Source organism: Budorcas taxicolor, chromosome 25 (assembly GCF_023091745.1).
Source record: "Budorcas taxicolor isolate Tak-1 chromosome 25, Takin1.1, whole genome shotgun sequence".
NCBI classification, from domain to species: Eukaryota; Metazoa; Chordata; class Mammalia; order Artiodactyla; family Bovidae; genus Budorcas; species Budorcas taxicolor.
Window position 1 is genome coordinate 44688290 of NC_068934.1, and position 134276 is coordinate 44822565.

The 134276-nt window shown below is 53.0% G+C and overlaps 12 protein-coding genes across 15 annotated transcripts; 7 read left to right on the plus strand and 5 right to left on the minus strand.

Annotated features, from left to right (window-relative positions):
• The first annotated feature begins 8854 nt into the window (after positions 1–8854).
• On the plus strand, positions 8855–20640 carry SNX32 (sorting nexin 32). Its single transcript, XM_052661698.1, is given in 12 exon segments — positions 8855–8890; positions 17521–17589; positions 17592–17635; positions 18006–18149; positions 18435–18562; positions 18728–18804; positions 19028–19066; positions 19832–19910; positions 20019–20174; positions 20250–20268; positions 20270–20303; positions 20587–20640. Coding segments are annotated over 12 exon segments (879 nt in total).
• A 1311-nt stretch (positions 20641–21951) lies between these two features.
• CFL1 (cofilin 1) lies at positions 21952–25409 on the minus strand. Its single transcript, XM_052661977.1, has 4 exons — positions 25278–25409; positions 23160–23467; positions 22817–22893; positions 21952–22613 (listed from the first exon to the last, which is right to left on the minus strand). The coding sequence occupies exons 1-4, from the start codon at positions 25278–25280 to the stop codon at positions 22501–22503; spliced, it is 501 nt and encodes a 166-aa protein (XP_052517937.1). The 5' UTR covers positions 25281–25409; the 3' UTR covers positions 21952–22500.
• A 2462-nt stretch (positions 25410–27871) lies between these two features.
• Positions 27872–33777, plus strand: MUS81 (MUS81 structure-specific endonuclease subunit). Of its 2 annotated transcripts, XM_052662017.1 has the most exons (17): positions 27872–27927; positions 28067–28280; positions 28376–28505; positions 28726–28811; positions 29773–29871; positions 29963–30031; positions 30186–30271; positions 30570–30710; positions 30889–30984; positions 31066–31187; positions 31281–31378; positions 31935–32051; positions 32143–32238; positions 32429–32557; positions 32641–32744; positions 33245–33328; positions 33415–33777. In XM_052662017.1, the coding sequence occupies exons 2-17, from the start codon at positions 28146–28148 to the stop codon at positions 33479–33481; spliced, it is 1659 nt and encodes a 552-aa protein (XP_052517977.1). In that variant the 5' UTR covers positions 27872–27927; positions 28067–28145; the 3' UTR covers positions 33482–33777. The 2 variants fall into 2 exon arrangements, 1 of the variants encoding a protein (XP_052517977.1); XR_008201522.1 differs by having other exon boundaries at positions 27880–28280; positions 32527–32557.
• A 59-nt stretch (positions 33778–33836) lies between these two features.
• Positions 33837–41065, minus strand: EFEMP2 (EGF containing fibulin extracellular matrix protein 2). The gene is made up of 12 exons (XM_052661963.1): positions 40964–41065; positions 40538–40655; positions 40260–40308; positions 39409–39615; positions 38716–38838; positions 38336–38452; positions 38072–38191; positions 36062–36181; positions 35848–35974; positions 35417–35612; positions 34391–34555; positions 33837–34134 (listed from the first exon to the last, which is right to left on the minus strand). Exons 2-11 carry the CDS (start codon positions 40646–40648, stop codon positions 34394–34396), a joined length of 1332 nt encoding a protein of 443 aa, XP_052517923.1. The 5' UTR covers positions 40649–40655; positions 40964–41065; the 3' UTR covers positions 33837–34134; positions 34391–34393.
• A 4057-nt stretch (positions 41066–45122) lies between these two features.
• On the plus strand, positions 45123–48429 carry CTSW (cathepsin W). Its single transcript, XM_052662246.1, has 10 exons — positions 45123–45209; positions 45482–45566; positions 46364–46477; positions 46848–46999; positions 47129–47225; positions 47316–47396; positions 47499–47624; positions 47821–47885; positions 47970–48179; positions 48261–48429. The coding sequence occupies exons 1-10, from the start codon at positions 45123–45125 to the stop codon at positions 48369–48371; spliced, it is 1128 nt and encodes a 375-aa protein (XP_052518206.1). The 3' UTR covers positions 48372–48429.
• A 264-nt stretch (positions 48430–48693) lies between these two features.
• On the minus strand, positions 48694–52743 carry FIBP (FGF1 intracellular binding protein). 2 transcript variants are annotated; one of them, XM_052661878.1, is made up of 10 exons: positions 52572–52743; positions 52172–52370; positions 51842–51968; positions 50818–50918; positions 50170–50324; positions 49791–49899; positions 49650–49713; positions 49328–49414; positions 49144–49241; positions 48694–48816 (listed from the first exon to the last, which is right to left on the minus strand). In XM_052661878.1, exons 1-10 carry the CDS (start codon positions 52654–52656, stop codon positions 48747–48749), a joined length of 1095 nt encoding a protein of 364 aa, XP_052517838.1. In that variant the 5' UTR covers positions 52657–52743; the 3' UTR covers positions 48694–48746. The 2 variants fall into 2 exon arrangements, with proteins under 2 accessions (XP_052517838.1, XP_052517839.1); XM_052661879.1 differs by having other exon boundaries at positions 50191–50324; positions 52572–52742.
• Positions 52744–54466: 1723 nt separating this feature from the next.
• On the minus strand, positions 54467–63186 carry FOSL1 (FOS like 1, AP-1 transcription factor subunit). The gene is made up of 4 exons (XM_052661757.1): positions 62912–63186; positions 60498–60695; positions 58147–58254; positions 54467–57730 (listed from the first exon to the last, which is right to left on the minus strand). Exons 1-4 carry the CDS (start codon positions 62999–63001, stop codon positions 57311–57313), a joined length of 816 nt encoding a protein of 271 aa, XP_052517717.1. The 5' UTR covers positions 63002–63186; the 3' UTR covers positions 54467–57310.
• CCDC85B (coiled-coil domain containing 85B) lies at positions 55089–56118 on the plus strand. The gene has a single exon (XM_052661758.1). The coding sequence runs from the start codon at positions 55238–55240 to the stop codon at positions 55844–55846; it is 609 nt and encodes a 202-aa protein (XP_052517718.1). The 5' UTR covers positions 55089–55237; the 3' UTR covers positions 55847–56118.
• Positions 63187–75607: 12421 nt separating the features above from the next.
• Positions 75608–78073, minus strand: C25H11orf68 (chromosome 25 C11orf68 homolog). Its single transcript, XM_052662029.1, has 2 exons — positions 77952–78073; positions 75608–76994 (listed from the first exon to the last, which is right to left on the minus strand). Exons 1-2 carry the CDS (start codon positions 78071–78073, stop codon positions 76238–76240), a joined length of 879 nt encoding a protein of 292 aa, XP_052517989.1. The 3' UTR covers positions 75608–76237.
• Positions 78074–78360: 287 nt separating this feature from the next.
• DRAP1 (DR1 associated protein 1) lies at positions 78361–80497 on the plus strand. Its single transcript, XM_052662146.1, has 7 exons — positions 78361–78519; positions 78763–78835; positions 78944–79037; positions 79310–79429; positions 79550–79643; positions 79852–79940; positions 80280–80497. The coding sequence occupies exons 1-7, from the start codon at positions 78478–78480 to the stop codon at positions 80383–80385; spliced, it is 618 nt and encodes a 205-aa protein (XP_052518106.1). The 5' UTR covers positions 78361–78477; the 3' UTR covers positions 80386–80497.
• Positions 80498–100240: 19743 nt separating this feature from the next.
• On the plus strand, positions 100241–109309 carry TSGA10IP (testis specific 10 interacting protein). Its single transcript, XM_052662415.1, has 8 exons — positions 100241–100369; positions 101670–101803; positions 101905–102626; positions 102805–102952; positions 104942–105112; positions 108086–108185; positions 108384–108508; positions 109246–109309. The coding sequence occupies exons 1-8, from the start codon at positions 100241–100243 to the stop codon at positions 109307–109309; spliced, it is 1593 nt and encodes a 530-aa protein (XP_052518375.1).
• Positions 109310–110230: 921 nt separating this feature from the next.
• SART1 (spliceosome associated factor 1, recruiter of U4/U6.U5 tri-snRNP) lies at positions 110231–125282 on the plus strand. Of its 2 annotated transcripts, XM_052661658.1 has the most exons (20): positions 110231–110581; positions 112606–112663; positions 113000–113055; positions 113598–113724; positions 113843–113948; positions 114199–114276; positions 114383–114482; positions 114573–114715; positions 114842–115048; positions 115714–115838; positions 115915–116048; positions 116128–116261; positions 121850–122020; positions 122179–122289; positions 122596–122683; positions 123159–123249; positions 123326–123461; positions 123838–123927; positions 124030–124151; positions 124243–125282. In XM_052661658.1, exons 1-20 carry the CDS (start codon positions 110269–110271, stop codon positions 124259–124261), a joined length of 2409 nt encoding a protein of 802 aa, XP_052517618.1. In that variant the 5' UTR covers positions 110231–110268; the 3' UTR covers positions 124262–125282. The 2 variants fall into 2 exon arrangements, with proteins under 2 accessions (XP_052517618.1, XP_052517619.1); XM_052661659.1 differs by lacking the exons at positions 110231–110581; positions 112606–112663 and having other exon boundaries at positions 113018–113055; positions 113557–113724.
• The last annotated feature ends 8994 nt before the right edge of the window (positions 125283–134276 follow it).

The following is a 134276-nucleotide window of genomic DNA, read 5'->3' on the forward strand; positions in this document are numbered from 1 at the left end:
CTGATAAATAAGCAGAAATAATGGATCCAAGGAGAAGAAAACAGGCCACATATACCAAACACCTGGTTGCAGTGACTCAAGCATAAAATAGATCTGGACCCTTGATGGCCAGGGAGATATGAATAACCAAAAGGTATGCCTTCAAATTGCTAGAGGAAATTCCACACCTCTACGAGCCTAGACAAGTGTGGAATGACATTTTCAGGAATTCAAGGCTTCAAAAAATCTGAGATATTCTAAATGTGTTGTCGCTCAGTCATGTCCGACTCTTTGTGACCCCATGGACTGTAGCCTACGAGGGTCCTCCATCCATGGGATTTTCCAGGCAAGAGTACTGGAGTGGATTGCTATTTCCTTCTCCAGGGGATCTTCCTGACTCAGGGATCGAACCCCGGTCTCCTGCATTGCAGGCAGATGCTTTACCCTCTAAGCCACCAGGGAGGCCCTATTCTAAAGAACAGCGTAAATTATTCCAGCAATTTCTCAATAGGCGTTAAATAGTATTGAGACAAGTAAAGTCATTGAATGTGAAGGACTGATTCACACAGCACCTACATGCTGAGTACCTGTGATGCTTTGGTTAGAGAATGGACTGGAACAGGTAACCCAACAGACACACGTTGATACCCTCTGGAGCTTACATTCTAGTGGAGAGAGATAGTAAACAACCATAGAGGGGAAACTGGTTCACATGAATGCTCCAGAGAAAGATGTAGAAGGATATGGCACCCCACTCCAGTGTTCTCCAGTATGCCTGGAGAATTCCATGGACAGAGAGGCCTGGTGGGCTACAGTCCACGGGGGTTGCAAAGAGTCGGACACAACTGAGCAACCATCACTCATTCCAGAGAAAGAAATCAGGGCCGAAAGCCTCAGTTTGGAGTATACAAGAACTGTAGCTGGTAGAGGATCCAGCTAAGTGACATAATCAGATAAATCCAGAATGTTGGCCAACTATAAGAATATGGGTCAGAGACTTCCCTTGTGCTCCAGTGGCTAAGGGTCTGCACTCCCAGTGCAGGGGGCCTGGGTTCAATGCCTGGTGGGGGAACTAGATCACATATGCCACAATTAAAACCCGGCACAGCCAAATAAATTATCTGAAAAAAAGAGTTAAAAACAAAAAAGAATTGCCTTGCAATGCAGGGGATGCGGGTTCCATCCCTGGTTGGGGAACTAAGATCCCACACGCTGCAGAGCAGCTAAGCCCAGCGCACTGAAAGAAGTGAGTCTGTGCGCGCTGGAGCCCACGTGCCACAACTGAAGTGTGTCGCAAGAAGAAATCCTGCATGACCCAACAAAGACCCGACGCAGCCAAACAAATAAATAAATGTTAAAGGAAAAAAAAGAATATAGGCCAAATTAGTGAAAAACTTATCAAAGTTGTTAAAAAAACAAAAGAAGTGGGAGATTAATGTAAATTTAAAAGAGTGAACAATCACATTCAACATAAAAACCTTGCTTGGATCCTAGGCCAAGGGAAAAAAATTATAAAGTATATTTTGGGAACAAGGAAGGACTTTGGAATACAGATTGAATGTTAGATGATATTAGGGAATTATTCTTAATTTTTGATTTATTAAATTAAAAATTTTAAATTTACTAGGTATTATGAATATGTAGGAGAGTGTTTCTACTCTTAGGAGACACACACTGAAATACATACTGTGCTGTGTGTGCTCGGCCGCTCAGTCATGTTCAACTCTGTGACCTCACGGACTGTAGCCTGCCAGGCCCCTCTGTCCATGGAATTCGCCAGGCAAGAATACTGGAATAGGTTGCTATTTCCTATTCCAGGGGATCTTCCTGAACGATTCTTGCATCTCCTGCACTGGCTGATGAATTCTTTACCACTGCACCATCTGGGAAGCCTCAAAATATATATAAAAAAAGGCAAATAGAGCAAACTCTTAGTAATTGCTGAATCTAGAATATTTTATTGCCTATTGCTCTAATCATTAACTTTTATATATATATTAAAATGTCCAATATAGAAAAACTGGATAAAAAGGAATGGAGAAGGACCCACTCAGTCATGTCTGACTCTTTGTGACCCCATGGACCATACAGTCTACGGAATTCTCCAGGTCAGAATACTGGAGTGGGTAGCCTTTCCCTTCTCCAGGGGATCTTCCCAACCCAGGGATCAAACCCAGGTCTCCAGCAATGCAGGAGGATTCTTTACCAGCTGAGCCACAAAGGAAATCCAACAACACTGGAGAGGATAGACTATCTCTTCTCCAGATCTTCCTGACCCAGGAACTGAACCGGGGTCTCCTGCATTGCAGGCGGATTCCTTACCAACTGAGCCATCAGGGAAACCCAATCATTAACTTTCCTGTATATATCAAAATGTTCAGTATAGAAAAACTGAATAAAAAGAAGTGGAGAAGGACTTCCCTGGTAGCCCAGTGGTGAAGAATCCACTTGCCAGTGCAGGGGATTTGGGTTAAATCCCTGTTTCGCGACAATTCCATGGGCTGGGGGGCAACTAAGCCCGTGTAGCACAACTACTGAGCGTGCACACCTAGAGCCCGTGCTCCGCAACAAGGGAAGTCACTGCAACGAGAAGCCCGCACACCACAACTAGAGTGGCCCGTGTTTGCTGCAACTAGAGAAAGCCTGCATGCAGCAGTGAAGACCCAGCACACGCACACAAAACAAAAAAAATACTAAAAAAAAAAAAAATATATATATATATATATATATATACACACACACATACAGAATGGAGAAGTAACGTAGACAACTTTTTGGAGGAATTTAGCTGTGAAGGGAGTGTATTAGTTTTCTAGAGCTTGCTGTAAGAGATTATGACAAACTGAGTGGCTTAAAAGGACAGAAACATACTCTCTCACAGTTCTAGGGGCCAGAAGTCCAAAATTAAGGAATTGGCAGAGGCCACCTCCCTGCAGAGGTTGTAGCAAAGAACCTGGTCTGTGCCCCCCACCTCTGGGGGCTGACCCCCGCCTCACTCCAGTCTCTGCCCCTGGAGTCACATTGCCTCCTCCACTTCTGCCTGTGTTTGATCTCTTTTTGTCTCTCTCTTGTAAGGACACTTGTGCTGGCCTATCAGGCTCACCCAGATTATCCAGAATAAGTTCCTCCTCTCAAGATCTTTAACTTAATCACATCTTTCACCATATAAAGTAATTTACATTCTTCTGCCACATGGGCGATATTCACAGGTTCCTGGGATCAGGAACCGAGAAGGCAATGGATTAGGAAAGGCATGTATCTTTGGAGGGCCACTTTTGTGCCTAGCACAGGAAGAAAGAAAATGCAACAGTATCTAGAGAGGAATGTGGGGGCAGGAAAGGTTTTGTTTTTAAGATGAGAGAAAAGATTGCATGCTTACAATAACTGGTTTGAGACATTTTGCTGTACACGGCAGTAACAGTACAACAGTACAGTTGATTTGTTCATTGTGTTAGTCACTCACACACAGGAAAATTCATAAAGAAAACAGCAAGGCCATCATCAAAAAGTCTCCAAATAATAAATGCTCAAGAGGGTGTGCAGAAAAAGGAACTCTCCTATGCTGCCGGTGGGAGTATCAATTGGTACAGCCACTGTAGAGGTTGCTCAGAAAACTAGAGTTGCCATAGGCTTCTGTAATTCCACTCCTGGGCATCTATCTGGAGAAAACTAGAATTCAAAAAGATATCTGCACGACTTCCCTGGTGGTCCCCTGGCTAAGACTTCATGGTCCCAGTGCAGGGGGCCAGGGTTTGATCCCTAGCCAGGGAACTAGATCTGGCATGCTGTAATAAAGATGCAAGATCCCACATGACTCAATTAAGACCCGGAGCAGCCAAGTAAATAAATATGTAATTTCAAAAAATATGGTGTAGAGTTTTCAGATCTTTCGGAGACGGGGGAAAATTATAAAGGGATGTGTATAAAACTTTTTTTAAAAGGTATTTATTTATGGCTGTGCTGGGTCTTCGTTGCTGCATGGGCTCTTCTCTAGTTGTGGTGTGCAGGCTTCTCATTGTGATGGCTTCTCTTGTTGCAGAACACAGGCTCTAGGATGTGCGGGCTTTGGTAGATGGGGCGTGTAGGCTCAGTAATTGAGGTTCCCAAGCTCCAGAGCTCAGGCTCAATAGTTGTTAACATGTGGGCTTAGTTGCTCCGAGGCATGTGGGATCTTCCCAGACCAGGGATTGAACCCATGTCTCCTGAATTGGCAGGTGAATTTTTTTTACCACTGAACCATCAGGGAAGCCCAGAAAACTTAACAGTTAAAAAAAAATAAGACTATTATTAATATACACTTGTTATGAGACTTACTTGTGATATGATGAAGTTTCTACCCCTTAGAAACTGTGTAGTTTTTTTAAAGTATATAGAGGAGAAAGGGTGACATATTCCTTTCATCCTAACTATCCATGACTGCTTTTCACCACCTCTTAGGTCCCTACTGGAGAAACCAAGTCTTCATACTGATGCTTTGACACTAGGTACTTAGGGAGTCTCCTCTCTTCCCTGGGGTGACAGTGGATGCTGGATGACAAGTGGAAGACATAAAAGAAAGCCCCAAAGGAGACAGGCACAGGGGGAAACTCCATCTGATCAGATGAATAATTAAAAGTCAAAACGAAAACAATAATCATACAAAATAATTGAGACAATTTCAAATCAAGTATGAGCAATTCAAATTTGATGTGGAGGTAAGGGGAGCTTGTGGAAATAGTGATCATGGTGAACTGATTAAAATGATGGAATCCATTGTGTCATGATTGGTCAACAGGGAAATAATAGAATTCTATATCACCAAAACTACCATTTAATAGAAAAACCTGTAATCACTTTTTAAATTCCAGATTCATATCAGAATTATATTGGAATTTTTTGAAAAATACAAATGTCCAGATATTACTTTTTTTTCTTTGCTACAATTCCAGATACGTTTCTAATGAGCAGCCATGTTTACAAAAAAGTGGTCTATATGAGGATCTTTTATCTAGCTTGTTTCACTTCTTGTATTTCATACTCAGTGCTCCCATTTCATTTAGTTTATGCTTTCCAGTTTCTCCATCTCATTTTTTTTAATGTACTTTCTCAAGCCTTTATCAAGCATAGTAGAAAAGCTCTTGTATACATATATATAAATAATATGTATAATATATAAATATTAGAAAACTTATGAATTTTTGCCTAAAAAATTTATGACACTTTGATTCCACTTGTTTGACTTAGCATAAATAGAAAGCTAGATTTCTAATTTAAAGAAATACATACGTAAAAAGTTATTAAGGTTTGCTGTATAGCACAGGGAACTATAGTCAATATCTTGTCATAACCTATAATGGAAAATAACTTCAAAAATAATATATGTGTATAAGTATAATGAATCACAAAAATAATTCTATATTTTGAAATTTAGTAATGTTTACCTTTTGCCAGTTTTTCCAAAAGTCCTATGGACATCTAATAACATATGAGATATAAAATTTTAAATTTATTTGTGTAGGATATAAGATTAATATGAATAGAAATCTATATTTAAATTAATGACATCTTTCAAGATGCTCCTATTCTTTTTTCTGAACTTCATATTCTCAGAGAAATGTTAATATACCTTACTATGATTATATATTTTTTCTTTTCCCTTATATTTCTTCTGATTTTTGCTTTATGTATCTTTGTTTGTTGTTAGGTGGCTAACGGTTTACGATGTCTATTTTCTCTGAAAATTGTACCTTTTATCACTAAAAATATTTTGTTTCATTTAAAAATAAATAACTAAATTTAAAATAGGGGAACCCATGGGACTTCCCCGGTGGCCCAGTGGTTAAGAATCTGCCTTCAAATGCAGGGGTCTGGTGTTCAGTCCATGTTCAGGGAACTAAGATCCCACATGCAGGGGGCAACTAAGCCCCGTGCGCCACAACGAAGGGCCCATGTGCTGCAGTAAAGACCCAGCACAGCCAAGAAATAAAATAAAACAGGGTAACCCAGAAGTTATTCTGGATACAATTTGCAGGCTAAAGGGAAGATCAGGGAGGCTGGGCTCGGTCCAGATACACAGGGCCCAGTGAGAAGCCTGTCTCACTGCATTGTAAAATTAGCTACATGGGAGAGGAGAGGAGAGAAATAGGGAAGAAAATAACTTCAAAATCCAACCAACGTAATTACTATTATGGGATGTGGCTTCTTACTTTTTTCCGTCACTTCTTTATTTTCTCATCTCTGCTCTCGCCTTTGTCAAGCTCCTCATCCTTTAGGATCCTCTCTCAGACACTGATCACTCCAGCCCACATCTCCTTCCACCACCTTCATGATCTATCCTCATCTTGCTGCCACTGTCCATTTTTCTCACTATGCATTCTCCTACATCTCATAAACTCCATCATCTGGTAAACTAAATCTTTCTAGCCCATCCTCAATCCATTTCTCAAGCAGTTCTCTACAAGCTCCTTAGTCACAGCTCTTTTCCAAGAAACCAACGTCCACTTTTCCTCTAGCTATCAACACATTAACAAATCTTCTCTTTCTTCCCAAAATGTTCCACTTCCCTCTTTATCAGACTTCTCTACTTCCTTTGGTCCTGGTGTCCACCTTCATTTCCAGTAGCTCTTCATTCCCACTCTTTCTTCTCTTAGGCTCAGATGCTCTTTCTCTCTCATATTTACCCCTTCAGGGTCAATAACATTCTGCTTCACTCTAATTTCTCCTCTTTGACTTGCAAAACTTTCCCTATTTGCTCCTCTTTCCTTCTTACTTTCTCCATCTCCTCACTCACTTCATCTCCTTCCTCCTCTATAATTGCTTTCTCTTCCATAGAAACAGATTCATCACTATTATCATTTTCTTCTTCCAAGATATCCTCCTCCTCCTCCTCCACCCCTTCCTCATTCTCTTCATCGTTAGCTTCTACACTTTCAAAAGGAATTTCCATTTCAGCATTGGTAATTTCTATCAATTTTTCATCTCCAATCACTTCCACCACTTTCTCAATTTGCTCTTCATTTATGTTCCCCATTCTTGAACGCACCAACTTCTCTCCACTAGTCCCCAGCTTCTCCCTACTGGATCGCTGCTTCTCTGTACTTGACCGAAGCTTATCTCCAGTGGATCCCAACTCCTCTCCACTTGTCCCCAGATTCTCAACCCTGGATCCCCGCCTCTCTCCTCTGGATCCCCGCCTCTCTGCCCTGGACCCCCGCCTCTCTCTCCTGGGTACTAGCTTCTCTCCACTTGTCCCCAGATTCTCTACCCTGGATCCCCGCCTCTCTCCCCTGGATCCTCGTCTCTCTCCCCTGGATCCTCGTCTCTCTCCCCTGGATCCCCGCTTCTCTGCCCTGGATCCTCGCCTCTCCCCCCTAGATCCCCGCCTCTCTTCCCTGGACTCCAGCTTCTCTCCACTCAAATACAGCTTCTCTCCACTCGATCTCAGCTTCTCTCCACTCGATCTCAGCTTCTCTCCACTCGATCTCAGCTCCTCTCCACTCGATCTCAGCTTCTCTCCACTGGGACTCAGCTCCTCTCCACTCGATCTCAGCTTCTCTCCACTGGGACTCAGCTTCTCTCCACTGGGACTCAGTTTCTCTCCACTTGACCTCAGTTTCTCTCCACTTGACCTCAATTTCTCTCTACTTGACCTCAGTTTCTCTAAGCTTGACCTCAGCTCCTCCTCATTCTGCTTTACTTCGTATCCTCGGGCTTTCAAGACCTCTCCACTGGTTTCCACGTCAGTAAACTTCAACTTCTCTTTAAACTCAGACCCCTTCCGAGATCCCGCTACAGTCCCTGCACTCTCAGATTCAGCCTCTACTCTGTGTCTGAATTCTTGCTTTCCCCACATCTCCTTTGATATGTCTTTCCGCAAACCGGCCGAAACCTGTAATGCACTTGATACACTGAGCACTCGTTTCACATCCATCCTTTCCGGACTCCAGCCTGACTTTCCTCTTAAGACTGTCTTTTCCACTTCTTCCAGTCTCCAGTTCTCAGACTCAAGCTTCAGGTCCCACGTTTTAGGTTTTTGCGTCTTTCTACCCAGGAGCTCCATTTTCCTCCCAATGACGATGAGCCCGTTCCAGGGCATCCATAACGTTTCTCGCATCTTCTGCGCCCCTCTGCTTCCCGGTTCCAGCTGCGACCGCCCGAAGGTCCTGGCCTGGCCTCGGGCGCCCTGGCAGCGGGCCTTGTCGCGCCCCTTTGCCGCCCTTTGTGGCTTACCCCGCCACTCCCTCCTGTCCCAGAGCGGATATCCAAACGGAGCCCCTTTCTCCGAAGACATCACGCCTCTCCCCGGTCCCTAGTCCGCCCCCCCCGCCCGAGCTCCCCATTCCCCCGACCCTCCCCACCGTCCCACCCAGCCCACTGGCCCGCCGCCCCGCCCACCGCCTAGAGGGCGCGAGAGTGGACTAGTGCGCACGCGCAGACCGCGCGAGGCCGTTGGAAGGCGCAGCCCAGAGCGCCAGCGAGCGGGAGTCAAGCAGCCGGGAGGCGGGGGCTGACAGGACTGAGACCTCTGCGACCGCAGAGCACCCCGCTCCCCATCCCCCCGCCCCCCGCCTCCAGACTGTGGCCTGTTCCCGGCCCTCTCAGTTCCGCGCTGCCCCTTAAAGGTGGGGCCTGGGCACAGGAACGACAGGCGTTGCAGCCAATGGTGTCCCGCAAGGTAAACCTGCTACCCAATCACAAGGGTCGGCTGCGAGGGAACGGCGTGGGAACCACGCCCGGCTCCAGGCGACTCCTTGGCAGGGAGGGGAGGGCGCCTCCGTTAGTGGGTAGGATCCCCACTGGGTCCGTTCCTCGGGGCGAGGTCTCGCGGACCAAGCTGCCTCAGCGCGCGGGCAGTGACCCGCTGCGGAACCCTTTAGTGCTGTAGTCGAGGAGAGTGATGGAGGAGCGTCTAGAAGCTGGGAAGGAGAGCAAGGTAGAGAAAGGCTGCAACCCCCCTGCCATTCCTACATCTCCCTCCATAATACCCGCTGATGCCCAATCAGGGAGAGAGAGAGAGAGAGTCTGTGTCTACGCTCACGCATGAGTTAGAGAAGAGAGAGATCTGAGCAAGGGGGTGGCACCTGCATGGGGACTGGTGAGGAGGCAGGCTTTACCTTTACCCCGACAGATGGAAACAAACCCGTCTCTCTTACTCCTCCCTCCCCTCTCCAGGGCCGACTCAGGCTGATTTCATGGAAGGATGTTATGGATTGAGAAGGGGCTGGAATACTGCTTTCCCAAGGTGGGGGGAATACAGTTCACCACTAATGGTTCACGTGTGTATCTGTGTTATGTAATCAGAAGACCATTCAGTCTTCATTCTTTCTTCTTGACTTCATTTGACAGTTTCTGAGCATCCTTGTGCTAAGGATGGTTGGGAGTGGGCATACAGAGATGCACACTTTTAAGGGTAGGAGATACGTGCAGAGTGGGCTGTGACTAAAAGGCCACTTATCCTATAAGGATGGAGCAGCCGTGGTCCATTTTTGAAGCCCCATCTCTCTCAAGCAGTTACCAAGGAAGGAGGCAGGGGACTTGGAGGCCTGTTGCACCAATGAACCAGACTATCAGGGGCGGGGTAGGGGTGGGGGTGGGCGGTGCAGGCATATGGATAGAGGAAGAGCTTGCCCTGGGGGTGTTGAAGAAGCCAACAAATGAGGAGTGGGGTTCAAGTGAAATTTGATGGCATGAGAGGGACTCACAGACCAAAGTATGAAACAGAAGGGATCGTTTCAGTGGTTATCTATGTTCATAATCATAGTTAAATTAGTGTATATATATATATATATAATGTTTAGAGCAATGCCTGGCATATAGGAAGGACAAATCTAAGTGTTAGCTATTGTATTACTATTATTGAATAGTGAATGCTACGTGTTGGGAGGATGTCCTGGGCTGTCAAACTGATGGGTTTGTGGTCCCAGCCCACTGGCACCTAACCTTTGTTGGTGTCAGACTCTCTTATAATCTACTATTAGATCTTGTCCTTTAGATAAGCATTACCTTCTTCAAAATTCTCCTATAAATACAGAAAGATGAAAAGAATAAATGAGTAGGTAAGTAAAAATACAATAGAGAAAATGAAATAACATTAATACGTGATTAATCTAACAGAATTCAAGAAAGAATAAACGAACAAAAAACAGGAGACAAACAGCAAGATGGCAGGTGTGTAGCCTACTGTATCAGTGATTATAGTAATAGTGAAGTGGAAGAAGCACTACAATTAAAAATAAAACATTTTCAGATTGGATTTAAAAAAAAAAAACAATTTAATTCTGTTAAAAGAGACTTATTTTGGGACTTCCCTGGTGGTCCAGTGGTTAAGAATCCATCTACCAGTGTGGAGAACATGGGTTTGATCCCTGGTCTGGGAAGATCCCACATGTTGAGGAGCAGCTGAGCTCGAGTACTGCAGCTACTCGAGTACTGCAACTACTGAAGCTTGCTCACCTAGAGTCTGTGCTCTGTAACTAGAGAAGCCACAGCAATGAAAAGCCGTGCACTGGAATGAAGAGTAGCCCCTGCTTGCCACACTAGAGAAAGCTCACACATAGCAACAAAGACCCAGGACAGCTGTAAATAATTTTATTTTGAAAAAGACATACTTTTAAGAACACAGAACTATTGAGAAACTAATGGAATATGTACACTATGAGCACACTAACCAAAAGAAAGCTGGTGTGGCTTTATTAATTTCAAACAAAGTAGACTGGAAGAGAAAGTATTCTAGAAAAAAAGGAGGGATATTTTATAAATATTAAAGAGTCAATTCAACAGGAAGATAAAACACTCAATTTTATGTACTTCATAACATAATTTCAAAATATGCAAGATAAAAAATTACAGAATTAAGAAATCAACCCATGATTGCAATTAGAGTTTTAGCACAACTGATAGCATATTAAAAAGCAGAGACATTACTTTGCCGACAAAGGTCCATCTAGTTAAAGCTATGGTTTTTCCAGTAGTCATGTGTGGATGTGAGAGTTGGACCATAAAGAAAGCTGAGCATGGAAGAATTGATGCTTTTGAACTCTGGTGCTAGAGAAGACTCTTGAGAGTCCCTTGGACAGCAAGGAGATCAAACCAGTGCATCCTAAAGGAAATCAGTCCTGAATATGCATTGGAAGAACTGATGCTGAACCTGAAACTCCAATACTTCAGCCGCCTAATGCAAAGAACCAACTCACTGGAAAAGACCCCAGTGCTGGAAGAGACTGAAGGCAGCAGGAGAAGGGGACAACAGAGGATGAGATATTGGATGGCATTACCTACTCGATGGACATGAGTTTGAGCAAGCTCTGGGAGATAGTGAAGGACAGGGAAACCTGGCGTGCTGCAGTCTGTGGGGTCGCAAAGAGTTGGACACGACTGAGCAACTGAACAGCAATAAGTGTCAGCAGACCAAAAAAACCCAGCATTTAGATTTAAATAGTGTGATTAATCAGCTGACCTATGTAGCACTCCAGAACCTACAACTTACCAAAATCCATTATGTGTTTAGCCAGAAAACAAGTATCAACAAACTTTAAAACCCTGAAATAATATAGAGTGTGATCTCTGATCTAGGAGACTCATCAAGGAATCAAAACAAAAAGATAACTACATTCCAAAATATTTGGAAATTAAACAACATACTTCTAAATAATAAGTCAAAGAAGAAATTATAATGGAAATTAGAAAATTTTTTAAGAAATTATTTTGAAAATATGACATATCAAAACATATAAGATTGGAGAAGGAAATGGCAACCTGCTCCAGTATTCTTGCCTGGGAAATCCCAAGGACAGAGGAGCCTGGTGGGCTACAGTCTTTGGGGTTGCAAAAGAGTTAGACACGACTTAGCGACTAAATAACGGATGGGGTCTTATGATGACTTGTGGTAGAATGATTGTCCCTAATACGTCTGTTTATGAATAATTGTGAAAATGATAAAAAGGAAGAAAATGTGACAGAATTCTGTATGTTAAGATGCTTTTTAATACCCAAAGTTAAAGAGACTTTTTTTCCTACAGATTTCCTGAAAATGTGATTGTGGCTCAGCTGGTAAAGAATCGCCTGCAATTTGGGAGACCTGGGTTCGATTCCTGGGTTGGGAAGATCCCCTGGAGAAGGGAAAGGCTACCCCCTCCAGTATTCTCTGGCCTGGAGAATTCCATGGACTGTGTAGTCCATGGGGTCGCAAAGAGTTGAACACGACTGAGCGACTTTCACATCGAGTGTGAGTACAGTTTGACAAAGAAACGAAAGTATGAGCAGATAAAAATGCTGACTTAAAAGATGTAGCTAAAGGAGTATCCAGAGAGCAGTTTATACCTCCAAATGTATATTTTAGACAAAAAGAAAGGTTGAAAAGTCCGTGATCTAATTTCAATATCGAGAAGCTAGAGAGGACATATCTAATGGTCTGGTGGTTAAGAATCTGCCTGCCAGTGCAGAGGACACCAGTTCGATTGCTGGCATGGGAAGATCCCACGTGTCACAGGGCTATTAAGCCCTTGTGCCACAGTGTGCAAAACCTCTATGGAGAAACTATAAAACATTACTGAGAAAAATTAAAGAAGACCTGAATCATTAGAAAGATAGCCATGTTCATGGATTAGAAGATTCAGTATTGTAAAAATGTCTATCCTTCCAAAATTGACCTATAGATTCAATGTAATCTCAGTCAAATCTCAGAAAGATTTTTGGCTAGAAATTAACAAGCTGATTCTAAAATTTATGTGGAAACACAAAGGACCTACAGTAGCCAAAATGATTTTGCAAAAGAACAAAGTTAATTCTACATTATTTCCATATTGCCTATCAATTATAGTAATCAAGAGAGTATGATATCAAAAATATAGATGTGTATCAGTGGAACAGAATAGGGAATACAGAACTGATCACTTTTGAAGTCAGTTGATTTTCTGCCAGAGTGTACACCAAAACAAATCATAGTGCAAATCAGTTCAGTTCAGTTGCTCAGTTGTGTCCGACTCTTTGCGACCCCATGGACTGCAGCACACCAGGCTTCCCTGTCCATCACCAACTTGAGTCAGCTCTTCGCATCAGGTGGCCAAAGTATTGGAGTTTCAGCTTCAACGTCAGTCCTTCCAATGAACATTCAGGACTGATTTCCTTTAGGATGGACTGGTTGGATCTCCTTGTAGTCCAAGGGACTCTCAAGAGTCTTCTCCAACACAATTCAAAAGCATCAATTCTTCAGTGCTTATCTTTCTTTATAGTCCAACTGTCACATCCATACGTGACTCCTGGAAAAACTATAGCTTTATCTAGACGGACTTTTGTTGGCAAAGTAATGTCTCTGCTTTTTAATATGCTGTCTAGGTTGGTCATAACTTTCCTTCCAAGGACCAAGCGTCTTTTAATTTCATGGCTGCAGTCACCATCTTCAGTGATTTTGGAGCCCCCCAAAATAAAGTCTGTCACTGCTTCCATTGTTCCCCCATCTATTTGTCATGAAATGATGGGACAAGATACCATGATCTTTGTTTTCTGAATGTTGAGTTTTAAGCCAACTTTTTCACTCTCCTCTTTCACTATCATCAATAGGCTCTTTAGTTCTTCACTTTCTACCATAAGTGTGGTGTCATCTGCATATCTGAGGTTATAGATATTTCTCCTGGTAGTCTTGATTTCAGCTTGTGCTTCATCCAGTCCAGCATTTCTCATGATGTACTCTGCATATAAGTTAAATAAGTTAACTTATTATAAGTTAAATAAGTTAAATATACAGCCTTGACATACTCCTTTCCCGATTTGGAACCAGTCTGTTGTTCCATGTCCAGTTATAACTGTTGCTTCTTGACCTGCATACAGATTTCTCAGGAGGCAGGTCTGGTATTCCCATCTCTTTAAGAATTTTCCACAGTTTGTTGTGATCCACACAGACAGAGGCTTTGGCATAGTCAGTGAAGCGGAAATAGATGTTTTTCTGGAACTCTGTTGCTTTTTTGATGATCCAGCGGATGTTGGCAATTTGATCTCTGGTTCCTCTGCCTTTTCTAAATCCAGTTTGAACATCTGGAAGTTCTTGGTTCACTACTGTTGAAGCCTGGCTTGGAGAATTTTGAATATTACTTTGCTAGCATATGAGATGAGTGCAATTGTGCAGTAGTTTGAGCATTCTTTGGCATTGCCTTTCTTTGGGATTGGAATGAAAACTGACCTTTTCCAGTCCTGTGGCCACTGCTGAGTTTTCCAAATTTGCTGGCATATTGAGTGCAGCACTTTCACAGCATCATCTTTCAGGATTTGAAATAGCTCAACTGGATTCCATCACCTCCACTAGCTTTGTTCGTAGTGATGCTTCTATGGCCCACTTGACTTCACATTCCAGGATGTCTGGCTCTAGGTGAGTGATCACACCATCATGGTAATCTGGGTCATGAAGCTCTTTTTTGTACAGTTCTTCCGTGTATTCTTGCCACCTCTTCTTAATATCTTCTGCGTCTGTTAGGTGCATATTGTTTCTGTCCTTTATCGAGCCCATCTTTGCATGAAATGTTCCCTTGGTATCTCTAATTTTCTTGAAGAGATCTCTAGTCTTTCCCATTCTATTGGTTTCCTCTATTTCTTTGCATTGATCACTGAGGAAGGCTTTCTTATTATCTCCTTACTGTTCTTTGGAACTGTGCATTCAAATGGGTATATCTTTCCTTTTCTCCTTTGCCTTTAGCTTCTCTTCTTTTCTCAGCTATTTGTAAGGCCTCCTCAGACAGACATTTTGCCTTTTTGCATTTCTTTTTCTTGGGGATGGTCTTGATCACTGCCTCCTGTACAGTGTCACGAACCTCTGTCCATAGTTCTTCAGGCAGTCTGTCTATCAGTTCTAATCCCTTGACTCTATTTGTCACTTCCACTGTATAGTTGTAAGGGATTTGATTTAGGTCATACCTGAATGGTCTAGTGGTTTTCCCTACTTTCTTCAATTTAAGTCTGAATTTGGCAATAAGGAGTTCATGATCTGAGCCACAGTCAGCTCCTGGTCTTGTTTTTGCTGACTGTATAGAGCTTCTCCATCTTTGGCTGCGAAGAATATAATCAATCTGATTTCGGTATTGACCATCTGGTGAAGTCCATGTGTAGAGTCTTCTCTTGTGTTGTTGGAAGAGGGTGTTTGCTATGACCAGTGCATTCTCTTGGCAAAACTATTAGCCTTTGCCCTGCTTCATTCTGTACTCTAAGGCCAAATTTGCCAGTTACTCCAGGTATTTCTTGACTTCCTACTTTTGCATTCCAGTCTCCTATAATGAAAAGGACATCTTTTTTGGGTGTTAGTTCTAGAAGGTCTCATAAGTCTTCATAGAACCATTCAGCTTCAGCCTCTTCAGCATTACTGGTTGGGGCATAGTCTTGGATAACTGTGATATTGAATCGTTTGCCTTGGAGATGAAAAGAGGTAATTCTGTCGTTTTTGAGATTGCATCCAAGTACTGCATTTTGAACTCTTTTGTTGACTATGATGGCTATTCCATTTCTTCTAAGGGATTCCTGCCCGCAGTAGTAGATAATGGTCATCGGAGTTAAATTCACCCATTCCAGTCCATTTTAGTTCGCTGATTCCTAGAATGTCGACGTTCACTCTTGCCATCGCCTGTTTGACCACTTCCAATTTGCCTTGATTCATGGGCCTAACATTTCAGGTTCCTATGCAATATTGCTGTTTACAGCTTCAGACCTTGCTTCTATCACCAGTCACACCCACAACTGGGTGTTGTTTTTGCTTTGGCTCTGTCTCTTCATTCTTTCTGGAGTTATTTCTCCACTGATCTCCAGTAGCATATTGGGCACCTCCTGACCTGGGGAGTTCATCATTCATTGTCCTATTTTTTGCCTTTTCATACTGTTCATGGGGTTCTCAAGGCAAGAATACTGAAATGGTTTGCCATTCCCTTCTCCAGTGGACCACATTTTGTCAGAACTCTCCACCATGATCTGTCCATCTTGGGTGGCACTATACGGCATGGCTCCGGGTTTCACTGAGTTAGACAAGGCCATGTGATCAGATTGGTTAGTTTTCTGTGATTGTGGTTTTCATTCTGTCTTCCCTCTGATAGATAAGTGTTAATACAATGTTTTTAAACAAATAGTGCTAAAACCACTAGCTATTACATGGCAGAAGTGAATCACAACCCACACTTTACGCTATATACAAAATGAGTTAAATGGATCATAGGCCTACATATAAATGTATGAAAATGGATCATAGACCTAAAACTGTTTCTGGAAGAAAAAAAATAGACTGTCTTCATGACTTCTGGGTGGGAGTGTTTCTTCAAGAGTACAAAAACATCTTTAACCACAAAAGAAAAGATTGGTATGTTGAGCTTGTAGAATTGTAAGCCATTAAGAGAGTGAAAAGACATCCCATAGAGCTGTGGATATTGACAACACATATAACTGACAAAGGCACCTGGAACTTCCATACAGTGCTGGTGGGAGTGTAAATTAGAACAGTCAGCTTGGGAAACTGTTTGGCAGTATCTATGAAAGCGTTTTCAACACAGGCCTCCTCTCTGCCCAAGCAGTTCTCATACCCAACAGAAATGAGTACTTAGGTCCTTCAAAAGATTTATGCAAGAATGTTCATGGTAGCTTTATTTATAATAACCTCAAACTGGAAATAATGCAAATGAGCACCAACAGTAGTAAACTAGATAAACTGTGATGTGGTCATATAGTGGGACACCACACAGCAATGAAAAAGAACCACCATGCTCAACGACACAGGTGGGTATCGTTAAAGAACGTGGTCACAAGAGTGTGTACTGTGTCACTACATTGATATATGAGGCTCAGGGCCAGATAGAATTAATCTATGAGTGGCCCCTCAGTGTCCTAAGCATATGCCAAAGCCCATGAGAGGAGACAGGGAGGCCTCTGAGGGTGAGAAGTGAGCTGTGCTTGGAGCGAGAGTGACTTCTGACCTTCTCCCTAGTGCCCTGGCCCAGTGGTATGGACAGAGCAGGTGTGCAGTAAACGCTTACCGAGATAGCTCAGTGCAAGAATGAACTAGTAGCTTGGTGCCTCAGGGGTGTTTTCACTTGGAGAGATACAAGTGCTTGACCTATAAGTCTGTGCCTCTTGACACGAAACGTAGTGAATGGAACGGTCTCAGGACCCCCTCAGAAAGGAGTGGGACCATCTTTACACCTGCTGAGAGGTGCCTGAGGTAACCAACTGGGATGGGGTAGGCAGGTAGCTGAGGAAGCACATGGGATGTGGAATTGAAAAACTGTTCCAATCTGGCCCTGCCACGTGGCAGCTGTTTGGTTCAGGCCACATTATTTCACCTTTCTGGGGGTCGCAGCCTCTGGGCCTATAAATTGGGGCAAATTCTGCCTACTTCAGAGGATGGCCGGGTGGGAAAGTATCATTGTGAAGCCCTGAGCAGTGACTTACCAGGATCTTTGGGGTGTGTGTGTGGGTGCAGCCAGTGACCCCAGGGCATGGTGGAAATAATACTTGGAGGTGGCTCTGCAGGAGGACTAGAAGCCTGCGGCCAGGATGGGGTGGCAGTGGTCAGCCACGTCAGGGCCCTCCCCTCCCCCACAGGCCTCCTCCATGTCAGTGGGCCTGCAGGGAGACAGCTCCTTGCAGGTGGAGATCTCTGATGCCGTCAGTGAGTGGAGCGGGACAAGGTGAAGTTCACTGTTCAGACCAAGGTGACGTTGCACCGGGAGCAAGGGGTGTGGTTCTGGTGACTGCCAAAGGAGGCTTCAGGAGTCCGAGCAGCCTGGCTCACCTGGTGGGCAAATGCCAACAGAGCCTTTGGGCCCAGCTCTTCAACCTGGCTCTAGCCCTCTGGCCCTCTGAGAAAGAGAGCATCTCATCTAGTCTCTGACTGCCTTTTCCTAAGGCCCCACGTGCTACCGTCCCATGTCCACCCTCCTGAGGGTGATCAGGAACACGAGAGCCCCAACTTGGGCGTCACTTGGCATGTGGACAGGGGTGGCCCAAGAGTGGGTGCGCAGGAAGCTTGGTGGGTGTCGGGCTTGCGGGGGGCAGGGGAGGAGAGACCCCTCAGACAGGCTTCTTAGCTTCTGGAGCTGCCTGCCTCACTTTTCCCAGACCGAGTTCTTCGTCATGCAACAGCATGAGGAGTTCATCTGGCTGCACGATGCCTATGAGGGAGGGGTACGCCAGTCTCCCTGTGAGGGGGAGCCAGCCTGGGAGAACAGGGGGTACACCAGTCTCACTGTGAAGGGGAGCCTGCCTGGGCCCTCAGGGTGGTGGGGAGGCAGGGCCAGGCTTCAGGGTGTGGGTGATGGCCATCCTGATAAGGAGAGGTCTCCCAGCTCTGTCCTCCTTTGAGCAGATCCCCTCAGCCCCTCCACGGCCAGACTCTGAGGCTGCATGCGGATTGAGGCTCTGGGTGGCTGTGGGAGGGAAGCCACTGGGGGTTCTGGCCTAGGGGGAGATCGTGCCACCCTTGGGAGCCCTTAGCTGCTCTGCTTCTGGTGGCTCAGTATAAGTGGGTCCTGTCTGGATCCCATAGAAGTGGATGACTTCTTTGAGCATGAGAGGACCTTGCTGCTGGAGTACCACGCCTGCATCTGGGACGCCTGTCTGTGGGCAGACCAAGTCATGCACTCATGAGTGTACGCAGAACTCCATGGGCCCTGGATCCCCTACCTTCTCTCCCCAGTGTCATACTCCCCAAGGGAGAAGAAATTTCCTGTGTCTGCCTGTGGCCACAGACACCAGGGTGGAGGTTGACAGGTGGACCAAGGGGCTCTGATGGAGGGCTCTATCCCAGCAAGCCTGGCAGATGATTACATGCCTATCTCAGCTGCACTGAGCAGTCTGGGATCACAGGAAGTCAACCAGCTAAAGAGTGAGAATTCCCTCTGGCCCCTCTCCCCTCTAAGCCTGTAATACTGTGTCTGTCCATGAGGGGTCACTGTGTGGAAGTCTACTATCAGCTCTAGGGGGAGGTGCAGAAGCTCCTGTTTGGCTTTGGTAGAGAAGGAGCCGATTTCCCCAAGAGGAACCTAAGGGCAGGAAGACTTTAAGCACCTGCTAAGACCCCTGCCCTAACTCCTCCCCACTGCCTCCTAGGAGCTTCTTCAAATTGGCAGAGCTCTTCGAACAGTTAAGGGTGAGTATTGCCTTCTGTATTGAAAGGTGATCATGATCCTTTGCAGGGAAGAGAGTGTCCTGGGAGGGGGAAAAACTCCAGGATCGTTTTGGAATCTTTCAGTGATAACTTGGGCCCAGTGAAGCCCTGGGCTTATTCTCCACACTAGTTTAGTAAGAGTGGAGTGAAGTCAGGGATCCAGCCTCGAGTGTGTGTGCGTGTGGTGAGGGAGGAGGAGGTGGGAAGTAGGTTTGGCAAGGCCCTTACCAGGATGTGCCACATGCCTTTGGCATTGTGCTGTGCTGCCAACATTCTGCCCCAGACACACTTCCTGAACTCTTCGCCAAGAATGTCACTGGAGAGTGCCAGTCTTTCTAAAATGTCTGTTGCTCCTCATCTCTTCCCTGCTTAGGGCCCTTCAGTGACCCTGTCCCTTCCAGGAACTGCCCAAGACACAAAGCCCAGAGTTCCTAGCTTGCATTTTAAGCCTGGTATGCTCTGGCCACTGCCACCCAACTGCCCTACTGAAGTAAAAGTTCCCTAAAATCATACTTGGCTTGCACACCTGCAAAGCCTTTGCCTGTTATCTAACCCCTACTCAACCCCCAAGATGCAGATCCAAGGCCACCTGCTTTGTGAAGCCTTCACTGGCCTGCTCCCCTGAACGTGAGTGCTTGACATGAGTGGTTGTTATGTGACTGTTGGGTATTTAGAGGGACAGCAGCACCGCTTTCCTTAGCAGCCCCTCTGCCAGCTCTGTTCCCAGCTTCCATCTTCTTGCTTCAGGAGCTGGAGGGCCAAGTGGCCTCTAACAAGGACCTGAAGCTGTTAGACATGCGAGACTCCCAGGCAGCCAAGGTGAGAGGTGGCCCCAGAGCAAACCTCAGGGCTGGAGGCCAGGGGGCTGAGCCACCAGGGAGAGCAGAGAGGCACGGGCCGTGGGTCAGGGATCCTGTGCCCTTGCCAGCCCCAGGACTACTGTCCTGGCAGCTGCTGGCACTGGCAGACTACAAGAATGCCAACAAGGTGCTGGACAAGGCCCGCACCAGCAACCAGGTGTGGGCTATGGAGAGCCACTAACAGCTGTGCTGCTAGTGCTTCGAACGCCTCTTGGACTCAGCCAGGCAAAGTAAGTCCTGTGGTCCACGAGCCCCCACCACTGCGCTGGCCACCCTGCCAGGGTCCCAATTCCTCTCTTCTCCAGAGCTCATGGACTTCAAATCCCATGTCTTCCTTCTGCAAGAACCTCAAACACAAGGTGAGCCTTCCAGCCTGGCCAAGCCCTCTTGCTGCTTTCTTGGCCTCCTACCCTGGGCCTCTAGTTTCTCGGCGCTTGGGAGCAGCGGTGGACCTGGTGGGGTGCTGGGAGGTCGCTGGCATGAGCACCCCAGCTGTGCAGGGCCAGGGCTCCCCATCTGGACCAGGACCCTTCCCTTCTAATCGGTAGCAAGGCCTCAGTGAATGGTAGGACAGGGCTGGGGACAGAGGAGTCATTCGAGGGGGGGAACAGCAGGGAGGAGACATCAAGACCCTCTCCACAGGCCAGCACCCTGCTTCTCCGGAGCACCCCTGTCATCCTCAAGGGGGAGCCTTAGAGCTACCAAAAGCCCCCAGATCTCCCACTCGACAAGCTGCCTTCCAGCTCTAGGAGCCACTTGCCATGCCCCTTCTCAGGGCAGGCCCCACCCCTGCCCCAAGGTGCCAGGCCCTGCCAGAGGGAGAGAGCAGCATGGACACCACACTTGGCCAGAGGCAAGCAGAGCCCCAACCTGGAAGCCCAGCCTCCACCCATGCTGGTCCGAGTTCATTTGTCTCTAGCCTGTTCACAAATTAAAAAACCTGGTTTTATAAGGAGGCATGCTTGTCCTGACATTCCAGTTCCAGGGCCCACCAGGTATATCCTCTACCGGGGGACCATGGTAGAGACCAGATCCTGGGGGACACCCCTGCAATGTGTTCAGTCACTCTGCAGAGTGCTAGGAGGCTCTCTGTACAAAGGGACAAGATCCAGAACTTGGAACCCAGGAGCATTCAAGGTGTGCCACCACCCCCGATAAACCCTGGTACAGGCCACACATAAAACTAATCATAAATCCTCTGTACCCATTTCCTAATTAGAAAATGGAATACACCTTCCTGCCTCCCTCTCAGAAATACTGTCAAGTTCCAAGGAACAGTCTTTAATTCCAGGCAGCTTTTTAGCTGATGGGGAAGCTGGGTGGGGGAAGTATAAATCCTGCATTACCACCACCCCTAGGGCAAGACTTCCACCTTTACCTATGGGGCAGGTGAAAACCCAAGTACAGTCTGGAAAAAGCCCACAGCAAAGTTGGCAAGAGGCTTGAGGCTCCAGCCAACACCCTCCTGGTTAAACACCAGGAAGGTGGTGCCCAAGACACCTGGGTCTGATGTCCTGGGCTCCACCTGGCCTCTGACTCACAGCAGCCAGTAGACCCAGCCCTCATAAATGAGTCAGCCACCCAGGGGAGAAGGCAGAGCAAAGACCAACTACTGAAGGTGGAGAACAAGCTCAAGAGGCAGCCAATGACTTGCAGTCTCACGGCCCACATCTGGGAAGGCTGCATGGGGAATAAGAGGACAGGCCTCACCGTCCTGTTGCCCACCTGGATCAAGGCAGAGAAGCAGCCAGTTCAGGCATGAAGCCCCTCTGTTCAAGGGACCCCTGCAGGCAGTAGCAGACATACCCTGGCTACCTCCTAGCCAGCCAGCCTAGTCCCAGCTATAAAATGAAGAATGGGAACTGTCAGAAAAGGACGCTCAGCCAGTCACAGGGGTCAAATGAGGGTGTGTGGGGGCTGGAAAGGTGGGTACAGAGGAGATGCTGCTCATTCTCCCACCCTGCCTCCCACACAAGGTCCCCAAGAGCCCCAACCTTGAAACAGACATCCCATTAGTGAGCCTTTTTATTGTGGTTTTTTTTTTTTTTTTTTAAATTGAAGGTCCCTTACTGGTCCTGCTTCCATGAATAGCTGTGACCAGAGGAAAGGGGGGAGGGGAAGCAGGCGGCGCAGGGAGGGTCATCTCAACAACATTCCATTTATACACAGAACTAAACAGACAAGCACAGAGTCACTATTGCGGTTAGAAGTTGGCAGCATGGGAAAGGGGAGGAACAGGTGGGGGACTGGGGTGTCGTTAAAAAAAATACAGGCCCCCCCCAAACAGGGGTTCCTGGGGGGGGAACTTGGTCTGTTTCAACCCAAGAGGAATCAAGATCAAAAGCAGTTTGGGAAGGCCAGAACCGTCAGGGGTAGAGGGAGGAGGAAGGTCCAGGGGGTGGGGTGGGGGGCTGTTTGGCAATTGGGGTGAAGGGACTGCCCTCCCCCTGCTGGGATCCCCCCAGCCCCTCCGGTCTGGCAGGAAGGGGGCAGCCTGCAACCCCCGTGGGCAGGTCTGGGGCTGCCAGATGCTCCAGGCAGGGGGCTGGAGGGGGCTCACAAAGGCTTGCCCTCCAGGGAGATGACAGCGCTGCCCCCCAGCTTCTCTGCAAGGGTGCAACGGTCCTTGACCTCCTCATAGCAGTTTGCTTGTAATTCATGCTTGATCCCTGTGGGGAAGAAGGGGGAGCATCTGTGAGCAGGAAGGGTGGGGGTGGGGGGTATTGCAGCTGGGTAGGAGCCAGTCTGAACAGATGGAGGGGACCAGGCTGCCTTCCAGCAGGCAGGGATCTCCTGGGCCATGCCATTCAACCCACCCAGCGGCCAAGGCCCAAGCACCAGGGCATATGGCGCCACCAGTGCTGGCCCTTACCTGTCAGCTTCTTCTTGATGGCGTCCTTGGAGCTGGCATAGATCATTTTGCTCTTAAGGGGTGCACACTCAGGGGCCCTGGAAGAGAACAGAATCAAGAGAATTTGGCTCCAAACCCAGCAAGTACCCTCAAGCAATAAATAACTTCCAGAAACCGCTGAGCAGGGCCCAAGCATTCACGCTTTCATCAAGTTCCTCATTGACAAGCCTTTTATTACAACACCCTCCTCTTGACACGCAGGTGTCTGGATTAAGCCGGAGCCACAGACCTTCCTGTCCTGGAAAGGGGGGTGGGGCAGAGCTAGAGCAGGTGAAAGGACAAAGTGCCTACAAGAGCAGCTCACCAGAAGATGAACACCAGGTCCTCCTTCTTGCTCTCCTTGGTCTCGTAGGTTGCGTCATAGAGGGCGTAGCGGCAGTCTTTGTCTGGCAGCATCTTGACGAAGGTGGCATAGGGGTCGTCTACCGTCTGGCCCACATCACCCACCAGGATCTCCTTGCCCTCCTCCAGGATGATGTTCTTCTTGTCCTCACTCAAGCAGAAGAGCACCGCCTTCTTGCGCTTCTTCACTTCCTCTGGTGTTGACGACTTACGCACTTTCATGTCGTTGAACACTTTGATGACCCCATCAGAGACAGCCACACCGGAGGCCTATAGGATGAGCCACATGCACCTCGTAAGGAGACATGCCCTGAAGTCCCTCTTTTGCTTTGTTAGGAGATCTAACTAGAGGCCAACAAAGTATAGTCCTCAGCCCCAAGAGGTTACTACTAATCCCCTTCCCAGGACTAGTGGCACTATTTTCCCACCCAGGTCACCGTCAAAAGGTAATATGTGCAGCCAAAGAAAAAGAGACCTTTGATCGCATAATTCAACAGCATTCCTCCCCACCCCGACATCCTGCAGGCTAGAGATCCAAGATCTGTGAGAAGCAGAGCCTCAGCCAAGATGTGAGTCCAAAATTAAAAGAACTGACAGACTACTGACCCCGTTTTCTACCCAGTCTCAGCTTTTGCATTAAGTGCTGACTCAGAACTTCACGTAGAGCAGAAAGGGATCCAGATCCTAGTCATCTCTATAGAACCAGAACCCACCAACGGGGCTCAACAGTTCTAGCAAGCCCATCAGCACGGTTCAAAGCAGTTATTATACAAGGTATTCCTTCTCTGCTGGGGTCTCCCCAAACCAAAGCAACAACAAACCCCTAATTAAGGCCCTACATGGGAAAAATGCAGGCCCCCAAGTCGCTGATAGGAGTCAGCGGTCCAAATTCAAGTGCCCACAGTCTCTGAGAGCTCTTTAAACTTCTAGGTCGTGCTGGGGGACACCCTAGCCAGGAGAGGGAGTGACGGTCCACGGTGAAATCTGCCCCCGCTCCCGGAACTGCAGAGGAAGCCGGCCACGTGATTGAGCCGCTTCCGGAGTAGGCGGTGAAAGCAGATCGGCTAGCGTCAGCCCCCTCCCCGAAAAAAAACTCGTACCCAGCGGCAGCTGCATCTCGGAAGGCCTCAACCCAATGGAATCGCCTGCGCCGACGAGCTTATCGGCCCCCTGCGCTGCAGGCCTGGGCAAGTTACACAACCTTCGGCTCTCGCAGCCCTCGGGCCGAACACAGGGGACGGGGTGGTTTCCGGGCGGTGCCCGCCTGGGTCACTTCCCTAAACGCGGCTCCACCCTCAGGCCCCATCCGGGAGAGCCGAAGGCCCCGTTAGTCCACGGCTTCTGGCCCAGCGGCCAGGCCTGACCGTGTGCGCACGCGCCGGCCGGGAACGCCGTCCCAGTCTCCGCCGGGTGTACTCCGCGAACCCGGCTCGCCTTCAGGGGCTCGCTAGCCCGGGAGGGCCGCCGAGGACTCCTTCGCGGTCCGCCCTGTGGCGCGCGGTGCAAGCCCCTAATCGCTGGCGCCTGCGCCAGGACACCCCCGCATCCCCCGCCAGCCGCGCCGCCCCCGCCCCTCGCGGGCATCCCTGCCACCTGCTCTCGAGACGGACCCCGCTCGAGAGGGAGGGTGACGCGGAGACAGGAACAGCCCTTGGGTGGGGCGCGCGCGCCAAGACCGCTCGCGCGCTTTTCCTCCGTCGCCCCCGGGCCAGGTTTGGATGCCGCGTGTTCCAGTCGAGACGCGCGTCCCCGAGAAGCGACTCTCGGCGGCCCCGCGAGGGGACGGGCGCGCGCGCGCCCTGGACCCCTCCCCCACGGCCCTGGGCCGCGCGGGCGCAGCAGCCGGGTGGGGGAGGGGAAGGGAGCCCAGGGGGCGCGCGAGCGACGTCCGAGCCAGCCCTCCCCGGCGCCCGCGGGCGCGCACGCGCGTCCCGGCGCCGCCCGCCCCTCAGCACGAGACCCTCGTCCAGCCCCGGGAGCTGGGGAAGGGAATGCCGACGTCGCGCCCCCGTTCCCTCTCGCGCGCCCAAATGATCGACTCGCGGCCGCCTCCCCCGCGGCGCCGTGGCCTGCCGCTCACCATGTTTCCGGAAGCGAAAAGGCGATAGCTAGGAGAGCCAAAAGACGAGCGCCGCTGCAGCTGCTGCCGGGATCCGACTGAACGCGGCCTCTCCCGGCCCCTTCCGTTTAGTATGAGCCGCACAATGAGGGGCGGGGCGGGCTTCCGGGGCTCCCCCTGCGGGCCGACGGGAAATGAAGTCCGAGGGCCCTGCGCCGTCTTCGGGCTCGCTGGGTAACAGAGTCTTCGTCTGACGGCCTCTGAGCGCCACGTTGCATCCTGGGAAAAGTAGTCCGAAACAGCAGAGAGAGGCGGGGCTGTGGCGCGCAGAGCGCACCCGTTGGTCGAGTTTCCCAGGAAATGCTCCGAGCTCAGAGAAGGCCTCAGCGTTTGGTAATAAGACCTGAGAATAAACCCTGGCTTCGCGGCTCTTTACCCAGGAGCGAAACGATTTTCCTAAGCGTCATCTTGGCACTTTCTGGATACCTTGGTATGAAAATTTTCAACGAGTTAGTATTTAACTTTTCTGAACTGAAGCACCTATTTATTCTTTTTCCTGGGATCCAGTCCTAGAGCAAGGAGAATCGCAAGTATAAGGCCCCTCCAATACAATAAGTATTCATGAAGTCTACTCCATGTTGTCTACTGAGAAAAGGTATATGCAACGTCAATAAAATGAGGAAAAAAAGGAAAGGCTACAAGGAAATGTTTGGAAATAAGAGATTTGTACCAAAAGGTGTTTGGCAAATTAATGAGGCAATAAAGGTAGAAGGGGTTTTGTGCATTCGATTCAAAGAGTATGTGCTTTTCTACTAGACAGTGAAAAGAGGAAATAGATATTAAACCAGACTTGAATCTCATTCTCGAGTTGGTAACCAGGCATATGGTTAATTAATACCCTCAGAAATTGAGGCAAAAGTTCTGTGAGAGCATAACCTTCAAAAAAAACCAAACTGGGGTGGGGGACTCCGGAAACATTTCGTTGGTCTCGAAGACCTGTTAGTCTGCAGGAAGAGAAGACAAGGTCTCAAACAAGAGGCCCGGGGCATTGATCCTACACACAAAATAAAGGGTGGAACAATAAACAGCTGGAAGCCTGGTCTTTAGGACCCGGCTAGCGACACCCGAGTGGGGTACGTCGCAGAGCATGCTGGGGATTGTAGTCGGGGATATCCCGTCGCGCCGCTCACCAACATAGCTCCGAAGGAGCCTCAATGGGGGGGCCGCAGCTCAACCGCCGCCTCCCGCTGGAGACCCGGCCGGAGATAAGGCTGGCTCCACCTTTGCAGAGTTTCGGAGTTTCCTAGAGCAACGAGGAGGGGGAGGGAGACTTCACAGTTACCCTGGAGACGCGCTCCCGCCCGCCCCTAGCTGCGGGATGCCCTAGATGTCCTTATTAGGACAAGAGACTGAAGGGGGCGGGGCCAATCCAAAGGCCGGCGGCAGGCTCCTTATAAGGCAGCGTCGGGCGGGAGGCGGGAGTGTGGAGCGTGCTAGCGGGTGAAAGATCGGGGGTGGGCGGGGCTTGAAAGGGCGAGCCTGGAGCCTTGGCGCTCGCCTCTCCGCTCCGTTCCGCTCCGGTTCGGCCCCCGATCTGCATCTCTCCACTTCCGGAACAACCCCAGACGGCTGCTCTAACTCACTGAGTAGACTCGGGCTCAACTGGGACCCCTGTGGATAGTTTCCATCTTAACCTCCGAGGGTCCCCCACCTCCAACGAGTCACAAAAACGGTGAAGTGTTTTCCTTTGTCCGAGCTTCTTACTCCCAGGCTGCCACCCCGAATCCAACAACGTGCACATTTCAGCCCCTCTCACATCCCCCGATGTCTGGTGGTGGTTTAGTCGCTCAGTCGTGTCCCGACTCTTAAGACCCTATGGACTGTAGCCCACCAGGCTCCTCTGTCCATAGTATTCTCCAGGCAAGAATACTGGAGTGGGTTGCCACTTCCTTCTCCAGGGGATCTTCCTGACACCAGGGATCGAACCCAGGTCTCCTGCACTGCAGGCCGATTCTTTACCGACTGAGCTCCCGATATCTAGCACCTCCTATTTGTTCCCTTTCTACTTGCTCTCTGTCCCTATTCCCTGTCTTCCAAGCTTTGAAGGCCTTCCCGGCGTGTCCCCGGCTTCACGGCCCTCCCCCATAGCCCAGGGTGGAGGAGCCTCAGCTCAGGATAACCGTTTCCTCGAAGGGTTCTTCAGCTCTTCGAGTTACCTTTGTGTCATCCCCTGTGCTGCTGCTGCTGCTGCTGCTAAGTCGCGTCAGTCGTGTCCGACTCCGTGCGACCCCAGAGACGGCAGCCCACCAGTCTCCCCCATCCCTGGGATTCTCCAGGCTGGAGTGGGTTGCCATAAAGTCCCTCCTACAAAACTACCTGCACGCATTTGTTCCCCCACCTGTAAGGCGAGCGCGGAGAAAAAGAAAACGAGCCAGGTTGTCTACACGGTCCTCCGCTATAGCGAGCCTGAAATCACCTCGGTACGCGCCGCCCCAGCCAGACCTCCCAGCCACAGGGGGCGCTGTCCACATTGTCCCCCTCCTTCCCTGCACAAAGAGGACCACCCCTCGCTCTGGAATCTGTGGTGAGAGGAAGAGGCCGATCAAGGCCTGGTAGAGGAGGGGCGCGTCCAAAAGGCTGGTCCTGTCTGGGAACGGCGGGAGGTTGAAAGGTGGTAGATACAGCAATCGGTACCAACCACTTAAGAGTAGTACAGGGGCGGGGAGGGCGGCAGAAGGCTGTCCTCTGGTTGATGCCCCGCGTTGGGACCACGTGATTAGAGCGGTCCCGCCCTCCTCCCCCGGAACCAGGTGTTCGAATCCCGTCTCCAGAACTAGCAGCATCTCAGTCCTACCGGCGTGAGGCGCCAGAGGAACCGCCCTGCGGCTCATGGCAGCGCCCGTCCGGCTGGGCCGGAAACGCCCGCTGCCTGTTTGCCCCAACCCTCTCTTCGTACGCTGGCTAACCGAGTGGCGGGACGAGGCAGCCAGCAGAGGGCGCCGCACGCAATTTGTGTTTCAGAAGGTGGGTTCTGGCCGGGCCGGATGGGGAACAGGTGCAGGCCGGGACGAACAGCCAGGCCCACCCTGACCCAATCCTGTACCCACTACCCCCGCCAGGCGCTGCGCTCCCTCCGGCGGTATCCACTGCCCCTGCGCAGCGGCAAGGAAGCTAAGATCCTCCAGCACTTCGGAGACGGGCTTTGCCGTATGTTGGACCGGCGACTGCAGCAGCACAAAGCATCAGCTGGTGAGCGCTGGGAGGATTCGGTAATCCCCTGAGCCTCCCCAGGTGCAGCTTTTGTACCCACCCAGGATACCTTGGCTTCATCTGTTCAAGTTCAAGTTGCTCTTTGACCTGGGGCTAGTGGCTGTTTCAGAGCCCGACTGCTCTCACCAACCACTTGAGCTGGCAGCATCCTGCCTGCTGGATTTCAGGGTCCGGGGTTGATGCTCTTTTCCTCCCACAGGTGACCATGCCCCGTATTCACCGTCCGGAACCAAGAGCCCAGTCCGGGAAAGGCCACCTGCTGAAGTCCAGGACTCTTCCATACCAGTGAGGAAGGAGCAGGGGGAGTAGAGGGGAAAGCAGGAGCACCAGGAGTAAGATTTTTCTGGCTTGGGGGACTTAGCTGTGCTGGGTCCTAATCCCACCTGGCTCTGGGCAATTTAGTTTTCTCATCTGTAGGTGTGGATAGTGAAGTCGCTCAGTCGTATCCGACTCTTTGCGACCCCATGGACTGTAGCCTACCAGGCTCCTCTGTCCATGGGATTTTCCAGGCCATAGTCCTGGAGTGGATAGCCATTTCCTTCTCCAGGGGATCTTCCCAACCCAGGGATCGAACCCGGGTCTCCCGCATTGTAGACAGATGCTTTACCATCTGAGCCACCAGGGAAATCTGACTTATAATACAGTCAGTTGAGAGTTCCATGATCAAGCCATTCAGGGGGCTAAGCCCAGTAAGTTGTAGAATTTGCTGTTGAGTCTTCTTGCCTTACCTCCTCTGTCCTGTGGTAGAACTGAGGCTGGGCCAGGTAGATTACACCCCAACCCCATCCCCTGAGACTGTCCACTGTCTCATCCCAGGTTTGCAGGAGATCATCCTGTCACGTGGCCTGTGTGACAAACTAGACAGTTACAAACTAGTTGCAAAAACTAGAGAGACAGCTGAGTGACTTGTGTTGTGCTTAGCCTTTCAGTTGTGTCAGACTCTTTGTGACCCCGTGGACTGCAGCCTGCCAGGCTCCTCTGTCCATGGGATTCTCCAGGCAAGAATACTAGAGTGGGTTGCTGTGCTGTCCTCCAGGGGGTCTTCCCAACCCAGGGATTGGAGCCAGGTCTCCCACATTGCAGGTGGATTCTTTTACCATCTGGGCCACCCGGGAAGCCTCGCTGAGTGACTTGCCCAGGGTTATTTGACCTGCTGAGATAGGACCTGAACCTCAGCTCTGCCAGCGAATCTGTCTACAACAGCTGGTTGGTTTTGGGTTCAACCCCGCCCCCCTGTACTTTTCAGGTCCCAACCCAGCTTAAAGCAGGAGGGCCTGGCAGCTATTGGCCAACTCGGCACTCGGGAGCACGTGCAGTCCTGGTGCAGCTGTACAGGGAGCACCTGGTGAGCACCTGCCAGGCTGGGAGTCGGGGGACTGAGGCAGTGGGCCTGCTGCCTGGGCACTATGTTGGTTACGTTTCTGTCTTGGTTACAGAATCCTAGCGGCCAGGGCTTCCTCACCAAGGGGGAGCTGTTGAAGAGGTGTGACCCAAAGGTTCCCAGGGTAAGCACAGGGGCGAGAATGGAGCCAAGTGGCTCTGGATCTGCCCCTGAGCCCTCCAGAGGCTGCCCTTGGGAGAAAGCAGCAGCATGGGGCATGAGGAGTGGGCCTGTGGTAGACCTGGGAGCTCTCTAAGGGTTTCCTCCCCTATGAACAGGTGGCCTCTGGAAGTGCTCGCCCCTGGCCAGCCCTCCGTTCCCTCCTCCACAGGAACCTGGTCCTCAGGACACACCAGCCAGCTAGGTGGGGCGAACTCCTGGGGTGTGGGAGACAGGGCGGGAGAGCAGGCATGCCATGCTGAGGGTGGCCGTGCAGTCAGAGATGTGCTTGTTGTCAACCTGAGGAACGGCCCTGGGCAGGTCCAGGGGAAGCTGATCTGGGGGCCGAGAACTTGGCTGGAAGGAAGGAGGTTGGGGAGCCCCGGGGCTTGTTTGTAAAAGGTCGCCAAGGCGGGTGAGGCCAGCGTAGCTGGGGGGGCCAGCAGGAGAGCCTGCCAGGCATGAGTGAAAAAGGGAGATCTGTGTTCTTCTCCACCCGCCAGGTACTCACTGACCCCGCAGGGTCTGGAGCTGGCCCAGAAGCTGGCTGACTCAGAGGGCCTGAGCTTGCTGAATGTGGGCAGCGGGCCGGAGGAGCCCCCTGGGGAGGAGCCTGAAGTGCCAGAAGCGGCTTCCGCTGAGCTGTGAGGAGGAGGGAGTGGGGGGAGAAGAGGGGAGCAGGAGGGGTCCCCGAAATGAGGCCGAGACCCCACCCTCCCTCCAGCGGCTCCAGCTGAGCTGTGGCAGCCCTGCCTTCCGTGGGTTAGGGGAACAGCAGTCCCGGCCTGGCTCCAGCCAACGCCCACCTCTTCTCCCTGGTAGTGGTGCCAGTGAAGGGAGCGCCCAACAGCCCCCGCTGGAGCTGGGGCCTGGAGAGTACAGGGTGTTGTTGTGTGTGGACGTCGGCGAGACCAAGGGGTGAGCGAGGTGGGCCTGGTGAGGGAGAGGGTCGGGGGATGATGGCCGATGCTGACTTGGGCCTCCCACGTGCAACTCCAGGGCGGGCCATAGGCCAGACCTGCTCCGAGAGCTGCAGCGGCTGCACGTGACACACATGGTACGCAAGCTGCACGTTGGGGACTTCGTGTGGGTAGCCCAAGAGACCAGTCCCAGAGACCCAGGTAAGGGGTGCGGACAGGCAGGTGGAGGCCAGAGGCAGGGCATGGTGGGTGAGGGGCTATGAGCTAACGGGATCCTTCTTGGCCTCTGGGCAGCACGACCTGCAGAGCTAGTCCTGGACCACATCGTGGAGCGAAAGCGGCTGGATGACCTGTGCAGCAGCATCATCGATGGCCGCTTCCGGGAGCAGAAGGTCCGTCACGGGGCTCACTCCCCCGCCCGCTCGGGGGCACTTCCGGGTGGTCTCCAGGCAGAGCTCCCGCAACTCCAGCCACATCCCCTCTCGAGCTGGTCCAGGGTGGCCTGAACTCAAACTCCCTTGGGCCCCTCTGGGCACACAGTAGGTGTGCAGGGTCCCTGGGTGGAGCTGAGGAGCACATTAAGGACCCCTAGGGGGTCCAGCTCCTGCAGTCCAGAGTTGACAAGGCTCTCCTCTCCAGGGTGGGGCTGCAGGGGCTCTGTCTCCGGGCTGGCTGCTGGGCTGACCCCACGGTGAGGCCACACGTAGGCTAAGGGAGGCTTGAGAGGGATGGGCATCACTCAGATGGTGGTGGGGCTTTCCACGGGAGAGCAGCAGTGTAAGCCAGGGTGTGGAGGCCCCTGTGAGGCAGGTGGAGAAGCTCGGGAGGATGAAGTGGCTGGCGAACTGGTGGGACCAGGGTCTCGTGACGCTTTTGAGGGTGGCGTGGTGGACACCTAGCGTATGAGCATCCAGGCCTGACCTGCCCGACCCCCATCTACCTGCCCAGTTCCGGCTGAAGCGCTGTGGCCTGGGGCGCCGAGTGTACCTGGTGGAGGAGCACGGTTCGGCACACAGCCTCAGCCTCCCTGAGAGCACACTGCTGCAGGCTGTCATCAACACCCAGGTGAGCCGGGAGGGCGGGCCAGGCCAGCAGGGGGCCTGCGGTTGGTGGCTCCACTTAGGAGCCTCCGCCTCCTGTGGCTCCCCTTCCCCAGGTCATCGACGGCTTCTTTGTGAAGCGCACAGCGGACATTAAGGAGTCGGCTGCCTACCTGGCCCTGTTGACACGGGGCCTGCAGAGGCTCTACCAGGTGAGCAGACTCCACCGGGTGCTGTCTGTTCACCACCGGCCCCTCACCTGGATGCTGTGCTCCCGCAAGGAAGGCGAGGAGACTGAGCTCCCTGGTCTCAGGCTGGCCCCCTGAGGCCTGGGATGGGTCAAGGCCTGGCTGGTGGTGGCCCCTAGAGCTCTGGCCGGGCCTCAGTCCGCTCTTCCCTCAGGGTCACACCCTCCGCAGCCGCCCCTGGGGCACCTCTGGGGACCCTGAATCAAAGGCCGGGCCCTCCCCAAACCCGCTCTGTTCGCTCCTCACCTTCAGCGACTTCAACACGGGAGCCATGAAGAACAAGGTACCGCCTCCGCCCAGCCCCTCCTCCGCCCAGGCTCCATCCGGCCCCCCACCACTCCTGATGCGGCATTGCCCCCACTGCAGGCCCAGTCTGTGCGGGATGTGTTTGCCAGGCAGCTCATGCAGGTGCGCGGGGTGAGCGGGGAGAAGGCAGCAGCCCTGGTGGCCCGGTACAGCACCCCTGCCAGGTAGGTGCTCACGGAACCCCTGTCCTCTGCTGTGGCCCGCATCCCCCCTCTCAGCATGGGCATCAGCTCAACCAGTGCCTTGTGGGTGGTCGGGTGCTATGAGGGCTGGACTGACCCCGCTGACACCTGAAGGGTTCACGGAGGTCAGGTGGTGAGGAAGACAGAGCCACCCAAGACCAGACAGAATCTCGGGCACTGGGGAGGGGGAGAGACCTGGCATGTAGCAGAGAAGGCTTCCTGGAGGAGTGGGTAGACCATGAAGACTGGGCCAAGAGCAGCCGTTCTGGAAAAACACTTGCAGGAGCACGAAAGGAGGGTGAGCAGGATGGAGCAGGGCCTTGAAGGCCGGGTTCGGAAGGGCGGCAGTGGTCCTGACTCCTCCCACCCAGGCTGACCCCTTCTAGCCTGTCTCCCGTGATTCTGGCCTGAGCCACTGAGGGTGGGCTAGCAGTCAGCTGTTGTCAAGACTTAGAAAATCCAACTCCCCATCCCGCCCTCAGCTTACTGGCCGCCTATGATGCCTGTGCCACCCCGAAGGAACAGGAAATGCTGCTGAGCACCATCAAGTGTGGGCCGCTGCAGAGGTGAGAGCAGGAGGCAGAGCCTGCAGGGGGTAGGTGGGCCGCCCTCGGCCAGGGCCTGACTCCTACCTGCCTCTCTCTCTTCACAGGAATCTGGGGCCCGTTCTGAGCAGGACCTTGTCACAGCTCTACTGCAGCTATGGCCCCCTGACCTGAGCTATGTATGCCGCAAGACAGACCCCCATCTTCCCAGACTACCCAGTCTTTTAACCAGAATCTTTGGGCTACAGTAAATCTTAAGTGTTTGCATTTCTACGTGTTAGAAGGGGATACCAGGCCCCAGGGGTCTTGAAAAATATCTAGGAACTGGGGAGACTGTCATGTCCAGTTTTTAAAACTGAGCTCCTCGGGACCCTTGGGGTTCCCTTTCAGAGCACTGCTAGGGAGACGGAGTCAGTGAGGCATTGCAACGTTGAATCGAGTTCATGTCATCAGAGTTCTCTGATCAAATAAAATTTCCTTTGATGAGAAGTTCTGTAGCTTGGAAAAGAAAAGTTTATAAAGCGCTAACAATCCAGTGGCCTCATTTTATGGATTGGAACACTGAGACTCAGAGAGCTGCTAGGATTTCTCCAAACTGATAGTTTGAGGCCAAGCTGGGATTGAAACCCAGGGCCTCCTGGCACTGTCTAGAGCAGGATTCTTCAGGCCCGCTGCAGACCAGCCAAGTCCAAGTTTCTGGGCTGGGGCCTGGAGTCTGCAGCCTCGTTACCTCCTCGCTGCTTGGGTGATTCTGGTGCCCATGGTATGTAGGCCAGTCCCAGCCTTGGGGGTGCAGCTCCCAGCTCCTGTCAATGGGGCCCTTCAGCCTGGGCAGAAACACGCCCTGCCTTTAGGTGGACGTGGCCCACCTCCCATGAGCCTGGCCTTTCCCCGCTCCGGGGTTCACTGCAGTGTGACCCCCCCACCTCAGCCACCAGAACTCCTTCTTTCTCCCTTTATTGCCTTTCTCTCTGTACTACCCTTCACAAGAGCATCTTTCCTTTTAGCAGAACACAGTCATCCCTGAGCCCCAGGCTCCTCAGCTACAGAGAACCTCCCCTTCCCTGAGGGCCCCCCACCCACCCCTCAGAAGGTGTAGGCCCCCACGAAGACGGTGAGTCTCAGTACAGAGCTGGCCCGGTAGCTCATGAGGGAGTTCATGGTGACCATCTCCAGGTCCAGCACGTACTCCCGGGGGCCCGTCACAGGCCGCGCAAGGACCAGCATGGCGCTGACATTGTTGATTTGCTGCAGGGTACAGTGGGTGGGGGGGGACACGTGGATTGCATCAATGTACGCACCAGAACCTACTCCCGCATCACCTCGCTGCCCCACGCCTGGCACCCACAACCAGTTGGCTGCACAGTGCAGAGTGCCCTGGCCAGCCTGCAACCCCAGGCCCTCACCCAGCTCCCTGACCCCCTTGACATCTGCACCCTGCCCCAAAGAAATACCTTCCTGGTGCCCTGCCCGCCCTTTGCAGCTAGTTATTCTTTTGTCAACCACGGTCAGCTGATGATTCAAGGCCCAGGGTGAGATTCTTGGGAACAGTAGGGCCTTTGGTGATCTGGGGCAGGTAGACTCACCTTCAAAACACTCAATTCCAGAACAAGAAAGCCAGCACTGGTACCAGACAAAGCATTATGGCCCTCACTGTGAGTCACATCTGGACTGCTCCCTCAGCTCCACTAGCCCAGAGCTGGAGTCTCAGGCCCCAGGCCCTGTACTAGCCCCTGCTGCCTCTCTCCCTCCAAGACCCATCTCCACTTGCCTGCCTTCTCACACTCTGCTGCGTCTGTTACCTTCAGCCTCTCAAGCCAGCCCCTTATCCTTAGGGTGAAGCAATCCAAGCTGGATACGCAGACCAGTGCAGGGACTCAAACCCCAGCGTCTGAGTGCCTTGCTAGGATTGCATTTAAACTATCTGTAGTTTGTACCAATTTATAACACTCCTACCTTTCTACAGAAACTGACCCCTGGGGTTAGGGGTTACTTTCAGAGGAGAGGCAGGGTATGATGGCATAGTTGAGTCTTCCACTTAAGATTTCCTGGAACTCAAGTTGGGGATTATGCAAGTCACTTGAGGGGTGGGGTTAGGGAGAGCCTTACCCTAATGTAGAAGTCTCCCTGCGAGTTTCCAGCACGGATCTGAAAGGCATTGTAGGCACCAGGGTAGACGGAGGTTGCTTGGATTTGGAACACGTCCGCCGGTACGCTCCGCTCCGAGGTGATGCTCATATAGCGGTGCACGATGGATGAGGGCTGCTCCCGGCACAGGGGGTTGGAGGCCGGACAGAGACAGCGACTGGAGACCCCAAGATGGGGACACGAATGAGGTTCTAGCCCATCCCCCAAATTTGGCCCACCCCCCAAAATCAAGGATCTTCCTACTCCTGCTAGGACAGTGTGTGTGGTTTAGTCACGAAGGACTACAACTCCCATCAGCTTTCAGGACTTGCCAGTCCAAATAGGTGCCAGGCGGCCGCAGAGCTCTCTGGGAGTTGTAGTTTCTCCCGTGGCCTGGCATGGCATTGACTCACTTGTCGGACACCTGGACGTAAGGCTCCACACAGCGGTTGGTGTCCACACAGCGGTAGCCCCCGTGGAAGTTGACACAAGTCTGGGCCTCAGAGCACTGGTGCGCACCCGACTCACACTCGTCAATGTCTGTGCCAGGGGAGAGGGGCTGGAACCCAGATACCAGGCCACCAGCTCCTCACACCCCCCTGCCCACTCTACCCGGGCAACCTATACCTTGGCACAGGCGTGTGGCCAGCAGCTGATAGCCCTGTGGACAGTGGCAGGAGAAGCGGCCTGGCTCGTTGACACAGCGGTACTGGCAGAGGTAACTGGAGTAGCTGCACTCATCGATATCTGGGGGAGGGTGGGGCTGAGGACAGGGCCGGGGCAGCCTCCTAGCTCCGCCCCACCCGGGCTTATCCAGAGAGCCTGGCCCCAGGTTAGGCTCAGTACAAGAAGAGGCAGAAGAGAAAAACCCTGCAGCTCAGCAGGGGACAGAGGGTTCAAGAAAGGACTGCCCAGGGGACTTCCCTGGTGGTCTGGTTGTTAAGAATCAGCCTGCCAATGCAGGGGACACAAGTTCAATCCCTGGTCCAGGAACTAAGACCCCACATGCCCTAGGGCAGCTGAGCCCATGTGCCACAGCACAGCTGTGCCCTTGCACCTAGAATCTGTGCTCTGAAATGAGAATCCATCGCAACAAGAAGCCCACGCACCAGAACTAGAGAAAGCCCTGGCACAGCAACGAAGACCCAGCGCAACCAAACATGAATAATGTATTTTTAAAAATGCGTTTTTCAATGCAGGGGACGTGGGTTCAATTCCTGATTGGGGAACTAAGAACCCACATGCCACGGAGCAGGTAAGCCTGTGGGGCTCAACTACTGAGCCCACACACCACAGACTCAGTGCTGCCAAAAGAAAAAAAAAAGACTGCCCCACTCATAGACCTGTCTCTGCCCCGAGACTAAGATGATACTAAATGAGAGGACTGAGAATCTAGAGGTTTGGCTTTAAATCCTACTGACCGAGTTTGAAGAACCTCTGTTTCCTTTCAGTAAGTAAGTGGATTAGGCCGGATAAGCCCTTGACGCACCCCAGACTGCTCTGGGTTTCAACACTTTGCCCGATTCCTGCAACCTACGATCCGCCCAAGCACAGTCACCTCCTGCCAACTGTGAGCAGCGCAGGCAGGAGCCAGGTTTTCTCCTCTGTGTCCTTTATGCTGCCCGGCACCGAGCCAGGCACCAGTGGGGTCTTAACTTGGCAGCAAAGCACAAAGCTTAACAGAAACAGGGTACTTGGCTAGTTGACAGAGAGAGCGAGCCCTGGCCACACCTCACCCCAGCTATGTGACCCTGGGCAAGTCACTCAACCTCTCTTCGTTGAAGTATTTTATCTTATTCTTTGTAATTATCTCCCCAAAAAACTTGAGGGAGGTATTAATGTCAATTTGCAGAGAAGGAAAAACTCATATTTATTTCATAGGATGTGAGATAAATACTTCGGCCACCTGATGTGAAGAACCAACTCATTGGAAAAGACCCTGATGCTGGGAAAGACTGAAGGCAGGAGAGAAGGGGGTGACAGAGGATGAGATGGTTGGATGGCATCACCGGCTCAAGAGACATGAGTTTGAGCAAGCTCCGGGAGACAGTGAAGGATAGGGAAGCCTGGCATGGAATTGCAAAGAGTCAGACACGACTTAATGACTGAAGAACAAGAACAGTCTCACAGGATTGTTTGCAGACTGCACAGGGCAGGTTCTCAATAAATGCTAATTCACTTTGTAAAACGTTGCTCCTTGGGACAGTATAAGGTCTTGACTGTTGTCGTTTTCTCATTTAATTCTCAAGACAACCCATTCTACAGAAGAAGAAATGGACTCAGAGAGAAAAGTGACTTTCCCTGGTCCAGGATTTGCACACATATCAGCCTGACTCCCAGGGAGGGGGTGCACCTCCATCTTTGCTCAATCTCTCTACAGAGCTTCAGTGGGGACCTAACTGCTCCCCTCCATGCCTTCCCCAGCAGGCTGCAAGTTCTGCTGGGCAGCTCTGCAAGTGCCTTGCCCCCTGCTGGGGTAGAGTACACAGGAGGGACATGGGTGCTGGGTGGATGGGACATTAGAGGCATCAAATGGAGGGCTGTGTGGCAAGAGGCTAGGCATGATACAGGCCCTGGGGAACCAGCAGAGACCAGCGGAGACCAGGGGGGAACCAGTTTTGGGGGTGGAGTGCTCACCACTGCAGGAAAAGCCGTCCCGGTGCAGCTCATAGCCCTGGTGGCAGCGACATAGGAAGGTCCCATAGGAGTTGAAGCAGCGCTGCTCACACGGAGCCCCCATGTCACATTCGTTCACATCTGGGGGTGCCAGGAATACGGGGGAGGGGTGAAAACCAAGGAGCAGCCCAGAGCCCCCACTGCACCTGGGCTGATCAGGAAAGGAGTTCCCCCGCCTCACAGCCCTCTGCCCAGGACCCCAAGCCTGGCCCAGCCCAGCCTCACCCACACAGGAGCGGTTGTTGGGCCCCAGCTGGAAGCCCGGCTCACACTGGCAGCGAAAGGAGCCAGGCAGGTTCACGCAGCGGTGCTGGCAGTAGCGGTACCGACACTCGTCTATATCTGGGATGCAGGCAGGGGAAGGACAGAGGAGGGCAGAAGTCAGGTGCCATCCAAGCCAGCTGGGACCCTGCCTCATCACCCACCGTCTTGCCTGAGTCTGGGGGCCTGGGCCAGGCCAGATCAGGCAGGACTCACACACTACACGCATACAGCTCTGTCTGGTGGCTCAGGCAGAGGTGGCAGGGAGCGGGAGTGAAACCTGGGGGTGGGTTAGAATGGGGGTCAGCGCTGGGGTGAAACCCAGGCCACAGGCCCAGACTCACCCACACACTCGGGCCCAATCTTGCGATAGCCATCGGGACAGGTACACTGGTAGGAGCCAGGCAGGTTATGGCACTCCTGGCTGGGGCGGCAGTCGTGCAGGGCCTGGGCACACTCGTCCACGTCTGCAAGACACACTGCTCAGCCCCTGCCTGGGAGCCCGTGCACCACCCAACATGACAAGACTCCTCCACGTGGGAGGACACAGGTTGGGTACCACTCAACTGAGTGTGTGGGTGACTGACACCCCCAAAACAGGAACATGTGGACCCATCACCCAACAGCACAAATAAGAGTTTACTAGCCTGGAGCTAAAGAGAAAGGCACCCCTAAGCTGGGAGACCCCAAGTCAGGGATACATAGGACAAAGCCCTGCCCATACTCCCAGGGGCACTGACTCCAGGGCCTTTCTCCAAGGTCCATGCCTCCCAGGAGTGGGGTCCAGACCCAGAAGGGCCAGAGCAGAGGCCAAGGGGCAGAGCTCTTGCACGCCATCTGCAGCAGTCAAGGTGCAGGGGCTGGGCAGAGGGACGGGCACAGGAACTGGGACCACCAGTGGCAGGTAAGGACCTGGGCAAGGGTCTGGATGTTATTCCAGTGCCCTGAGGAGGCTTTTGAGCAAGGGAGGAACATGAGGTATGAGTTTTTAAAAGGCAATTCTAGACACCTGTTAGAAAGATTGGCAGCCTACTCACCCACGCAGCGCTCTTGCTCATCGGGCTCATAGCCCGGGAGGCAGGGGTGGGGATGTTCAGCAGGGGGCACAGGTGGTGGGGGTCCCTCTCCGTGAAGATCATTGATGACAGCAGCCGAGCGGGGCAGGCACAGGTAGCCCCCGTAATGGTTGATACATTTCATTTCCCCCTTGCAGGCCTCAGGAATGGTCAGGCACTCATTTACATCTGCGGAGAGGGGCCTGCTGGGCACAGCCAGTCTCCAAGGGTGGACCGTGGAGGGCAGGGGAGGCAGGAGTCCAGCTCAGCCTGCTCTAAGCTGTGTGATCCGGCAGGGCCTTCCCTCTCTACTCCACAAGCTAAGGCTGCCTGCCCCGGACCCCTTCCTGGGGCCTGCCAGGGCTGATGGTGGGGCAGCTGTTCCCCCTGTCACCCCCATTCTCTTGCCCACAAGAGGGTCTCTATCCCTCCCTGAAGCCTCGGCCCTGACTCAACCTAAGAGTAATGTGCAGGCCTCCTGACCGCGCCCCCGCCTCGCACTGCTCGCCCAGGGCCGTGATGGTGCAGAGCAAGATAGCAGAGTGATTAGATGAGGTGTCCGGGAACCAGTCCTGTGGTCAGCGCCCTGTTGGTCTCTGGACTCTAGGGGCTGGGTTGGGTGAGGGTGCCCTGGGTTTCTCTGAGGGGGAGGGACCTGGATGGCTTCTCCACCTCGAGTTCAAGCTGGCCCCCTGAGAACCAGAGCAGGCGACATACGGCCAGGCAGAGCGGAGTAAGGGACAGCCACAGGGCTCCTGCAGCAGCTCTAGGAGCTGGGCTTTGTGATCCCCTTTCCAGTTCTCCGGGGCAGGTCGGCCCCCAAGCATACTCACCCCTGCAGTGCTGGCTGTCAGGGTCCCACTCATAGCCATCTGTGCATTCCTACAAGGGGAACCAGAGGTGGCCAGTGGTCACCCCTGGTCCCCTCTAACTGACCAGGCCGAGACCAAGGCCCAAGCCGGGCCACCCTCCTGGCCTGCTCCAGACAATGGCCCCAGCTGCTCCACCAACCAAGGGAGGGCACACTCTTCCCCAGCAGCAGCCACCCCAGGATCCTGGCCTTGGTGTCCCTGCCCAACCCAGCCCAGGCCAGCGGCCCCACTGTCCCCACCGTGTAGCTGTCGGGCTCCTCGGAATCCTGGGGAGACGCTGCCCCCAAGAGCAACAGCAGCAGCGCCCAGAGCAGTAGAGACCCGGGGAGGCAGGAGGCGAAGGGGAGCATCCTGGGGCTGGGAGGTGGTGGGCAGGGGTCAGGGCGCCTCTGCCACAGCAACCCCCAAACCCTGTGCCAGAACTCTGAGCCCCAGCCCCTGCCGCCTCCCGTCCGGGACCGCGCTTGGGGCCCCGGAGCCTCCCTGGGCCGAGGGCCCACTCCTCGCGCGGGCCGGGGTTCAGGGCCCACTCGCCTGGGGCCGCCCCGCCCCCGCGCGGTCCCCCTGTGGCTCCGGCCGGGGAGCGCGGGCCTCTCGGCTCCTTGCTGACGCCGACTCGGCCTAGACTTCTGGCTCGCGCCCTCCCCCGATGGACGGCCACTCACTTGGGCCCGCGACGGCCCCGCGGCCCGCGGCTCCGGCGGCTCGGCTGGCTTCGGCAGTGCCTGCGGCAGACGGACAAGCGGACGGCGCAGCTCCCTGGACGCGCGGCCCCAGGAAGCGCCCCCCGCCCGCCCGCCCGCCGCGGCGCGGCCCACCCCGGCGCCTCCGCCCGCCCCTCAGCGGATTCCTGAGCCCGCGCCAGGGGGAGGGACCCCGACCCCCCGCTTCTCCGCCCCTGGCCGGCCACAGGCCCCCACCCGGTCCCCCGCGGCGCCGCCCGGAGCCGCCTCCCGGCGCCTGGCCAGGGTCCCCCAGCGCTCGATGCTGGGGGCATTGGTCCTGATGCCAGGCCCCCGGCTCACTTAGGAGTCCGCAGGCTTTCACTGTGCGCACCCCAAAATGTCATCCTGCGCACCTAGACCCTACCTAATCTGTGCCCCAGGGGTTCTTGGGCACCCACACCTCAATGCCGGGGGCCCCAGACTCTGCGCCTCCCAGAATGTCACCCTGGGCACCTGGACCCCACCAAATAATCCTGGGACTTCCGGATTCTCACTCTGCACCCTCCGGAATGTGATTCTGGACACCTGGACAGTCAATCTGGAAATACCAAATCTTTGTCCAGGGTTCCCAGACCCTCGCTTTAAGAACAGATGCTCCCGGGTCCAGAACTGTCCATCTCGGTCCCTTCTCCCCTCCATCCCCAGGGCTGTAGTCAGCCAGGCGGTCCCTTCACTCCAGAACGACCTCCTCCGAGACCTCAGTCCGCGAGACTACATCAGTTTGGGGCGGGGGCGGCAATTCACTTTTGGCCCAGAATGAATGGAAGCCCCTGAGAAGGCGGGCAGGGCTGAACTCGGGCGTGCTGGACGCCAGGGTCCGGGTCCGGTGCCCTCGCCTGCCTGGCCATCCTCCCGCCAGCGTCCCCCGCTACCCACACATCCCGCCCCCAGTCCCCGGGTTTCTGCCTACTCCCGAAGCAGCGGGAGAGCCCTAAGGGGCGGGGCTTGGGCGGAGATGGCTCCCAGGAAGGGGCGGGGTCTTGCCCTGCCCACGTCTCAGGGCGGGACCAGACGGGAAAGGGCTGCGTGTCCAGGGATTTCCCTCCTGGAAGCAGGCGGCGTGCGGGAAATGCCGAGTCCTCGGTTCCCTTTCCCACCCCTGTTTATCCTCACAGTCACCCCCATTAGCAGCCCTGTCCGGTGAGTAGGAGAGGACGTGCCGATGGGTCCTAGGATGAGCCTTCAGGATTCAGTGTGAACTGCAAAGCACCCTCCCACGTCCAAATACTTCCCAGCACCACCACCCGCCAGCGGTGGGGGAGAGGAGGCTAAAAATAATAAGTCTTTAAAACCCAAAAGACAGTAACAAGTGCTGGAGAGGATATGGAGAAATTGGAACCCTCACACTGTGAGTGGGAATGTAAGATGGGGCGGCTGCTGTGGAAAAGTCTGGCAGTTCCTCAAAAATGTTAGCACATGACCCAGCAATTTCACTTCTAGGTGTATATACACAGGGGGATTGAAAACGTATGTCCAAACACACACACAAATCTGTACACAGTGTTCATAGTAACAATATTCATAAGTGTTGAAAATATAGAACCAAAGGAATGTTCATCTATTGATGAAAGGAGAAACAAAAAATGACGATAGAATATTATTCTGCCATAAAAAGGAATGAAGTACTGATATGTGCTACAACATGGATGAATCTCGAACATGACACCAGTTGAAAGAAGCCAGACACAAAAGGCCACGTATTCCATTTTTATGACACAACCAGAATAGGCAAATCTGAAAAACAAAGTAGGTTAGTGATTGCCAGGGGAGAGGAGAATGTGAGAATGACTTCTGATGGGTATGGGATTTCTTTTGGGGTGATGAGAATGGGTGGTGATGGTTGCACAGTTATGCAAATTCATGAAAAATCACTGAATTATCTAAGCACTTTAAAATGGTAAATTTTATGGTATGTGAATTATACCTCCATAAAATTTATTTAGACTGTGCTGGGTCTTCACTGCTGCCGGAGGGCTTTCTCTAGTTGCAGTGAATGGGCTTCCCACTGCAGTGGCTTCTCTTGTTGCGGAGCACAGGCTCTAGGGTACGCAGGCTTCATTCAGTAGGTGCAACTCCCAGGCTCTAGAGCATAGGCTCAATAGTTGTGGCTGACGGGCTCAGTTGCCCTGCAGCTTGTGGGATCTTCCCAGGCCAGGAATTGAACCTGCATCTCAACCACTGGGCAAGCAGGAAGGAACCTAGCGCTGTTATTTTAAACCTCCAGCTCTGGGGCTGACGGGGGGCCCTTAGTCATAGGTCATACATGGCTAAAACCAGCTTGGGACACATGACTGGGAACTAGAATCATGGAGCCAGGTACCCTTCTGTAGATAATCTGCCTACTGCAGTTTTTCAATTTATTTATTTATTTATGGCTGTGCTGGGTCTCTGGTGCTGCGTGCGGGCTTTCTCTGGTTGCAGTGAGCTGGGCTTCTCTTCTTTGTGGTGTACAGGCTTTTCATGGAGGTGGCTTCTCTTGTTGCAAAGCACAGGATTTAGGGGCACAGGCTTCAGTAGTTGCAGCACATGGGCTCAGTAGTTTTGGCTCCCAGGCTCTAGAGCACAGGCTCGGTAGTTGAGGTTTGCAGCGTTAGTTGTCCCTCTGCATGTGGCATCTTCCTGGATTCCAGGGATTGAACCCATGTTCCCTGCATGGGCAGGCAGATTCTTATCCACTGAACCACCAGGGAAGTCCTCTACTGCGTTTTAATAAAGTCAGCATCATTCTCTTCTTTTTTTCCCCCAGGGGAGACCCTTGGCTTACTATATGGTATGTGTTTTGGGAGGATCAAAAAAGGGGATCACAATCCAGGATACAGGAGGCTTGGGGCTGGTGCACGGGGATGATCCAGAGAGATGATATGGGGTGGGAGGGGGGAGGGGGGTTCAGGATTGGGAACTCATGTACACCTGTGGCAGATCCATGTCAATGTATGGCAAAACCAATACAGTATTGTAAAGCAAAATAAAGAAAATAAATAAATAAATAAATAAATTTAAAAAAAGGGGGGGATCACAAAAGGATCCCTTTTGTGCAGCAAAAAGGGACCTCACGGCTTTGGGAAGATTCCCAATGAACGAAGAAATGAGGTAATCAGCACATGAATGAATGGATCCCTTCCCCTGGCTCCCATCCCCATGGAAACCCCAGAAAACCAGTTCTTTTTCTCGCCTGTCTCTGGTCTTGGATGTTGGTTCTCAGACTGAAGCTCCATGTGAGAGCCCCTGAACCCAAGGACCCACTTCAAGGCACAAGTGACAGGTGTTAAACACCCCTGCCCAGGCCTCAGCCTCCAGCCTGGCTCTGTCTGAGGTGCCAATCCTGCTATCTTCCTGCTTCCTGAAGCCCATTCACATACCTCTTCCCCGTCCCCAGACTGTGACAAGAATGAAGAACAGAGGTCGGAGCTGCCACTTGCTGTCCCCTGGACCCTGAACTTTTCTAGTTAAACAAAAAGGACTAATCACTAAGCCAGCAAATCCCCCCTCAGCCAGCTCTGCATGCGGCCCCTTCCTGGGTGCTGAGGATACAAGCAAGGCAGACACATCCGGGGTGGCTGGGATGCGGACGCCCAGTAGACACAGGCACACTGGGGGCTCAAGGGGCTGCAGGTTATACCACAGGATAGGCGAGCTTCATGGAGGTGATGACGCCTGAGCCGACTGAGCTTTGTAGTAGGGTGAGCAAGAATGCTTCCTGGGGGCTGCTGACCACCATTCACACCCCCCCCATCATTAGGGCCTGTGGCTCCCATAGCCGTTTCCCCCTCCAGGTACCAATGGCCCTATATTGTCACTGTCCACTTAGCATCTGTCTCCTCCCGTCTCCTTAAGGCCAGATTCATCTCCACATCCTTAGGACTGCCCAGGACAGGGTTGGCAGAGAGTCTCTGTTGAATAAAGACAACAGGTGGAGTGGGGTACTGGCAGGCAGGGGCCGTGCCGGGACAGAAGCCTGAAGCCCTCTTGTGCATGTGTGTGGGGGTCCTCCTCCCCCTCCTGACCTGGTTTCCCTTTGGTGGTTTCTCCAGCTCCACCCTCTCAGCCCCTCCACCTTGGTCTGCAGTTTCCTGCCCCAGACACTCTAGTCTGCCGCATCATGGCACCAACCGTCCATCTCTCCTGCCTCCTGGCCCTGCTGGTGGCAGGCCTGGCTCAAGGCATCAAGGGCTCCCTCAGGGGCCAGGTAAGTGTCCCCAACTTTCTCCCCATGCCTGGGGCTCACCCCGGCAGAAACAGGGCTTTGTTCCTATTTCTCAGAGGGAGTGACTGAGACTGAGGGGATGACCCACGTGCTCAGGCCCACACAGGGAGAGAAGCGGGTGAACCGGCTGCTCCCCTAGTCCAGTCCCAGCTCGGGTGGGAGCTGAGGTGTGGTCCCAGCCATGACTCCTCACCTCACCCCCTCCCCACTGCTCTTTTTACACCCCCCACCCCCGGCCCTGCACCGCCACCCAGGACTCAGGTCCCCAGCCACTGGAGCTGAAAGAGGTCTTCAGATTGTTTCAGATGCAGTACAACCGGAGTTATCCAAATCCAGCAGGTATCCCGGGGCACGTGCGTCTCCAGTCCAAACCCCTGCTCTCATTTAACAGGCAAGGAAATTCAGGCTCAGGGTGGGGAATGCATTTGGCCAAAGCCACTCAGGACAGTGACGCAGGGCTGGGAGTGTACTCCCTGGTTTCCCAAATGCACAAGCGGGGACAAGATCCTCCTTGGCTATGAACCTGGAGGGAGGTGGTAGCTGTTGGGGGTTTGACTGGTCTGAGAGGATGGTCATGTCCAGAGCCACTTTCCTGTGACTGCAGCAGCAGGAGACTGCTAGTCATCCAGCAAGCACCCAGGGTTACCCATTTTGTGGACTCCCTCTCCACCCCCATGCGTTGCCAGCCCTGGTCCTGCCCTCTAGATCGCATCTCCCATGGGGGAGGTCTGTGGGCACCTTTCAGCCCGACTTCCTGTGCCAGGGACTTGCCCAACCCTCCCCTGCGATGTTCCAGCCACAGACTTGCGGCCAGAGGTGTGAAGTAGAGACAGAGATGACCTGGCAGGAAGTTGGTCTCTGACCACCCACCTTTCCTTTGTCACTAGCCTTCCGACCTTTCACTTGGCTTCTTCCCCAGGTGGGCAGATACTCTCTACCTGCCTTCAACAAAACCCCAACCCAGGGGGGCTGGGGAGCCACTTCCTTGGTCCAGGTGTCTGTAGCAGGGTCTGCAAGGACCATAGGAAAGGAGCCAGTGCTTACCTGGGAGAGTGTGGGTGGGAAGCCAAACTGGTGGCCGCTTCCTGTCCCTGGGGGCTTGCGAGCCAGCCTAGGACAACCTCCTTTCGGTCTAGAGCACGCCCGCCGCCTGGACATCTTCGCCCAAAACCTGGCCAAGGCTCAGCGGCTGCAGGAGGAGGACCTGGGCACGGCCGAGTTTGGGGTGACTCAATTCAGTGACCTCACAGGTACTGGACTCCTGGCAATGGGTGGTAGGCAGGGAAGAGGATCTTCCCCAGCAGATACCAGGCTGACTTGGCTTCTGTTCCCCAGAGGGACTCCCGAGGGCCAGAGGCCTGGGGGTTTGCCCTGAATCTGAGATCAGGGCAGGAACTGTGTGGAGGCCTGGGTGGTAGCCCAGCTCACAGAGACACTGGGTGCAGGACTGTGCACCCCAGCAAGGAACGTGGCCTCCCTCCAGGCCTCAGGGTCCTTATCTTTCTGCCTCCCAGGGCATTACAGGGACTCAAATGGCTCAGGATGTGGATGGCTGGGGTGGGAGGCAGAATGGGGGGGAGGGGTCAAAACAGTGAACTTCATGGCCCCATGTGTCCCCAGAGGAGGAGTTTGTCCAGCTTTATGGAAGCCGGGTGGCTGGAGAGGCCCTAGGTGTGAGCAGAAAGGTGGGGTCTGAAGAGTGGGGGGAGTCACAGCCTCCGACCTGTGACTGGAGGAACAAACCTAACACCATCTCACCTGTCAGGAACCAGGTATCTGCCTCCACCCCAAGCCCAGCAGCCTGGCCCAATCCAGCCCCAGGGCGGGGGTGGTGTTGGGAGGTGGGGAGGAGAGGGTCTGCAGTCTACCCACCCCCACCACCGCCATCCTTTCACCACCAGCGAAACTGCAACTGTTGCTGGGCCATGGCAGCAGCAGGCAACATCGAGGCCCTATGGGCCATCAAGTTCAATCGCTCTGTGGAGGTCTCCGTGCAGCGTATGGCTGGGGGCAGGGCTGGGCGTGGGGGGCCAAAGGAGGCGGGGGTGCCTGAGGCCTGGGCACACACGTTGTCCCTTCTGGCACCAGAGCTGCTCGACTGTGACCGCTGTGGGAATGGCTGCAAGGGTGGCTTCGTCTGGGATGCGTTCCTCACTGTCCTCAACAACAGTGAGTGCCTGGCTGCTCTGGGCAGTCATGGCGGGGGAAGGATGGGGTGGGTACTGTTCCCGAGCTGAACTGAGCCTCCTCCCGGGCCTCGCTTATCTCTAGGAGGCCTGGCCAGTGAGAAGGACTATCCATTCGATGGGAGTGGCAAAACCCACAGGTGCCTGGCTGAGAAGCACAAGAAGGTGGCCTGGATCCAGGATTTCACAATGCTGCAGGCCGGCGAGCAGAGTGCGGGCAGGATGGGGACACAGGCGGGCACAGGGGGGAGATGGACAGGGACAGACGGGGCTATAGACAGAGACAGAGGGATCTCTGGGGGCGGGGGCTAGAGGGTGGGAAAGAGGAAGGGATAGATAGAGATGCCCATGAGCCAAGAGCAGGGGATGAAGGAGCAGCAGGGCTAGATGGCACCTTCCACCCCCAGGCATCGCCAGGCACTTGGCCACCCAAGGCCCCATCACCGTGACCATCAATGTGAAGCTACTGCAGGTGAGATAAGGTAGGGAGTGGGGCCGGGGGGGAGGGGTGTATATAGGGGAGGTGGCCTCAGACTCGGCCTCTCTGCCCCTGCAGCAATACCAGAAGGGTGTGATCAAGGCCACACCTACCACCTGTGACCCCAGACACGTGGATCATTCTGTCCTGCTGGTGGGTTTTGGTAAAACCAAGTCGGTGGAGGGGAGGCAGGGGAAGGCGGCCTCGTTCGGATCCTACACTCGCCCTCGCCGCTCCATGGCATACTGGACCCTGAAGAACTCCTGGGGGCCTCACTGGGGTGAGGAGGTGAGTGTGGTCTACTGGGGGCAGACAGGGCAGGACAGACCTCTCCCCGCTGTCTGGCGCTGATGGGCCCTAACTTCTTAGGGCTATTTCCGGCTGCATCGAGGGAGTAACACCTGCGGCATCACCAAGTACCCGGTCACTGCCAGAGTGGACATACCTAAGAAGAAGCAACAAGTCTCTTGCCCTCCCTGAGGCTGCCTGGCTGCCCCTTGGCTCTCTCCTGCTGTGCCAATTACCTTTCCCTGCCACCTGCCCCAAGGTTTTTGCCTAGTCTCCCAGTATTCTTGCTGGGGATTGAATAAAGCAAGACAAGACCCCTGTCTTTGGAGTGGACACGGCTGGGGTGGGGAAATGGATGGGGAGCGAGTAGATACTGTTCTCTGACATGTCCTTGTCCCTGTGGGGTCAACAGACACATACATCCTCATACACAGTGACACTCAGAGATGTACGTGTGCAACGGGCACACACATCCATGCGCGGACCCATGTGTGTACCCACTCACAGCCTCCTCCAAAGTCATGGCAACTTTATTGTCAGTGTGGCCAGGGCGGGGGGGGACGGGCCTCAGTCATGATAGAGGCGCAGGAGGCAGCCACGGAGGGTGCCCATGTAGCGGTCCCAGAGCGCCTGGTGCCTGCAATGGTAACAGTTAGGGTGTTGGCTGATGTTGACTGGATCCCCATGACCCTGCTTCACGTGCTCTCAACACCTTCACTCGTTTAATCCTCACAGCATTCCTATAAGCCTTACTGCTGTCACCCCCAGCTTATGTCTGAAGGAACGGAGGCACACAGAGAGAAAGGAACTTGTCAAGATCAGGTCAGTTTCTCAGTGATGGAGCTGAGACTCTGGTCAAGAGTGACTTCCAACCCCAGGGCCAAAGAACAGGGAACTCAGAGTCTGCAGGAGGGCTGGGCCCCAGCAGGAGGCCAGCACGATAAGGAAGCCTGAGATCTCTCACCGGAAGCCATCCAGGGAGTGGACCGAAGCCGAATACTGATTCAGGAAGAGACGCACGTCATTCAACGGCCAGTGGTCGGAGCGGCAGGGTTCCACGAACTGTGGGTCCAAGGTAACATCCAGCACTGGTACAGCCCAGGGACAGGCCAGGATGGGGTCAGAGGGCAGCCAGCAGGACAACTCACCTTCTCCACGAGGTCTACAAACAGGTCTCTGACATCCTTATTGTGGGTCAGCTTGGCGGCCACATTCACCAGCCCCCGGGACAGGTTCTGTGGGGGAGGGAGCCTGGGAGTTCTGCCTGCTGTCTGAGAGAGGCTGGGGGCTGAGACCACATCTATCCACCTCCTTCAATCAAGTAATTCCCCAGCATTTAAGAGCTGGCTCCCCCCAGGGGCAGGCAGAGGGAACAGCAGCACCACCTAAGGCCAACAGTAGAGCCGCTGTGGGGCAGGGCTCTGGATGCTGAAGATGCCCCAGGGACAGAGGCTGGACTGGGCCACAGACCTTGAAGTTGGCTTCCATCTCCGAAAAGACACCAAGCTTCCCCCGGAGGGCAGTGCACACCAGGCTGAAGGAAGATAGGGTCAAGGCCCGCGCCGCCTGGGCGCCCACCTCAGGCCCCGCCCCACAGACCCCTAGGGTCACCTCTTGTGCAGGTCTAGAAGGTCCTTGTCAGCCACAAGCACCTTGAGCTCCTTCAAGTCCTGGAGAAACTCCTTGTCTAAGTCCATGTCCATGTCATCCACCTGGGAGTCTAAGTGAGGCCCATGAAGGGAATTGAGGTGCGAGATTAAAAAATGCCTCCTGTGATAACCTGAGCCTTCCCCCCTACCACTTCATGGCATCCCACAAGACAAAAGAGCACGCTGGGTGTGAGAGAGCTGGAAGGACTGGCCCCAAGCCAGAGAGACGCTGTGGGTCCCTTGTCTGCAGAGAAGCTGTGTGTGGCGGCGCTGGGCCATGAGCAGAAGCGGCTGGGCAGGGGCCCTGAAGAAGAAAGGCTGCTGGGAACCGGGGCCTGCACCTGGGTCAGTGGGGGCCTCACCGACGGCTCCGAGGGTCCAGTTCTGGATCATGAGCTCAGCACAGAAGGCAAAGTCCCCAAAGCTCAGATACTGCAGTTTTTTCTTCCCTGTCTCAAAGCGATTGTTGGCAAAGAAGACGATGGCTGCATAGTCCCTGCGGGGTGGGGAGCGGGGGGTGGGGTGTCCATCAAGGCTTGAAATTCCTTCTTACCAAGCAGCTCTCAGCTACAACATCAGCGGGACCTCCGTGTTCTGGCCTCTCTCTACCCTAATTCACTGTGTGACGGGTTTCAAGTCACATCTCTCTGGGCCTCCTCCTCTGGGCAAAGAGAAGGTTTCAGCCTGGGTCTCCTAAGGGACACGGTGGGAGACCACAGGGTAACAGCGACCATTTACTGAGTACTTACTAAGCCCCAAGGGCTGTGTCATCATGAGCTTTACCCATGGCACCTCACAACAGTCCAGCTGGTGAATGGCCAGGCTAGGATTTGAACCCAGGCCAGTCTGAACCGAAGTACAGCCCAAGAGAGGGATAACCATTGCCCCCCCTACAGCATGGAGGTCATGTGGGTTGGGGCAGAAAATAAAGGTCCGCTTCAGGGCACAAGGTAGGAGTGTGCAGGAGGGGGAGGCAGTTGTCCCCTCACCTGGCCAGCCGATCGGACAGGAGGAAGTGCTGCTGGATGTTATCCACCAGGGAGCCCCGCATTTCCTCCACCACCTTGAAGACGCGCTTAAAGTTGTCAAACTGCAGGGCAGTTAGAGGAGGAGGAAGGACTGGTCAGGTTGCTCACCCAATAAACTGTTTGGTGAGCATCTCTCTGTCACTGACCCACCTATCCAATCACCAGACACTGATGGAGTATTTGTTATTGCTTCAACAAACTATTAACCTCCTGCATTGGCAGGTGGATTCTTTACCAATATGCCACCTGGAAAGCCCCATTAATTATTAATATCTCTTATCAATTCCCCAAATGTTCACCAGCTTCTACCATCTTGCCTTGGATAAATGTTTACTCACTCATCAATAAATTCACCCCTATTTTAGCATCATGCTCTCTAGTTCTTCACTAGTTTGTGCTGAAAATGGCCTTCCTAGCTAAGCCCTAGGAACTCGAAAAAGAGCAAATACTAAGCCATCTTGGGGAGCTCACAGGAGTCACAGAGGAAAATGCTAAAGGCCCACTAGAAGGGTTACTTCTTCCTGGCACCACTGGCAAGGCTTTTGGAGAAGGTGGTATATGACCACCCCCCTCAACCCCTGACCCTGCCTTAGATTTCAAGGGGTATATATGTCCTAAAATAATACCTTGGAAAAATAATACAGGTAGGGGCAGATGAGCAAAAGAAAGCCAGGGGCTGGGGAGTCTAGAGAAGGAGGCAGGGACAGGATGATAGGAGGGTCTGAAGGTCAAGACCAAGGAATGTGGCTGCTATAGGAAAGAATGGGAGCCATTCAAAGTTCGTGAGCAGAAGAAAGCTAAGGTAAAAATGTAGGCTTCTGAGAGGTCACTCTGGCTCAAGAGTAGGGGATGGCTTGGAAGGGGCAAAAAGAGAGGAGAGTGCAAATGAAGGCACTGCCACAGAAGTGTTGGAGTGGGGTGGAGGTGAGGCAGGAACCAAAGGGATGGCGCAGAGGGGCGGGCTGCAGACGGGTGCAGTGCCCACCTGTCTCCGGCAGCTCTTGAGGGTGATGCCTGTTTTGGTGCTGATATCATCCAGGTCTTTCTTGGTGCCCTTGGACAGCTTTTTGCCCAGCACCTCCCGCACGAAGGCCTCGTCAAAGGCATAATACCTGTGGGGAGTTGGGGACGACACTACTGACTTTCCATAAAAAGAGGGGAGAGGAGAGCTGGCAGGACCTGGGTTTGGCCCCTTCTGCTCTCAACTTTCTCCCGGCTTGGGTAAGTCCCGACCGTCCCCGGGCCTCATCGTCAGCCTGCAAAATGGATACATGGCCAGACTGGTTGGCGTCCCCACCACCCGCCAGGTGAGCACCTCTCAACGAGCAGCGCCTGTCGAGAAGGCGGGATCTGGAAAATGAGCTGGTGAAGCAGCTTGGGCGGCGCGTGGAGCAGGCGCTCGAGCATGTGGAAAGTCCGGTAGTGGTCCATGGTGTCGCTCTGCAGCACCGCTGCTGTGGCGCCGGTCTGCTCCAGAATTCCCGAGCGCACCCTCAGAGCCACCGCGTCGCTCACTGGGAAGCGAGCGCTGGCATCAGGCCCCGCCCCGCCGGCCCTAGAGGTTCTTCAGGGATTTCAGCCCCGAGCCCCAGGCATTTCATACTCCCAGGCCTCTGCCCACTGCCCTATAGGATGCCTAGTCCTGGTTCGGCCCCCTCTCCCATCCAAAACAACCGCTCCGCCAGACTGGCTACCCCAGTCAGCCCCCCACAGACCCGAATAACCGTCCAGCCAAAGGCGATACACGTCCTCGTCGATGAGGGTCGTGTTCCCCACGAAGATGTCCAGCTCGCTGGTCATGGCGACGCCCGGACCCGGGCGCTACCGCAGCGCCCCAGCAGGAGCGAGCACTGCCCGGGCCCGGCGCGCCGCCGCCGGGCCACTTCCGGGAGCACTGACATTCGTCTCCCGGCACCCGGAGCCAGAAGAGGACCACTTCCGGGACAGAGCTAGTCTGGGCAGGAGCCGCGAGGAAAGAGGCTGAGGCGGAGACGGTTGGGTAGCCCCTCCTCCCAGCGGGAGGGGGAGTCTCGGGTTTCTCGGTTCCAAGCCCAGCTCAGCCCAGCCCAGCCCACCCCACCCTCACGCCGGCCGGGTTTGCAGGAGGGCATCCAGAGCCAAGGCCTCTGGCTAGTTGCCCCTGTCCCGGCAACCTTCACCCTCAAATCCTCCTGGTTGTTCTGTGCCCTTTTGCGGGGAGCCCCACTACTTTGACCTGTATCCTGAATGTAGGAGCTCCACAGGGCTCTATGGGGTTCCTTGGTGGCTCAGCGATAAAAAATCCACCCGCCAATACAGGAGATGCTAGTTCGACCCTTGGATCGGGAAGATCCCCTGGAGAAGGAAATAGCTACCCACTCCAGTATTCTTGCCTGGGCAGTCCTTGGGGTCGTGAAAGAGTCAGACACGACTGAGGGACTAAACAACAGGGCTCTATCCTGAATCTTTTTTATGCAAAAAAAGTTGTCTGGCCCGTCTTCAAGGGCCCTTGCTGAGGGCCCCTGAGTCCATCCTGCAGATGAGCCCCTCTCCTGAACATGGGGTACCTACTCCCATGGTTTTAAGCCAACCGCCCCACCGCCACCCCTCCAACTAATGATCTCCCTGATACAGCTTAGAGCTCTGTCTGGAAGTCCACATCCACCAATCTGTAACTCTTTCCACTCTGTTCCCCACAGCCAGACCTGTTGGTTTCCTTATCTGTTCCCACCACCCCCCACACACACCTCGCACCCCACCCCCCACCGGGTTCCTATCTCAGGAACAGCCCCTACATCCACCCTGTTCTCATACCAGAAACCTGGGCTTTCTCCCAGACTCTTCCCTCTCCACATTCAAGTCTGCCGATTTGCCTCCTGAATATTTCTAGTATCTGTTTTGTCCTCTCCACCCCCACTGCCGTGTCCAAGCCCAGTCCTTCTGCATAGCTCTCCTTGCCCACTGACACATTGTTCTCAGTAATCTTTCTGCCTACATCCCCTCCCTGTGGTCCATCCCCTCCCTGTGGTCCATCCCACACAGAGCAGCCCAATCAACCTTTTTTAAAAATGTATTTTCAAAAATGTTACTCCCCTGCTGAACTCCTTACCGGTCTGTGTAAATGCTCCATCTTAGTATTTAAAGCCCTTAAGAATTTGGCTTCTGACTGCCATTGTTGCCTTCCTCTCTTACCACTTTCTCTAAGAACTGCCTTTCCAAAACAAACACGAAAAACCAGTTTACTCTGGCTGTTCCTAAAGCATGGAGGCTCTTTCAGTCCCCAGACTTTCATCGTGCTATTCTCTCTTCCTCAAATAGCTCTCTCATGACTCGCCAAAGTCCTATACATCTTTCAGGGTCCCTCAGGTAGCACCTCTTTGGGGAAAGCTTCCCAAGTGGCCTTAGAACCTGCCTGCCAATGCAGGAGACATGAGATGTGGGTTCCATCCCTAGGTCGGGAGGCTCCCCTGAAGGAGGGCATGGCACCCCACTCCAGTATTCTTGCCTCGAGAATCCCCATGGACAGAGGAGCCTGCCAGGCTACAGTCCGTAGAGTCGCAGAATCTGACACGTCTGAGGCGACTTAGCACGCACTTTGTGGGTGGGGGCAGCCCCTCAAAATGTGGTCTTCTTCCATTTGCTTCTTCATCGCAGCTTGTCGCCTCTGCCAGATCCAGACCTCTTTAAGGACAGTATAAGGATATGACTCAAGTTTATTTCTGCATAGCCCTTACACACAATAAAAGTTTACTGAACAAACAGATCCGTGTATGCCCCTCCCACCGGACAGGAAACGGTCTGTGCTCAGAGTAGGCTGATGATGTGAGCCAGGACGTTTGGACTTCAGTTTCCAAGGACTGAAAGCGGTGCTCAGTGAGTCGAGACTCTACAGTTCGAGCAAAGCTAGGAAGGATGGAAAGGCGATCCGTCTGGATTTTGTCAGAGGGTGGGTGGAAGAGTCGCGGGTCGACACTGGAATCTTTGTTCTCAGTGGGAGCCGAGAGGCCTGGGCTCGAGCTTGATGCGGTTTAGAACTGGAAGGTACGAAGCGCCTAGTTTAGGGCTCACTGGCACCGAGGACGGGGACACGGATACGCAGAGTCAGAGAGCATCAGAAACACCGCGGTCCGAAGTGGGCGGGGAAGGGCTTCATTTGGGAGCCTGGACCCCGCCCCTTTCCGAGGGCGCTAGCCCGGATTGGCTGTTTGTCCTTGACGTCATGGGGCCCCTCCCCGGCGCGCGCCCCGCCGCGTGCCCGCCCCCTCGCGGGCGCTGCATCCTACGCTAGCTCCGCCACAGCTTGTCCACTGAGCGGGTGCCTGAGCCCCAGCGGCGGGGAGGTCGTCGTGGGGCTCCTGGGCCGCGGCGGCGGGCAGGCGATGCTCCAGAGGCTTAGGCAGCCATGGAGGCCGAGACGGGTGGCCTGGAGGAGCTGACGGATGAAGAGATGGCGGCTCTGGGCAAGGAGGAGCTGGTGCGGCGCCTGCGGCGGGAGGAGGCGGCGCGCCTGGCGGCTCTGGTGCAGCGCGGCCGCCTCATGCAGGAGGTGAATCGGCAGCTACAGGGTCACCTGGGCGAGATCCGCGAGCTCAAGCAGCTCAACCGGCGCCTACAGGCCGAGAACCGCGAGCTGCGTGACCTCTGCTGCTTCCTGGACTCGGAGCGCCAGCGCGGGCGGCGTGCCGCGCGCCAGTGGCAGCTCTTCGGGACCCAAGCATCCCGAGCCGTGCGCGAGGATCTAGGCGGTTGTTGGCAGAAGCTGGCCGAGCTGGAAGGCCGCCAGGAGGAGCTGCTGCGGGAGAACCTGGCGCTCAAGGAGCTCTGTCTGGCGCTGGGCGAAGAGTGGGGTCCCCGAGGCGGCTCCGGCGTCTCGGGGGGCTCTGGCGCTGGGCCGACACCCGAGCTGGCCTTGCCCCCCTGCGGTCCTCGTGACCTGGGCGATGGAAGCTCCAGTACCGGCAGCGTGGGCAGCCCCGATCAGTTGCCCCTGGCCTGCTCCCCAGATGATTGAGGGCACAGCTTCCCGCCGACGCCCACCCGGATTGCTCCTCAAGCGACGAGACTGCGGTGGACCTGGGGACCCGGACGCCGCCCCGGCTGCGCACGAAGGGCCGATGGAATGGACTTAGAAACCCTAACACTGAGGAAGGCCCCTGGCTCTCGCTGGCGGGGCAGTAGGGGGACTGGAGGCTGGAGTGGTGGGACTTACTGGGGGCTGGGTGGAGGCTAATAAACTGAGGCGGAAGCAGAGCCCATGGCCCGGGCGCGTCTGTTTGGAAATCGCCGGAGTTGAGACAAGGGCAGGGACCATTGGGGGGTACCATTCCCATCTGCAGGGACTGTAGAACTAAGGTGGCTGACTCCCCCATTACCTCGGTCCTGGGGCGGGATGTGGGACAGTGGTGAGCCATTGGCTCCCCCCATCAGGCCCCAGGACAGGCCGTGATCCGGCCCCAGAAGTGGCTCCAGCTCCCTTCCCGGTTCCTTCCTGTCCAAGACAATGGGGCAGGAAGCAGGTGCTGGGGGCCTAAAACCCACTCAGCCGCCTCTCGAGAGGCTGGAAGGGGCCTAACAGCGCCCTCCGGTGGCACACGCCGGAGCACTGTGGGTCCCCCACCGGAAGGAGGATAATCCTCTTGGCTTGGCACCTCACAGCACTTCTCTTCCTCTTCTCAGTCCTGGAGATGAGGCAGAACAGATGTAGCCTCATTTGTCAGATAAGAAAATCGAGGAGGTCCAGAAATACCATTTTGTCCAAGGTCAGGTAGTGAGTTGGTGGAGCTGAAATGGGAGCCTGAGGCTTCTGGTTCCAAATGGTCTCCCTTTAGCCTCTGGGTCCAACGAGAGCAGGCTAGAGCTTCAAGCCTTTTATTCCATTTTGGCAGGTTTGTATAAAAATACTCTTTTTAGGAAAATAAATAGCAGCTGCCCACACTGTGGAGGCTTGGAGCTAAAGTCTTCTCAGAGCTGGAGGCTGCAGGTCAGCTCTGGCACTCTCCTGAGCCGTTCCTTTTAGGAGGCGCTGGCAGAGTGTCCTGGTTCAATAACCTGGTGCTGCTGGCAGTGGGGCTAGGTGAGTTAGTGTTCTAGGCTGGTAGAGTATCATCTTCTGTCAGGGGTAGGGTTGGGTGGATCACAGGAAGAGATGATGAAGACCATAGGGGTGATCTGCAGAGGATTAGGGCTCCAGAGGACCTCAGAATCTACAAAGTCCCTTGGGAGCTGCCTGGAATTTTCTCCAACAAATGGGAACTATTTTGTCTCGGATTTAGTGCAAATTGTGCTAGAGGCCAGCTCTGGAGAACCAGTGGGCAGCTTTGGCTCTACTAGGAAGCAAAATATGCTCAGTCTTGTCTGGAGGGATGGAGAAGAATCTGCTGGGGTTGAACATGGGATATGATCCAGGCCAGCTGGACCAATGAGCAGGGAAATACTGGTTAGGGTGGCACCCACAGGGAGGGGGAGCTGGGGTACCTCATAAGGCCAAGAGGGTTGGGGAGCCCAGGGGATCAGAAGAGGGGTCCCCACTGCTGCTGCTACTCTTGCGATGGGCTGAGGCACAGGGCTCTGGCGTGCTGGGGTAGGTGAAGACCAGACTGGGGGTGAAAGGAGTCAGGGAGGGTGTGGTCATGAGCGTGGGAGTGTGCAATGCTTCGGGTTCAAGTACAGGCCCTGGAGAAAGAGAGATACATGGCACAGGGCGGGAGGGGCCTGGCGGGCTGCTGGTGCCGCTGGCACCACCTGTGCAGCTGGTTTCGCTCTCTTTGGCCCCTTCTGGGATTTTGCAGATGGGGCGGTGGGCTTCAAGCACCAGCTCCAGGCGCTCCTTCTGCTTCTGCAGCTCCTCAATTTCTCGCTGCAGTCCAGATTTCTCATCCTCCAGTTTGTCGGTCTCCTGTGGACGATAAGGAAAGGAGTCAAGAAGAGGGCTGAATGTCGCAGAGCCTCCCGAGGTGGTAGTGATTGGCAGGTTGGGGCGGGGGGGAGGGGAGGCTGGGGGGAGTAGAGAGTCTCCATCAAGTCTGGACTACAATTCCCATGAGCCCATGGGAGAAAATGGGCACGATTCCCATCAGGCTCGCGGGCACCTTCGAAGGGTATTGTCCGGCCTGCTTCAGCTCTGCTGTGTTCAGAGCGAGACACGCTGCAACTAATTTTTAACCACTTTTTCCTGGTCGCAGTGCCACTCCAACGGGGAGCTTGGGGGAGGGGATGTATCTAAAGGCGCCCCCTGCGGCCCTTGGGAACTGGGGACCCTCTGAGGTTGGGTGGGCCAGGACCAGGGCACCCTCTGCACTTGCTGGTGCTCACCGCCTGCAGGAAGTCGGTCAGTTCTTTCCTCCGGTTCCTACACTTGGCCGCGGCTAGCTTGTTCCTCTCCCGCCTCACTCGACGGCGTTCCTCCTCCTCGGGGCTGATCTGGGGGAAGGAGGGTTGCAGAGTAGTGAGGTGGACTTTGTGCTGCCGGCCCAGTGGTAGGACCCTGGCGGGTCCTCCGATTGCACTCTGGGGACCTCCCCAACCTGACCGGTTCCGTATTTAGTAAACTTGGATTAGTCAAATTTCCTCCTCGCTCCCCGCTTTTGCTTCCTATGATTCCTCTAGGAACGTCTTCCCTGCTGCTGCTGCTGCTGCTGCTGCTGCTGCTGCTGCTAAGTCGTGTCGGTTGTGTCCGACTCTGTGCAATCCCATAGACGGCAGCCCACCAGGCTCCTCCGTCCCTGGGATTCTCCAGGCAAGAACACTGGAGTGGGTTGCCATTTCCTTCTCCAATGCATGAAAGTGAAAAGTGAAAGTGAAGTCGCTCAGTCGTGTCTGACTCTTAGCGACCCCATGGACAATGTCCTCCCTGTTCCTCTATAAATCCTAAGCCTCCTCTCCCAGGACTCAACTGAGATCCCTCAGGCCACCATGACCCTTTCTGGAAGTCTTCTTTCATTCCACAGCTATAAGTGGCTGTTGCAGCCACTCTTTTTCAAAGGAACCTCATTCTTTTCAGTCACTCGATAACCAAACCTCCTTTTCCCCAGAGGCTGTAAGCACTAAGAGGGGCTAATGAGAGCTTCTATGTAGTTATTTATTGGGAATCTACTGTGTGCCAGCTAAGTGCTTTACATGAATCCTTAACCCAGCTTCTCTTGTAAGGAGCCAAAGGCCAGGGATGATGAATAACTTGTTTGTGGTTACAGAGCAGAAATTAAAATCCATGCCCTCTGGGGTCCAGAGTGGTCCCCAGTGGTTCCCTGGTGGTCCAGTGGTTAAGAATCTGCTTTGCAATGCCAGGGACACTGGTTTGATCCCTGGTCCAGGAAGATCCCACATGCTGCAGAGGAACTAAGCCTGTGTACCACAACTACTGAGCCAGCGCTCTAGAGCCTGTGCTCCACAAGAGAGGCCAACACAATGAGAAACCTGCACACCACAAGGAAAAGTAGCCCCTGCTTGCTGCAGCTAGAGAAAGCTTGGCAGCAACGAAGATCCACCAAAGCCAAAAAATAAAATACATAAATCTTCTAAAAAATCGATGCACTCTATTTACCACTGAGAAAGGGGCCAGCTGATGGACACCACCTCTCCCGAAAAGGAGCCCATTCATAGCCCATCTAGGAGTACCCAGGATCAAAGAGACGGGGCTGAAGGAAGTCCAGGAGCTTGCCTCTGGGGCTTACACCATGGTCTCCTTCCATCCTGGTCACAAAAGCCAGCCATTCTTTTTCTGGAAAAGCTGCCCCTGACTAATCACACATCTTTCTCAGGATTCTAACTGTCCATTCCATCCTCTACCCTGCTGTCAGAGCAAACTCATTAAGAGGCAGCCCTCACCCACTACAGTCTCAGATACTGAAATGCCCCAGGGACAGGAAAGAGGAACCAGTCCCTTAAAGACCCTCTTAATCATTTATTTGGCTAAGGACTTTATTACTAGCAGTGAGCAGCCAAAAACCCTGGTTTGGAAGGCAAGCGTTCCTAGCTCTTTCAACGTCAAGCCTTCTCTTACCTCCTGGTGAGACACTGTGGCTTGGTGGGTATGATCTGACTTTAGAATTGGAAAGTCCTGTCTCATTACTCACTCCTTGTGTGACTTTGGGCAAGTGACTATCTCTCTGTGCCTTCATCTCCTTAGCTGTAAAATGGGGGAAAGCCAGAGTTCATTCCCAAGAGGGTTTTTGTGAGGATTAAATGAGTTAGAGAAATTGAGAGAGTAGCTGAAGGAAACCGTTTCTGTTCTCTTCTCAGCAACAGAGACAGCATAAGCCCACCCTCTCCGTACCTGTCATCAGATGGAGCCCCTCTACTGCCCACACAGCTTTCCACATATACACCTTACATGTTCTCACCTCTACCTCCATTTCTGCTCCTGCCATCCCCTCTACCTGGAATGTCTTTTCTATCATCTTTCTCCCTATGCAAATCCTACCCATCCTTCTAGGCTAATATGCCTCCACCTCCAGTAAGCCTTCCCTGATCCAGAAGTGGCTGCATTGTCCTCTGGGTCTCCCCAGGGGCTCTCATCACTTTCTGTCTTGGCCAATAATAATCAGTGGACCTATTCTCTCCACGCCCCTTCTCAGCTTGTGTTCTGCTTCTGGACAAGAGTTTATTTTCTGCACCTCAGCACCCCTGTGGACTCAAGAACCTTCGTGAGCTCCTCTGCTTCTTACCTGTTCACAGGGCCGGCGACGTACCCCTGGAGTTGGGCCCAGGGCCCGGATGACTCCTGGCCGGGGCTGCGGGGGACTGTACGGGGGATAGGCCAGAGGCCTGGGGTAGCTGCTGGGTCCCAGGAAGTGAGGCTGAACCATCCACTGAAGCTCCTGGTTGCCACTCACAGTGTTGATGCTTGGCACAAGGTGGAACTTCTGAGGGATAAGACATGGAGGGCCAGGCATAAGGTCTGTGTGAATTGAGGGGCTCCCAGTAATAAAGTGTGAATTCCAGGTGCTGTCCCAGCCACTTTAAAAATACTGACTCCTTATAATTTGCACAGCGGTATCTTCATTTTAAGGGCTTCCCTGGTGGCTCAGCGATAAAGAATCTCCCTGCATTTCTGATGCCAATGCAGGAGATGCAGGTTTGACCCCTGAGTCAGGAAGATATCACTTGGTGGAGAAAAAGGCAACCCACCCCAGTATTCTTGCCTGGAGAATCCCATGGACAGGGGAGCCTGGTGGGCTGCAGTCCATGGGGTTGCAAAGAGTCGGACACAACTTAGTGACTAAACAACAACAAATCTTCATTTTCAGACAGGAAAACAGTTGTCCCTAGACAGACAGTCAATAAGTGGGAAATGAGGTTTGGGCCCAGGTTGTCAGGGTCTTACCAACTCCTGCACCCTGCTTGAGTCCCATCTGCACAAAGAAGATAATGACAGCCCCAGGAAGACTCCCTGGGGAAGGAAATGGCAACCTGCTCCAGCATTCTTGCCTGGGAAATCCCATGAACAGAGCAGCCTGGCAGGCTACAGTCCATGGGATCGAAAAAAGTCAGACACAACTGAGCAACTAAGCACAACTTCAAGGGTGACTATGAGAATCAGGTAAGAGAATGTGTGGGCAACAGAGCCTGGCAAGTGGCAGGTACCCAAAATACAGGGGCCATGGTAGGCAAGAGCCACTGCTCTGGGTTCAAGCTAGCCCAGTTCTGATCTTAGCTCAGCCATTTACTGGCTGTCAGGGTAAATTATTTATCCTCAATATGCCTCAATTTCCTTGTTTTTAATATTGTTATAGGTGAGGATCATTTCCCTGATGCCAAGAGGTACCCTTCAGTAGCTCTGAGGTCACAGTTTAATTGACAAATTTAAAAAAAAAAATAGTGGCACAAAATAACAGGTTTTAAAATCAATGGGGTCTTAGATTCTGTGAGACAAGGTAAAAAATGAGGTGGAAAGTGCCCAGCACAATGCAAGACTGCACAATATGCGCTGCTACGATTCTTTCAGCCAGAAATGTGAGGAATGGGTTGAGATAGGGACTCAGTGTTCCGGAGGAGAACTGAGTTCAAGCCCTGGGGCTGGGCCCTGGGTGTGGGCCCCCAGCCGTCCGGGAAGGTCCCTCAAGCCCAGGCAAGTCTAGACAGCAGTGTCCCCGGCTCAGCGCTGCGGGCCCAGTGGCCCAATGACCCTAGTTCCCGGCCTACCTACAGCCGGCGGCATCTCCCGCTCCCGACGTTGTCAGGGCCCGGGCCGCTCCGGGCCAGGAAGGGAGGGGCGCCCGGTGTGAGTCACCCACCGTGACTCGGCCGCCGTGACTCGGCGGAACGGACGCCGCTCCTTCCCTCCCCTAGCGACACGTGCTCAAGCCCCTCGACAGGAAATGGGCACCTGCAGCCTCCCGGGTCCCCCCAACCGGCAGCGGGCGCCGTTCGGTGTCGAGAGTCGGGGGCGCGGGAGTTGCCGGTTGCATGACCCCGCGCACGTCCTGGCACCTCGCGGCCTCCACGCGCCCCAACCCGTAAAGGAGTCAAGAGCCAGTCTCCCGGAGCCCACCAGCTCCACTGCGGCTGGACGGGGATGAGGACTTGGCGATGAGGTGGCGAGGGACAAACAGGCAGGCACACGGACGACCACAGACAGACTGCCCAGGATTCCCAGTCTGTCCGGGCAAGCCGGCTGGGGGAGCCAGTTCGTGGGGACCTCTCGGCCGCGGCTCAGACTCCGGACCTCGGAAATGTCGTCCGAGATGGATCGGACCCTCTCTGATCCGGTCGGGTCTGGGACTAATGCCGGGCCAAAGAGGTCCCCTTCCGAAGCAGATGGGACAAAGAAATTAACGGTGAACAGGAGGGAGGAGAGGAGGTAACAGAGACGGAGGGACAGAGAGACAACGGACAGAGGGGAAGGGGGACGCGCGCTTGGGCCGATGCTCGCAGAGATGTGTTCTTCCCGCCGAGCGTGCTCTGCTGAGCTGTGGGGCAGAAAGTGCCTTTGGACAGCTGAGAGTGGGCAGGATTCGCTGCCGCCGCGAGACCTGGTCCCTCCCCCGGTTCCCGGTCCCAGTCCCCGAGTGTGCCGGAGAGGCCCGCGCTCTCCTCGGCGCTGTCCACCTGTGGACTCCAGGTGTCGGGTTCCTCTCACCTGCTGGCCTGTGGCCGGGGCCTGCGTTGGGCCGCCGTACGCACCGCCGGCGCCGGAGCTCGGTCCGGGTTCCCCGTAGTCTCGGAACATGCCCTGGGTTGGCGGCTCTGTGGGGTCCGCGTCGGCGGCTTCGGTTCTGACTCACTCGCTCCTCGCGGAGTCTTTTCTTTTTATGAATGAAAAGTCCTCGGGCTGAACCACTTCTACTGGGGGGGTGGGCGGGGGAGGGCGGACGTTTCGCCGGGCTCTGGTCACCTCCAGGCTCCACCTCTCCATACGCGCCGCCTTTTATCAATCCGCCCTGAACTTTTCTGTCGCCTCCCACAGTCCAGTAGCCGACTGACTCTCGGTGGGGAAAAGGGGCGGATCTGGCGGCTCCCAGGGACAGCCGCGGGCCCGCCCCCTCTGACGTAGCTGCCCAAACATGGTGCGATTTCCTCGCCGCGCCCAGGTGGAGCGAAGGATTCCCCCGCGGACCTACGCACCTGCGAGCAGCCGGGCGCCCCGCCCCGCCCCGCCCCGCCCCGCCCCGCCTAGCCCCGCCCAGCCCCGCCCAGCCCTCCAGAGCCGACTTAGCCTTCGCCGCCACCCCCCCTCCCCCACCGCGGTCCCCCCCCGCAGCCCCACTGCTTGGTCTAGCCTAGTGTTTGCATGCGTAAAATGGGACAAAATAATCACAGAGCGACCTTGCCACGCGTGGGAAGTTGGAATGAAGAATGTGAAAGAAGTCTGGAAACTGTACACCGGATTATAAATGTGATTGATGTTACTAGTATTACCATCATCATCGCCTGCCGGGTGCTTATTCATGCCCGGAACCATGCTACTGCCATCCAAGTCGTGACATGAGTCCCCTTCACTGGCGCTGTTTTAAGGTTCAGGTATACGAAAAAGTGAACAAATGACAAACCAGAGTTACAAAAATGATGTGTATTTTAAATAATTACAAGGACATGTTAATACTTTGAACTACCCACAAATACAATGCAATACAATCGCCTTACTCTCAGGATAATTTCAGGAGCTGTAGCAAGTTTTAATTCAGAGCCCCTACCAGTAGTGAGAGCCTGTCAACTGAACCACTGGACACAGTTCTGTGTTCTGATAAACGCCATCTTCCTTAAATAGTGTAGCTGCTCTTCCAGGACTGTGTTGTCATCAGCCTTGTTTGGAGATTATGTCAAAGGTCTGTGTGAATGTGAGGCCAGGACCAAGTGTCAACAACCAAAAACCAACAACTCTGGGAGGCAGGTGCCTTTATCAGCCCCATTTTGCAGATGGGGAAACTGAGGCCTGAACAGAGTAAGGAGCTGCTGGAGTCACGCAACTACAGAGAGAGAGAGAGCTGGGCTGTCCTGCTTTCCACTGGTGCTTCCTTTTGATTGGCTCCAATTTTGTCCTCACAGAAGGGAGATTTCAGGAAGATGGGGTCCTGGACTGCCTTCCTCAGGGAGAGAGGCCGCGGTTGGTGGACGTATCCAGGACTGAGAACCAAGAGGCCAGCTTGGCCCTAGGCTTCCAATCCCAGAGCTACCATTTTCTGTCCCTGTTACCCTGGGCAAGTCACCTTCCTTCTGAGTCCTGCTCCCAGTGGGAATAATTGAGCCTCCTGCTGACCTCATGGGGCGGCTGTGGGATCAAATGAGATCACCAAATGTGAAAGTGCTTTGTAAGCTGTAAAGTGAGGCGCACTCAGAAGGTGGTTACCAATCTGCTGCCTCTCCCTTTTCCTTATCCTACTCAGTGTCATTGTCTAAAAAGAAAAGAAACCACCAGCAGTTTACCAGAATGAGAAATACATGGGTGTGTGTATGTGTATGTGTGTGTGAGTGTGCATGCATGCATATGTGCACGCATGTGTGCATAAGTGGGGGGGAGAGGCAGTGTGATTCATGGAAAAGAACGTATGTGCTGGAATCATACACCTGGGTTCTGAGTTCGAATTCTGCTTAGGCTACTCGCCAGCTGTATGACCTTGGTGAGGCGCACAATCTCTCAGAGCCTCATCTGTGAACTGAGAACATCTGATAGCTACAAAATGATAAACATCTCAGGGTTGTTGGAGAATAGATATCAAATAATGTCCCATGCTGCGTACAGTATATAGTAAGAATTTGACAAATAGAAACAAAAAATGCATGTTGAAAAAAAGCCCCATGGGTGGAAGCTGTGGGGTTCTGATCACATGCTAAGGTACTTGTGCACACGCACACACACTGATATCTGAAATCCTTGGCTGAGCCCAAGCAGGACAGGTCAGAGTGACAGAGGCAGACAGTGGTGGCACATGGGAAGCCTAACAAAGGTCAGCCTTGACTGCATTTGTCTGCTGGCTCCAGAAACACAGCCTGGGACAGTGACTGAGCAGGGGCTCAGGTCTCAAGTATGTGTGTGTGTGTGTGTGTGTGTGTGTGTGTGTGTGTGTATGATTACATGGCTCTGAAAGTCCCTTCCTGCTCTAACCGTCGGTGGAGCCACAAGGAGGTCTTTTCAGAGGCTGCACATTCCAAGCTTCTCAGTCACTAACTCCTGCCTCGTGGCTGCAGTAACGTTCCTGGCCCTTGACCTCACTAGCCCCCACCCAGTGAGGCCTGGTGAGAATCCCAAGGGGCCACAGTGATTTCAGGAGTCTGGGGGCTGGGAGGTCTGAGAGACCCAGGCCTTGTCCTTTGGCAGCTGTGTGAGCCTGGCTCGATCAGTTTCCCTCTCTGAGCCCCAGACAGTCCCCACCTCCTGGGGCTGCAGTGAGGCAAAAGGAGGTAGTGGATGAGGCTGTTCCGCACCCAGTAGGTTCTGTCAGTGTCCCCAGGGCACTGAGGTGATGTTTATGTTTTCCAGTTTCCATTCACTTCTTACACTGAAGTTTACTTTTTTTAAATTGAGGTGAAATTCAGATAACATACAATTATCCATTTTAAAGCATACACTTGAGTGGGATTTTGTGCCTGCACGAGATTGTGCAACCACCACTCCTCTCTAGTTTCAAAACTTTCAAAATCGTTCCAGATTTAAAACACTCCACGTCCATTAAGGGCTAGCGCTCAGTCATGTCTGACTCTTTGCGACCCCATGGACTGTAGTCCATCACCCTCCTCTGTTCATGGGATTCCCCAGGCAAGAATATTGGAGTGGGTTGCCACTTCCTCCTCCAAGGGATCTTCCTGACCCAGGGATCAAACCCACATCTGCATCTACCTGCATGTCTGCCTGCGTTGGGAGGTGGATTCTTCCCTGCTAAACCACGTAAGAAGCCCATTGAGTAATGGCTCCCAATTCCCTGGTAACCATGCTCCCATCCTCTGGTAAACACTAATCTGCTGTCTATCGCTACAGATTTGCCTGTTCTGGACACTTCATATAAAAGAAATTATACAGTTTGTGACCTTTTGTGTCTGGTTTCTTTTACTTAGCATAATGTTTTCCAGGCTTGTCAATATTATAGGCTATATCAGCACTTCATTCCTTTTTATGGCTGAATAATAGCCTATTACATGGCTATACCACCATTTATTAATTCATCAGTTGGTGGAATTGGGTTGTTTTTACTTTCTGGCTATTATGAATAATGCTTCTATGGACATTTGTGTACAAACTTTCGTGTGGACATATGTTTCCATTTATCTTGGGAATATACCTAACAGTGGAATTTCTGGGTCATATGGTAACTGTATGGATCACAACAAACTGTGGAAAATTCTTAAAGAGATGGAAATACCAGACCACCTTACTTGTCTCCTGAGAAATCTGTATGTGGGTCAAGAAGCTACAGTTAGAACCTTACATGGAACAACTGACTGGTTCAAAATTGGGAAAGGAGTATGACCAGGCTGCATATTGTCATCCATTTATTTAACTTACATGCAGAGTACATCATGGAAAATGCCAGACTGGATAAAGCACAGGCTGGAATCAAGATTGCCAGGAGAAATATCAATAACCTCAGATATGCAGATGATACCATTCTAATGGCAGAAAGTGAAGAGGAATTGAAGAGCTTCTTGATGAAGGTGAAAGAGGAGAGTGGAAAAGCTGGCTTAAAACTCAACATTCAAAACACTAAGACCATGGCATCTGGTTCCATTACTTCCTGGTGAACTAAAGGGGACAAAGTAGAAGCTTGACAGATTTTATTTTCTTGGGCTCCAAAATCACTGCAGATGGTGACTGTAGCCATGAAATTAAAAGATATTTGCTCCTTGGAAGGAAAGCTATGACAAACCTAGACAACGTATTAAAAAGCAGACATTGCTTTGCCGACAAAGGTGCATATGGTCAAAGCTATGGTTTTTCCAGTAGTCATTATGGATATGAGAGTTGGACATAAAGAAGTCCGAGCACTGAAGAACTGGTGCTTTCTAATTGTAGTGTTGGAGAAGACTCTTGAGAGTCCCTTGGGAAGCAAGGGGGTCAGACCAGTCAATCCTAAAAGAAATCAATCCTGAATATTCATTGGAAGGACTGATGCTGAAGCTGAAGCTCCAGTACTTTGGCCACCTGATATGAAGAGCTGACTCATTGGAAAAGACCCTGATGCTGGGAAAGATTGAAGGCAGGAAGAGAAGGGGATGACAGAGGATGAGATGGTTAGATAGCATCACCAACTTAATGGATATGAATTTGAGCAAACTCCAGGAGATAGTAAAGGACAGGGAAGTCTGGTGTGCTGCAGTCCACGGGGTTTCAAAGAGTCAGACACAACTTAGTGACTGAATAACAACAATGGTAATTTTCTGGGTAATCTTGTGAGGAACAGTCTCAGTGTTTTACAAAGTGCTTGTACCATTTTACATTCTTACCAGCAGTGCCTGAGGGTTCTAATTTTTCTGCATTCTTGCCAACATATTATTTTCTGTATTTAAAATACATCCTAGAGTGTGTGAAGTGGTGGTATCTTATTGTGTCTTGATTTTCATTTTCTTAACAGCCACTCGTGTTCCTTAATGACCAGTGAACATCTTTTCATATGCTTCTTGGCCATTTGTATATATTTTTTTGGACAAATGTCTACTTAGATCCTTTGCTATTTTTAATTTTCTTTTTTCTTTTTGTTGTTGAATTATATGAGTCCTTTTTTATTCTGGCTACCAAACACTTATCAGATACATGATTTGCAAATATTTTCACCCATTCTGTAGGTTGTCTTTTCACGTTCCTCATGATGTACTTTGATACACAAAAGGTTTTTATAATTTTTTTAAGTCCAATTTATCTGTTTTTCCTTTCATTGCTCATGCTTTCAGTGTCCAATCTATGAATCTGAGGGATTCATTTACATTGTTGGGTCAAGCAGTAGCTTGGTCTTTTCCATTACTGTGTAGTATTCTATTGCATAACTATCCCATAGTCCTCTCCATTCTCCTTCTGCTGATATTGAGGGCTTTCTGAGTTTGGGCTTTTATGAATAAGACTTCTGTGAGCATTCTTTTTTATTTTGAAGTCATGCCCAAACTCATGCGAGATCTTAGTTCCCCGATCAGGGATCGAACCCACGTCCCCTGCAGTGGTAGTGTCGAGTCCTCACCACTGGATCACCAGGAAGTCTGTACATTCTCGATATATCCTTCCATGGCCAATTGCACTAACTTCTCCTGGCTGTGAGCCCAGGGGTGGAACTGCGGGTCACAGGGTACTCGTTAGGCCTTGATTCTCTCCAACAGTTCCCATCCCACCAGCAATAGGTTCCAGTCTCCCTACACCTAGAGGTGACACTTCAGTTCACATCCACAAAGATTTCTTCCCCTTGGGCCTGGCCCCATCCTGTCTAACCTGGATACTACCCACAGCCTCCAGCTTGCTCCCATCCCTCCACTTCCCACCCAGCAGCCCGAGGGATTTTCTATTCTATTTTTATCTACTTATTGTTGGGCTTCTGGCTTGTGAGATCTTAGTGTCCCAACCAGGGATCGAACCTGGGTCCCTGGCAGTGAAAGTGGCAAGTCCTAAACACCCTGAGGAAGTCCCCTGAGGAACTGTTAAAACCCTGACAATATTCACAGAAGAATCTTTCATAGTTCTGACCACTTCGCCCTCAGACTTGGACCTTTCCAAGCCAACCTTTCAAATTGCTTCTTAGGAGGGTCTGGGGTCTGGAAAGATGTAGGGTCCAGATGTTTGACATATTCTGTATTGTTTTAGTTTGTGTGTTGATTGAGGGGCTCGAAGGGTCAAGAGAGTCACACACTAGTGTCTCACACCCATGTATGTCGTTGTTTAGTCTCTCAGTTGTGTCAGACTCTTTGCAACCCCATGCATGGACTGTAGCCCACCAGGCTCCTCTCTCCATGGGATTTTCCAGGCAAGAATACTTGAATGGGTTGCCATTTACTTCTCCCGGTATCTCTTATAAACCAGCCACTATTCAAAGTAATTCATTAATGCTCACAACCATCCTGTGGAGAAAGATGAAAATGTACACTCATTTTACAGATTAGGGAATGGAGGCATAGAGAAATTAAGCAGATTGCTAAAAACTGCACAGCAAGGAAATGGTGGAGCCAGGCTGTGAATGTAAGCAGTCAGTCTTCAGAGCCTGAGCTCCTCACTGCCCTGTTAGTCTGTCCCTTGATAGTTATGCAATATGGGATAGTTATGCAATAGAATACTACACAGTAATGGAAAAGACCAAGCTACTGCTTGACCCAACAGTGTAAATGAATCCCTCAGATTCATAGATTGGACACTGAAAGAAGCCAGAATCCTGAACATGGCGACAGGCTGTTCCCTCTGCCCAGGATGCCCGCCCTCACCCCCTTGCCTGGCCAGTTCTCATCCTGAAGGTGTCAGTTTCCCCTCCACTTCCTCCGGAGGACTTCCTCGAGTCCTTAACCTAGATTAATCCCTCATGCGACAGAGCACTATGCAGGCTATTCAGTTCAGTTCAGTCGCTCAGTTGTGTCTGACTCTTTGTGACCCCATGGACTGCCGTACGCCAGGCTTCCCTGTCTGTCACCAACTCCCAGAACTTACTCAAACTCATGTCCGTAGAGTCAGTGATGCCATCCAACCATCTCATCCCCTGTAGTCCTTCTCCTTCTGCCTTCAATCTTTCCCACGTCAGGGTCTTTTCCAATGAGTCGGTTCTTTGCATCAGGTGGCCAGAGTATTGGAGTTTCACCTTCAGCATCAGTCCTTCCAATGAATATTTAGGACTGATTTCCTTTAGGATGGACTGGTTGGATCTCCTTGCTGTCCAAGGGACTCTCAAGAGTTTTCTCCAACACCACCACCGTAATGCAGGCTATTATGTGTTTTTAATCTCAGAATAATTTTTAAGAATTTTATGTTTGGGGGATTCTCCTTATCTCTTGTTCTGTGTGTGTGTGTGTACATGTGTGTGCAAGAGAAAAAATATTTTAAAACTCGATTTTTTGTTTTTTACTTTGCCTTATGTTTTTAAACTTTCATCGCATTTGTTTTTCAACTAGGAAATACATTTACACACTTAAAGATCCAGAAGTCACCCAAGCGTTTACAGGGAAAAGCATCCCTCCGTGTTGTAAGCGGTCTCTTGTGTATCTTTTTACCCAAAAGTTAAACTGCTCTACACCCTGTTGGTTGCTGTTTTATGTTTTGTTTATTTGGCTCGAGTTATGTGGGATCTTAGCTCCCCCACCAGGGATAGCACCCGAGCCCCCTGCAGTAGAAGCGTGGAGTCCTTAACTGCTGGGCCACCAGGGAAGTCCTCTTGCTGTTGTGTTTTGTGTCACGTGGACCGTTTCCTCTGAATGCCGGACACCGGGGGCTCTGCTGTTGGAGCCCACAAGGCTCTGCCCGCTCAGCTTGGCCCCTTAGGTTTCTTAGAGTAGCTCCTGTCCCTTGCAGTCCCAGGCCTGGGGCGGTTAGGGCCTGTCACAGAGTTCTTGGACTCTCCTACCCTTCTAGGCTGAGGCTTCCCCCCACCCCCGGGCTCTGGGTGCCAGCCTCGGCTACGGGCCAGCCCAGGGATGGAACTCTTATCCTGGGATGAAAGGCCGGCAGGCCTGGGCTGGGCCTAGTAAACGCTAAACCCTCCCTGAGAGGACCTCAGGGCACCAGTGTAAACTGAGTCATGGGGGGCGAGGGGGTGAGTCATCCTGCCCGTGAGTGGGTCCAGATGAGGCAGAGGCTGTCTGCATGGAGCCCTCTCTGGGCCACGCTTCCCAGAGCCACGTTCTCAGCTCCCCTCCAGCCCTCAGGGGGACTCTGGCCCAGGGCAGAGGGAGCAGGGCCCACCGGGACCAGGGCCTGGAGGCCAGACTCTCTGCATGCAGAGTGTGCCTGTGTGTACGTGCGTGAGTGTGTGTGTGGGGTCAGGGAGGGGGGAGGCAGACAGGAAAGGAGGCTCTGACTCGGGAGGAAAGGATTGGGGTTTGGAATCGAGTCAAAGCCTCCAGAGGCAGATTTTGGCGGGAATGCCTCGCTGCTCTCTCCCGACCTCTGCGGGTTCCGCCGAGTTTTCTCTGCAGGAGCCAGCTCTCTCTCCCTTTGGCCTGGAAGGAACCAGGGCCCCATGCATGACCTGCCTGTTCTCAAGGGTTTCCAGGGGCCTGAGCTGGGACCTGAGGATAGAAGGTCTCCAGAAATCCTTCCAGACTTCACCCCAGGGAGGCCTCTGCTCAGGGACCGGGGGAGAGCGCCCCACCTCAGGGGGTGTGTGCAGGGCTCTTGGGAGTTGTGGAGAGCCTCCGGACCGTTTTCAGCCTTGACCGTGGCCAAGTGACTTAACCTCTTTCTGCTCAGTTTACGCCTCAGGAAAACGAGGGCTGAAAAGAGTGAATGTGTACACATTGCTTAGAGCAGTGCCTGGAGCAGAACAGAGCTGCGTGTGTGTTTGCTCTGGGAGCCTCAGTTTTCTCATCTGAAAAATGGGTGAGGGGGGACACCTGAGGAGCCCTTTGTCCGCTTGTTGCTCTGGTTGCAGTCTCCGTTATTATTTCCTAGGAAGCTGCCCCGGGGCCCTGTTGCCCTGCCCAACTCTGTCCCTGGGTGGTTTTCAAGTCCTGCTGGGAGGCCAATAATCAAGGAAAGATGGGTTTGGTGGGTTTCTGGGCTAGATGCCCTTGGGTTACCCCTCAGCATCTGGGGGAGGCGAGTCAGAGAAAATGGGGAGTTTCCCTCCTCAGATGAATCAGCTGTGTGACCCAAGCCAGGTCCCTGCCAGGGCCCCTCCCATTGGGCGGGAGTGGGGCACAGTTGCCCTTCTGGGAAAATCCCCAGAACCTCGCCAAAGCTCTGGCTGAAGCTTTCTCCCGACTCAGCTGTTTCCTGTCCTCCCAGGTTCAGCCCTTAGCCCCAGCTGGAATCAGGGGTCGACAGGGCCCCCTCACTCACAGCCCAGTCCCTCTGGAACCCTCTCTCCAGGGCTGGGGGTTCGGCGTGGTGGGACTGGGAGTAGGTGGAGTGGGGATGTCATCCTTTTCCTGGCTCAGTCGTCCTTCTGTGGTTTCATAAAAGGGAGCAGAGCACAGGGCCTGTCCAAGTTTACCCAGCCTAACCTGCCCCGGGTCTGGGCTGCTTCCTGAGTCCCGTAGAGGAACGGCCCAGCCAAACAGGGCAGAAGCCCCTGCCAGCCTGAGCAGGGGGTCCCACTCAGGGGAGCTGCTGTCGCTGCTCCTGGCAGAGGAGCAGTCCCCACTGTAGGCAGGTAGATCCTTGCTGCTCAGTAGGCTTGGTCACTATACTCCCTGGGCCTCAGTTTCTCCATCAGTAAAATGGGAATCTTAGTCTTGGCCCAGCCTCTCTCAGGTGGTTCAGAGGACCAAACCTATGTGCTTTACACATCAGATTCTAAGTCCTTGCTGGGTCTTGTTTATCTTTGCAGTGCGTCCCTTCTCCCCAACAGCACTTTTGTATAGTAGGGGCTCAGCAATGCATTGGGCACTCTGGCGTTGGATGTGTGCTCTGTTGCGTCCTACTCTTTGTGGCCCCAAGATTGTAGCCCACCAGGCTCTTCTGCCCATGGAATTTTCCAGGCAAGAATATAGAGTGGGGTGCCATTTCCTACTCCAGGGGATCTTCCTGACCCAGGGATAGAACCTGTGTCTCTTGCGTCTCCTTCATTGTCAAGTAGATTCTTTACCACTAGCACCACCTGGGAAGCCTGGAGTTGGATGACCTGGATTCACATACTGAACTTTGTAGCCTTGAACCAATTAGTGAACCTCTCTGGACCTGTTTTTACAGAGCTGAGCAAGGCTTGGATGAGAAACATAGGGACATACTTAGCACAGTGCCTGACTCTCGTTATGAACAGAATGAGGAATTTGAGGCCCACACACAGAGAGTGACTTTCAGTCAGTCACTCATTTATTCAGTTTTTTTGGGCACTTAGCTAGGACACCTGGGGACAGGTGGGGACACCCTGGGGATAAAGTGCAGCCACTGTCCTTGAGGGGCTTCAGATGCCCAGATGAGCGCCACAGGTGAGTGAGCATTATGGGAAACTGGGGAGCAGGTGGATGAGGGAGGGGAGACTCTGAGAGGATGAGATCTGCCTCTGAGATCTGGGGTCAGCCAGGGAGGCAGGCGAGGGTCAGGCCTACCAGGCAGAGGCAACAGCCTGAGAAAAGGGCACCAAAGTGGGGAAAGCCAGCGTGTGAGCAAGAGAACCACAGGCGCCGGCAACTCCTGATTCTGGAACAACGAGTCGTCAAGCACGGAGTGGAGGAGTTGAGGCTGGAGGTACCGGTAGGGGATGGGTTTGAGTCGTTCATTCATTCAATAATATATGAAAAGGTTGCTCTGGCCACACACTGCGCAAGGCTCTCTGGGGACAGCGCTCAGATTTAGGCATTGTTCCTGCCTTCACGGAGCACAGAGTCTGGGGGGCTAGCGAGAGACAGACAGTGATTACATAAGGAACCATTCGATCCTTGGTGCAAAGCAGGTTGTTCAAGCAGAAGGAAGAGCCTGAGGCCCAGCGCTGTGTGCCAGGGGGTGAAGAGACAGCCAGTTGGCTCCAGCATGGCGAGCATGGGCAGAAAGGGGAGACTGAGGGAAGCTGGGGGCGGGCAGCTAGGTTATAACGGGGGCAAGAGTGGACTCAAGTCATAGGCTGTGAGGGGGTCACAGATGGGCTTTGGGGAGCGGACAGACATTGGACAGAGGCTGCTCTGCAGGACAGCTGGCATTGGGGTAGAGGGGAGAATGGGGCAAGTAGCAATGGTTTGGGGGAAAGAGTGCGGAAAGGGCTAAAGCGGGGCCATGAGGGAGCACAGGGACTAAGTGTGTGAAATGCTTAATTGTGGAAGAACCAGGTGATATTGGTATCACCTGGGCATCTTTGTGGGACCCACAAAGGCCTAGTCAGGAGCCCCCCAAGCCTTGGCTCAGTTTGGGCAAGTGCAAGACACTAATTGTCTGAGGGAGGCAGGGCATGGGGCTCCAACCTGGAGACCACTCAGTGCTGGGGACTTCCCAGGGTTGGGCCGAGGGGGACTCAGCTCAGGGTGGAGGAAGCTGGGAAGGGGGCCGAGCCAGCATGACTCACCTACTTCCACCCAGTCAGCCTGGTGGCATCTCCGCTCCCCTGCTCCAAATTCCAATTCGATGAGGCTGCTGGAGGCTGAGTCAGTTCCAGCACGAGAGCCGTATCCCTAGGGGCTCCCTGCCAGACACCCTGGCCTCCAACCAAGGCCAAGGCCAGGACCAGGGCTGTGGCCAGGGGTGCGGAGCCAAGCTTCCAGAAGCTGTTGCAGCCTCAGCAGAGGGCATGGCCCAGGAAGATCAATGTGAGTGAACGTGCTAGCTGTGTTGTAAAGCGCTCACCGTAGGTGAAGCTGGAGACCCCCATCAGCCTGGTGAGGACTAGGATGACTTTTTAAAAAATATTTACTTATTTTTAGTTGTGTTGGCTGGATCTTAGATGTACCACGTGGGTTCTCTAGTCGTGGTGCCCCATGGCACACTGGATCTTAAGTTTCCCAACTAAGGATTGAACCCATGTCTCCTGTATTGAAGGGTGGTCTTAACCACTGGACCACCAGAAAAGTTCCTGGGGCACAAGTCTTTTAACTCTCTCTGCCCATGACTCAGGTAACTCTCTTCCCCTTGGTCTCTATTTTCTTGACTATAAATTGAGCCAAAATCTTCTGATGGGTTGTGAGAATTAAATAGTCTACATGGAAGTGCCTTGCAAACTGGTGGCCTCTGATGGTCTGGGTGGTAGGAGATGAGTATAAATGGGAAGACTTAGAAGGCTTTTTAAGATTGAGTACTGCACAAGGATATTTCAGCCAAGCAGACAGAAACCCAATTCAACCTCTACTCACCGGACCGTGTGTCCTGGTGGAAAAGCAGGGCAGGACCAAGGAGGTACCTTTTTCTAATGGGAAAGGTTCACTGCACAAGGATATTTCAGCCAAGTGGGTCGAAACCCAACACACCCTCTACTCACTGGACCATGTGCCCTGGTGAAGCAGGGCAAAACCAAGGAGGTACCTTTCTCTAACTGGCACGAACACACCCTGTGGGCTAGCAGTAGTCCCTCAGACTTTACTGGGCCAAGTCCTTGAATTTATGGGAAATCACTGAACAACTGATTGTGATTCTTGGGATGGAGGTGAGATAGGACTGACTTTGAAGAGGCTCTCAGAGACATTCCCAGCTTGGCCGTTGAGGGCCATCAGGACAGAGGGGGCAGTCTCTCCTGGCCCTGCCTCTCTCCTCAAACCAATGCAGGTAATCACCAACACAGTATTGTAAAAAACACTCAAGACACAGACCCAGGCTGGGTTTATTGAAATGCCAGTACATGTGTGACAAGGGAGCCAAAGAAAGGAAGAAGGTGGTGTGGGCTGTGAGGTGGCAGGGACAGGCCCTGTGTCCTTGGCCCTGGCATCCCCTTTCTGTGCTGGGGGCGGAGTGGGAACAATTACCCACTCTCCGCCAACAAAATGGCATGCTCAGGCCCGCAGGACCTCTGCCCCCTGCACTGTGAAGGCCCCGAGGAGAGGGATTGGAAGCACTAGTTTTCTCTCTTGTGAAAGAGGAAGAGAAAAGGAGGATGCAGGAGGAGGGGGAGGTGCAGCCAGGGATGAGGGTGGCCAAGGAAGGTTCTCCTGCTGGCGTCTGCACCCCGCCTGTGGTTCTGGATGACCAAGGGGAGGCAGCAGCAAAGAGAGGCTGAGGGTCCGGCCCTCAGGGAGCCATTGCCTCCAGCCAGCAGGGACTGGAGTCAGCCCAAACACAGGACAGAAGTTCAAAGGGATCGAAGATGCAGGCAGTTCCCGAGTGACCCAGTCCTCAGAGCTGGAGGGGCTCGACCTCCATGGGACAAGGAGGGGGAAGACAGGCGGAGGCTCCAGCCCCAGTAGTGGGGGCAACGGCCGTCTCCCTCATTTGGCCCTATTAGGTCAGTTCCACATTGTTGGCACGGTCCAGCACACGGGAGCCACGGGCACTGCCCCCCAGCTGGAAACGGCTCTCATAGAGAGTGGGGCAGAGGTGCCAGCGGTTGGCCCGGTAGATGCCCAGGTAGGTGTAGACGTCAGGCTTGTAGGTAAGCAGACACTTCACGCCTGCCGCACGGATGGCTGCATCTGCCTCCAGAACACCCAAGCGGTCCGTGAAGTCGTCCGTATAAACGCAGATGACCTGCCGCCCCCCCTCCTTGGCCCGTGGGCTCACCTTGGCCACCTGCAGCCGGCCCTCAACCACGGCCCGAGCAATGCCAGCCCAGGCGTGGTCCAGCTTGAAGCCAGGTGCCAGGTGTATCAGCCATTTGCCAGAGAGCACTCGGTGGGTGATGGCCAGCTGGCGCAGGGTACCAGGCGTTATGGGCCGCCCGCTGGTCTGCAGAGCTTCCCAGGCGGCCTGTAGGCCCTGCACATCACCCGAGTTGGGGATGTAGCCCTGCCCGTATGCTGCAATCCAGCCCACGGGCTCAGAGTTGGGCGAGCCAGGGTCCCCATAGCGGGTAACTTGGGACGGGGGGTACTTGGCCAACCAGGCATCCAGCTCTGTGGCAGGTGTCATGCGGGCATCAAACACCAGCCAGGGGTCCATGTCGGCTGCCATGGCCTCTGCAGCCAGGTGCTCAGCAGTGAAGCCATCTTCACGACCACCTGGAGAGTCCTCTTCCTCCAGCTCCTCACCTGGTTCCATCCTGCGGGAGGGAACCGAATCAGGGCAGGGCCAGGACAGACTCAACTTGCTGAGTCCTAGGGGGTGCCAGGGAGAAGGCGATGGCACCCCACTCCAGTACTCTTGCCTGGAGAATCCCATGGATGGAGGAGCCTGGTAGGCTACAGTCCACGGGTCACTAAGAGTCGGACACGACTGAGCGACTTCACTTTCACTTTTCACTTTCATGCATTGGAGAAGGAAATGGCAACCCACTCCAGTGTTCTTGCCTGGAGAATCCCAGGGACGGGGGAGCCTGTTGGGCTGCCGTCTATGGGGTCGCACAGAGTCGGACACGACTGAAGCGACTTAGCAGCAGCAGCAGCAGCAGGGGGTGCCAGGCACTGAACTGAACGGTGTGGGCCTGGGCCTCGGCTGCCGCGTCTCCACAATGGATAACAACTTGTTACTGCCTCAAGCAGTTGTGCAGAATTAACCACCTGAGGTGGAACAAAAGCTATATAAATGTAGTTAGTGTTATTACTGCTCTCCTTGACCTACAAACGAGGAAACCGAAGCTCAGAGAGAAGGGGCTCACTGCAGGTCACACCTTCAGTGAGTGACAGGGCCGAAACGGCAATTCAAATGTGGGAACCGCCGGCCCAGCTACGCCTCCTGGCTCTGCCAGAGCCTGGCCGCTCTCCCGGGCGCCGGGATTTAATGGAGGGAGGCAAAGCACACGTCCTCGCCGCACCGAGGCAGGGCCCATGGGGCCAGGCCTCCGGGCGAGCGTTATCCAACCTGCTTAAAGACGAGGGCACTGAGGCGAGAAACGGGCAGTGTCCGATCCGAGACCAACGGGGCGGTGCCTGGACTCGAACCCCGGCTGGATAGAGGCTGCAGGAGAGCCTGCCTCCCGCCCCGCCGCGCCCGCCGCCATTAGTGCCCACGGCCCGAGCTGCGCCCCCGTCCTGCCCCCTCCCGCCAACCCCAGCGTCACCTCCGGCCTTCGCTGCGCTCGGCGCCGGGCCAGCCCCGGGCCCGGCTCCGTTCCTGCCGGGGCTCTGCGCCGCTGCCACCGCCGCGCCCCGCCCCCGCCACGGCTGCCGCCGCCGCCGCCATCTTACTACCCCGGCGCCTCAACAAGAACTTTATAGACAAACGCTGCACAGGGCGGGGCCGGGAAAGGGCGGGGCCATAGGGGCGGGGCCATCAGGGAAGGCGAGGAGGGGCGGGCCTTTGGGGGGCGGAGCTAACGTTCGCTCTTCAGGTCTTGGGGGCGGGCGGGAGTGGCGGTTCCGCCCCGGACCGACGCGCAAAGCCCGGGAGGCTCTAAGGGGGAGGGCGCTCGGGCCCTGCCGGCGGCGTCCTGACCGGCGGCGCTAGGACCCGGTAGGGAGCGTAGGGGGCGGAGCCGGCGGCACCAGGACCCGGGGGAACCGCGGCGGACGGGCTACGAGCAGGCCCGGGGGCCGGGAGGCTGCGGGCGGCGGCGCTGGGTCCGGCGCGGCGGGAGAGGGCCCGAGATGCCGAGCAAGAAGAAGAAGTACAACGCGCGGTTCCCGCCGGTGAGCACGTGAGCGGGCCCCAGAGGAACGGGCCGGGCTCTCGGGAAGCCCCGGCCCAGGCCGGACTGGGGAGGCGGGCGCATCGCCGTGTTCGGGGCCCCGTACGCCCCGCCCCCTTCCGTGCCCTTCCAGCGTGGGTGCCCCCCGCCCCCTTTCTCCCGGGATGCTCCCTCTCTCTGCCCGGCTTCAGCACCCTTTCTGGGACGGAGGCGACGGGGTCCGAGCTGTCTGCCCCCTCCCCAGGCACGAATCAAGAAGATCATGCAGACGGATGAAGAGATTGGGAAGGTGGCGGCGGCCGTGCCTGTCATCATCTGTATCCTGTCGGGAGCTGTCGGGATGGGGGAGTGGGGGAGCCCGGCAGCCCCGGGGTCGCTTTTTGTGGACTGGGCCACCACCCTGCGTTCTCCTTGACCCTCCTCAGCTCGGGCGCTCGAGCTTTTCTTGGAGTCTCTGTTGAAGAAAGCATGCCAAGTTACCCAGTCCCGAAACGCCAAGACCATGACTACATCCCACCTGTGAGTGGCTCCGATCCTAGAGGGCCCAGTTGGGGGTCTTCCTCCAGTTCACACGCCTGGGGGAGGCTGTGCCCTGATGAGGAATTGGTAGGCTGCTGTGAGATCTGTGGATTTGAGGAGGAGGATTAGGATGTTCTGGCCAAGGGGGAGGGTTGGGGTGGAAATTTTCCAGGTTCCATTCCCCTGACATCCACAGAGTCCGTACTGTCCCTTGCTGAGGGCCCAGATGTCTGGGCCTCATCCGAGTGCCATCCCCTTCCCACTTCTTCCAGGAAGCAGTGCATTGAGCTGGAGCAGCAGTTTGACTTCTTGAAGGACCTGGTGGCATCTGTGCCTGACATGCAGGGGGATGGAGAAGACAACCACATGGATGGGGACAAGGGTCCCCGCAGGTAGGGTGCCAGGGACCAGTGTCCCGGTGGGGAAGGCCAAGGCCCCTGGGCTTGGGGATGGCTGGGGAGTGGTGAAGGAGTGGGGAGACCTGTGGGCAGATGTACTGTATCTTTCCGAAGGGGCCGGAAGCCAGGCAGCAGTGGCCGGAAGAACGGTGGGATGGGAAGCAAAGGCAAGGACAAGAAGCTGTCAGGGACGGACTCAGAGCAGGAGGTGAGTGAGGCCCTAGGCTTCTGGCCCATAGGGTGAACAGGGCAGCCCTATACCAGGCCAGGACGAGCTGGCTGGGGGCCTGGTCCCTCACCTGTGACCTTTGTATTGGTTTCTTTCTAAATTGGGGTTAGTGAGGTCAGCCTCCTGTCCCTGCTTTCCAGTGATGGGGCCATGCCCTTCTAGTCTCTAAGTCCTGCCTTGTTCTCAGGATGAGTCTGAGGATACAGACAGTGACGGAGAAGAGGAGACACCACAGGTCCCACCCCAGGCCAGCCACCCCCCTGCCCACTTTCAGAGGTAAGCAGTTCAGTGGCACCAAGGGGGCCCACTGACCCCAAGACTGACTCTGGCCTCCCTCCTGGCCTCCCTAGCCACTTGGTTCTGTTGGTCGTGGCAGATTGGGGGGATGGTAGGGGAGGAACTAAGAAGGACTTCAAGGCTGGGGACTGTGCTCTCAGAAGGTCCTCTTCTGCTAGGTGGGGCTGTGTGACCTGCCCTGCGTCCTTCCCTTCTCTGGGCTTGCTCCCTGTTGGTACAGAGGGTAGTGGGCTCCGGGGATGCCCAGGTGGGGCTGAGTGGGCGGGGATGGGCACCAGAGAGTGGCCTGATCTTTCTTTACTGCTTTCTCCCCTGCAGCCCCCCGACACCCTTCATGCCCTTCACCTCGACCCTGCCTCTGCCCCCAGCACCCCCGGGCCCCTCAGCACCTGACGCAGAGGAAGAAGAGGATTATGACTCCTAGCGCCCTCTGCCCCCCAGGCCACACCCCCTTTAGTTTGTTTTAGTTGCTCTGGGGGGAAGAGAGACCATAGACCTGTTCTTAAATTTATTAATAAAATAATAATAAAAGGGAACACTCACGTCTGTCCTGGTTTTTGTCCAGGGTTTGTGGCCTCCTTCTCTCCTTCCACCTCCTTCCTGATGCTGAGCTGGGACCCAGAGCCCCAGGGGGCTGGGCAGCAGCTGACTGAAGCGGGGGTGCTGGAGGCCACAGTTCTGCCAGCGCAGGGCCAGGGGTGCCAATGGAAGGAAGGCCGGTCAGAGCGGCAGAGGGTCTGAGCCAGCTGGTGCCGGTCATGCTGGGGGACAGCCTGTCTCATGGTGCTGTGTGTCCCTGGGTAGGTTCCTCTTCTCTGAATGACTTCTTCTTGGCTCGCTGATGTAGACCATTCTGTTCACTCTGGGTTGCTGCAAAGGGACAGGTAACAGAAATGAGTCTGGGAAACTAGAGCTTGGGCCACTTGCCTTAAAGGACATGAGGAGGGGCAGTGGGGGCAGAGGTAGGTGGTGTGGTGGGGGCCCCATGAAGGCTGGCTGGTGAGCAGGCAGTGACTCTGAGCAGACCCTGGAGCTATGCGCACGAGGCAGACGTGTGTCTTCCAGGAGAAGCGGCTTGGTGAGGCGGGTGGGAGGTGTGGAGTGCCGCAGGCAGCCTGGAGGCCTGGGTTAGCGGTAGACTCGAGTGCTGATGACTAGGAGGGAGGGGATCTTCAAGGACTTTTGGGTTTCTTTGGGTAGGGACATGGGAACATAGAAGAGGGATCTCAAGATCAATAGGGATCTTAGTAAGACCTCAAGTTTGGCTGTGATGAGTTTGGGGTGCCTGTGAGGCCACTAAGGAGAGGCATGGGGTGGGCACTTGGAGGTAGTGGGCTAAAGACAGGTGTGTGAACCTTGAGAGTCAGGGAGAGGAGAGGGCTAGGGTGGCCCACCAAAGGGGACTGAAGAGCAGCCAGCCCGAGGGCCCCCGGGAGCTCCTGTGGTGCCCACCCAGGGGCGTCTGGGAGGAGGAGAGGCCAGCTGTCAAACGCCTTGGTGAATTGGTGGTTGACGAGACAGGAGAGCTGGAGGTGAGAAACTCAGAGGTGAATGGAAGCAGCACTCAGAACCATGCAGTGGAGATGGGAGAGGACAGAGGCTCAGAATAAGGACAGAGCAACAGCTTTTGTTTTTTAAAGTTTTATTAATTTATTTATTTTGGGCTGTGCTGGGTCCTCACTGCTGCTTGGGCTGCAGTGCCCAGGCTTCTCATTGCGGAGGCTTCTATTGTTGCAGATCGTGGGCTCGAGGACACGCGGGCTTCCGTAGTTGTGGCTCCCGGGCCCTCGAGCTCAGGCTCAGCAGTTGTGGCACACGGGCTTAGCTGCGCCATGGCATGTCGGATCTTCCCAGACCAGGGATGGAACCCACGTCTCCTGGATTGGCAGGCAAATTCTTTACCACTGAGCCACCAGGGAAGCCTTGGTTTTGTTTTGGTTTGGTTTGTTTGTTTTTTAAGATGGCAGGAGTGCAGGCTGAAGTGGCTGAAGGGATGGGAGAAGACGACTAATGGAGTGAGGTGGGGTTGCCTGAGGCCAACCCCAGCCCAAGAGGGGGAAAGGTGAGTAGGTTTTTGGTGGGATGTTGAGATATTCAGTTTTTATCTGGTGGTGTGTGACTTCTTTATGAAGTCAGAGGCAGGGGGACAGCCTGGATGGGCCCAGAGCAGCTGGAGCCTGGGGACACGTGGTCCTGTCCGCTGCTCATCTGTTCCCGCTCCAGGTGTTAGAAAAGAAAGCCGATTTCTTTAGGGGGGGCTTCCCTTGTGGCTCAGCTGGTAAAGAATCTGCCTGCAATGCGAGAGACCTGGGTTTGATCCCTGCGTTGGGAAGATCCCCTGGAGAAGGGAAAGGCTACCCACTCCAGTATTCTGGTCTGGAGAATTCCATGGACTGTGTAGTCTATGGGGTTGCAAAGAGTTGGACACGACTGAGCGACTTTCACTTTCTTTAGGGGAAGCATTTCTACTCAGCCTGTGGTATGTGCAGCTGACCTCATTTTGAGGGGTGGGATTGAGGCATGGGAACCGCCAGCCTGGTCAACCAAACAGGCCCGCAGGCGGGGTCGAGACTTGGGTGGGCAAAACACCTGAGCCCTGGGACTTCGAGTGGGACTCATGGGAAAGGGTTCTGACAAGATCACTGGCTTCCCCACGGCGCTGGGTGGCAGCCGGAAGCCCTCTCAGAAGTCACGGTGAGGATGGCAGTGGCCACACTGGGGGAGCAGGGCTGGCGGAGTGGAGGCTGGTGGCGGCCAGAGGCCACTTGCCACCCCAGGGGGTGATCCCGACTGAGCACAAAGCCAGCATGGCGGCACCAGGAGGCTCAGAGGTGGAGACTCCAGACGACCTCAGAGCACCTTGACCCTGATGCCTGTACACCCTGGACTTCTTAGTCACGTGAGCCATTAAAAACAATTTTCCTCCTTGAAGCCAGTTAGGTTGCTGTCACTTGTCACTGAGAGAGCTCTGGCTGGCAAGGACCCTGAATGGGAGGTGGTTCCCATCAGCCTCAGAGAGGGAGCAAATGGTTTTCTCCAGCTGCAGGTTGGACCCAGTCCCAGAGAGGGTGGGCAGCTGGGATCCATGGAGTTAAAGGCCTGCCAAGCTGTTCAAGGAGTGGAGGCAGGAGAGGAATAAACCCCAGAAGCCCGTTGCTGGGATCTGTTCACAAGATGAGATTCTGTACCGAGGGGATTGATGATGGTTGGGGGATGGCAAGGAGGCCAGGGTGCAGGGGGCAGCCTCCGTTCCCCAGGGAGGTGCAGGTGGGAATGAGGCCCCCAGGAGCTGCTGGCCTGGGCTTCTGTGTTTTCAGGCTCAGACTTGCAGAACCCTGTAAGGCCCAGATTCAGATCCTAGCTTCTTAACTTATTAACCTTGAACAAGTTCTCAACTTCTCTGTCTCAGTTCTCTCACTTGTATAACAGGGCCTAGTTATTACCTATGTTAGTTATATATGCTGAACTATATATTCTAGAAGAGGAACGAAGGAGCCTCTTGATGAGGGTGAAGGAAGAGAGTGAAAAGCCAGCTTAATACTCAATATTAAAAAACTAAGATCATGGCATTTACATCCGGTCCCATCATGTCATGGCAAATAGGAGAAAAGGTGGAAACTGTGACAGATTTCATCTTGAGCTCTAAAATCACTGCGGATGGTGACTGTAGCCATGAAATTAGAAGACGATGGCTTCTTGGCAGGAAAGCTGTGACAAACCTGGACAATGAGTTAAAAAGCTGAGACATCACTTTACTGACAAAGGTCCATATAGTCAAGGCTATGATCTTTCTAGTAGTCATGTATGAATGTGAGAGCTGGACGATAAAAAAGGCAGAGCACCAAAGAATTGATGCTTTTGAACTGTGGTGCTGGAGAAGATTTTTGAGAGTCCATTGGAAAGTGTGGAGATCAAGCCAGTCAATCTTAAAGGAAATCAACCCTGAATAATCTTTGGAAGGACTCATGCTGAAGCTGAAGCTCCCAATGCTTTGGCCACCTTATGGGTAGAGTCAACTCACTGGAAAAGACCCTGAAGCAGGGAAAGATTGAAGGCAGAAGGAGAAAGAGGGCGACAGGATGAGATAGTTGAATTGGCATCACAGATTCAATGGATGTGAACTTGGGCACAAGTTCTCTCTAGGAGATGGTGATGGACAGGGAGTCCTGGTGTGCTGCAGTCCATGGGGTCACAAAGAGTCGGACATGACTTGGCAAATGAACAACAAAAATATGTACTAGTTGTACCTGTTAATTATGGTGAAGGATTCTCCAGGCAAGTTTACTAGAGTAGGTTGTCATTTCCTTCTCCAGGGGATCTTCCTGACCCAGGAATCAAACCCGAGTCTCTTGCATTGCAAGAAGACTCTTTACTGACTGAGCTACAAGGGAAGCCCCAGGGTGAAGGACTAATGTAAGAAACTCAAAATGTATAGGTTCAAATAAAATGGAAGTTTATTTCTTGGGCACATAAGGTTCATAATGAGATCTATCTGATCAGTGGGCTGTGCTTCTTTAAGAGGGATTTCTGGGCTCAAACTCCTTCCATGTTGTGGCCCCACCATCCTCAGTTCATGGCTTTCAAAATCGCTGTAGAGGGACTTCCCTAGCTGTTCAGTGGTTGACTCTGCGCTTCCATTGCAGGGGGCGTAGGTTTGATCGCTGGTTGGAGAACTAAGGTCTGGCGTGTCGTATGGCATGGCCGAATGAATAAATAAGTAAACAAAAATACAAGGTCACTGTGGAAAGAGAAATCTCAGAGGCCAGAGAAGTCTTCCTCGGCCAGGAGAGGCAGTGGCCCCATTGCCTCCGTTTGTCTCTCCACTGGACCTGTCACAGTGTCCCACCTGAGGGATGCTGGGAAAGGTGGTTGAGTCAACCTGGGTGACGAGCCAGTAGCAGCCACAGGACCTCACACACCTTTGAGAAGGGTCTGACCCAGCTTTCAACAAGTGTTAGGAGTGCACCCTTCTCAGTCAGAGGGCAGGGGCCCAGGGAGACAGTGCTCCTGGCTAGGCCTGGCCTCTGGGTATCTCCTGGGAGTGGGGAAAAGATGGTTCTGCCCTGCTCTGTGTATCAGTGGGCACGGGGAGGGGGCACCTGTCAGCACCCCATCTGCAGAGCTCTTTTTGGGAACCAGATGATTTTCATTCTTTATCCACTGGAGAGCCTTGAGCCTGAATGCCTTAGCCTGGCGTTGACTGTGCCCCAGGTATAAGCGTGATCAGAATGTGAACAGAGGAGCAGCTTCTGGGGCCAGCATGGCAGCCAGGACTGTGATCCTCAGGTGAGGAGTGTGGATCCACCTCTTCCTGCCACTCCCTCGCTCCACAGCCCATTTGGGGATCCATTCAGCAAACATTTATTGAGCACCCAGCATCATCACCCAGCAAGGAAATGAGGTTCCACAGTCATCCATCAGAAGCCTGAAACTAAAAAGTCTTACATCAGGAATTCCCTGGTGGTCCAGTGGTTAGGATTCCATAATCACTGCCGAGGCACATGTGTGTGCAGTCCTGTCTGACTTTGCAGCCCCATGAACTATAGGCCATCAGGCTCCTCTGTCCATGGGATTTTCCAGGCACGAATACTGGACTGGGTTGCCATTTCCTACTCCAGGGAGTCTTCTTGAACCAGGGATCAAACCCATGTCTCCTGCACTGGCAGGTGGATTCTTTACCACTGAGCCACCTGCTTAGTCGCTCAGTCATGTCCAACTCTTTGCAACCCCATGGACTATAATCCGCCAGGCCACTCTGTCCATGGGGATTCTCCAGGCAAGAATACTGGAGTGGGTTGCTATGCCCTCCTCCAGGGGATCTTCCCAACCCAGGGATTGAAGTCAGGTCTCCTGCTTTGCAGGCAGATTCTTTTACCATCTGAGCCACCAGGGAAGCCAATCCCTTCTCCAGGGAATCTTCCCGACCCAGGAGTTGAATTGAGCTCCCTGGGAAGCTGGTAAAGCTTCCTCACTGTTGAGGGCCCGGGTTCAATCCCGAGTTGAGGAACTAAGATCCCACAGGCTGTGTCACGTGGCCAAAAATAATAATAGTAAATGAATAGCTCCTTTATTAAATAAATAAAGTCTGATATCACCAATGCTAGGGTTGGAAGTGGTGACACCAGAACTCACACTACTGAGGGGAAAGGCAGTTGGTGAAACCACCTTAGAAAATGGTTTGGCAGATCCTCATGGAGTCCATGAACATGCACTTCTGTGTGACACGGCAACGCTACCCCTGGGCGCACGTCCACTAACAGACACACATGAGAGCGTCTGTATCCCAGCTGGAAACAACTTGAACAAGAGCATGAGTAAAGAAATGATAGAATATTGTTTAACAGAGCAGCAACACAAAAGAGCAAACCACCATGACACACAACATCAATCTTGTAGATGTTATGTTGGCAAAAGAAACCAAACAAACAAATTACAACAGTTCATTTAGATAAAGTTCAGGGACAGGTGAAACTAACCGATGGTGATGGAAGTCAGTGTAAGTACCTTGGTGTGGGGACTGATGGGGGGCACACAGAAACCTTCTGGAAATTTTCTATAGCTTGAACTGGTGGTGGTTATTTATAACAATGGATCAAGCTGCCCACTTGAAATACACACAACTTTATGATACCTGCTGAAAAATTTTATGTATGTATCTATTGGGGGTTTCCCTGGTGGCTCAGACAGTAAAGAATCTGCCTGCAATGTGGGAGATCCGGGTTCGATCCCTGGGTCAGGAAGATCCCCTGGAGAAGGGAATGGCAACCCACTCTAGTATTCTTGCCTGGAGAATCCCACGGACAGACGAGCCTGGTGGGCACAGTCCACGGGATCGCAGAGTCAGACATGACTGAACGGCTAACACACACACACATGTCTATCGAGAACCTGTTGCATGCCAGCTGCTATTCTAGGTAGTGGTGATTATATGAACAAAGTGTTTGCTGGAGTTTATTTCTGATGGGAGGAGACAGACAATAAAGATAAACAGTGTGTCAAATGGTGATACATGGGCTGGCAAAGGAAAGTGTAATGAAGAAGTGGGGAGTCCCGGGCAGGATGCTGGCCCAGTCATTCTATGCAGTGCTCAGGGGAGACTGATAAGGTGAGATTTCAGTAAAAAACCCTACTAAGCGAGGAGTGTACAGGCCACAAGCTACCTGTGGGGAGAGGGCGGAGGGAACCGTGAGAGCAAAGGCAGGGATTGAGACTTGATTCTATCAGGTTCCCTGTGGTCTCGCCGCCGCTGGCTCTCATTTCCTCCTCCACCACCCAAGGACCCAATGCAGGAGCCACCAGCCCCAAACTCGGCTCACCTCAGCTGAGGGGGTGTCCGGGCGCTGGCCGCCCCTCAGGGTCCCAGAAGCTTCATGGAGGGAGAGAAGGCAGTGGTGTGGGCTCCTCCCAGACACCTGCCCTTGTCGCTTCCAGATGTGCAGGCCCAGGGGCTGAGGAGGAAGAGAGGGATCGGAGAGATTCGGGGTGGGAGTGACCTCACCTACCACCCCGGCCTGGAGGAAGGACCCGCCGAGCTGCGTGACACGGGTGACTTCACCACTTCACCTCTCCAGCCTTCCACGTCCATCATATGGGGCGATTTTTTTTTAAGTTCTTCCTTCCTCTCTTGCTTTCTTCATGGCCGCCCTGGGTCTTCGTGGCTGCGCGGGCTTTCTCTACTTGGAGCGGTGAGGGCTAGTCTCTAGTTGCGGTGTATGGGGTTCTCCTTGTGGCGGCTTCTCTTGTTGGAGCTCGGGCTCCAGAGTACAGGCTCAGTATTTGTGGCACATGGGCTTCGCTGCCCAGTGGCATGTGGAATCTTCCTGGACCAGGGACTGAACCCGTGTCCCCTGCATCAGCAGGCAGATTCTTAACCACTGGACCACCAGGGAAGTCCCCACCCAGAGCTATTGATACCACCCCTCATGGTTGCCAGGAGACCAAATGCATGGCAGTAGCTCATCATCCTGCTCTTGTTTATCTGAGTCCACGCTCTCAGAAAGGTGGCCCCGTCACCACCCATTTCACGGAGGAGAAGACTGAGGCTCAGCAAGTGAGATGAATGGCCTGAGTTTGTTCATTGGCACAGAGATTGTACACAGGCTTGTGCAGGGGTCCAGAGTGTGAAGAGGTGTGGGGTTCATGAGGTTCCCCCCCACTCCGTTCTTTCTCTGGTGTGGTAAGTTTGTCTCCAGGATGTGGATGGGACCAGGTTCCCACTCTTCTGGGCTATGGGCACTGCGGCGGGGGCATGGCAGCTGGGACCCAGGCGCTCCACCAGGGGCCTGGTCCCTCCTCTCCTTGGGCAGAGTGTTTGGTGAGAGTGGCAGATGGCTCTGGACTCTCTCAGGGGGCTCCGTGTTGCTGGGGAGAGGGGCAGGACATGGGTGACACTCAACTCCCATGATTATAGTTGAGCTATCTTTGTTCTGAAATCATGTCCTTTCTATTTTGTGTGCTCATGTGTGTTCAATGCTATTTTTAGGAACGGAACAAGGGCTAACACTTCTGCACCCACTCCAGTAATCAGAAAGCAACAAGGGAAAACAAGATCTCACACAAGACCCATCAGATTGGCAAGAACAGAAAGTCAAAAGGAAATTCCCCGGCAGTCCACACTCCCAACGCTGGGGCCAATCCGTGGTCGGAGAATGATGATACTGCAAGCCCTACCCCCTCCAAAAAGGCAAGTCAGGTAAAACAGATGGCTGGTGGGAGGTGGGTACATGGAAGTCTGGTGCTTCTGGTGAGAGTGAGGGGCATGTTTGAAAAGGCAGCTTGGCAGCTAAGTGACCTCCAGCTGTTTCACTTCTGGGTAAAACCTCTCACAGGAAGAAAGACATGTCATAGGCGTGGTTAGAGGTGGCAAAGAGTCAGAGGCTCCAAGTTATCTGCTGCTGCTAAGTCGCTTCAGTCGTGTCCGACTCTGTGCGACCCCATAGACGGCAGCCCACTAGGCTCTGCCGTCCCTGGGATTTTCCAGGCAAGAGTACTGGAGTGGGATGCCATTGCCTTCTCTGATGGCTGGTAGCAGTGTGACCAAATCTTCACCGCATCATAAAAACAGGAAAATGTAGAACAGATCTATAACACAGCAGTGTTTATGGAAAGTCAAAACGCAGACAGCACAACAATGCTATATATTTCTGTCATTTACTCTGTGACCTTGAGCCGGTGACTTAAGCTCTCTGTGCTTCAGTTTGCTCATCTCTAAAGTGGGGACAATCATAGCACCTCCTATGACACATAGAGTGCTTAGCACAGTATCTAGCATGTAGTGACAGGGACAGAGTCAAGGGACAAAGTAGGTGTTTAAATAGTTAATCCCACTAGGGTATTATAAGTAGAAAAACTATGGGAGACCCCTGTAAGTTAATGATTACTCAAGAAAGCAGTGTTTAACCACAAAACCAAGCAGGCTTAGAAGCACAAGACATGCCCCCAAACAATGAAACAATGGTCGCATGAGATCCACATCCTGCCCGGTGAGCTCAGTAAGTTAATGATCCCTGGGACATGCTCTCTGCACACATAAAAACAATAATTTTGTGGACTTAGCTTGACCATGTAGGGACAGGAAAACTTCCCTGCTCAACCTGGAGGAGGAAATGATAATGGAAGCATGATGTCTACTCAAGAAAGACAAAGAAATTCTTCTCCTCCTCCCCACTCTTCCTTTGGTTATAAAACCATAGCCCAGTAAGTTCTCAGGGCATGATACCCCCTCGCCTGTCCACTTGTAAGCTTCACAAGCATCTATTGTAATAAATCACTTTTTAAAAATTTATTTATTTTTTAGTAAAAGACAATTGCTTTACAGAATTTTGTTGTTTTCGGTCAAACCTCAACATGAATCAGCCATAGGTATACATATATCCCCTCTCTTTTGAACTTCCCTCCCTTCTCCCACCCCATCCTACCCCTCTAGGTTGATACAGAGCCCCCATTTGAGTTTCCTTAGCCATACAGCAAATTCCTGTTGGCTATCCATTTTACGTATGGTAATAAATTACTTTTTATCTATCACTTGCTCTCAATGAATTCTTCTCTGCCCTGAGACATAAAAGACTATGGTACCAGAGCTCTTCAGGGCCCCAAAATGACAGCAACCTGTTTGTCAGCTTAAAAAATAGTCACAACCTAAAAGCTGAGAGATATGTTTTACTTGGTGGGAATTTTTAGGACTTCAAACTGAGGAGATATCATCTTAAGTGACCCAAGAGAACTGCTCAGAAGAAGTGGGGGTGGGGTGAGGTCAGGTTACATAGACGTTTGCAGCCAACAAAGGGCAGGTAGTCTGAACATCAAAAGTATTTTTGTGAATTAAAGAAAACCAGATGTATCAAGTTAAGGAATTTAGGGCTTTTCTATGTATGGGAAGATGAGTTTGGGCCCACTGAGCTCATTCCCTTCATTATGCATCTCAGCCATCTGGGGCCAGCATCCTGTGTTTTTCCTCAGTGCTCACCTTAGGGAGCGGCTACAGCCTGGTTCTAAAACCAGCTTGAACATCTGGAAGTTCACGGTTCCAGAGATCAAATTGCCAACATCTGCTGGATCATGGAAAAAGCAAGAGAGTTCCAGAAAAACATCTATTTCTTCTTTATTGACTATGCCAAAGCCTTTGACCGTATGGATCACAATAAACTGTGGAAAATTCTGAAAGAGACGGGAATACCAGACCACCTGACCTGCCTCTTGAGAAACGTATATGCAGGTCAGGAAGCAGCAGTTAGAACTGGACGTGGAACAACAGACTGGTTCCAAATAGGAAAAGGAGTACGTCAAGGCTGTATATTGTCACCCTGCTTATTTAACTTATATGCAGAGTACATCATGAGAAACGCTGGACTGGAAGAAGCACAAGCTGGAATCAAGATTGCAGGGAGAAATATCAATAACCTCAGATATGCAGATGACACCACCCTTATGGCAGAAAGTGAAGAGGAACTCAAAAGCCTCTTGATGAAAGTGAAAGAGGAGAGTGAAAAAGTTGGCTTAAAGCTCAACATTCAGAAAACGAAGATCATGGCATCTGGTCCCATCACTTCATGGGAACTAGATGGGGAAACAGTGGAAAGAGTGTCAGACTTTATTATTTTGGGCTCCAAAATCACTGCAGATGGTGACTGCAGCCATGAAATCAAAAGACGCTTATTCCTTGGAAGAAAAGTTATATGGGGGGAGCCTGACCATTTGAGTGAGGGGCGGGGGGGGGGCGCGGAGGGGCGAATGCCGCTCTTGTTTCCAGTCACCAGTTCTCTCCCACCCTGCCCTGTGCTGGGGCTGGTTTCACTTTCCTATTCCCCTAAATTCTCTGAGTTTTGTTTCTGTGGGTTCCCCGCCTCCACCCACCACCTTTGTCTGGAGCCACAGCTGAAGTCAAGCCGGGAAGCTGATCAGTTTTGGGGTGGGGGCTCTAGTCCTCCTCTAAAGGCCCCATTTCATTCCTGACCTGGTCCCATCTCCACTTGGGATCCACCTTCCCATCATTCTCAAGGGACTGGAGTCCTCCCAGGAAGAGTCTTGGCTCTGGGCTGATACTCCTTGTATGTATTAAATATTTTGGTTATAGCACCACTGCTTACCAGCCTTGTGGCTTTGAGCAGATAGCCCAGCCTCTCTGTGCCTCAGTTTCCTTATTAAATGAGCATCGTATTAGGGTTGTTTACGGAGATCTTTGGTCTTCCCCGGCGGCTCAGTGGTAAAGAATCCACCTGCGATGCAGTAGACGCAGGAAATACGGGTTTGATTCCTGAGTTGGGAGGAGAGCAAGGCAACCCACTCCAGAATCCCATGGAAGAAGGAGCCTGGCGGGCTACGGCCCATAGGGTCGCCAAGAGTTGGACATGACTGAAGCCACTGAGCACACACGCATGCACGGAGATATTTATAGATATCTGCCAACCACCTACTTTGTGCTAGGCTGTTCTAGACTCTGGCCTTAGGCTGTGAACAAACTCAGCTCCTGGCCCCCGTGTACGTGACCTTTGATGAGGACAGGGGTCTCACCTTTGACCACATATTGGAATCACTGGGGATCTTGGAAGGTAACTGATGCCCAGGGTCCATCTCCAGAGATTCTGATCTAACTAGATGAGGGCCCAAGGCTGGTATGTCTTAAAGACTCCCACGTTGTTGTTGTTCAGTCTCGCAGTTGTGTCCAACTCTTTTGCGACCCCATCGACTATAACCCAGCAAGGCTCCTTGGTCCATGGGATTTTCCAGGCAAGAATACTGGCCTGGGTTGCCTTTTCCTTTACCAGGGCTCTTCCTGACCCAAGGATCGAGCCTGTGTCTCCTGTACTGTGGCAGATTCTCTACCACTGAGCCACCTGGGAAGCCCATTGTATTTTAAATACTACTCTTTTATCAGATATATGATTTGTAAATATTTTCTCCCATTTTTGTGGACTGTCTTTTCACTTTTTTGATGGTGTCCTTTGAAGCACAAGTTATTTAAAATTTTATTTCATTGAAGAATAGTTGATTTACAATGTGCTAATTTCTGCTATATAGGAAAGTGATTTGGTTGTGCATATATATAGAGAGAGATAGATATTCTTTTTTATATTCTTTCCATTATAGTATAAACCAATAGAATGGGAAAGACTAGAGATCTTGTAAAAAAAAAAAAGTTAGAGATATCAAGGGAATATTTCTTGCAAGGATGGGCATGATAAAGGACAGAAATAGTAAGGACCTAACAGAAGCAGAAGAGATTAAGAATAGGTGGCAAGGATACACAGAAGAACTATACAAAAAAGGCCTTAATAGCTTGGATAACCACGATGGTGTGATCACTCACCTAGAACCAGACATCCTGGAGTGTGAAGTCAAGTGGGTCTTAGAAAGAATTACTATGAGCAAAGTTAGTAGAGGTGATGGAATTCCAGGTAAGCTACTTCAAATCCTAAAAGATGATGCTGTGAAAGTACTGAACTTGATATGCCAGCAAATATGGAAAACTCAGCAGTGGCCGCAGGACTGGAAAAAGTTAATTTTCACTCCAATCTCAAAGAAAGGCAATGCCAGGGAATGTTCAAACTACCGTATAATTGCACTCATTTCATATGCTAGTAGACTATGCTCAAAATCCTTCAAGCTAGGCTTCAGCAGTATGTGAACCAAGAACTTCCATATGTACGAGCTAGATTTAGAAAAAGCCAAAGAACAGAGATCAAATTGCCAACATCTGTTGGATCCTAGAAAAAGCAAGGGAATTCCCCAAAAAACATCTACTTCTGCTTCATTGACAATGCTAAAGCCTTTGGCATTGTGGGTCACAACAAACTGTGGAAAAATCTTTAAGAGATGGGAATACCAGACCACCGTACCTGATTCCTGAGAAATCTGTATGCAGGACAAGAAGCAACAGTTAGAAACAGATATAGAACAATGGACTGGTTCAAAATTGGGAAAAGAGTACGTTAAGGCTGTGTATTGTCACCCTGTTTATTTAACTTATATGCAGAGTACATCATGCAAAATGTCAGGCTGGATGACTCACAAGCTGGAATCAAGATTGCCGGGTTATATAGATCGGTTTGCACTAAGTTTTCTTTTTTTTTTTTTTAGGCTGTGCCTGCAGCTTGCGGGATCTTAGTGAAATGGAAGTGTGGAATCTTAACCACTGGACAACCAGGGAAGTCCCTGCACTAAGTTTTCAAATCAGGAAATGTAAGTCTTCTAACTTTGTTCTTTTTCGAGATTGTTCGGCTATTCTGGGCCCTTTGACTTTGCATGTAAATTTTAGGATCAGCTTGTCAGTTCCTGTAAAAGGCAGCTGAGATTTAAATAGAGACTGAGTTAAGTTGGTGTGGAGAGTATTGCCATCTTCTGGGTTGTTTTAATTGACAGATATTTTCTCCTGGTTATTAATCAGAGTATTCTTCTTTGTATATCTGTTTATTTTTTATTGGATGCCAAACATTGCATTGCGAATTTTACATTATTGATCTGGATTTCACTGAATTTCTTTCTTTTTTTTTTTTTTTTCACTGAATTTCTTTAAAGAGTGTTGGACTCTTCCTGGCAATTTGGTTGTTACTCTTGGGTTAGCCTGATCATTTTGAGATTTGGTACAAGCTCCTGAATAGTGAGTCTAGAGTAGCCTTCATTAGGGGCTGATTTAGGCTCCCTTCTAAGGCATGGCTCTTCTGGGTTCTCTACTGAATTTTCTGTGTATTCAGTGAAATCTCCCTACTTTAACTGGAGAGAATCTTATAAGGATTTCTAGACCTGTGTGAGCTCTGGGAATTAATCCTGCTTCCCTTTCCTCAGGGATCACAGTCCTGTGCTCCCAGTTTTCTAACATCTGAAAGCAGGGTTGTTTCTTATACTCATTGGAAAAGACCCTGATGGTGAGAAAGATTGAGGGCAGAGGAGAAGGGGGCGACAAAGGATGAGATGGTTGGATGGTATCACTGACTCAATGGACATGAATTTGAGCAAACTCTGGGAGATGGTAAGGACAGGGAAGCCTGGCATTCTACAGTGGACGAGGTCATGAAGAGTGGGACATGACTGAGCGATTGAACAACAACAATCCAGTTTCTTAGTTGTTTGCAGCCAAAGGATCCACCTGACCTGTTTGTGGCCAGAATCAGAAGTCCTCTCTCCTTTGAACTCTGTGCGTCTTTTGCGCATCCCTCTTCCAAAATTCTGCCCATGCGGTGGTTTGGTTACAACTGCGTGTGCGTGTTCTACCTTCCTGCACTGCTCTGTGGCCATCTCAAGGCAGGCAGGCTTATCTTATTCATATCTGCGTCTGTGGGATATCTGCTATAGAGACATGATAAGCACGTTTTTGTACTAAGGTCTGCCCTGACCCTCCGCCCTCAAGTCACCTCACCTCACATCCCCAACCTTTTAAAAATTAATGCAATTAAAATTTTCTCTTTTTAAAATTTGAAGTATAGTTGACTTACAATATTATACTAGTTTCAGGTGTACAAGATAGTGGTTTGGTATTTTTATAGATACTTACCATCTTAAGTTATTTATAATATTGTTGACTATATTCCCTGTGCTATAGATTACATCCTTGTGACATTTATTTTATAGACTTTCTTTTTTGTTAACTGGCCATGCCTCAGTATGTGGGATCTTAGTTCCTCACCCAGGGATCAAATCTGTGCCCCCTGCATTGGAAATGTGGAGTCTTAACCATTGGACAGCCAGGGAAGTCCCAAGGTCTTTATTAACTTTATATATGTGCGTATGTTTGTGTACATATACATATTCATATACATATATAACTGGTTGTTTGTACCTCTTGCAAGCATCTGTGCTCAGTTGCTTCAGCTGTGTCTAACTTTTTGTGACCCTATGGACTGTAGCCTGCCAGGCTCCTCTACCTATGGGATTCTCCAGGAAGAATACTGGAGTGGGTTGCTGTGCCCTCCTCCAGGGGGTCTTTCCGACCCAGGAACTGAACCTGCATCTCCTGAGTATCCTGCATTGGCAGGGGGATTCTTTACCACTGCACCGCCTGGGAAGCCCAGTTGACACTTGTTAATCCCCTTCTATCTGCCTATCCCCTCTCTCCACTCTCTTCTGGCAGCCACTAGTTTGCTCTCTTTATCTGTGAGTCTATTTCTGTTTTGTTGTATTAGTTTTGTTTTATAGATTTCATGAAGTAAAACATACAGTATCTGTCTTTCTTTGTCTGACTTATTTCACTAGCATAATACCTTTCTGTTCCATCCATCTGGTCACAGATGGCGAGGTTTCATTCTTTTTTATGGCTGAGTAATATTCTAATATCTGGCTAAGGAAATGGCAACCCACTCCAGTATTCTTGCCCGGAGAATCCCATGGACAGAGGAGCCTAGTGGGCTACAGTCTATAGGGTCGCAAAGAGTTGGACACAACTGAAGCGACTTAGCAAATATTCTAATATCTATCAATATCTATTTACGTATCACATCTGCTTTATCCATTCATCTATCGATGGGCACTTAGATTGCTTCCATATCTTGGCAATTATAGATAGTGCTGTGTTGAACACTGGGCTGCATATATCTTTTAGAATTAGTGTTTTAGTTTTCGTTGGATAAATATCCAAGAGTGAAATTGCAGGATTGTATGGTAGTTCTATTTTTAATTTTTTTGAGGAAACTCCATACTGTTTTCTATCCTTAGAACACTGTTCCTCCCACTCCACCCAGAAAGTGCCACAGTACAGCAGGTCACAGTCCTTGTCCCACTAGGTCCCTGTGATTGGTCCAGGGGTGGGCATGAGACTTAAGGCAGGAAATGTCAGAATCCACTTGGGAAGAGTCCTCTCGCTACTCTGGTGGCAAAGGGCCAAGGACAGAAATCTGGTGCTGCCTGCAGCCGACACTCCCATTGGAGAAAATGAAGCCAACACAGAGAGAGAAATGATGATGAAATGAGGGAGAGAGAAAGATACACACGTGCACGCATGTGCGCACACACAGACACACATACACGAGGACACACAGACGCACGCACACACATACACAAAGGGGCTCAAATCTTTCAATCCAGGCAAAATTGAGGTCAGGCCCTCTTTATTCATTAGTAAAATAAGCCAATTACTTATTTTATCCTTTTGGCTTAATTTAGCTCTGTCAGTTGCAAACCAAAGAAACTTAACTAGTATAAGGCATCTCCATATATTTGCTAAATGGTAGAATTAATTTGCATACCTGCCTCATTCCCAGTGTAAGTGAGGTAACTTCTGATAAGAACAAAGAAGATAAAAATCTCAAAACAAAAATGGAGACTAAGGAATGTGAGAAGATAGTTGAAAAGAAAATGTGAAGATCTGGAGCAAGAACATAAAGATATATATATGCAGGTCTATTATTAAGTAAAGCCCATAAGACACTCTGGGCTTCCCAGGTGGTGCTAGTGGTAAAGAACTCACATGCCAGTGCAGAAGATGAAAGAGACGCTAATTCGATCCCTGGGTTGGGAAGATCCCCTGAAGGAGGGCATCACCACCCACTCCAGAATTCTTGCCTGGAGAATCCCCATGGACGGAGGAGCCTGGGGGGCTATGGTCCATAGGGTCACGAAGAGTTGGACTCGACTGAAGTGACTTAGCGTGCACACATGAAGCATTCTATTATCTGCAGATCAAATTTGGTTTTGAGCTTCCAGGGAGCCAAAGGAAAAAGGAAGATGTAGTAACTCAGCTTCCCCCTTCCAGAGATAACAAAGGGCACAAGTTCCTCAGGGGAAAGAATATTCTTCTGAGGCCAATTTCAGCCACATTAAATAGCCAACATCTGTAATACATTTTATATCTCTGGTTTTTGGAGTCGGGCCTAGGGAACAAGTGAGGTTGCCAAATTCAGTTCACTCAGTCAGCCTTGCCTTGACCTCTCTGTGCCTCTTGTCTGAGCTGATCACCCACTCTTTTTTGAAACACATACTTCACTTGGCTGGGAGCCCTCCCTCTCTGGGCTGACCTCCTCCCTACCAGCCTCTCTTGTCCAATGTCCATGGCTGAGTTTCCCTGTCTTCTCCTGATCTCTAAATGGTGGCGGGCCCAGGCTCAATCTCCAGACCTCTCCTCTTCTTTCCTCTCTCTGCCTGCATGGCCCAAGTCCTCCTGTCTCTCTCCTGGACCACAGTCCCTCTTTTCACCCTGGGCCACCAGTCTAGTCTCTACACAGCAGCCAAAGGGAGATTTTAAAAACCTCAATCAGGGTGACTTTCCTGGTAGTCCAACACAGGGGGCCGGGGTTCGATCCCTGGTCAGGGAATTAGATCGTGCAGCTAAAAGTCTGTATACCTCAACTAAATGTCCGGCGTGCCACGGCCAGTCAAAGACCTCGTGTACCGAGACTAAGACCTGGGACAGCCAAATAAACTAAATGCATTAAAATAAACAAAAATGTTAAAAGAAAAACCCTGAGCCAGCTCCTCTCACCGCCTCTGCCACCTGTGTGCTCAGTCATGTCTGACTCTTTGTGACCCCATGAACTGCAGCCCGCCAGCCTCCTCTGTCCATGGAATATTCCAGGCAAGAATACTGGAGTGGGTTGCCATTTCTTTTCTAGTCCAGGGGATCTTCCTGACCCAGGGATCGAACCTGTGTCTTTTGCATCTCCTGCATTGGGAGGTGGATTCTTTACCACTAGCGGTATCGGAGAAGCCCATTGCCTCTTCTCCCTGACCAAACGAGATGCATTTTTGTCTCCCAATGTCCCTGGGAAATCCATAAGGAAATCTGTCTCTGCCCCAGATGAAGTCTTGACTTCCTGTGCCGTGTTTCCTCAGAGTGCTGGCCATTCTGACCATGGCTCTGAAGTCTTTCTGGAAGTCTCCTGTACGCTTGACCCACGGGCCTGCCAGGATCTCAGGGAGCCCGTCTCAAATTCCCCAGATTTAGGATTTGAAAGCAGCCCCCAGCCCCAGCCCCAGTCTCATCATAAAATTCCCTTTTTAGAATCCACCTTCCAACCCTTCATAATCTTGAAGCAGACTGGGAGTTTTGTGTTGGCAAAATGGGTTCTTCTATCACAATATCCTTTCACCCTTTCCATCATGTTTAGGGCAAATCCCAAGACCTTCCCACAGCCACTGGGCCCTACATGATCCGACCTGTGAGCCCCCACAGAGGTTTAAAATGTCAAAATATCAAAGAATATTACAAATGATTGTATGTCAGTAAAAATAAAAACATAAAGGCCTTTTCAGAAAAAATAGATCAATAGCCAGTAAAGAAAATTATAATCTAAGAGTCCAGTGCAAAAGAGTCCCAGTGGAAGGGGAACAGATGGTCCTCATCTTATACTAGTTGTTCCAGAAAACAGAATGAGAAGAGGCTGCCCACTTCCTCATACGACTCCCAAACCAGATAAGGACAGTATCAGAAAAGGAAAAGTATAGAGCATTTCAATCTGAACCTGGAAGCTAAATTATGATCTACTAGAATAAAATATAGGAGAAGGCCCCACCTCAGAGTAGGGTAAGGACTTAAGACATTCAAAAGGCAGACCCTCATGCAAAACCTTTATGGATCTGACTACGTCAAAATTCAGGATTTCTCCGAATCAGGGATGCAGAGAATAGACTGCTGGTTGCCAAGGGGGAGGAGGGTGGGAGAGGGTTGGATTGGGAGTTTAGGATTAGCAGATGCAAACTGGTATGTATAGAATGGATAAGCAACAAGCTCCTACTATGTAGCACAGGGAACTATATTCGGTGTCCTGTGGTAAACCATAATGGAAAAGAATACGAAAGATGATAGAGATACACATGTATAACTGAGTCACTTAGCTGTACAGCAGTAATTAACACATTGTAATTCAACTATACTTCAATTTAAAAAAATGAAAAAAATTAAGGATTTCTGCTCCACAAAGGCCCTCAGAGATAATATTGACAGACAGGTGGTTGCAATCTAGTGAATACAGAACTCCTGAACAAGTTAATAAAGAAAAGCCCAGAAGCATAATACGCGGCTGTGAACAGAAAGAAGCAGCTCACAGGAAGGGCCCAGAGGCAAAAAAGTAATGCAGAGCGGGTCGAAGAGGTAATCAGCACAACTCAGTTAAACTTACACTGAGGGGGCGTCCCTGTCTGCCCAGTGGTTAGGGCTCCGTCCTCCCAGTGCAGGGGGTACAGACTCGATCCTTGAAGAAAGTGAACGTGTTAGTCACTCTTTGCGGCTCCATAGACTGTAGCCCTCCAGGCTCCTCTGTCCTTGGGATTTCCCAGGCAAGAATGCTGGAGTGAGTAGCCATTCTCTTCTCCAGATCTTTCCGACTCAGGGATTGAACCCAGGTCTCCTGCATTGCAGGCGGATTCTGTACCATCTGAGCCACCAGGGAAGTCAATTCTTGGTGGAGGAATTATGATCCCACATGCGGCATGGCCAAAAGATTTTTTTATTTTTAATTATAATGAGATATCTTTTTCTTTTTTTTTTTAAACCAGGAGGCAGATAGAGGGAGAGGGACGTGGCAGGTATTATCTGCTGTCTTCACAGGGTGTGAAGACCCTTTGGGATGGATGGTCCAGAGATTGCTTTGAGAGGTGGAGAAACACAGGCTGAGCAAGAGTAGGAGGATTATACCGAGTCCATAGGAAGTCCGGACTTGGCCTGGATCTCTGGACTCCCAGGCCTGGACTGTTCCTCAGCGTCCTGCCGAACTCTCCCCTCTGGAAGGAAGCTGGCCTTCCTGGTCTGTTTTTGCCAGAGCCCTTGAGACAGGCTGAGGACTGGTTGCCATAGAGATGGTGGGCAGGGCAGTTCCAAGGTTGGCAGATGGGGGTGGGGGGTGGGGCAAGACACCAATATGCTAAACGCCCACCAACAGTTGGTCAGGACTTCTTCCGGGAGACCTGGGCAAGACACACGGCAGCAGGCTCCAGGGGCCACCCCAGGTCTGCTCAAGCTTCTCTCAAGCACCCCCTACGCTGAGCAGGTGAGAGGGGGCCCCGCGGGGGGACCGCCAACCGCCCAGAGGCAGGCTGGCTCTCTGGGGTGGGAGGTCAAGGTTGAGGGAGGCCACAAGATTGGAGCCGAGGCCCAGAAGAGAGTCAGGGAGGTCTGAGACGGGCAGGGACATGGGGTGAAGTGGAGGATGGTGCCCAGTTATGACTTCCAGGCTTCTGATGGGGCAGTTTTGGCAAATTGGGAGGATTTGGGTTTCAGGAAAAATGATGAGCTTTTCCCTCCTTGGCTTTGCAAGGCCAGGGCCCTGTGGGGCACTGAGAAGACCTGTCCAGGGCCCAGAGGCAGCTCAGGGCAAAGGGGGCAAATCTGGGCTCTAGGACAGTCCACACGTTAAGTCCTGGCTCTGCTTCCTGGCTGTGTGACTTTAGTCAAGGGACTTCACCTCGCTGAGCCTCAGTGTTCTCATCCGCATGATGTGGGTGAGAGTAAGCAAGGACCTCATAGGATCCTTGTATGTGTGTGTGTGTGTGTGTGTGTGTGTGTGTGTGAGTTCAATAGCTCAGTCAAGTCCGACTCTCTGAGGCCCCATGGAGCGTAGCCTGCCAGGCTCCTCTGTCCATGGAATTTTCCAGGCAATCATACTGGAGCAGGTTGCCATTTCCTTCTCCAGGGCATCCTCCCGACCCAGGGATTGAACTCACACCTCTTGCATTTCCTGCATTGGCAGGTAGATTCTTGATGACTAGAGCCCCCTGGGAAGCCCCATAGGGTCCTTGGGAAGGAAGGTTAAGTGAGTTAGTGCAAGAAAGTCCTGGGCATGCAGCAGGTGCTCAGTGAATAGCACCATTGCTTTTTAAGATTTATTTACTTATTTTTGGCTGCTCTGGGTCTTTGTTGCTGCAGGTGGACTTTCTCTAGTTACAGTGAGCGGGGGCTGCTCTTCCTTGTGGCGCTCGGGCTTCTTATTGCAGTGGCTTCTCTTGTTGCTCAGCACAGGCTCCAGGTGTTCAAGCGTCAGTAGTTGCGTCGTGCGGGCTCAGTAGTTGCGGCTCATGGCTCTAGAGCGCAGGGTCCTTAGTTGTGGTCCACAGGTACAGCGGCTCTGCAGCATGTGGGATGTTCCCAGATCAGGGATCAGACCCGGGTTCCCTGCACTGGCAAGCGGGTTCTTAGCCACTAGACTGCCACTGTTGCTATTTTAATAATAATTCAGGTCGTGGTCTGTCAGTTTCAGGGGTAACAAGGGCCCAGAGGGCCAGGCGGGGTGCACAGTACTGTCCGCTGGGTGAGTGGCTCAGAGCTAGGCCTCCTCTCCTACCTTCGCCCAGAGGAGTGTTGGAAGCAGTGATGGTGTTATCCATGCCCAGAAGCAGAGGTCTCAGAGCGCGGGGCAGACACCAAAGAAGAACCGGAGGCTCAGAGGCCGGAACAAGAAAGGGCAAAGCTCTGCGGAAGCTGAGGAGTAAGTAGCTGTGGAGGGACGGGAGGGATGCAGGGGGCCAGGCCCCGCTGGGGGCCGGCGTCCGGGCCCTGACCTCTGCCCCCTGCCCTCTCCGTCCTTAGTCTCGTCCCCTCTCCTCCTCGGAAACCCTCCTTCCCCTTCCAGTGGGCCTGGGAGAGCTTCACCGCAGATGGCCGGGCCTTGCATCAGCCGAGCTCCGTCTCGGGCCCTGGCCCGCAGGCCCTGCCTTTGCCCCCAGCGGTCCATCACCACAGGTCCCGGCGCAGGTCCACGCCCGCCCTCCTGGAGGCCCACGGCTTCTGCTGGAAGGCAGAGGGGCCGAACCTGGAGAGGAGACAGCAGCTCAGGGCCTGCAGCTGCACCGCCATCCCTCCGGGCAGGGGGACGAGCCAGGAGCTGGAGCTGCCTGGGGAGGGAGGCCTGCAGTCGCCCAGGAAGTCCTCGGGGTCCGGGTCGGAGCCCGAGGAGTCTGAGTCGGAAGGTCCGGGAGCCGAGGAGGCCGAGAGGGGTCTGATTCCAGGAGAACTGCCCCAGCTCCCCAGGAAGGGGTTGATCTTGGAGGAGAAGCAGTTTTCAGAGGCCACAGAGGAGGCCGAGGACAGGGAACACCAGGCCCCCCGGAGAAGGAGGACCAGTTCTCGAAGAAAGGGGCGGAATTCTGGTGAGGAGGCCTGGGACGAGAGTGAAGTGCGGTGCTTGGAGAGCGTTTCCAGCTCCACCAGCCTCCGAGGACCACAGAGGAGGAAGCCAAGGGCCAAGGAGCTGGAGGGGCCGTGGGACCTGGAGAAGCTGCAGAGGCAGCTGCAGCAGGAGTTGGACTGTGGTGAGTCCTGGGGTTCAAAGCCCAGGTTCCCCACAAAGTCACACAGTGTGGAGAGGGGCCAGAGCCAGTGACCCGGGCCAGGCGTTCAGACACGGCCGCGCTGGGCTTCAGATGCGGGGAGGGATTGCCCAAGGGGACCGGAGGATCAATAGCCCCTGACTTGTCCCTCTGCGAACAGGCCCCGGGAAACAGCCCTGGAAGTCTTTGCGGGCTGCTGTTCAGGCCTCCAACTGGAGCAGGAAGGCCCACCCCTTGGGAGATGATGAGACTTTTCTGTTTGCAAACTTCCCTAACCGCACCTTCCACAAACGACAGGAGGCCACCAGGTGAGGTGGAGAAGAAGGAGGGTGGGAGCGAAACACAGGGACTAGAGAAGGAGCTAGATCTCCAAGAGACACTCGTCCATTCATCGTCTCATTCATCCCTTCATTTATCCATTCACTAGTCTTTCTGATCATCCAGTCATCCGTCCATCCATCCATCCATTCATCCATCCATCCCCTTGGCCAACTGTTTATTGACACAAGCCACTTTTCGCTCACTTCTACCCATTCATTAGTCTATTAGCTAAGTGATTAATGCAGCATACACTGGGTACCTGCTCATGGGTACTCAGGATATAAAGGTAAAAAGACTTGGTTTCATCCCTAAGAAGCTCAAAGTCAGCTGGAAAAGGAGACAGATGGGGAAAACAGGGACAATGGCAGAAGAGTTAGATCATTACTATCCCTGGGGCTTGAACAAGAGACAGTGGGAGCAGGAGGGAAGAATGGGGTGGGGGCTGCTGGCAATATCTAGGAAAAGGCTTGAACCAGATGGTCATGTGAGAGAAGAGAGAAGAATTTATCTGAAAGGATACTTGGAGGCTGGCTTAGTGGGTCTTGGTGACCAGTTAGAAGTGTGGGGTGAGATCCATTCAGCATTCTGATGGCACCCTTTGAGTCTCCCCCGTCATCTCTGCTCGAGATCCTCCTATGCTCCCCAGTGCCCCAAGGACAAAGCCCAGATCCCTTGGGAAGGTGCCGGGCTTTCTGTCTATCCCTTTGCACAAAGTGAAGGCTCCTCCAGGGAAGTTGCCAGATCTTTTTCATAACAGCCTCCATCTGGTGCCCTAAAAGGGTCCGCACAGAGCTGTTGTTCAATAAACCTGTTCTGAGTGTATGCTTGCATTTACCCCTCTGTTTGTCTACCTGTCCATCTTTCTATCTGACCGTGATTCATGTCCTTACTGGAAGGACTGATGTTGAATCTGAAACTCCAATATTCTGGCCACCTGATGCAAAGAACCAATTCATTGGAAAGGACCCTCATGCTAGGAAAGACTGAAGGCAAAAGGAGAAGTGGGCAGCAGAAGATGAGATGGTTAGATGGTAGTGTCACTTCTCAATGGACAGGAATTTGTGAAAAATCCGAAGATAGTGAAGGACAGAAGAGCCTGGTGTGCTGCAGTCCAAGGGGTCACAAACAGTCAGATAAAACTCAGGGAGAGAATGACAACAATTATGCATGAACTCACCCATATTGAGTTTCCGTCTATATTAGGAACTGTTCTATGTGCTGGGGATACACTGGCGGTGAAGAGGACAGACAAGGAATCCTGCTCTCATGAGGCTTACATTCTACTTGGAAAGGATAATTGATAAAGAAATAAATAAAATATAGAGTTAGAGATGGAAAATCTCTGGGAGGTAGATGGGGTGCTGAGGTCTCACTTTCTCTGACCTTTGACCAAAGACCTGATTGGCAAGAGGAACTGATCATCAGACCTGGGGGAAGGATGTTGCAGGTGGACTAGGTTCTGTCTATTCAACCATCCACACCATTCATCCATTACACCCACGGATCCTGTCACCATTTCTTTCTCTTTCCCATTCATTCATCTGTCTGTCCCTGAAACCAACAGGCATTACTCTAGCTCCTACTAGATATGAGGGTGAGAGAAAGAAAGATCTGGGCCCTTCTGTCAAGGAAAGCTGCTTTGCAAGGGGAAGGTGAGGTCACGGGTGTGTGTGCCGAGCTCCACAAGGCTGAAGACGGTCAGAGTTGGGGCACACCACTGGCTGGAGTAGGCAGAAGGCTTCCAGGAAGAGCTGAGAAAGCCTGAGCTGGGCCCAAGGGCTGAGCTCCCAGAAGCAGCCTCCATCCAATTCGACTTCCACGACAAATCCCATTCCCTAGGCCCCTGGCTCTCTGGACTGTGAAAATCTCTCCTTCTAGGTCCCCGTAGGCCCCTACCTACCCCTGGGCCTCCATGAGGCTTCTGTTCCCTGAAAACTTCTCCCACCCCTCCGCTTTTCCCCTCCTCTCTACCCAAGAAATCTGCTGCGGGCCTGGGAGCGGCAGCAGCGGGAGGAGCAGCAGCAGGCTGAGGTGCGGCGGGCCCGGGAGCAGCGAGTACAGCATCAGGTGGCGCGCTGCCTGGCAGCCTATGTGCCCAGAGGGAGCCGGGGGCCGGGGGCTGCCCAGCGCAAGCTGGAGGAGCTGAGGTAGGAAGCCCAGGGCTGTGGGGTCCTGGAGGGGACAGCACAGGGAGGTGGTGCTAAGTGTCAGACAGAACGACCAAGGAGACCTCACCCTCACCCCACCTACGTGGGCTGAGCCCCCAGGACCATCCTCCCTGCCAGGTAGGCAGGTTGGGCCACTTTACAGATGAAGACACTGAAGCCCAGAAGGAAAAGGGGCTGGGAAAAGGTCACCCTGTTATTTAGTTATTTTTTGGCTTCACCTTGTGGTATGTGGGATCTTAGTTCCCTGGCCAGGGATTGAACGCAGGTCCCTGCAGTGGAAGTGTGGAGCTCTAACCACTGGACAGCCAGGGGATTCCCAAGGTCACCTGGTTAATAACAGCCATCCCAACAGCTGTCAAAGGCTCAAGTTTGAATTATTCTACATGCATCATCACACTTTCAAATCTTGTTTTCTGATTTCAGATGCCAGGTGTGCATACTATAAAAATTCTTGTATTACAGAGATAGTTTGTGGAGAATGTGAACAGTGCCTATGGTCTGATTCCTGGAGACAGCCGTTGTTCGTGGTTAGGGGCAGAGTCATCCGTTTCATTTTCTTCCTATGTTTTGATCATAAAAAAGCAAATTAAGATTTAAAAGCAAATCTTTTTTAGATTCATAAGAATATGTATTATCACCACTCCCATAATTTTACAGATGAATGAAGCTCCAAGAGCTTTAAATAATTTGTCAAAAGTCACAGGTGAGCAGCAGTGCTGGGATTCCAACCCAGGCAGCCATTCGGCCACCATGAAGGGCTCAAATGCCCAGTCTCCAGATACAGCATACCAGGATCTTCCCTGCAAAGCCCAAGCTGGTGAACCAGATAACTCAAAGAAATATGATCACTGATGCCACTGACACTGAGCACCTCTAGGGTGCAGCTGGCACCAAGGCAGCCCTTCCATCTGGGGAGAAGCACTAGGTCAAGGGGAGTGGGGTACTGCTGAGAGACCAGGGTGTTCCTGCCCTGAGATGGGGCCACTGAGGATCCAGTGGGGCTCCGATCACCTACTCTTTGAGGCTCAGCCATATCACCCCCAACTTTGCCAATGAGGGATCCTTGATCAGTGAACCAGGAGATGCCTTCTCCCTGCTGGACTTCAAGTTCACTTTTTTTTTTCTCACAAGGTAGGAAGCAGAAGGCTCCGACTCCAGTGGCAGGTGTCAGTGAGATGAGTCTTTCAAACACAATCCCTTCATTTTCTACTTGGGAGCAGATATTTCCCATGGGGGGTGTCTCGGTGTCTTGGCCTTAGCTCTGGGCTGCATGCAAGATTCTGCTCTTCCTAGGAGGGAGGGCACAAAAGGCACTGCCCTGTGGCGGGGAGGCTCCGAACCTTCCTTTTATTCTGAGATAATAGACAGGGCGAAAACCCACTGACACGACTTCCTTTCTCACTTAGAGCCCCCAGACATGGGCTTCCTCTCAATTCTAACAGAAATAGCCCCAAGAACCACACAGGAAAAACACACGTGACATCATGGGCAAGAGAGAGATATAGCTCAGCCTTCCCCCACCCCTGCTCCTTGAAACTGCTGTAAAATCCCCCCTTAAATGATGAAGACTCTTCTTCACAGTGACTTCTGTTCCCCGTCATGGTTTTCAAGTCCATCTTTTTCTTGAATGGAGGAAGTTTCTTTACCTGGCGCATAGCCAAGGGTCCTGGCCCAGCAAACCAGTGTGCGTTCCCATGGGGCCCTGCACATTTGCTGAAGGTTCCCACTAGAGGCTCAGAGTCTTGTGTGCCTCCCCTCCTGTCCTGTCTCTGAGTACTGCCACCACAACCCTCAGCCTCTCTCGTGTGCTCTGCAGAAGGATGCCTGGTCCCACGTGTGATGTGGTCAGAGGACCCTTCTCACGGCCAGGACTTGCAGCTCGTAGAGCAACAGATTTCTGACGAGCACATCAACTGGGTTTTTGTAAGTGGGATCGTGCTTCTCCAGTGGAATCTGGATCTTTCTGGGATGTGTTCTTTCCCTTGCAGTTTGTTGTTGTTTTTCAGTCACTAAGTTGTGTCCGACTCTTTGCAACCTCAGGGACTGCAGCACGCCAGGCTCCTTTGTCCTTCACTATCTTCCAGAGTTTGCTCAAACTCATATCCATTGAGAGGGTGATGCCATCCAACCATCTCATCCTCTGTTGTTCCCTCCTCCTCCTGCCCTCAATCTTCCTCAACATCAGAGTCTTTTCCAGTTCGCATCAGGTGGCCAAAGTATTGGAGCTTCAGCTTCAGCATCAGTCCTTCCAGTGAATATTCAGGGTTCACTTCCTTTCGGATTGACTGGTTTGATCTTCTTGCTGTCCAAGGGACTCTCAAGAGTCTTCCCCAGCACCACAGTTCAAAAGCATCAATTCTTCATTTGCAATACATTCCTTTAGTTCCACTGTCCCATTTTCTAAACTATTGGCTTACAAGAAGCACAGAGAATGCTGGCAAGCTTGTCCCATACTGGCTGTAGTACAGAGAAGAAAACTGAACCCAGGGTCCAGAGCGTGATCTTGCCCAAAGCCACAGCCAACAGTCACAGCTTCTCCCTACAGGCAGAGAGGGTGCAGGGGTGGACACGGGGAAGGCAGGGCTGTGCACGCAGACGTCCAGTCACTCAGAAGCCAGTGCTGGCCCCTCTTCCTCGGGGATGGCTGGGAGGATAGGCGAGCCTGGCATGGTCTGCAGACCCAGGCTCCGTGCCCAGTCCCTCACTTCCCAACTGTGCAACCTCAAGTCCCTCGACCCTCCTGAGCCTCAGGCATGTCATGGACAAAATGGCGGCAGATGATTCTCACTCCATTCATGTCAGGGGGAATCCCAGCTGAAGACAGAAATGAAATGACTTTTGTAAAGCTAAGGGCTGGAGGACAAACAGGAAGTCCTTAATAAGGGCTCATGAGTGGGGATGGCGTGAGTCGCAAGTCGAAGGTCAGCTGCCCAGAGGCCCGTCTCCCCTCAGGCGCCAGGAGCGACAGCGCTTTGTTGAGTACCAGGCAGAGCTGCAAGGCATCCAGCACCGGGTGCAGGCCCGGCCCTACCTGTTCCAGCAGGCCATGCAGGTGAGGCTGGCACCTGGGCAAGTGTGTGGGCTCCCCGAGAGCAGAGCTTCTCACCGGCCGAGAGGGTAGGGAGATGAGGCGGGAGGGGCCCCCTCAGTTTGGACCCTTGAAAAGCCCTGGGACCCCCTGGAATCAGAGTCTCACTGTGTCCTCGGGGCAGCCCAGGTGAGAGAGGGGATCCCTCTGCTTTCTCCTCAGGCCAACGCCCGGCTCAACGTGACCCGGCGCTTCTCCCAGGTGCTGTCGGCGCTGGGACTGGATGAGGAGCAGCTGCTGGCCGAGGCGGGCAAAGGGGACACGGAGGGCGCCCCCAGGAGGCACAGGTGAGGCCCAGCTGTGGGGAGATAGGGCACGGCCACCAGCACCCTGCCCCGCGGGGTCTCACCCAGCTGCCGCCTGCCCCGGGGAAAGGCTAAGGGGCCTCCCCCGCATCCGCATGGGTCCACCCTGAATTTAGACTTCCATCCTGCCCTGTCCACTCCCTGGCCGGGAGGACTCAGTCTAGCTTTCGCAGTCAGCAGGGCCGTCCCTGGGCCCTGTCCTCCATGTCACCTGAGGAAGGCAGGGCCAAGGTTATTTCTCCACAGAACGCTTACACTTCAGAACAACTTGGTGCAGAGCAGAGGTTATCAGGCTTGGGGGGCGGGGGTAGTCTCCCACTCAGGGTCTCAGAGTGTAAGAGCCACATTTGAAACCACTGACATTGGTGATGAAGGCCTTGCCCCTCCTACAACCCAGGTCTCCTTGGTTATGGGGGTGGGGAGTTGCAGAGCCCAGTGGTCTCTATTTGTGTCTTCATCTTTAAGGGGCCACAGGTCAGTGGGGGCAAGAATGGAGCCCTCTTCTCAGAGCCCCCCAAAGATGGAACACACTGGGAGCCAGGCTGACCAGAACTTCGCCCCAAATCCAGACCAAGAGTTGAGTCCCTGAGAGAAAAATTAAATGCTTTGTGGAAAACACAGTGTGGGATTTCTGGCGGTGGTGGGAAGTGGCTGTGGGTTGGGAGCAGGCCGCGGCAGGTGGGTATGCAGCACACTTGGCTTGTGCTCACATCCCCCAGGAACCCTGGCTGTTGCGACGCCCCCGCCCAGCACACACGGCTCTGTCTCTGCCCAGAGGAGTGAGTGGGGCATCTCCCAAGAGCAACAGCTGCAACTCCTACCAATGCTGGGTCCTGGAAATTCAAGAGTGAACAGGACAGAATGCCTTCCGCCTTTGGGAACGCCCAGTCCTGTGGGGGAGGGGGCGGGCCTTTAAAAGGGCGCATAATCACACCCTAACAGATGGGCTGGCAGATCGAGCAACTGGCAAGTGGGGGTGTCAGGAGGAATTGTGTGAACTGAGCTTTTAACTACAAGTTACAATCTCCTCAAAGGAAAAGAAAAAGAAAAGCTCACACACACACGGATGTGCCAAATTTTGCATTCGATTTTAGGGGGTTTACAGATGCACAGAAGCTCAACTCGACCTCCGGGGCAGTCGCAGAGCTCAGGTTAAAAACCCAATCCAAGGAGCGTGGCAAGGCAGCGTTGGCAGACAATACTAGATGTAGGGGTTGGAAGGAAGCTGGCCTGTGGAGCTGGGGGCCTCGGGAGAACATGCTACGTCGTTTAACACCCGATGGAGCCACGACCCCAGGCAGTACACTAGGAGGACGCCACTGGAAAGGTGGACCCTGCCCAGAGACAGTCCGTGAGCCAGTGAACATCCGTAATTGAGGGTGTGAAAGCGGAGGGAAGCCGGGAAGGGGCTTCCAGCTCTGGCGATCTTGGCTTGGATGGTCCCTAGGTCCCATTCTGGGATACTGTCTTCCCCAGACCCAGTGGCGAACCTTGAGGCGCGCATGCGCAGTCGGCCCCCCGGCTCAAAGACCGCTACCCCGGCTCGGCTGGCTGCGACTGAGCAGTCGGGTTCAGATCCCGGCCTTCCCATGAGCCTTTGGGGCGGGCAACGAGGCAAACGACGGAAGCAGCCGCTCTTGGTTTCCGGCAACAGGACACCGGCTGTCGGGCGACCCGGAAGTGTTCCCATTTTGCGTCGTCGGGGCTCGGCGGCGGCCGGGCTCGGGGTTAGACAGACCACCATGGGGTCGTCAAAGAAGCACCGCGGGGAAAAGGAGGCGGCAGGAACTACAGCAGCGGCCAGCACCGGGGGCGCTACCGAACAGCCGCCTAGGCACCGGGAGCACAAAAAACACAAGCATCGAAGCAGCGGCGGCGGCAGTAGCGGCGGCGAACGACGGAAGCGAAGCCGAGAGCGTGGGAGCGAGCGCGGGAGCGGGCGGCGCGGGGCCGAAAATGAGGCCCGCAGCAGCACGCACGGGCGAGAGCGCAGCCAGACAGAGCCCTCCGAGCGGCGCGTGAAACGGGAGAAGCGGGATGATGGCTACGAGGCCGGTGAGGGGCCTGTGCAGGGGCGGGGCGACCGGAGGTGCCCCGGGTATGTGGGCTCTGGGTGTGGAGGCCGAGCGCACCAGGCCGAGGCATCCTCTGGCTTTTTCGTCAGCACTCTCTAAAGGGTCTTCCTGTGGCTATTTGGGACTGAAGGTTGTCTTTCTCTGTTAAACTCTCTGAGGGTAGAGATTTTCTTTGTTTTCCTCACGACCCCTCCCTGAATGTGTTGGATGAATGAAGCGATGGCAGCATGTGCAGAGGCAAGAACAAATGTGTTGTCAAAGTTGTGTAGAGTTCATAGGAGAGATAGCAGTGTGTAAGAGAGACACGGTTCTGAACACTAAGGGCCATATAGGCCCTGTTAAGAAATTGAAACTTGTTTTGAGAGGAAGCCATGAATTTGAACTGACGAGTGAGTTGATCACATTCATATTTTGCAGAGATCTGGGAGAAGGGCAGTAGAGACTGGAGGTGAGATGAAGGCTGATGGTGGCCTGCACCGAGGCATTAGCCATGGGATGGAGAGACGTGGACAGATTGGAGAGGTGTTTTGGAGGAGGAGGTGATGGAGCTTAGCATTTGGATGAGGTCTGGAAAGAGAAGAAGGAATTGAGGGTGTGCCTTGAATTTTGACTTGGGCAATTAGTTGAGTGGTAGTGATCTCTGCTGATGTTATCCTGGTGGTTCAGTGGTAAAGAATCTGCCTGCAGTACAGAAGACAAAAGAGACAAGGGTTCTATCCCTGGGTTGGGACGATCCCCTGGAGGAGGGCATGGCATCCCACTCCAGTATTCTTGCCTGGAGAATCCCATAGACAGAGGAGCCTGGAGAGCTACAGTCCACAGGGTGGCAAAGATTTGGACGCAACTGAAGTGACCGAGGCACGCATGCACAGTGCTGTCGACTGAATTTCAGGAGTTTGGAAGAGAAACAGATTTTTGGAGGGAGACAACCGAATTCTGTTTTGGAGGGTGTTGAATTTTATGTGCATGGAGAAACTCAGGGCTTGGGCTGGATAGAACAGTTTGGGAATCATGAGTGTTTAGGTGGCATATGAAGTCCACTGAGAGACTAGGAGTAGGAAGCCTACTGGTAGGAGAACCTGATAAATGCTAGTGTTTTAGTATTACGCTGAGCAGGAGGCTACAAAAAAAGGAGGTAGGCTATCCCCCAAAGCAGGAAAACCATAGAATCTCGTGTCAGGGGATCTGTGGGAGTGATCATCTGTGTCACACACTGCTGGAGACCAGATGAAAACCAGAGCTGAAAAGAATCCTTGGGGTTTTGAAATAAGGAGGCTGGTGATCTTGGAGAGAGCCTGGAGTGGTTGGGATTCAGAGTTCAAGTGGGATAAGGTACAGAGGTAGGTTGTGAGGCGAACATGCTGGAACGATGAGTTGTGGTGGCGCCTGGTAGGGGCAGCTCCATCTGAGTCCGAATCTGACTTCTGCGTGTGGTGTTCAGTGAAGTCACTTGCTGTTTGTGAGGTGAGTAGAGGATGTCCTAAATGCTCCTGTATCTCAGTGATCTCAGCAGCGTTACAGAAGAGGCTCCAATAAGTATATTTCTTCACTGCATGAATTACACAGAGGGCATAGTTATGCTGCCAAGACGGTCCCTACCCTGTGAGGAGAAGCAGGTCCAGAAATGACTGTGGCCGTGTTGTGCAGAGGAGAGCAGTTCATGCTCATCAGTAATGGAGCAGGACTCCAGGGAGGAAGTGGGGTCTGATAGGATTTTGTTAACAGCCTGAGGCCAGAGAAGGCAGTGTAGGTTGAAAGCACAGGATACGCAAAAGTGGAGAGGTGGCAAAGTGAAGGTTGTAGAAAGCTGGACCCTTTGGATCAGGAAAGGAAGTTGTGGGGAGAAGCAGCGTTCTCAGAGCCTGGGACTCGGATGGAAGGAGCTCCTGGTTGGGGGGAAGCAGGCCGAGGTGCTGACCTCATCTTCGGCCCTGCACTTGGAGCCAGGGCTGCGGCTCCTGGGCCCAGTGCTCTGCCCCTGAGCCTTGCTGCTTCTTGTTCCAGCCGCCAGCTCCAAAACTAGCTCAGGCGATGCCTCGTCACTCAGCATCGAGGAGACCAAGTAAGTCCTGTCTCCTTTTCATTTCTGTGTTTTCTTCTGGGACAAGCAGCTTCTGGGGTAGCTGTCTGGGGAGGCTTTCGTGTAGTACATGTTCTGATTAAAGTTGGAAGTGTCATGTAAATCATCCTAGCCAACCAGCTGAGTTCCCGAAGTGGACTCTGAGGCCCAGGAGAGCATGGCCTTGCCCTGGCTAGGCCCACTGCTGGGTCAGGCCCTAGGTTTGAGACCCTTCGGACCACTCAGTCCCTTCCTGTTTTCTCCCTCTCTTTGTCCAGAAATGCATTTGGTGCCCCCATTTCTTGGACAGCTCATAACACTTGTATCTCTTGTCCTCAGTAAACTCCGGGCAAAGTTGGGGCTGAAACCCTTGGAGGTCAATGCCGTCAAGAAAGGTGAGTGGGGGGCTGAGGGTGATGGGAGGGAGGGCATTTGGGATCAAGAAGCGAGGCTGTCTGGAGGGATTTTTGAAGAAAGTGGGGTTGGAGTGCAGGTCAGCACCCCTCAGTGGTCCTGTGTGGGTGCTGGCTGTGGCCTTGGGGCTTCCTTGCTGCTGTGATGGGGTCTGGGACTCGGCTGCTTGTTTAAACTTGAGCAGTTGACGTGGCAGCCTCAGTATGGCTGCGAGGTAGCGTTAAAGGGACCAAGAGATGTGCAGAGTGCTGCAAACTCATCTGCGCTGTGCACGTGTTGGGTTTTTTTTGTTTCGGTTTGGTTTTTTAAAGTATGACCAGAGGGGCTTTGGAAGGCATGGAGGGTCCCGTCTTCTTGGGGGGGATGTGGGAATGTGGGGTTGCCGGGGATCAGGAGGCAGAGGATTCTTCCCTCGCTTCTGGCTTCTCTGGCCCCCTGAGCGGGACGGGGCAGCGTGAGTGGCTCCCTCCTTTCCCCACCAGCCTTGGGCAGGCATAGCCTCACGCCTGGGCCTCCCTTCCAGAGGCGGGCACCAAGGAGGAGCCCGTGACCGCCGATGTCATCAACCCCATGGCCTTGCGACAGCGAGAGGAGCTGCGAGAGAAGCTGGCAGCTGCCAAAGAAAAGCGCATCCTGAACCAAAAACTGGGGTGAGGGTCCCCACCACATGGGCTCAGTCAGGGTCTGAGGAGGCTCCCCGGAGATCTGGAGTCGGGGTAGGGGGAGCAGGAGCTGGTTCTCCAGAGGATCTTTTTCCTCTGTCTTCAGGAAGATTAAGACCCTGGGGGAGGATGACCCCTGGCTGGACGACACCGCGGCCTGGATCGAGAGGAGCCGGCAGCTTCAGAAGGAGAAGGACTTGGCAGAGAAGAGGGTGAGGTGCTGGGAGTCACCCAGTGCCTCTGGTGGCCTGATGGCTGGGGGGCCGCAGACGGGCCGTGGGGACGTGAGGTGGGGGCTCAGGGCAGTGGGAGGCCTGTGCTCAGTGGCGCCTGCATTGGGTTCTCAGCAGCTTGCTTGTTTAGGTCTGTGCTTTTTGCATCCCCACTTAGTAAGGCCCCACGTCTTCCGGTGATCCAGAACAGCTTGAGGTCATAGGTCACCGCCCCATCCCTGTCCTGTAGGCCAAGCTGCTGGAGGAGATGGACCAGGAGTTTGGTGTCAGCACCCTGGTGGAGGAAGAGTTCGAGCAGAGGCGGCAGGTGAGGCTGCGGCAGCTGCAGGGAGGGGCCGGGGAGGCTGCTGTCCCAGGTGCTGGGATCCCTGGGCGGCGCCCAGACTGGGCTGCACTTTCTGCCCCGTCTCTAGGACCTGTACAGTGCCCGGGACCTGCAGGGCCTCACCGTGGAGCATGCCATCGACTCCTTCCGCGAGGGGGAGACGGTGATCCTCACCCTCAAGGACAAAGGTGGGTTGCACTGGGCAGTCTGGCTGGGGGCCCAGGCCCTGCAGGTGGAGGGCGCGTGACCGGCTGCCGCCTTCTCCACTCCACCTGCAGGAGTGCTGCAGGAGGAGGAGGATGTGCTGGTGAACGTGAACCTGCTGGACAAGGAGCGGGCGGAGAAAAACGTGGAGCTGCGCAAGAAGAAGCCCGACTACCTGCCGTACGTGGAGGACGAGAGCGTGGACGACTTGGCCCAGGCAGGCCGGCAGCATGGGCACCGGGCAGCGGGTGTTGGTGGCAGGCGGGTGGTTTGGGAGGAGATGGGAGCTCTGTGGCTATTCAGGAGCCAGACTGCATTCCAACCTGTCCTTCTTGCCTTGCAGCACAAACCTCGCTCTATCCTGTCCAAGTACGACGAGGAACTCGAAGGTGAGCGGCCGCAGTCTTTCCGACTGGAGCAGGGCGGCATGGCTGACGGCCTCCGGGAGCGGGAGCTAGAGGAGATCCGTGCCAAGCTGCGGCTGCAGGCCCAGTCCCTGAGCACGGTCGGACCACGACTTGCCTCTGAGTACCTCACACCAGAGGAGATGGTGAGTCCTGAGGTCTTCTCCCAGACCTGCCCCTCCCTCTCCTCGGGCCACAGGCTGCCAGAAGGCACTAGAAGGGGGATCGGGTAATCGCATGGTACTTGGTCCCTGTGGATGAGCAGTAACCGGCAGCCCCGAGGAGGCAGCCGGTGTAGACAGAACAAGGACTGTGAGCCAGGTGCCCCTGAGCTGGTGGGCAGGCTCTGCCACATCGCCAGCCTGTGCCTGGGGTGTCATTTAACTGTGAGCCTGAGGCCCCTCCTCTGAAATGGGGATGGCAGGAGCCCCCTCACGGGGACCGTTCCAGGGGCTGGTGGTGGTCTGGTAAGTGGTTGTTTTGTAGGGTGTCACCTTTGGGCTGCTGTGTGGACACGCAGGTAGACCTCTGGCTCAGTAGGTTGCTTGCCTCTGTGGTTGAGAGCAAGACTCTGGAACCAGTCTCGGGGGATTTCACTGTCCTGGCTCTCCTGCTTAGAAGCTGGTGACTTTGCACAAGATACTTAATCTCTTGCTGCCTTAGTTGTCCTCATCTCACAGATGGGATGATGGTTACTCACGTCTCACTCACGTGTGTGAACTGCTGCATAGCAGCAAGCAGCGTCCACTCTTGTGGGCTTGTGCTGCCTGCCTCCCCCTGCCCTCACGTCTGTCCTCTCTCCTCCTTTCAGGTGACCTTTAAAAAGACCAAGCGGAGGGTGAAGAAGATCCGTAAGAAGGAGAAGGAGGTGATCATGCGGGCCGATGACCTGCTGCCGCTTGGGGACCAGACTCAGGATGGGGACTTCGGTTCCAGGTGGGCTGGGAGACGGCTGGGTGTGGGGGCCAGGCCGGCCCTGGGGCCAGCCTCACAGAGAAGCCTCTGCCCGCAGACTGCGGGGCCGGGGGCGGCGCCGGGTGCCTGAGGTGGACGAGGAGCCCCAAGAGGAGGGGGAGAAGGAGCCCGTGCCTCAGCCGCCACCGTCAGATGACACCCGCGTGGAGAACATGGACATCAGTGATGAGGGTGAGGGCCCGGCCTGTGGGGTGGGGGACCCGAGGAGCCAGGCAGTGGTCTGAGCGGGTGTCTCCTGTGTCTCCCCCAGAGGAGGGCGCCGTGCCGCAGTCTGGGTCCCCAGAGGTGCTGGAGGAGGACGAGGCGGAGCTGGAGCTGCAGAAGCAGCTGGAGAAGGGGCGCCGCCTGCGGCAGCTGCAGCAGCTGCGGGACAGCGGCGAGAAGGTGAGGGGGCTCCGGGGGTTGGGCGCGGGCGGGCGCTGGGGCCCACGTGACAGGTGCGTCTGTGGCCGCTTGTCCTCGGGGGCACGCGGTCCCACGCCGTCACAGGCGGTCCCCGTGTTCTGGTCTGCACCCTCTCTGTGTTCCACGTCGTGTTACTGGTGGGTTTCTAGGTTTCTGCCGCGCTTTCACTATGGGATGCTTTAGTGCTTCGTTGTGTGCATCTTCTTTCCTTCTGGGCTCTGTGTTGCCTCGCTGTGAGTGAGGTGTCATCCTAGGGTTGGGAAGTCACTGGGGGAAAGGACAGCCAAGGGCTTCTCTGATTTTCATGGGGCAGAAATGGCAGTGACCTGTGAACATGAGCAAGCTGAGTGGTCTCTGCTGGTGGCGGCTGTGCAGACAACACAGGAGCAGCCGGAGGTTGGTCTCTTAGGTCCAGTGTTTGGGGAAGACCTTTCGGGGGAGCCTTCTGAGCTGAGACTGAAATGACACAGTGGAGTCTGCCTTGCCCAGATTCAGAGTGGACAGGCATTCAGGCCATGGGGACAGCAGATGTCCTTTGGCAAGATGACCTTGGAATGTGTGAGGACCACGTGGGCTGGAGCAGAGGAAGGGAACGAGGGTGTGAGCTGAGGTGGAGAGTTGAGTGGGGGCTTGAGACTGTGGTCATTGCTGGCCCTTCCGGAGCACTGATATGTGCCAGGCACCGCTTAAGTGCTTTGTGTGTGGGTTCATTAATCCTCACAGCAGCACTAGGAGGAAGGCTGTGTTATCTCCTTTTTATAGATGAGAAAACTGAGGTACAGAGGTGGTAGGCAAGTTGCCCAAGATCACATGACTGGGAGGTGGCCGAGCACAGCCTGGCTCCAGAGCCCACACTTTAACCCTGCACCTCCCACTGAGAGAGACTGTGGGGCTGGAGACAGGCTGCAGCAGCAAACCCGGGGTGCCCACCGCGTGGGTAGAGCAGCAGGGAGCCACCGGACTGAGGCCTCCCTGAGCCAGGGAGGGGTTCCGAGGAGAGGGAGGGAGTACTTCAGACAGTGTTGAGGGGCAGATCAGATTTGGCCCTGGTGGAGACAATGCCACTGTGGAGACAGTAGCGTCGAGAGGGTTGAGCTGGGGCTGGAGGAGGAGGGGCCTTGGGACGATTCCTTAGCCCAGGACGGGGCGCGCTTGGTTCACGGGGCCAGGAAGCAAATATCTGAGGCTCAGGGTTCTGCCTCTCCAGCTGGGGTAGCTGGGGGCGGGGCCGAGCGCCAGTGCGACTTGCTGTACAAGAGTGGGGTGGGGGGGATACAGCTTGCCCACCCCTCCTCTAAAGAGAATGAGGAAATGGGTCAATAGCTGAAGAGGGCACGAGGTGAAGGAAGTTTTTCCTTTTTTGTAGTTAATGAGGTATAGCGTTAATATTTAAAAGTTATGCTCCAGAGTCATAGAGTTTATGGCTGAAAGGATCATGCCGGTTATGTGACCCAGTGGGATTCATCAAGGTTGGATTTTCTACTTGCCGGGCCATTTTCTGAAATGGGGTAGACTAGGATAGGAGAAGGCAATGGCACCCCACTCCAGTACTCTTGCCTGGGAAATCCCATGGATGGAGGAGGCTGGTGGGCTACAGTTCATGGGGTTGCGAAGAGTCAGACACAACTGAGGGACTTCACTTTCACTTTCCACTTTCATGCATTGGAGAGGGAAATGGCAACCCACTCCAGTGTTCTTGCCTGGAGAATCCCAGGGACGGTGGAGCCTGGTGGGCTGCCGTCTGTGGGGTCACACAGAGTCGGACATGACTGAAGCGACTTAGCAGCAGCAGCAGCAGCAGCAGCAGGGTAGGAACGAGTGTGGGCAAGAAAGTGAGTGTTTGCTTTCGGTTGAGTTAGGTTTGAGATGACTCCTCACTGGAGGTGATTGATGCTGAATAGGCAGTTGGATGTATGACCTTGAACTTCATATATATACTCGAGAGAGACTGAGATGGAAGCATGGAAGTCAGTGTGTAGATGGGGTTTATACCAGAGGACTGGGTGGGATCACCGGGCGTGAATGTAGATAAGGAGGAGAAGGTAAGGCTCCAGGCGAGGAGGGAGAGGAGGGTTGCCTTCCTGGAAACCATGTGAAGACCGGTCTGGAGGGAAGGTGTGAACAGTGGTGATGCAGACTCGGGAGGGTTCTGATATCCGGAGGATGGGAACTGGCCGTGGGGTCAGCCAGCACGGAGGTCAGTGATGCTCCCGTCTAAGGTTGGCTCGGTGGGGTGGTGGGAAACGGGGCCCAGATCACGCAGGTGTTAGCAAGGTTGCTGGACACGAGATTGGTAGGTGAGAGTTCACTCTGTTTCTGTACACCAGCAAAAGATGAAGAATGTAATTTTAAAAAGACACCATTCATGAAAGCAGTATAGATAATGAAGTAACATGAGTAAACAATAGAAGGCATTATGGATAATGAATAATCAGCTTAGCAACAAAGTTAAAAGGAATGAATGACATGCAAGATCTCTAAGAGGAAAATCTCAGTGCGTTTTTGAAAGGTATTAAACAGGACATGTTGTTTTAGTTACCCAGGGCTGCCATAACAAAACACCGCAGAGCGGGTGGCTGAAACAGCAGCAATGTATTCCAATACTTCTGGAAGCTTCAAGTCCAAGGTCAGGGTGTTGGCAGGTTTGCTGTCTTTCGAGGCCTCGGTCCTTGGCCTGTAGGTAGCCATCTTTCCACGGTGTCCTCACACGGCCTTCCTTTCTGTGTAATTCCCTGGTGCCTCTGTCCTTACAAGGACACCAGTTTATTAGATTCGGGCCTACTCTTCAGACCTCATTTGACCTTTATTATTTCTAAAAAAGGCGTTGTCTCCAGGTACAGCCGCACTGGAGACAAGGGCTTCAATGTATGAATGTTTTGGGGGAGTCACAGTTCAGTCTGTAATAACCATATTAATGGATAAAAGTAATGTTGTAAAGATGTCTGTATCCTCACAGTTCCAGTAGAAATCCCAGTAGGTTTTTGTGGAACCTGGCAAAGTGATTCTAAAATTTACACAGAAGATCAAAGGGCCCCAAATAGCCAAGACCCGCAGACTAATCAGGTGGTAGGATTTGCTGTAATGGATACCTAGTCTTTTTGTTGTTCAGTCGCTAAGTTGAGTCCGACTCTTTGGCGACCATGTGGACCATAGCCCACCAGGCTCCTCTGCCCGTGGAATTTCCCAGGCAAGAATACGGAAGTGGGGTGCCATTTCCTTCTCCAGGGGTTCTTCCCAATCTAGAGATCGAACCCACACTTCCTACTTGAGAGGCAGATTTTTTACCACTGAGCCATTAGGAAGCCACTTTCAAGTCTTTAGACAGTTGTAATTGAGGCCCTGTGATATTGGGGGCATTAAATGTGGCCCCCACACCCCAGAAACAGACTCCTGCCATACGACACGACGTGGCCCAGTGTGAAAGGAGCTCAGCTAGGTAAGCGGTGTCAGGACAATCAGTTATCTATTTGGAAAAATGTGAAATGTGGTTTGTACCTCACACCTTGTGCAGAAATTCACTTAAAAGGTTAAGAACTTAAAATTAAAAACTTAATATTTGAGAAAAGTGTGAAGAATTTTATGACTATGGTAGTGGTTCTTTTTAATTGTGTTAAAATACCCATAGGATTTATCATCTTACCCGTTTTTAGGTGTATGGTTCTGTGGTGTCAAATATATTCACTTTGTGTGCAGCATTTAACTAGTTAGAAATTAAAAACTTGATTTTCATTTAAAAACTTAGTTTTATTTTAAAGACACCATCAAGGGAACTTTCCTGGTGGTCCAGTGGTTAGGACACCCCACTTTCATTGCACAGGGTGCTGGTTTGATCCCTGGCCAGGGAACTAAGATCCCACCTGCCTTGTGGCACAGCAAAAAAAGAAAAAGATGTCATGAAGAATGTGAAAAGATAGGCCAAACGAAGAAGGTATTTGTCCACGTGCAGAAGGGCAGTTCACAGAGGTGCAAGGATGCATGACCCCTGAAACACAAGGTGAGGCCCAACCTGGGTAGCGGTGGAGGAAAGGTGAGCTGAAACGACAGATCAGGTCCCACCCGCCTCACTTGGCAAAAGTGTCAGGCTTGATAACGTCAAGTGTCCATGAGGATGTGGGGCAGCCAGAGTTCTTGTCCACACTTTGCAGGGGCATGTAAAGGAGTCTCGTCAGTGGGGAGACACTGACGAGCCTTGTAGAGTGAGATCAAGTGTCTCAGCGGATCACACTCTGTGAATGCTCACGTCGGGTTGCATTAGCTGTGCCGTTCGTGGTCCGGGGAGAGGCTGTCTTTGGTGCACTGGAGAACTGCACCGCGGTACAGTCACAGCATGGGACGGGATCCTGTAGTGAAAAGCTGTTCAACTGGAGCCGCTTACGTCAAGACTGACCTTAAAACATATGCGTATACTTGAAAACATAGAGTCAGACAGTGTGCTTCAGATTACGTAATGTTTGAAAAATGCATAACAGAACAACAGACTGTTCATGGGTGGGTCTGTATGTGCTAAACTGTGAAGGAAAGGCCGTGAATCGTGACCACAGGTATGTGGGGAGGAGGCCTCTGGGGCCTGAAAGGGTGTTCATAATGCTGTTCAGCCAGCTCATGGGGACATGCTGTTTGTTTGGTGGTGGTGATTTTTAAAAGCATACGCATGTGTTAAAGTAGCCTTTTTATGTGTAGGATGACATTTATTTAAAAACGTGATGTCATTCATGTAAGGAAAGGAGTGCAGAGGTGGACACGGAGACTGGAAACTTCTGTGATGAGTTTGCTGTCGGGCAGAGCAGGAGGGCTGTGGTGTTGCAAGAGGATTCTTCAAAGAGCAGAGAGGGTCTTCCTTGATGGTCCAGTGGCTAACACTCCGTGCTTTCCCTCAGGGGGTGCTGGTTCGCTCCCTGGTCTGGGAACTAAGATCCCATATGCTCAGCAGCCAAAAATAACAGAGGGAAAAGGGGGGAAGATCCTAGACAGTCCCTGTGTGCTGGTGGGAGTGACACAGGACGGGGCATGGTGTCGGGAGCAGAGTTCTGGCGGCCCTCGGAGCCCTGCCCGGTGGGGTGGCCTGTGGTGGGCGCAGGGTCAGGCGTTGGCCGTGAGGAGTGGGGTGGCAGGGTGGGTGGGTGGTGGTTCAGCGCTGGAAGCAGGGGCCAGGTCCACGGAGCATCCAGCCTGTGCAGGGCCGGGGTTCCAGGGGGCGGGATGTTTGCTTGAGTCCTGAGCTGAGTCTGTTTGGGGAGGAGTGGGTGGTGGAGGAGGGGCGGGAGAAGGAAGGCGCGGGGTGCAAGAGCGGAGGAGGAGGCGCGACAGAGGCTCGGTCATGAGGGGCCGTGCTGGATTCTGGATATTAATTCAGAGGGCAGTGGGGAGCCATCACCGACTTCAGAGTGACGGAGCGAGATCAGTGCAGAGCAGACCAGGGGTCAGGGAAGAGGAAAGCGTGGTCTGGTCCGCTGTGGGTGGTGGGAGTGGCATGCTGTTCTGCCGCCAGGGAGGGTGGTGGGTTCCTGGGTCTCCATGGCACCCCCCTAGAAACTTCTGGGTTTGCCCACAGCTGCTCCCTCCCCCAGGTGGTGGAGATTGTCAAGAGGCTGGAGTCTCGGCAGCGGGGCTGGGAGGAGGAGGACCCGGAGCGGAAGGGGGCCATCGTGTTCAACGCCACGTCCGAGTTCTGCCGAACTCTGGGGGAGATCCCCACCTATGGGCTGGCCGGCAACCGGGAGGACCAGGAAGAGCTCATGGTGGGTCCTCGGACAGCCCACCCCAACACGTTCCCCGGGCCTGCTCTGCTCTTGGGCGCCGGGGGTGGCGGCCCTGCCAGTCCTCAGGGATAAGCCTCAGTGCTCAAGGGGGACGGGCTCACCGGAGCCTGGACTGAGCCTGGTCGTCCCTCCTCCAGGACTTTGAACGGGATGAGGAGCGCTCGGCCAATGGCGGCTCCGAGTCTGACGGGGAGGAGAACATGGGCTGGAGCACCGTCAACCTGGACGAGGAGAAGCAGCAGCAAGACGTGAGGAGGGCGAGGAGCCGGGCTGGGGGCTGGGGGGCGCTGCAGGCTGCAGGAGCCTGGTGGGGTGGGCGCTGGGCTGGGGGCTTAGCTCTGCCCTCCCCACCATGGGGCCGCCGTGTCTCAGAGCCCTGGGCTCCTCCTGCGTAAATGGGGTATATGGACCTGGTGGGGTGTTGTGGGTTAAATGAGGCGTCTCGTCGCGCAGGGCCTGGTACACAGCAAGGACCACAGTCCTGGGAGGGGTGACTGTCGGGCAGGAGGGTAGCCCACTTAGCACCCCCATCATTGTGTACTCCGCCCCCCCAGTTCTCTGCCTCCTCCACCACCATCCTGGACGAGGAGCCCATCGTGAATAGAGGGCTGGCAGCCGCCCTGCTCCTGTGTCAGAACAAAGGTAAGAGGCTCGGGCTGCTCTGCGATGGCCTGGGTGCCACCACGGAAGGCGGGCCAGGCAGCTGCCGCCCTCCAGCCCCCTGCCCCCTTCCTCCCCGCCGCCCCCGGGCCCGGCAGTCGCGGTAGCCGCTGGCCTTTGTGCGCTGCTTCCCCTATGCTCAGTGCCTGTGCCCACACATGCCCCAGCAGACACCACTGCCCCTGGAGGCCCGGCCTCTCCTCTGCAGGGAGTGGGAGGAGTGGCCGCAATCCAGGCGGTGGCGCAGAGACCTTGGCGTTAGGATCGTAGCTCTGCTGTGTACTGAGCCGGTGGCCCTGGACAGGCGCCTGACTTCTCTTGGGTCTCCGTTTCCTTTGTCTGCACGAGGGGACTGATGTCTCTCCCTTCCCGCAGCACAGCTCGGAGGGTCCCTCAGGGGCCACCATGCTGTTGGGAGTGCTGGGCAGTCTGGGCTCTCACAGGTTCCACCCCCCAGGGCTGCTGGAGACGACGGTGCAGAAGGTGGCCCGGGTGAAGGCGCCCAACAAGTCCCTGCCGTCGGCCGTGTACTGCATCGAGGACAAGATGTGAGTGCGGGCGCGGGGGCCGCACCCTGGGAGCCCGGGCGCCGGGCAGTGCTGAGGCCCCGTGCGTCTCCCACAGGGCCATCGACGATAAGTACAGCCGGCGGGAGGAGTACCGCGGCTTCACCCAGGACTTCAAGGAGAAGGACGGCTATAAACCCGACGTGAAGATTGAGTACGTGGACGAGACGGGCCGGAAGCTCACACCCAAGGAGGTGAGCGGGGCTGCGCCCTGGAGTCTGGGCCAGGGGACTGTGGTGTCCATCGCTCGGGGGCACAGCGGTCCCCCCTTGCAGGCCTGGCAGGAGGGCGTCCTTGCCCGCCTGCCCCCTCCCCAGCGGCCCCCTGAGCTCTCAGCTGGTGGCAGCTGTCCGCCTTTCTCTCCTCATGTTCTTGGAGTCTGCTGCCCCCTCACTCCAGCACATCCTTCCCTCTCTTCAGGGGCTCCCAGAGGGTGCCAGGGCCGGGGCCATCTCCCAGCCCCTTCCCAGGCTCACCGCCCCCACCTCGGCTCAGCCGGGGCTGGGGAGCCAGCGCCCTCCCCTGCCCCGAGGGCTCCGGCGACTCTAACAGGGTTCTGCCCGGTCACAGGCTTTCCGGCAGCTGTCCCACCGCTTCCACGGGAAGGGCTCCGGCAAAATGAAGACGGAGCGGCGGATGAAGAAGCTGGACGAGGAGGCGGTGGGTGCCCACGGGGAGGTGGCAGTGGCCTCTGGGGGTGTGGGGTTGGCGGGGACTGGGGCACTGGGGTGCTCCTGCCTTGCTGACTGGCCCGACCCACAGCTCCTGAAGAAGATGAGCTCCAGTGACACGCCCCTGGGCACCGTGGCTCTGCTGCAGGAGAAGCAGAAGGCCCAGAAGACGCCATACATCGTGCTCAGTGGCAGTGGCAAGAGCATGAACGCGTGAGTGGGGCGCTGTGCCGCCTGCGTGCATGGGGAGCGGGGGGTGGGGTCACAGCCACTCTGCAGCCTCACGCTCCTCTTCTTTCCGCAGGAACACCATCACCAAGTGAAGCTGGCCTCCCTTCTGATCCCTCCCCCGACTTTAATATTAAATAAAGCTCCCTCCTTATTTTTTCCCCCTGGTCCTGGTGCAGGTTCCAGGGTCAGACCTGGGAAAGGGGCAGGCGGTGCCAGACAGAGCATGGGGGACATTGCCCTCTGGCTCCGTCGTCACCTGTGTGACCTCAGGCAGTCACTGAACCTTTCTAAACGGCCTTAGTTCTGCCGTTTGTTTGACCAAAACACCTTTGCTTCATAGGGTGTCTTGCGATGATTAAGTGAGCTCATTTCATTCACTCACCTGGAACGTGGAGGTGAGCAAGGCCCCTCAGAGGTGGATTAGGGTCTGGCTTCTGCCAGGTGAGACCGGTTGTATGTGACACAAACGACAGAGATGCAGGGAGGGAACTGGCCCGGCTCTGCTAAGGCAGTTCTCAGCCCACGCTGGGCCCCAGCCAGCCAAAGAGAAGCCAGCTGGTTCGCTTTCTCACCCTCGCCTCCCCCAGCCGCTCCTGGCATGGTCGTACCAGTCCTGGCTGTGCCTGTTAAATGTCGCACCTTACCCTCTCCAAGGCTGGCTTCTGGGTAAGAGTTGGGAGGTGTTTTAGAGGCTCAGTCACCGCGGTCTCTCCCAGTCTCAGTGCCACAAGAATCACTGCTCACAGCCAGGACGGCCGCGGCAGGGTCTGGGGGCATCGCAGGCTCCTGTTGTCTACGTGGAGAGTGAGGGGCTCGGTTTCTCAGAGCACCCGCCTCTTGGGAACCTTGTCTGCTTAGCAGGGCAGGTGAGATTCCTCAGCGTGAACTCCGTGAGGGACAGTAAGAGCCTGAATCGAGGTAAAGGTGACAACTGGCTCCGGTGGGAGTCAGACAAAACCAGCATCCCACCGCCCCCACCTCCACCCGAGTGCGTGGCAGATGGTTCACAGATTTTTTTTTTAATGAAAAAGTGGATTAAAATAACCTTAGAAAATGTAAGAAAAGAACAGAAAAATGTAAACAAGGAACAAAATACAGTTGCCTTAACCCATTGCTTTTGATTACAGTTACTTCGTGGCAGCCCCACCCAGCAGTCAGGCCCTGCTTCAGCTTGTTTCCTTATCTTGGGGTCTGATTTTGATTTAGTTTCCGCTTGGGCTTCTTCCTTGGGTTCCTCAGGGAGGGTCCCTGTGGGAAGCCTAGGCTGGGTCTAGGGTCTGGGGAATCTTGGTCTGTTTCTCCCAGAAGCTTGCGCGGCATGTCCGGTGTTGTGGATTGTCCCTGGCGGCGGAGCACCAGCTCTGGCCAAGCTCTTGTTGAAGCTCACCCCTTACCCGCTGCAGCCTGTTAGGAAGCTGTTGCCATCATCAGAGCCACAAACATCCAAGGTCGTGTCTAGAGCAGTGGTGGACCCGGGTGGAACTGACCAGCTGTGTCCCAGGGTGTCTTCTGACACTCTGACCTGTGACTGAGGGGACAGTAAATGGCGAGCCAGGGCCTAGGAGGGGCTCCGAGGGCCTCCTCCAGGAACCCTGCCTGGCTGGCAGTCTGTGGCGTCTCCCCTCCTGTGGCCTCTGGTCCCAGCCCTGTGCTTGTGCTTCTGTGCCCTGAGTCATGCTACCCCTACCTAGGCTGTGCTTGCCCACCTGATGGGGGCGGGGAGGCAGCAGGGAGTCAGTTCAGTTCCAGGGCTGGAGGAGCCAGCACCGAATCATCTGAGGCCTGAGCTGCCAGGGCCGGCAGAGCCGAGGGAGAAGGTGGGGACTGAGAAATGATGACAGCCATGCGTGAGCCCAGCCCTCCAGGGCACCCAGGAAGAAGGATACTGATGCCTGCTCTCAAACAACCATCAGACTGCAGCTGCTCCCTCCAGTGAGCACGGGAGCGCTCAGGATGTGAAAAGCTGCAGGATGCTGGCCCCACAGAGCTGAGGTGCGTACAAAAGGAATGATTTCAGTGAGCCCAGACTCCTGCATCTTCTCATACATACAGAGAAGAGCACGAAATTCCTTGAGATACACAGTTTTAATTCACAAAAATTCTTTTGATGTTCTGACTACCTGCCCTTTGTTGCAAACTTCTATAAAACCTGACTCCACCCCGCTTCCGTGGAGCAATTCTCAGGGTTACTTGAGATGCTGTCTCGCAGGCTTGAAGTCCTAAAAATTCCCACTGAATAAAACGTCTCAATTTTCAGATTGTGACTATTATGTAAGTCGCCAGGACCCACCAGTACTACTAAGCCCCTTGGGAACTGGGGGCAGTGATGCCTCCACTCAGGTTGGTGTGGGGGTCAGTGTGGTCTTAGCCAAGGCCTGGGGAGAGCCAGCTGGGCCACTATCTTCGGGCAAATTACCACTGACTGCATTCTATGTCAGACTTAGGGCTGGTGTAGAGTTGAAAACATTCACCTTCTCTCATTACTCCAGCAAATATTTACTGAGCGTCAGGGGTGCTGGGGCTGAGGAGGAGCAGGGCCAGACCGGCTGCCTGGGTCCTGAGGGTCTGATGGGTGAGCAGCTGTGGAACAAGGACACCGGTGGGTGAGAAGGGGACGGGAGGGAGTCTGTGCTCTCAATGTGGCTCGTGCCTGCAAAAGGGCCTGGGGAGCCCAGCTTTAATTTCCAGAGGCCTGAACGGCTGCCTCTCCACTCCCAGCCATGTGGCATCCTTGCTAAGGCACCAAGGCCTGCCCAGGACCCCTTCCCTTGCTGTGGCTTTGTTCCCTCGCAGCCCCCAAGGAAGCTCGCCCTTCTAGGCCTGGTGATGGGAACCTCAGCCCAAAAGCCAGTGTCGGCTGTGGCCTGCAGGTGAAGCCGGGGCAGGACGGCCCTCCACCCCCAGGTGTCTTTCTCCCTCTGGGCTGTGCCCACCCCCCGCCCAGGTCCGCTGAAGCCCATCGAGCCGCGGTGGCCCGTCCTGCCCTGTGGCTCCTGCCAGCTCGTCCAGTTCTGTTTCCCCACAGGACGGGGAAGCTGTCCCCCACTCCCCTCAGGGTCCCTGCCTTCCCCCCACCACCCACTTCCGGCTGCCTGGTGAAGAAGCTGCCCCAGCTCACCTGGGGTGCAGGCCAGGCCCCCTCCTAAGATGTGTCCTCTGACCCCTGAGAGTCAGTTCCTCAAGAGAAATAACCTTTAGGGTATACACATATATCTGAGGAGGTTTATTGCAGGAATTGGCTCCCGTGACCATGCTGCTAAGTCGCTTCAGTCGTGTCCGACTCTGTGTGACCCCATAGACGGCAGCACACCAGGCACCCCTGTCCCTGGGATTCTCCAGGCAAGAACACGAGTGGGTTACCATTTCCTTCTCCAGTGCATGAAAGTGAAAGTGAAGTCGCTCAGTCGTGTCTGACTCTTCATGACCCCATGGACTCTAGCCTACCAGGCTCCTCTGCCCATGGGATTTTCCAGGCAAGAGTACTGGAGTGGGGTGCCATTGCCTTCTCCGCCCGTGACCATGAGACGTTCCCGTATCTGCCATCTTCGAGCTGGACACCCAGGAAGGCTGGTGCTGTGAGTTCGGTTTGAGTTCGAAGGCCTGAGGATTGTGGACACCTGACAGCCCAAGACGGGCGTCCCATCTGAGGCTGAGGGAGCCTGCCCTCCCCCACCTCTCTCCTGGCGCTCTTGGTGGAGCGGGTGAGCCCACCTGCACTGGTGAGGGGACCTTCTGGATTCAATCTGCTGCTCCAAATGCTTTCTTCCAAACATGCCCTCCCAGACACACCAGAAACAACATTTCACCAACTATCTAGGAACCCCTGAGCCCAGTTGATTAACTGGCTTAACTGATTAAGCCCACACAAGATTAACCATCACAGTGAATCACCTAAATTGGTCTAGAAAATTCCTCTTCAGCTTAAACAGAGTAGTTTCTCTTCTATACAAGTAACATTTCCTTTTGAAATTTTTTATTTTTGGCAGCGCTGGGTCTTTGTGGCTGCCCTTGAGGGTCCTCCTTGTGGCATGCAGACTTAGTTGCCTGTGGCACGTGGGATCTCAGTCCCCTGACCAGGATCGATCGAGCCAGAGTCCCCTGCATTGGAAGTGTGGAGTCTTAGCCACTAGACTGCCAGGGAAGTCACCAGTCATACGTTTTTATTCTCCAGGACATTATCTTGACTTTTTAAAGAACTACCCCCTAATCAGACATCATCAAGAATGAACTCTTTGTTCCTTCTTGCCTCTCAGATCTCTCCTCTGGAGTCATTTTCATTGTTTCTCTGAAGTTCATCTTCTAGAAGTTCTGTCTAGATGAGCTCTCATATTCTGCTGGTCTGACTGTCTTCATCTTGGTATGGGCTGGAGACGGCTGTGCTCGCTCACAGGGCTGCGGTGAGTCCAAGTCGCTCCCCCAGGGCCTCTTCCGGAGTTGGAGTCAGCTTCACTGGGGGTCTCCACTCCTATGATCCCGGTGTTTCCCTCAGTACCTGTTTTCCTGTCTGACTCCTAACGCACCAGATCCTGTCAATTCAGGCGACTCATCAAAGCCCCCTAGCCTGGTGCTCCAGGCCCCGTACCTGCCACCCCTAACACGACCCTGTCTAGTGCAGACACACCATGATACCTGCCCTTCTGCAGACCCCTGCCCCTTCCCTCGTCTACATCTGCTTGGGAGACAGTAAGTGGAGCAAACTTGCTGTGTCCTATGTGCTTCCCAGGAGAGCGAGGGAGGAGACAGGAGGAGACAGAACGCATCTGACCTGTCAGCCTTGGACAGAAAGGGAAAGCAAAGGGGAGGACCTCCCCACAGAGGCCCCCTCCCCAAAGCTCTGTGGCCATGGACGGTAAACAGCCTGGTCAGACAGCTCACCCACTACTCTCCAAGTGCTCTCGAGCACGCACTGAAGTCTGTGCGCTGGAGGGTTGATGGACTAAAGCCTTGTAAGTGAAGTCCCCTCTGGGTGGTGGAGCTTACCAGCGGCCGACCGGTCACAGCCGCTCTCGGACCCCTGGCACCCAGTTGGCTGCGGTCGTGTCACTGGATCACATCATCCGAGTGACCCTTCGGGCTGTTGCACCCAGGACCAGGGCTGACCTGCTGGCTGGACATGCTTATCGTGCCCCTTGTTGGCAGTTTCCATGAATGCTGACTGAATGTGGAGCCAGGAACTGATGACACCTCTCACTGTGGCCCAGCTCATGCAGTTTGAACCCCAAGGAAAAGAACTCTTCTCCTACAACAGTTAATGAAAATGGTGTGGCAGCACTCTCTCCATGCTGAACCACCTGGACTGGAGGGTTTCTGGTGCTCGTCGCTGTGAACAAGCAAAGGTTACATAATGAAGTGGATATTTTAGCATCATCAGAGGCTGTCCTAACAATAACCGAAGAAATTGTGACCACTCAGGAGACAGCCTTGATCATTGCTAACGGTTTATTCCTGTGTCACCAGGCAAGGTATGCCGTGTGCCTTGACACATTTCATAAGGATTCTGGATTCCCAGAGTACGTCATCCATGAATCACATGTGAGCACGAGCCACTGCCGGCGTCCCGCCCTCCCTCGTGTCAATGCTCTTCTCAGTGGTTCGTGCTGAGAAGCTGCCTCACGTGCTCCTCAGACGTGGGAAGCAGAGACGGGCCTTGATTGAAGACAAAATCCAGGGTCCCTCAACCCCAGCAATTTCCTAGGGGGACATGTGGGCAATTACTAAGGACAAATTGCTGGCCTTTTCCTCCAGCTACAAAGAGGCCCTGTACCAATGTGGCTTCTTTGCACATTGAAGGCTCTCCCACATTGAGAGCCTTTGTACTGGGTTATTGGACAAGGGACCAGTGTGCCGGGTGGGGCACGGTCGGGGGCACCCTGACACTCAGCCCCATCTCCCTCAGACCCCAAGGAATTGTCTCAGCCTTGGAAACTGGATTCCTCCAGCACTCAGTGGCCCCAGGCTTTTCATTCACAGATTTCCTCCTGCTGCTCAGCACACTGTAAAATCCCACACGTATCCCCTCAGCACAGAACAGGCCCCTGCGTGCTGGCCAGAGTTCAGTGGCCCCAGTCTGCTCACATGGGCAGGCCAGAAGCTAACACCCCAGGAGCAGCACTGCGACAAGAGCCCGGGGGTTGGTGGGAAAGGCTGCCTTGCTCCCAGGTGGCTGTTGCTCAAGCGCATTAGACAACGGATCCAGAGTTCTCTATAAAGGAAAGTTCCAGCACCGTCCACTGTGGTTTAACCTGCTAGAGAACTCAACCTGAGCTGAAATAAAGAACACAACAGACAGAATACGCAACGGAAGGGATACAGCTTAGGAATCAGTAAACTATAAGACCAGACTCAGAAAATCGTCAAAGAAGAAAGACTGAAGACACAAAAAATGTAAAAGAAAACCTAAGAGATGTGGGAGACAGTGAAGGGATGACATCGGAATAAGAGCAGTTCTAGAGAGACACAAACGTGGCGGGAGAAAATAATTGAAGAAATAATGGACACATCTGGAATAACACAAACATGAAGCACACTGGACCAGAAGAGCTGAGCGCCAAAGACAGAAGAGGAACAACGCACACTTGTGTATATAGATCACATACACATCCCACAGGACTTTACGGATACCAGAGACAGGCTCACAGAGACAGCCAGCGGGTCACACGCAAAGGAGAGAGTCAGACTGACATCAGCTTTCTCAACAGTGATGCTGGATGCAAAGAGACAATGAAGCAGCGTTTTCTAAGTGTAAGAAAAAGAATTTAGAATTTTATATCCACACAAACTCATTCAAATTAGACAGATGGGTCCCTATATACCAATTATTACAGAGTTAATAAACATTATCAGTTAAAAGAAAAATAGTGACTCTTATTTTTAAGAATCCAGATACAAACAAACTAAATAAAAATTTTAAAGCAAAAATAAAAAAGAAAAAAAAGAAACAAGAAAAGAATCCAGATGCACTCAGAGACATCTAAAACATGAGGACGTGCAAAGAGTGAAAGTAGGGGGCCTCCCTGGCGGTCCAGTGGCTAAGACGCTGAACTCCCAATGCCAGAGGCCCAGGTTCAATCCCTGGTCAGAAGACTAGATCCCACATGCTGCAACGAAGACCCAGTGCAGCCCAATAAATAACTACATATTTTAAAATAGTAAAAGTAAAAGGACTAAGATAGAGGGTGAGAAGAGGGGAAACGGGAGAAAGTTGAAAGGCACAAACTTCGAGTTAGAGTTAACAGCTGTGGGACAGGCACACAGGAAAAGTGTTGGCAGAGGAAATTCTGAGAGTTCTCATCACTAGGAAGAAAGGTTTTTTCCCTTTCTTTTTTTGGTCATATCTATATAGGAATACAGATGTTAGCAGAACCCATTGTGGCAATCATTTCATAATATATGTAAATCAAACCACCATGCTGCCTGTCTTAAACCGAGTGATGTATGCCAATTATTTCTCAATAAAACTGGAAAAAAAAAAGGAAGACAACTCACCAGGCAAAAATACTAACTAGAAGGAATCTCAGATAGCTATACTAACATGAGATGAAATAAACTAAGATAAAAGGGAATTGTAGGAATGGAAAGAGTCACTTCATTAAAATGGGTCCTGTTCACAGACATAGCAATTTTAAACATGCTGCACTTAATGTAAACTTAAAAAATAGCTTATGAATAAACCAATAGACTATAGGAAGAGGCTGTTACATCCACCTTAAGGATCCACAGTTGGTGAGTGTCAAACAGTGCAAGCACTTTGGGAAGCATTTGGCGGCACTGACTAGAGTTGGGACACAGAAATTTCACACTCAGGAAGCTGTCTCAAGAGAAACATACACAAAGTACAAAGACACAGGCACAAGAATGTTGACAACAGCGAAGATGTGGAAAAACCCAAAAGCCATCAGAAAAGGTCAATGGATACATTTGATACAGTCCCACAGGAAACAGTATAAACAGTCAAAACAAATGAACCATAGCATTATATAGCAATAAGGAGAAACAGTAATGTAATGGTAAATGAAAGAGCCCCAAATATAATATTCAGCATGTTATCCTTCTCTTAAAGTTAAAAATAGCTTTACAAGAAAATCACATAGAAGGAAAACAAGAGCAAAGGTAATTCAAGAAGACAGTTCCCGGGGGTGGGAGAGCAGAAAATGAGAGGTGGGCAGTAGGAAGGGAGAGTGGAGGCACACGGTAGCCTGGGTTATTGTCAAGTCCTGGCTTTTGTTTTGTGGTGGTGAGTTGGAAGGTGCTGTCGTTAAAAATTACCAATGATGGGACTTCCCTGGGGGTCCAGGGGTTAACAATCCACCTTCCGATCACTGCAAGGGACGTGGGTTCAATCCCTGGTTAGGGAACTAAGATGATCCCACGTGCCACAGGGCAACTGAGCCTGAGTATCACAACTGCAGAGCCCATGTGCTTGGGAGCCCACATGCCACCACCGGAGAAACCCTCCTGCTGCAATGAGGAACCAGCAGAGCTGAAAAATAGAGGTATCGTGATGGAAACCAAGGAACACTAAACACTGAGCACCTCACACCTATCAGGACGGCTACTATCCAAAACAAAGGAAAATAACGTGTTGGCAAGGAAGTGAAGAAACCTGAATGCTCTGTGCACAGATGGTGGGGAATGAAAGCTGGTACAGCCACCACAGAAAACAGCATGGTGGTGGTTCCTTAAAAAATTACAAACAGCCACGTGATCCAGCAATTCCACATCTCTGTATATATTCAAAAGAAAGCAAGGTTTCCGAGAGCTCTGTACACCCATATTCACAGGAGCATTAGTCACAACTGGTAAAAGGTTGTAAAAGAAAGAACCCAAGAGTTCAATTTAGATAAAAAAGTGTGACAGGACAAACAATGGAATAATAGTCATTCTTAAAGAGGAAGGAAGTTATGGCATATGCCCTAATTTCTCATGGATAAACCTTGAGAACATTATACAAAGTAAGAAAAATAATCTAGTTACAAAAAAGACAACTATTGTATGAGCCCACTTATCTGAGATATCTAGTCAAACTCCTCAAAACAGGAAGTAGGGAATTCCCTGGTTGTTCAGTGGTGAGGACTCTGTGCTCTCACGGCCGAGGGCTCAGGTACAATCCATGTTCAGGCAACTAAGATGTGCAAGCCATGAAGCGTGGTGGGTGCCTCCTACCTCAAAAAGAAAGAAAGTAGAATGGTAGTTGTCAGCGACTGGAGGAAGGGCAAATGGGGAGTTGATAATGGGCATGAAAACACTCTGGAAGTTGGCTGTACAACAATGTCACTGTTAACACTACTGAACTGCACACTTAAAAATGGTTAAGATGGTAAATTTTATGTGTATCTCAATTCAAAAATTCAACTCAAAAAACACCTAGATACAAATACTTTAGAGAGCTGCATTAAGAGAAACTTTAGCCCTAAAATGTAAGACGTTTCACATATCACCCAATTACAAAAGGAAAACAGAATCTTTATAGGGAAATGACCTAGAAGCCATCCCTTTAACCCGGTGATCAAAATGAGCATCACCGACAGTTGGGCATCCTGTATCACCTGCCCTGTGATCTGTGATGGATGAACATCAGTTCTGCACCTGGTCAGAGCACATCAGCTCTAGGTTATTTTTGCTAAAATTGTTTAACCCAAATCTGAGCATACAAAAACAATCACACAAATCCAAGCCCAGGATATTTTTATAAGAAAACTTGCTTGAACTGTTAAAACGTCCATTTTATGAAAAACAGACCAAAAAGAGGTTAAGAAGTCTATTCTAAATTAAGAGAGGCTAAAGAGATACAACAACTAAATGCAAAACCTATGTGTTTTGTATGCAGAGAGTAGACTGGCACAGAATGCTGGACACTAGTGGCCCCGTTGAAGGTACCCACTTCATAATTCTTTCACTTTTTCTTCAGGTGTGAAAATTCCCTAACTAGTCTAGGGGAAGGGAGGAGGTAAAGCTTTTTGAAAATTAATGAGTCAAGGACAAAACCAAATGGGTTAGAAAAAAGAACCACAGAATAAACTCAAAGGCGGTATAAGGAGAAATACAGTAAAAGCAGAAGTTAATGAAATAGAAAAGAAACTAACAACAACGAGGGACAACAAAAAGTCA

Bases quoted from the DNA above. Each gene is read 5' to 3' on its own strand.
- CFL1 (XM_052661977.1), bottom strand. The intron at 22,894-23,159 runs GTGAGCTGCTCT...GTTCTCTTCCAG, and splicing joins GACCTGGTGTTCATCTTCTG to GGCCCCTGAGTGTGCACCCC. The intron at 22,614-22,816 runs GTAAGGGCCAGC...TCTTCCCCACAG, and splicing joins CATCAAGAAGAAGCTGACAG to GGATCAAGCATGAATTACAA.
- MUS81 (XM_052662017.1), top strand. From the start codon at position 28,146: ATGGCAGCGCCCGTCCGGCTGGGCCGGAAACGCCCGCTGCCTGTTTGC. The intron at 30,711-30,888 runs GTGAGGAGGAGG...TCTCCCTGGTAG, and splicing joins GAAGCGGCTTCCGCTGAGCT to TGGTGCCAGTGAAGGGAGCG. The intron at 32,558-32,640 runs GTACCGCCTCCG...CCCCCACTGCAG, and splicing joins CGGGAGCCATGAAGAACAAG to GCCCAGTCTGTGCGGGATGT.
- EFEMP2 (XM_052661963.1), bottom strand. From the start codon at position 40,648: ATGCTCCCCTTCGCCTCCTGCCTCCCCGGGTCTCTACTGCTCTGGGCG. The intron at 39,616-40,259 runs GTGAGTATGCTT...CCCTCTCCGCAG, and splicing joins TGACAGCCAGCACTGCAGGG to ATGTAAATGAGTGCCTGACC. The intron at 34,556-35,416 runs GTAAGGCTCTCC...TGTACCCTGCAG, and splicing joins AGGGAGACTTCTACATTAGG to CAAATCAACAATGTCAGCGC.
- CTSW (XM_052662246.1), top strand. From the start codon at position 45,123: ATGGCACCAACCGTCCATCTCTCCTGCCTCCTGGCCCTGCTGGTGGCA. The intron at 45,567-46,363 runs GTATCCCGGGGC...CTTTCGGTCTAG, and splicing joins GAGTTATCCAAATCCAGCAG to AGCACGCCCGCCGCCTGGAC. The intron at 47,886-47,969 runs GTGAGATAAGGT...CTGCCCCTGCAG, and splicing joins TCAATGTGAAGCTACTGCAG to CAATACCAGAAGGGTGTGAT.
- FIBP (XM_052661878.1), bottom strand. From the start codon at position 52,656: ATGACCAGCGAGCTGGACATCTTCGTGGGGAACACGACCCTCATCGAC. The intron at 50,919-51,841 runs GTGGGCACTGCA...ACTGCCCTGCAG, and splicing joins TCAAGAGCTGCCGGAGACAG to TTTGACAACTTTAAGCGCGT. The intron at 49,900-50,169 runs GTGCAGGCCCCG...GGCCTCACTTAG, and splicing joins TGAGGCCCCCACTGACCCAG to ACTCCCAGGTGGATGACATG.
- CCDC85B (XM_052661758.1), top strand. From the start codon at position 55,238: ATGGAGGCCGAGACGGGTGGCCTGGAGGAGCTGACGGATGAAGAGATG.
- FOSL1 (XM_052661757.1), bottom strand. From the start codon at position 63,001: ATGTTCCGAGACTACGGGGAACCCGGACCGAGCTCCGGCGCCGGCGGT. The intron at 60,696-62,911 runs GTGAGAGGAACC...CTTATCCCTCAG, and splicing joins CCCCGGCCACAGGCCAGCAG to AAGTTCCACCTTGTGCCAAG. The intron at 57,731-58,146 runs GTGAGCACCAGC...TATCGTCCACAG, and splicing joins TGACCGACTTCCTGCAGGCG to GAGACCGACAAACTGGAGGA.
- C25H11orf68 (XM_052662029.1), bottom strand. From the start codon at position 78,073: ATGGCGGCGGCGGCGGCAGCCGTGGCGGGGGCGGGGCGCGGCGGTGGC. The intron at 76,995-77,951 runs GTGACGCTGGGG...TCCCTCCCGCAG, and splicing joins GAGCGCAGCGAAGGCCGGAG to GATGGAACCAGGTGAGGAGC.
- DRAP1 (XM_052662146.1), top strand. From the start codon at position 78,478: ATGCCGAGCAAGAAGAAGAAGTACAACGCGCGGTTCCCGCCG. The intron at 78,520-78,762 runs GTGAGCACGTGA...CCCCCTCCCCAG, and splicing joins ACAACGCGCGGTTCCCGCCG to GCACGAATCAAGAAGATCAT. The intron at 78,836-78,943 runs GTATCCTGTCGG...GACCCTCCTCAG, and splicing joins GGCCGTGCCTGTCATCATCT to CTCGGGCGCTCGAGCTTTTC.
- TSGA10IP (XM_052662415.1), top strand. From the start codon at position 100,241: ATGCTAAACGCCCACCAACAGTTGGTCAGGACTTCTTCCGGGAGACCT. The intron at 101,804-101,904 runs GTAAGTAGCTGT...CTCCGTCCTTAG, and splicing joins AGCTCTGCGGAAGCTGAGGA to TCTCGTCCCCTCTCCTCCTC. The intron at 108,509-109,245 runs GTGAGGCCCAGC...CACATCCCCCAG, and splicing joins GGCGCCCCCAGGAGGCACAG to GAACCCTGGCTGTTGCGACG.
- SART1 (XM_052661658.1), top strand. From the start codon at position 110,269: ATGGGGTCGTCAAAGAAGCACCGCGGGGAAAAGGAGGCGGCAGGAACT. The intron at 110,582-112,605 runs GTGAGGGGCCTG...TTCTTGTTCCAG, and splicing joins GGATGATGGCTACGAGGCCG to CCGCCAGCTCCAAAACTAGC. The intron at 122,290-122,595 runs GTGAGGAGGGCG...CCGCCCCCCCAG, and splicing joins AGGAGAAGCAGCAGCAAGAC to TTCTCTGCCTCCTCCACCAC.